Source organism: Phyllobates terribilis, unplaced genomic scaffold, assembly GCF_046119375.1.
Source record: "Phyllobates terribilis strain yellow unplaced genomic scaffold, ASM4611937v1 Scaffold_7__3_contigs__length_470593459, whole genome shotgun sequence".
Taxonomy (NCBI): Eukaryota; Metazoa; Chordata; class Amphibia; order Anura; family Dendrobatidae; genus Phyllobates; species Phyllobates terribilis.
The window spans coordinates 132,153,715-132,283,319 of NW_027362767.1; the positions used below are offsets into that span (position 1 = coordinate 132,153,715).

General features: G+C 45.4%; 2 protein-coding genes across 2 annotated transcripts; both read left to right on the forward strand.

The window, feature by feature from the left end:
* The first annotated feature begins 17,777 nt into the window (after positions 1-17,777).
* CCDC9B (coiled-coil domain containing 9B) lies at positions 17,778-82,925 on the forward strand. Its single transcript, XM_073637592.1, has 13 exons — positions 17,778-17,845; positions 23,262-23,304; positions 38,074-38,184; positions 41,153-41,257; positions 44,805-44,918; positions 46,107-46,250; positions 64,432-64,506; positions 65,624-65,781; positions 67,537-67,595; positions 69,901-69,951; positions 70,593-70,710; positions 79,570-79,627; positions 82,325-82,925. Exons 2-13 carry the CDS (start codon positions 23,284-23,286, stop codon positions 82,619-82,621), a joined length of 1,311 nt encoding a protein of 436 aa, XP_073493693.1. The 5' UTR covers positions 17,778-17,845; positions 23,262-23,283; the 3' UTR covers positions 82,622-82,925.
* Positions 82,926-88,611: 5,686 nt separating this feature from the next.
* Positions 88,612-90,899, forward strand: INAFM2 (InaF motif containing 2). The gene has a single exon (XM_073637593.1). It carries the CDS (start codon positions 88,986-88,988, stop codon positions 89,793-89,795), a length of 810 nt encoding a protein of 269 aa, XP_073493694.1. The 5' UTR covers positions 88,612-88,985; the 3' UTR covers positions 89,796-90,899.
* Positions 90,900-129,605: the final 38,706 nt, after the last annotated feature.

The window sequence follows — 129,605 nt, forward strand, 5'->3', positions numbered from 1 at the left end:
CGCTACAGGGGTATTGCACCTTAACCAGAGGTGTGATATCCCACTCCCGGGTAAGGATAGAGTGTGGACCAGGGCTCGTTTAGCTGCATGCATCACACACACCCCATTTCCGAGGGACAGCTCAACTGTGCTCCCATTAGACAGTAATGCAGGCACGACATAATCTGTCCCTGGCTGGAGTGGGGAGGGGGGAGGAAAACCCAGTGATGTAGGAGCAGGAGGGGACGGTCTCTGGGCATAGGTAGGAGCCCATTGGTTGCAAGTCACCTGGGCTCATACACAGAGAGGGAGGTATATAAGGTGGGCACCATCTTAGAACAGTGTTCAGTCTGAGAGAGGAAGTGACAGAGCAGGGCCTCTGTGGAGCTCTGCTCCGGAGGCGGGCCTAGCCTGTGAGGCCCAGCCAGCACTGAAAGAGAAGAAGTCAGTGCAGAGAGTTGGAGAAGAGAAGGAGTTCAGCCAGAGAGGGCTGACAGGGAGCTGTGGCTCAGTCTGGGCCCAGCTCCACGAGGCAGGCCTGGAGTGGAGGCCAGAGCCAGAGGAGAGGAATGGAAACAGAAAGGAACAGAAAGGAAAGTAAGAAGGAACAGAACACCAAGAGAGGCCCAGAGACACGAAGGCAGAAGGAACCCTAAGGACCCAGGAGATTGCGGGTGACGGGTTGGCAGAACAGGGTACCGGATCCCAAGTTGGTGGAGGCGACTAATCCTCAGCCAAGGACCGGCGGTCGTGACCATTTACTGGTGCGACCCCTCACTACACCTACTAGAAAGGCACACCACATAGGGTCAGGGAAGTGGACACCCAGCCTCCCAAGAGAAGACCCGAGGCAGCTGGACAGAGGTAGTGTCACTGGTGGGGCACGGCTGACGAAAGGATAGAAGGGAGTCCTGTGCCACACTCCGGAATTGCCTGGGGGTTGATCGAGCAGCACATACATATACACATACATACATACACACATACATACACACATACATACATACACACATACATACATACACACATACATACACACATACATACACACATACATACATACATACACACATACATATGTGGCACCCCAGGGGTCTGGTTTCCACAGTAATAGCAATATTACGTCTGAGAGCAGGTGGGAGGTCTCCTGGTCAGGAATCCTATGCATGCCACACCTCCTGCCCAGTCCTGGGAGGGGAAGAACTTCCCCTATATAAAACTAGGGCTGAGGCAGGGTTAGGAGAGAAGAAGAGGAGTCCCAGATGTAGACATAGTCTAGTCTGGAGAGGAGCGGCTATAGGAAAGAAAGATCAGGAGCTCAGTGGGAGCAGTGCTAAAAGGAATCAGGGGCTGGAAGCTGTAGAGCTCGCCCTGATTGAAGAGTTCTCACCGGACCCGGAGTCCGAGGCTGTGGGGACTAATTCTTACCCAGCAGCAGAAACCGACCGGCAGGGGATTTCAGGTCCTCTGGCCCAGAAACCCGAAGGCACGGTCACACGCAAGGGACCAGCACCGCCGTCGTGGAGCGGAAGGTACCAGAAGGCCCCGAGTCACCGGCCATACGGGTGAGCACCACACGGTACACTCAGGGACGTGGGCTACTTTTATCAGCCTCTAGCAAGGTAGCCAGAAGAGTACGATTAGTTGGGGAGGCCTACAACTCCACCTGGCCAGGGGAGATTCCATCTGCTCACGGACTGACCAGGCCCCGATCGCTAGCCAGTACTCCGGGAGGGTCTACCTTTGCCACCAGTAAAGACCCTGAACTACACCGCACCGTCTCTGAGTGTTTCATCATCCACGTCCGCTGCCCTGAGGCCATACCCCTCCCGTTGGGGGTTATACCATCCCCGCTGCACAACCGTATCACCGGCCTCAGCGGTCTGCCCTGCAGCGGCGGTCTCATGACCGCATTCAACGGGTGGCGTAGTCGAACATTCTAACATCTACTGCTAAATACTGCCGCTCAGTTTGACTCCCTGGGCACGGACCGGGTCACCGCCACGAAACTACTACCCCTCTCAGATCCGGCTCCGGGTAGGCCCCCGCGTGCGCAACGCTACTCAGCACAGGCCCAGGGGCGCGTCACATACATACATACATACATACATACACACATACATACACACATACATACATACATGCACACATACATACATACACACATACATACATACACACATACATACACACATACATACATACACACATACATACACACATACAAACATGCATACACACACACACATTCAGCTTTATATATTAATGTACAGTGGGGAAAATAAGTATTTGATTAATTAACTGGCGTGCCGTTCTTGATGAATTGGGCACATTCTACTCCTGCAGGACTGGTGTTTTGCGATCGTGAGCTTTGCCAATCTTGATGAATTGGCCCCAGTAGATATTAGATATTAACCCATTCCTATCTTATCTTATCTTAGACTATCATGGATAATAGTTATTACTATTAACCACTTTATCAACATCAACCCCCATGATTATGGTAGAAAGTAGGGGAATCTAATCATATTTATCACAGGCAACAATGCACTTGAAAACTGCTCTGCTTTAAAAAGGACCTATCATCAGCTTAAAATTGGCCGTATTTTGTCTTTATTTTATTCCCGCTGCTCCTCTTAGAATTCAGTTTTTCTTAAATTAAATCAGAGACATGAGTCTTTTTATTTAGTGCTAATTTTTATGGTCTTTATTAAGGAGGACTCCTCGGGGGCATGTATTTAGGACAATCTGCATTATTATACTGTAAGCCACGGCCCTTTTGTAAACCCATAAAAATTAGCATTAAATAAAAAGACCCTTATCTCAACAGCTGTATGACGGATTTAAAGCCAACAGAAAACAGAACACTTAGGGGAGCAGCGGGAATAAAGGAAGAGCTAAAGCTGGCCACTTTTTTCTCTTGACAGGCTCTCTTTAAAAATCCAGTATTTGTCCTTGGATAACTAGATGCCTCGTTTGGGTCTAACAATAAAAATAGAATATATAAATTTATACAATGTAGCATTTATACAGTAAGGACTTTCTATACATTTTAACTCTAATTCCCTATAAATAAAGTAAATGGCTGATCTTTTATCCCATAAGCAGCAGCATGTATAGCAGCTATAAAAAAAAAAACTAAAAAGTGACTGGCTTGGTGGGATGAGGTGTCCACGGTCAGCATATTAGGCTGCCTGTGCAATTGGCCGACAGCCCAGAAAAAGCCTTTGTAATCAAAACATGATCTCGTATGCTATGCAACCAGTGCAGAGCTGCGTCTGATGCCTCCACCGCCTCAGCTCTGCTTGGAATATACCCAGCTTCACCGCTGATGTCCAAAATGCACTAAAGTGTGAGTGTTGCCTTTGTGGGGTCTTTACATTAGGATAGCGGCTATTTGTCATGTATTACTGCCCCCTATATGAGCTTTGGATGTCACACATTGTAGGGTATAGTAGTTTTCCGTGCATCTTCATTACAGTTCTTGCTTTTCTTTTATCCTATTAGTCTGCTGTGCTTCTAGTATAGGTTTTTTTTCCCCATAGGCTTTAATCTCTTGAGTTGCCCTTTAAATCTAAGTCCTGAAATGCTAAGTATGAAGTTATGCTCCGCAGCACCGCATATGGCGTTACTATTCCTGAAGAGAGCGTTACAGCAGAGAGGACGCTCATCCCATGTAACCAGAGATGCTGACAGTGCCTGACATCACATCATGTCTTTTCTCATCATTTTATGGCACAATCATAGATTAATAATCGTTTCATCTGACGTTGAATGGTTTCATGAAATATAATGAGGACAGACGTATTGATAGATTATTTGTCAGTAAACTTTCTGCAACTTCTTTACCACTTTAAGGAGTCGTCACGTGAAAAATAAAAGTTATCACCTATCCATATAGTTGATAACTTTTCATTTGTTGGGGGTCCAATTGCTGGGACATAATGGGGCACTTTTATACGCGATAGTATTAATATAGTATAGTATATAGAGTATAGTATAGTATAGTATAGAGCAGCAGTGCGCCATTGATTCAATATGGGGCTGCCGAATGCTGTGCCATAGAGAATGAATGGAGCAGCAGTTGGGCATCTGACCTGCCGTGCCATTTTGGAACCGGGATAAAAGTTCTTAGTTGGGGATAAAAATTCCTAGATCACCTATCCTATGTAGGATATTGTGCAGGAAGGGGGAAGAGGTGAGCTGTGACACTACCTACTGTGAATGGTGGATTCTATTATCTCACATTGTAATCCTGCTTGTTATGATAATGAGGTGACTGCTGAAAAGGGATCTCTTCTGGACCTGTCAGTCTATTAGAAAAGCAGTATCTGTTTATCTATTATTTTATTATATAAGGGGTGACTTATAAACTTTAAAGCAAAATTACTCCAAAACTTTATGATTTAAAAGGATTAGCCATTTTCTGGTTATTGTTGACCAATGTGTTTGAGATGATGATATGGCACTTACTAATGTGGACTTTATTGAATATCAGCACTAAATAAGAAAAATGGGAAATAGAAATATAGGCTATGCTGAATTTCTGCACTAATTGCCTTTTAATTATCGTACAAACACATTGGTTAAAAAGAACCAGGGAGTGGTCAATGCCCTTAATATAAAACCTTCGTAACACATTCCCACTAAACATTTCACTAACTAAATCTATTTTTCATAAGAGTCATTTAGTTAAATCCTTTGGTCAATTATGTAAAGTGCAAAATTATAGTATCAGTAACAAATCAAAGAAACTAAACGAAGACAATGCGTATAACCAACTAATACAATGAAAATAAGGTCATTTGTGAGGTCAGAAACACATAATATAAAAACAATGAACAGTATTGCACACAATCTAAAGAACTGAACCATAATAATAAAGACGTATTTCCATAAATCTAAGAACAAAAAAAATAGTGCGCGCTGTCCTGAGAACTGAGTCCTAATATTAAAGGGGTATTCCCATCTGGGGTACTGATAGTACATCGCTGAGTCAGTCTGGTGCAGGTTCCACATCTGAAACATTACATGTGTGGCATGAGGTTACTGTCCAGGCTGCAAACCATGAGACAATTAGCTGCTGCGAGCACAACTTCAGTGACGGGCGGTGATCTCATAGAGGTTACCGCCGGTAATCTCATTGAGTTCAGCGTATTTTCTCACGATGCTCGCCGTGATCTCATTGAGTTCAGCGCATTTTCTCACGGTGCTCGCAGTGATCTCATTGAGTTCAGCGCATTTTCTCACAGTGCTCGCGGTGATCTCATTGAGTTCAGCGCATTTTCTCACGGTGCTCGCAGTGATCTCATTGAGTTCAGCGCATTTTCTCACGGTGCTCGCAGTGATCTCATTGAGTTCAGCGCATTTTCTCACAGTGCTCGCGGTGATCTCATTGAGTTCAGCGCATTTTCTCACGATGCTCGCGGTGATCTCAATGAGTTCAGCATATTTTCTCACGGTGCTTGCGGTGATCTTATTGAGTTCAGCGCATTTTCTCACGATGCTCGCGGTGATCTCATTGAGTTCAGCGCATTTTCTTGCAGTGCTCGCGGTGATCTCATGGAGTTCAGTGTATTTTTTCACGGTGCTTGCAGTGATCTTATTGAGTTCAGCGCATTTTCTCACGGTGCTCGCGGTGATCTCATTGAGTTCAGCGCATTTTCTTGCAGTGCTCGCGGTGATCTCATGGAGTTCAGTGTATGTTTTCACGGTGCTCGCAGTGATCTCATTGAGTTCAGCTCATTTTCTCACGGTGCTCCGGTGATCTCATTGAGTTCAACGTATTTTCTCACGGTGCTCACAATGATCTCATGGAGTTCAGCGCATTTTCTCACAGTGCTCACAGTGATCTCATTGAGTTCAGCGCATTTTCTCATGGTGAACTGCCCGTGGGAACATAGTTTCAGTGACCGGCGGTACCCTCTATGACGTCACCGCTAGTGATGAGAGAGTATGTTCTGTTAACCCTTTCGGTGAGCATGTTCTGGTGCTCGCCAAGTATCTTCAGCGTGCTCGGTGTTATGTTTTCGTCACTCCGTGCTCATGATTTGCGACTGTTTGACAGCTTTAATACATATGAGGAGTGCCTAAGAAACAGGCATTCCTCACATGTATTAAAGCTGTCAAACAGTCGCAAATCATGAGCACGGAGTGACGAAAACATAACACCCAAGCATGCTGAAGATACTAGGAAAACACCAGAGCATGCTTGTAAATCTCGAGTACCGAGCATGCTCGCTCATCACTAGTCACCGCCTGTCACTGAAGCTGTGCTTGCAGTAGCTCATTGTGTCATGGTTTGCAGCCTGGGCGGTAGCATCATACCACTGTTCAGGTTGTAAACCAAATATCACAGAGATGGATTACAGCGTGGGACAGTATGTCAGACAGGTGAGTATTATGGTTGTTTTTTATTTTAGTTTTTTTTACAGTGGACAAGGGCTTCAATGAATTAGGTGTAAGGTGAGTATAAGTGTTTTTTTATTTTATTCTTAATTTTACACTTGATGTAGACAGCGGGTGCTGAATACAACTCTCAACATCTCAGTGCGAGCAGGGGAAAATGATGCGGGCTACCTCCAACAGAGCGAACAGTACTAATAATTCTCAGGCGCCGGTATGCGTCAAGCTGATGACACACACAGGTCATTCATGTTTCATCAGTGTGCACGTGTGCAGTACCCATTTTGCGCGTGCTGCAGGTTTTTAACATGTGCGCACACCCATTGAATACAATGGGTGAGCAAATGCCCGTATTTGCGGTCCTTTAAAAACAGACTGTACAGGCCTATACAGCTACAGTGGCATGTAAAAGTTTGGGCACCCCTGGTCAATATTACTGTTATTGAGAACAGTTAAGCAAGTTGAAGATGAAATTATCTCTAAAAGGCCTAAAGTTAAAGAAGACACATTTCCTTTGTATTTTAGGCAAAAAAAAATAAATTCATCTTTTCATTTTAAAAATTAAAAAAAAGGAAAATGGGCCGATGCAAAAGTTTGGGCACCCTGCATGGTTAGCACCTAGTAGCGCCCCTTTTTGACTTTTGAAAGTATCACAGCTTGTAAACGCTTTTTGTAGCCAGACATGGGTCTTTCAGTTCTTGTTTGAGGGATTTTCATCCATTCTTCCTTGGAAAATTCTTCCAGTTCTGTGAGATTCTTGGGTTGTCTTGCATGTGCTGCTATTTTGAGGTCTAGCCATAGATATTCAGTGATGTTCAGATCAGGGGACTGTGAGGGCCATTGTAAAACCTTCAGCTTGCGCCTTTTGAGGTAGTCAGTAGATGACAGTGAACAAGCCATAACCCTAATAGGCTAATTAAGGTCTGAAACCTTGGTCAAAGTTATCTGAGCACACAAATCTCCAAGGGTGCCCAAACTTTTGCTTCGGCCCATTTTCCTTTTTGTAATTTTTAAAATGTAAAAAATGGCAAAATATATATTTTTTTCCTATAATACAAAGGAAAGGTGTCATCTTTAACATGTGGCCATTTAGAGATCATTCCATCTTCAACTTGCTTAACTGTTCACAATAACAGTAATTTTGACCAGGGGTGCCTAAACTTTTACATGGCGCTGTACACTGTGTGCAGAATTATTAGGCAAGTTGTATTTTAGAGGATTATTTTTATTATTGATCAACAACTATGTTCTCAATCAACCCAAAAGACTCAAATAGCCAACCTTAATATTTTTGGAAGTTGGAGTGGTTTTTTTTTTTAGATTTGGCTATCTTAGGAGGATATCTGTTTGTGCAGGTAACTATTACTGTGCAGAATTATTAGGCAACTTAATAAAAACCAAATATAATCCCATCTCACTTGTTTATTTTCAGCAGGTAAACCAATATCAGTGAACAATATTTAGAAATATACATTTGTGACATGCAAAACCAAAAACCCCCAAAAATAGTGATCAATATAGCCACCTTTCTTTATGATGACACTCAGCAGCCTTCCATCCATAGATTCTGTCAGTTGCTTGATCTGTTTTCGATCAACATTGCGTGCAGCAGCCACCACAGCCTCCCAGACACTGTTCCCAGAGGTGTACTGTTTTCCCTCCCTGTAGATCTCACATTTTATGATGGACCACAGGTTCTCTATGGGGTTCAGATCAGGTGAACAAGGCAGCCATGTCATTATTTTTTCTTCTTTTAGACCTTTACTGGCCAGCCACGCTGTGGAGTAGTTGGATGCATGTGATGGAGCATTGTCCTGCATGAAAATCATGTTTTTCTTGAACTATACTGACTTCTTCCTGTACCACTGCTTGAAGAAGTTGTCTTCCAGAAACTGGCAGTAGGTCTGGGAGTTGAGCTTCACTCCATCCTCAACCTGAAAAGCTGCCACAAGTTCATCTTTGATGATACCAGCCCATACCAGTACCCCACCTCCACCTTGCTGGCGTCTGAGTCGGAGTGGAGCTCTCTGCCCTTTACTGATCCAGCCTCTGGCCCGTCCATCTGGCCCATCAAGAGTCACTCTCATTTCATCAGTCCATAAAACCTTTGAAAAATCAGTCTTAAGATATTTCTTGGCCCATTCTTGACGTTTTATCTTATGTTTCTTGTTCAAAGGTGGTCGTTTTTCAGCCTTCCTTACCTTGGCCATGTCCCTGAGTATCGCACACCTTGTGCTTTTTGATACTCCAGTAACGTTGCAGCTGTGAAATATGGCAAAACTGGTGGCGAATGGCATCTTGGCAGCTTCACGCTTGATTTTCCTCAATTCATGGGCAGTTATTTTGCGCCTTTTTTGGCCAACACGCTTCTTGCGACCCTGTTGGCTATTTGCCATGAAACGCTTGATTGTTTGGTGATCACGCTTCAAAAGTTTGGAAATTTCAAGACTGCTGCCTCCCTCTGCAAGACATCTCACAATTTTGGACTTTTCAGAGCCCGTCAAATCTCTCTTCTGACCCATTTTGCCAAAGGAAAGGAAGTTGCCTAATAATTAAGCACACCTTATATAGGGTGTTGATGTCATTAGTCAACACCCCTCCTCATTACAGAGATGCACATCACCACATTTACTTAATTGGTAGTTGGCTCTCAAGCCTATGCAACTTGGAGTAGGACAACATGTAGAAAAAGTATCAAAGTGATCAAAATACTCATTTGCCTAATAATTCTGCACACAGTGTATATTAATGGCTTATTTTTACAAGGTAAATTAATTAATTAATTGATTAATTAATTAATCGATTTTCTCATAAATCTAACAATAAAAGGAAAATCACAATCAATGATAACTGTCATGGGATACCGTGGCAGAGAAGGGCCAGAAGATCGCGGCATCTGGTTACACAAACTCCTGCACTTATTAGAACTACTTCACCATCCTATTAAACAGTGCATGTTTCCTTACTTTGTCATGGCAAGGGTTATTCAATTCAGTTGAATTCCTTGAGTTCTTCATCCTGAATTGCCTTAGCTGTTCTAAGTTGGCCACCCCCCTCTGGTACATATCCCCCCCCCCTGGCACGTGGGAGTTGCCAGTGATAGTTCTTACTTCCTGATTTGGTGGTGAAAGAGAAGTTCAGTGTTTGGAGATGGCGGTTGGATAGTTTTTCTGGAGATTGCTGCGTGGAGTTGGTTTGCATGTTTTTCCTTATCCATTTGGTTTGTGCCTCCTATTCCTCCACTGTTTACCACTCTGTTGTTTTGTGAGTGTATTTGTATGATTGTAGTTTTCTTTTCACTGTCTGTCTGGTTAGTGTTTTCCAATACACTTTGGCCTCACACCTCCCTGGGTGGGGGAGGGAACAGATAAAGGTAAGATAGGAGCATTGCAAGGTATGAGACCTCGGCGTCTCCACCATCCAGGGTAATCCAGGGATAGACTAGGGTGCCCCTAGGTTGAAGGATCGTGTAGGTGCCCAATGTCCCTTGTCACTACATGACAATAACATTGTATAACAAGTTTTTAACTATTCCTACTTCATGGCTCACTGACCCAAATGGAGCTTCCACTGTTAGGACTGCAGTGGGTTAGTCTTTATTATCACCATAGATATAAACCATGTGGAGTGCATGATACGATATAGAGGCCAATGGGGAGTGCATTATACTATATAAGGCCTATGAGGAGTGAATTATACTATATCGACGCCAATGGGGAGTTCATTATACTGTGTGGAGGCCTATGGGGAGTGAATTTTACTACATAGAGGCCTATGGGGAGTGCATTATACTATATAGAGGCCTATGGGGAGTGCATTATACTACACGGAGGCCTATGGCAAGTCCATTATACTGTATAGAGGCCTATGGGGAGTGCATTATACTTTCTGGAGGCCTATGGGGAGTGCATTATACTATATAGAGGCCTATGAGGAGTGCATGACACTATATAGAGGCCTATGGGGAGTTCATTATACTGTATGGAGGCTTATGAGGAGTGCATTATACTACATAGAGGCCTATGGGGAGTGCATGATACTATATAGAGGCCAATGGGGAATGCATTATACTGTATAGAGGCCTATGTGGAGTGCATTATACTTTCTGGAGACTTATGGGGAGTGCATTATACTATATAGATGCCTATAGGGAGTGCATTATACTATATGAAGGACTATGGGGAGTGCGTTATACTATATGGAGGCCTATGTGGAGTGCATTATACTATGTGAAGGATTATGGGGAGTGCATTATACTATATAGAGGCCTATAAGGAGTGCATTATACTATGTGAAGGATTATGGGGAGTGTATTATTCTATATAGAGGCCTATAGGGAGTGCATTATACTATATAGAGGCATATAGGGAGTGCATTATACTATATGGAGGCCTATGGGGAGTGCATTATACTATATGGAGGCCTATGGGGAGTGCATTATATTATATGGAAGTCTATGGGGAGTGCATTATACTATATGAAGGACTATGGGGAGTGCATTATACTGTATGGGGACCTATGTGGAGTGTATTATACTGTATGGAGGCCTATGGGAAGTGCATTCTACTGTATGGAGGCCTTTGGAGAGTGCATTATACTATATAGAGGCCTATGGGGAGTGCATTTTACTACATAGAGGCCTATGGGGAGTGCATGATACTATATAGAGTCCTATGTGGAGTGCATTATACTATATAGAGGCCTATGGGGAGTGCATTATACTATATAGAGGCCTATGGAAGTGCAGTGTGCTATATAGAGACCTATGGTTAGTGCATTATACTATATAGAGGCTTATGGGGAGTGCATTATACTATACAGAGGCCTATAGGGAGTGCATTATACTGTATGGAGGCGTATGGGGAGTGCATTATACTGTATAGAAGCCTATTGGGAGGGCATTATACTGTATGGAGGCCTATGGGGATTGCATTATACTGTATGGAGGCCTATGGGGAGTGCATTATACTATATAGAGGCCTATGGGGAGTGCATTATACTGTATGGAGGCCTATAGGGAATGCATTATGCTATATAGAGGCCTATGGAAAGTGAATTGTACTATATAGAGGCCTATGGAGAGTGCATTGTGCTACACAGAGGCCTATGGGGTGTACATTATACTATATGGCGGTCTATGGAGAGCGCATGATACTATATAGAGGCCTATGAAGAGTGCAGTATATTATATGGAGGACTATGGGTTACATTATATTATATGGAGGCTATTTAGGGGGCCATCATACAGTGTGGAGATTACAGTGAGGGGGCCATCATACAGTGTGGGAGCCATTATATAGTGTTGGGGCCATCAAACAGTTTGGGGGCTACTAAGGGGTCAGTAATCTCATATGTGTTCTGCAGTACTGGTATCTACCACTATGGTCAGTATATGGCGGTAATATCAGTGTTGGCCCTTGTATAGAGATTTTTATTAGTAACAGTGCTGTCATCTGCTGAGGTTCTCCCACATACACTATTAGGGTGCGCCACCATATTTGTAATCAGGATTACCTGGTTAGGGGCCCACTCAGAAGTTTGGCCCCCCTGAACCAAAACACTAGCTACGCCTCTGAAACAACCTTCATTCGGTGGATCTGGAGTCTGTCAGAGTGCAGAAGACTAGCGTGTACCAAGATCACGAGATGCCAAAGTCCCGCAACACCATTACAGAATGTCCTTCAGCTTTGACTGGACATAGTGTCAACACAGACTGTATATGAAGGCTTAGAAGGCTAAGTAAATAAAGGCCTATGTCTTCTTAGGTCTTATTCCATAGATTTTCCTAGCACATGGCAGTTAGCAGCTACCTTACTCACTCCTTGGCATCCCCAACACATTATTTGTCCCCGAGCTTTAGGCAAAGTGTCCTTCTTTGGACTTGATGGCTTTTCATATCTGCCATCTGAGTATGTCCAACCCTCTTCTTTAGAACATGTTCTAGCGCCTTTATAAAAAGAAACAGTCTTACCCAAGGCTGGTCTTCTTTGGTCCCTAGAGGCCATCTATGTTGACAGCAAGTACTGGAGATATTCTTCAATAGTTGTATAATCGCTCCACAACAGACACAATCTCATCCACACTTTTTGAGTCTGAATAAACAATGCAATGCTGTATTCTCACAGGCATGGCATGGATAAAACTGTCTCAAAAAACTTGCTCCAAAATTTTGGCTGACATAAGTTCCCTGAGCTGCAACCATTTATTGGTGAGGTGAAATAGATCATACATTTGTGATATAGCTGACTTTTCAGGATCATAATCCCAGGTGCACGATCTATACTCGGAGACCAGTGTACTGCCCAGTCTGGCTAGGATTTCACCTTTGAGCTTGGCATACACCTTTGTATCCTGCATCCTAAGGTTATATTAGACCTTTGTGATTCTGACGCGCCCCGTGGGCCTCTGTGTAATGCTGGGGGTTGTAGCTCAGGGTGGTCAAACCAGTGGCAGTCTATTTATGTGGCTTTTATGATTAAATGTCCGACTACGCCACCCATGGATTGCGGTCACTGAGAACCGCCGCTGCGGGGCAGACCGCTGAGGCTGATGTTGTGTGCGCAGCAGAGGGTAGTATAACTCCCCACGGGAGGAGTATAGCCTCAGGGCAGCGTGTGTAGATGGTGGGGGTGATGGTGCGTGGGAGCAACAGCAATGACTCAAAGTCCAGTGATGCAGTCCAGGGTCTTTACTCACAGTTTTACACTCCAAGCCACTTCTGCAGGTAATGGCTGCCCACGTCGTGCTGTGCTCACCAGGTGAGGGGCTCGGCCAACTCCCAGGCACCTTTGGAATGCTTTTCAGGACCCCCTTCGTGTGTCCTTTCTCTGGCCTGTCGTACCCCACAATTGACCACGTTTCTGTCCTGCTGCCTCGGGCCTTGGCGGGCAAACGTATGTTCAGTTTCCCTGGGTCCTATATGGTGCCTTCCTAACGGGTGTAGTGAGGGGCCGTGCACGTGCAATGCCACGGCCTCCGGTTACTAGCTGAGGGTAGTTTCTCTCCTCCACTAGATGAGGGATCCGGTTCCCTTTTCTTGGCCTGACCCCCCTACTCTGGTAGCGGCGGGCGTGTGGTGGCGGCTGGCCGGTCCGCACCCCTGGGGTCCCTTCACTCCACTCCTGGAGCCTTTCCTGCTCCCCTTCCTTCCTTCTCTTCCAGGCCCAGGCCTTCAGATTTGGCTCCCTGCGGAGCAGAGCCCATGCAGAGCCTCTTCTCCCTCTGCTTCTTCACACTGACTGAACTCTACTTCTTCTTCCCTGACTCTAAGATGGTGCCCACCTTATATACTCCTGCTTCAGTGCACCCGGGATCTACTCTTCCCACCCACACACTACCGGGTCCCCCCTTTCTAGGTGTTCCCTCCCCCCCATTCCAGCCAGGAACAGGGACCGTTGTGCTCACGCCCGGGAGCATTGTCGCCCTGTCCCCCGGAAATGTGGTGTAGTGCATGTGGGTGTTAGGGTCCTGAGCCATACTCCATCCTTACCTGGGAGTGAGATATCACACCTCTGGGTGAGATGCAATACCTCTGTAGTGACCGAACCCTCGGGGCGCTACAATTCCCCAGTTAGAAATGAGTCCAGCACCACAGCCCACTGGTCCTTTGGAAGCTTTTCTCTAAAGGCAATCCTTTCAAAAGTACCCAGAAAAACTTCAATGTCATCTTCCTGTACCATTGTTGTAAAACCGTCCTGCACCAATTGCCAGGGTGCAAAATGTCGACCTTGCAATGTTTCATGTTTCTTTGACAAAGCTTGTATCTGCTGCTTGCAGGGACTCCATTCTATGCTGCCATTTTTTTGCAGACACTTGGTGAGTTTTAATCAATAAGTGATTATTCTCACTCTGGCCTTTCAAGGCTTTCTCCTGCTCTTTATGCTGGAGTACATTGGCTTGTTGAAGATTAACATTAGCCTGGACCAGCTGCTTTAGAAGTACCTCCATGTCTGCCATTTAAGTGCAATGTTTCTTTAAAAATACTGTCTCTAACCATCTTTATGCCCGCATGCCACCATATGTGGGGGTTTAGCTCCCTGGTTAGAATGATAGAGGTATTGTCAGGATTCAAATGTCCAAACCTCTGGTCCTTTCTGGCATTTATTAATAAGTTATATTAAGTACAGGCAATAAACATACAGATTGTACTAACCAAAAGAAAAGTTTAACAAAATCCTGGTCATCTGAGCACTTACTAAACAATATGACTTTCCTGTCTGTCTACACACAAAACAGTAGCAACCAGTACCTATAATTTGTATGCAGCTTGAGAGCAAACAACCTGCTCTGTCCAGACTCTGTGTCTCGCTAGCGATCTCCCTAGGTCTCAGTCTAGATGTTTTTAATAATGAGACCTTAGCAAAAGCAGTGGACTAGAAATGGAGGCTTTCTTCACCCCGTAGGCTACAAATCCTCCAGGTTCAGTCCATAGTGAGAAACCAACTTGGAGCCTTTCACCATGTAAAGCTAAAAAACCGTTGTGGCAAGACGACTCGCTCGGCTCTCCCGGAGGCAGACTCAGGACACACGTTCTCAGGTTACCTTTCTGCTGGTTTATTATCTGGCATAAACTCATGCAGGGTTCCGCAGGAAAAAATAAACAAGACCCCCCTGGGTTAAACGGTTAAACAAAACAAAGTATAGCTCAGTCCATAGGTGAGAAGCTTCCGCCCGCTCTCGGTAGCATAAACTGCACAGGTAAAGTCCAGGTAACAAGCTCTGCAGCTTCCACAACACTGTCTGGAGACTTCCCTCTCCAGACCAGACTCCACAGGAAAAAAAAAAAGGACTGAGCTTTTACACATTGCTCAGCCACACCCTGAGGGGAGGTAGGGGGAAGGCGTCCCGCCCTCTTTGCCATTCCCATAAAACCGCAAACCCTTTAACAGAGTAAACCTACCAGCATATAACACGCTGGCAGAAAAATAAAGTAGGCCTTAGTTCACACAGGAGAGCAACCTGAGTGACACATATAGTGGTGGCCAAAAGTATTGGCACCCCTGCAATTCTGTCAGATAATACTCAGTTTCTTCCTGAAAATGATTGCAATCACAAATTCTTTGGTATTATTCTCTTCACTTAATTTGTCTTCAATGAAAAAAACACAAAAAGAATTGTCCTAAAGCCAAATTGGATATAATTCCACACCAAACCTAAAAAAGGGGGTGGACAAAAGTATTGGCACACTTTGAAAAATCATGTGATGCTTCTCTAATTCGTGTAATTAACAGCACCTGTAACTTACCTGTGGCACCTAACAGGTGTTGGCAATAACTAAATCACACTTGCAGCCAGTTAACATGGACTAAAGTTGACTCAACCTCTGTCCTGTGTCCTTGTGTGTACCACATTGAGCATGGAGAAAAGAAAGAAGACCAAAGAACTGTCTGAGGACTTGAGAAACCAAATTGTGAGGAAGCATGAGCAATCTCAAGGCTACAAGTCCATCTCCAAAGATCTGAATGTTCCTGTGTCTTCTGTGCGCAGTGTCATCAAGAAGTTTAAAGCCCATGGCACTGTGGCTAACCTCCCTAGATGTGGACGGAAAAGAAAAATTGACGAGAGATTTCAACGCAAGATTGTGCGGATGGTGGATAAAGAACCTTGACTAACATCCAAACAAGTTCAAGCTGCCCTGCAGTCCGAGGGTACAACAGTGTCAACCCGTACTATCCGTCGGCGTCTGAATGAAAAGGGACTGTATGGTAGGACACCCAGGAAGACCCCACTTCTTACCCCAAGACATAAAAAAGCCAGGCTGGAGTTTGCCAAAACTTACCTGAGAAAGCCTAAAACGTTTTGGAAGAATGTTCTCTGGTCAGATGAGACAAAAGTAGAGCTTTTTGGGAAAAAGCATCAACATAGAGTGTACAGGAAAAAAAAAGAGGCATTCAAAGAAAAGAACACGGTCCCTACAGTCAAACATGGCGGAGGTTCCCTGATGTTTTGGGGTTGCTTTGCTGCCTCTGGCACTGGACTGCTTGACCGTGTGCATGGCATTATGAAGTCTGAAGACTACCAACAAATTTTGCAGCATAATGTAGGGCCCAGTGTGAGAAAGCTGGGTCTCCCTCAGAGGTCATGGGTCTTCCAGCAGGACAATGACCCAAAACACACTTCCAAAAGCACTATAAAATGGTTTGCGAGAAAGCACTGGAGACTTCTAAGGTGGCCAGCAATGAGTCCAGACCTGAATCCCATAGAACACCAGTGGAGAGATCTCAAAATGGCAGTTTGGAGAAGGCACCCTTCAAATATCAGGGACCTGGAGCAGTTTGCGAAAGAAGAATGGTCTACAATTCCAGCAGAGCATTGTAAGAAACTCATTGATGGTTACCGGAAGTGGTTGTTCGCAGTTATTTTGGCTAAAGGTTGCGCAACCAAGTATTAGGCTGAGGGTGCCAATACTTTTGTCTGGCCCATTTTTGGAGTTTTGTGTGAAATGATCAATGATTTGATTTTTGCTTCATTCTCTTTTGTGTTTTTTCCTTGCAAGCAAATTAAATGAAGATAATAATACCAAAGAATTCATGATTGCAATCATTTTCAGGAAGAAACTGAGTATTATCTGACAGAATTGCAGGGGTTCCAATACTTTTGGCCAGCACTGTACCTCCCCTGACATATAAAACCAGTGACACTGTCACACCGTGGAGGAACATATACGCCGTCTATGCTTTTTCAAGTCACTGCCTTACACTACATAGTGATAAGTGGCGTATACACAGGGGCGTAATGACTGCAGTTCAGTTGCCATCGCGACCGGGCCCGGCAGGTCAAGGGTATGCCGACACAAGCAGAAACTTCAACTGAAAATGCGTCTGAGGACACACATCCGTTAGAACCCTCCTGTTTGTTTTTCCGTCTTGTGTTTTGCGGTCACGTGACCATCTGCCTTTATATTCCAGCCCCGCCCTTGTGGCTGTGCTGGACTTCAGTGTTTGACTGTTTCTCTAACCTGGTGCTTCGGTGCCTTTCTCTGTCAAGTTCGCTTGGTCCTCTGGGACCTCTAGTACATTTTTGTCAGTTTGTCTTTTTGTGTTCTGCAACAACTTCTCTGTTTAGGAGGTGTCCAATTGTTGTCCCAGTCCTTAGTTCTTTTAGGGACCCCTCCCTTAATTCTATAGGTCTTCGTTCAGACTAGCCGAGGACTAAGGCGGGTCTGTTCACTAGGAACAGGCAGCTCGCTACATCGTAGGGATTCAGCTTAGTCTTACTGTAGGGACAGCTTTCTCCTATATTTCCTTAGTACATGTTGCAGATCATCCAGTTGAAGTGTATTGCAGCGCACATAAACTTCGAGTCCGTGAGCCACAATACATACTGCAGGCCAATAAAAAGGCCAGCAGCTGACCTCGGCTTGCATGTGACAGGGCACATGGCAGTGACGCCATGTGCTCCAGTCGCACTTCAAAGTTAGCTGCCAGCTTCACAAGAGAACGCACGCGGCGGGGGAGCGATGGTAAGCTAAGTATTTATTCTTTTTTAATTCAGTGGCAATACTACTACATGGATAACTATGGGGGTACATTATACTTTATGGGTGACTATGGGGTCCATTATACTTTATGGATGACTGTGAGGATGCATTACATTTTATGGAAAATTATGTGAGGTACATTATACTTTATGGATGACTATGGGGTACATTATAATTTATGGATAACTATGGAGTGCAGTATACGTTATAGATGACTATGGGGGTACACTATACTTTATGGATGACTATGGGGGTGCATTATACTTTATGGATGGCTGTGGGGTGCATCATACTTTATGGATGACTATGGGAGTATAGTATACCATGGGGATGCATTATACTTTATGGATGACTATTGGGGTGCATTATACTTTATGCATGACTATGGGGTACATTATACTTCATGGTTGACTATGGGACGGCAGTGTACTATGGGGGTGCATTATACTTTATGGATGACTGTGAGGGTGCATTATATTTTATGGATTACTATGGGGGTGCATTATACTTTATGGATGATTATGGGGTGCATTATACTTTATGGATGACTATGTGGTACATTATACTTTATGGGTGACTATGGGGTGCATTATATTTTATGGATTACTATGGGGGTGCATTATACTTTATGGATGATTATGGGGTGCATTTTACTCTATGGATAACTATGGGGTGCATTATACTTTATGGATTAATATGGGGGTGTATTGTACTTTATGGATGACTATGGGGTTTGTTATATTTTATGGATCACTATGGGGGTGCATTATACTTTATGGATGACTATGGGGTGCATTATACTTTATGGAGGGCTATGGGAGTGCATTATAGTTTATGGATGACTATGGGGTGCATTATATTTTCTGGGTTACTATGGGGGTGCATTATACTTTATTGATGACTATGGGGGTGCATTGTATTATATGAAGCATATGGGCTGTGTATTATACTATATGGAATACTGAGGGGAATGCATTATACTACATGGATGACTATGAGTTGTGCAGTATATTATTTAGAGGATTTAGAGGACTATGGGATGAATTATGCTTCTGCTATGGGGCCCCATGACTTCTATGTACGCCACTGGTAAGTATATTGGTTTATTTTCTTCTATACATTAAAGAAGAGCGGCACAACGGGGGACATATACCAGGATGAGGGACACATATATCATGGTGGAGGGTGCATATATATATATACAGTAAAGACCAAAAGTTTGGACACACCTTCTCATTTAAAGATTTCTCTGTATTTTCATGACTATGAAAATTGTAAATTCACACTGAAGGCATCAAAACTATGAATTAACACATGTGGAATTATATACTTAACAAAAAAGTGTGAAACAGCTGAAAATATGTCTTATATTCTAGGTTCTTCAAAGTAGCCACCTTTTGCTTTGATGACTGCTTTGCACACTCTTGGCATTCTCTTGATGAGCTTCAAGAGGTAGTCACCGGAAATGGTCTTCCAACAATCTTGAAGGAGTTCCCAGAGATGCTTAGCACTTGTTGGCCCTTTGCCTTCACTCTGCGGTCCAGCTCACCCCAAACCATCTCGATTGGGTTCAGGTCTGGTGACTGTGGAGGCCAGGTCATCTGGCGTAGCACCCCATCACTCTCCTCCTTGGTGAAATAGCCCTTACACAGCCTGGAGGTGTGTTTGGGGTCACTGTCCTGTTGAAAAATAAATGATGGTCCAACTAAATGCAAACCGGATGGAATAGCATGCCGCTGCAAGATGCTGTGGTAGCCATGCTGGTTCAGAATGCCTTCAGTTTTGAATAAATCCCCAACAGTGTCACCAGCAAAGCACCCCCACACCATCACACCTCCTCCTCCATGCTTCACGGTGGGAACCAGGCATGTAGAGTCCATCCGTTCACCTTTTCTGCGTCGCACAAAGACACGGTGGTTGGAACCAAAGATCTCAAATTTGGACTCATCAGACCAAAGCACAGATTTCCACTGGTCTAATGTCCATTCCTTGTGTTCTTTAGCCCAAACAAGTCTCTTTTGCTTGTTGCCTGTCCTTAGCAGTGGTTTCCTAGCATCTATTTTACAATGAAGGCCTGCTGCACAAAGTCTCCTCTTAACAGTTGTTGTAGAGATGTGTCTGCTGCTAGAACTCTGTGTGGCATTGACCTGGTCTCTAATCTGAGCTGCTGTTAACCTGCAATTTCTGAGGCTAGTGACTCGGATAAACTTATCCTCAGAAGCAGATGTGACTCTTGGTCTTCCTTTTCTGGGGTGGTCCTCATGTGAGCCAGTTTCTTTGTAGCGCTTGAAGATTTTTGCAACTGCACTTGGGGACACTTTGAAAGTTTTCCCAATTTTTTGGCCCGACTGACCTTCATTTCTTAAAGTAATGATGGCCACTCGTTTTTCTTTACTTAGCTGTTTTTTTCTTGCCATAATACAAATTCTAACAGTCTATTCAGTAGGACTATCAGCTGTGTATCCACCAGACTTCTGCACAACACAACTGATGGTCCCAACCCCATTTATAAGGCAAGAAATCCCACTTATTAAACCTGACAGGGCACACCTGTGAAGTGAAAACCATTTCCGGTGACTACCTCTTGAAGCTCATCAAGAGAATGCCAAGATTGTGCAAAGCAGTTATCAAAGCAAAAGGTGGCTACGTTGAAGAACCTAGAATAGAAGACATATTTTCAGTTGTTTCACACTTTTTTGTTAAGTATATAATTCCACATGTGTTAATTCATAGTTTTGATGGCTTCAGTGTGAATGTACAATTTTCATAGTCATGAAAATACAGAAAAATCTTTAAATGAGAAGGTGTGTCCAAACTTTTGGTCTGTACTGTACATGGTCCAAATATTGCACCAGGGCCCATTAGACTCTAGTTACGCCACTGCTTATATCCATAACATAATTCGCTTGTGCATGAAGTGATTGATGCAGGTGTTTACAACATACTGACAAAACTATGTGTGTAGGACTTGATAATGTTATACATATATATATATATATATATATATGACGCGCCCCCTGGGCCGTGTGTGTGGGGGAATACCCGGAGCCGGGTCTCTGTGTAATGCTGGGGGTTGTAGTCTCCGTGGCGGTGACCCGGTCCCGTGGCTCAGGGTGGTCAAACCAGTGGCGGAACTATTTATGTGGTTTTTATGATTAAATGTCCGACTATGCCACCCATGGATTGCGGTCAGAGTGAACCGCCGCTGCGGGGCAGACCGCTGAGGCTGATGTGTGCGCAGCAGAGGGTAGTATACTCCTCCCCACGGGAGGAGTATAGCCTCAGGGCAGCATCTATAGATGGTGAGGGTTGTGGTGCGTGGGTGCAGCAGAAATGACTCAGAGTCCGTGCAGTACAGTTCAGGGTCTTTACTGTTGGTAATGAAGAAGGCCCTGCCTGGAGTACTGGCTAACATTAGAGGCCTGGTCAGTCTGTGAGAAAACAAGAGTTCCCCTGGCCAGGTGGAGATATAGGCCTTCCTGTCTGACTGCACTCTTCCTGGCTACCCTGCTGTAGTCGTGTAGTAGCCCACGTCCCTGAGTGTACCGTGTGGTGCTCACCCGTATGGCTGGTGACTTGGGGCCTTTGGTTCCTCCCGCTCCTCGATGGCGGTGCTGGTCCCTTGCGTGTGACTGAGCCTCCGGGCTTTCTATGGCCAGAGGACCTGAAATCCCCTGCCAGGTGGTTTCTGCTGCTGGGCTTAAAGGGTCCCACAGCCTCGGACTCCAGTGTCCGGTTCTCTGCGTCTTTCTGCCAGGACGAGCTCTGCTCCAGTCCCTGGTCTTCAGCTCCTGGCTCCTACAGAGCTCCTAGCTGCTGCTCTGTCCCTTTCTCTGGAACTCTCTGACTAACCCCGCCCCAGATCCAGTTTATAAAGGGCAGGTTCCTCCCCTCCCTGGACTGGGGCAGGAGGTGTGGCATGCAATATTGCTCCTGACCAGGAAAACCCATGCTCCCTCTCAGACATGGTTTTTGTACCACTGTGGCAACCAGACCCCTGGGGTGCCACATATATAGTACAGACCAAAAGTTTGGACACACCTTCTCATTTAAAGATTTTTCTGTATTTTCATGACTATGAAAATGGTACATTCACACTGAAGGCATCAAAACTATGAATTAACACATGTGGAATTATATATTTGACAAAAAAGTGTGAAACAACTGAAAATATGTCTTATATTCTAGGTTCTTCAAAGTAGCCACCTTATGCTTTGATGACTGCTTTGCATACTCTTGGAATTCTCTTGATGAGCTTCAAGAGGTAGTCACCGGAAATGGTTTTCACTTCACAGGTATGCCCTGTCAGGTTTAATAAGTGGGATTTCTTGCCTTATAAATGGGGTTGGGACCATCAGTTGTGTTGTGCAGAAGTCTGGTGGATACACAGCTGATAGTCCTACTGAATAGACTGTTAGAATTTGTATTATGGCAAGAAAAAAGCAGCTAAGTAAAGAAAAATGAGTGGCCATCATTACTTTAAGAAATGAAGGTCAGTCAGTCTGAAAAATTGGGAAAACTTTAAAAGTGTCCCCAAGTGCAGTTGCAAAAACCATCAAGTGCTACAAAGAAACTACAAAGACATATTTTAAGTTGTTTCACACTTTTTTGTTAAGTATATAATTCCACATGTGTTAATTCATAGTTTTGATGCCTTCAGTGTGAATGTACAATTTTCATAGTCATGAAAATACAGAAAAATCTTTAATTGAGAAGGTGTGCCCAAACTTTTGGTCTGTACTATATATATATATATATATATATATACCATCATAAATAGTTTAAGAATTTACTTTCAATTATAATGATTATATACTTAGGAGTAAAAGAATAATGAATAGAAACAACGCTGTTGTTATTAATGCACAATGTACATTTTTATATTATGAATTGTGTACTTTTAACATAAAAGCTCTTTAAATACATTTTGTGGTTTTGGAAAACCCCTATCCCCTCGCTACATGTTTTTTTTTTTAACTGTGCTTTACTGACCTCCCCGGGTCCAGCGCTGAGTTTCCTCCATTGCTTTAGTGTCTCCATCTCTGATGCCACATCGAAGGTGCTGCAGCCAATCAGAGAGCTCAGCATGTGAGCAGCTTGTGCTGTCAACTCGTGCTGAGCCACTGATTGGCTGCAGCGCCGTTAAAGTGACATTAACGTTACAGACAAGAAGAGACTCCAGGAGCAGCGGCGGGGACTCAGTGCTGGACCCGGGGAGGATGAGTAAAACACAGTTTGTTATTTGAAAACAAAATGCAGCCAGGTGACAGAGGTTTTCAGAAACCAGAAAACCCCTTTAAAGGGATTGTCCAGGCATATGATATTGATGACTTATGTCCGCAGTCCATCTGCTATTAATCCACCTAAATAATACTTTCCTATGTTAATATTTTTATAGTCTGAAATCAGAACATCTTTCAATGGAGGATGGACAGGAAAAGGTAAGTGACACATTGAAAAAACATTTCATAACGTCCTTTTTGTTTTAAAGTATCGCTCCACCTTAGAACTGCATAACTTTAAGATATTCTCCAAGCCAGGAGCTGCAGGGATGAAGAATCTCCATGACTGTAATTACTGTAACCAGAGCATAAACATGATAGAAGGTAAAATGTGAACAATGTAGAATTAAGAAAAAAAGATAAAAGATTAATATATGGAAATGTGAGTAATTATATAGGATCAATAATCACCATTATATCTAGGAGGAAACCCTCGGTCTGTACTAAAACAATGGGTCAAGCTCTTCTAGCTTAAAGGTATGTCCAACTGACACCACAAGTACCCCCTTATCACCTCCTCCCTTCTTCGACTTTACACTCATCACTTAGGTCTGGACAAATGTGTCTCACCTGTGCTAGAATCCATCCCCTTTAAAGGATTATTCCCATCGTCTTCATAGATGAATGTTGTTGGATAGAGCCTGTAACTACAAGCACTTTTGCAATTAACTGCTTTTTAAAATTTCCAACTGTTCTTGAGATATTAACACTTTTCTTCTAGTTACAGCTCGTTGCCTTGGAGACCGACCACTGCTGCTGTCTAGTTTGTAATCACTGCGATGAAGCTGGGAATAGGAGGTAATAGTGTGCTCCTGGTCAGCTTCAAAACAGCTTACAAGCTCAATAGAAAAAAGAGCTTGTAAACACTATTCATCTTCTGATGTCTAGCAGAAGTGGTCGGTTTCCATGGCAACAAGCCATAAACAAAGAAAAGTGTTAATATCTGGAGAACGGCTGAGAATTTTAATGATCAGTAAATTTCAAAATTGCTTGGGTTTACCAGCTCTATCTGACAATAACAATTTATGAAGAATGGAAATAATTACCCTTTAAAGAGGTACAAAAAATTATCACTTGCCTGTGGTACCATCAACGATCAAAACATGTTTTCCAACTCTGTGGATAGGTGATAATTTTTGTACACCAGAAAGTGAAAGCCAACCTTTGAATAAAGTGTAATTTTTACATCCAACATTTTGAGCTGAATAATATCTTTATAGCAGTCAGAGCTTTATTCTTCAGTTATACTGCTTCAAACTTGAGGTTTAAGGGGTTGTCCAGAATTTGAAAAACATCAAAAGCAGCGCCACACCTCTCCACTGTATGTGGTATTGCAGCTCAGACCCGTTCACTTTAAGAAAGCTAAACTGCAATACCAGATACAACCTATAGACACATGGGGTACAATTTTTGGAAGAAAGTATCCTTTTTCTTTTTAATTCTAGACATCCCCTTTAAGTGATAAAATTCTAGATGCCCGAAGTCACAACTAGCAGAAGCATACTGCATACTGCGTTATAATTGAATTTAATGTATGAGCAATCTGCAGGAAGTTACTAAGTTATCACACCCCTGACCCCACATTCATGTAGCTATTCGGAGCCCCTATTAAGGCATTAATAAGTAAAGACCAAAGACTGGACCCCTAACGTATCAGATCCCTCAATAGACCTCTAAATTAATCCACCTTAGAAGCACCCCTAAACAATTCAAACCCAGATACCTAAATTAACAGATCCCAGACTCCAGACCTGACCCCTAAATTATCAGAGGCCAGACCCTTAAACCTTATATAAATGAATTCCACTATTGCTACACATGTAGAAATATGATTTTGTGCACATTTGATCAAAACTATGTGAGCCCATCTGCCAACGATCAGGCAACCTCTTTCAGATGGGACCCTACACTAAAGTCCTCTCTTTGTGACTACTCCTCACATGAACTAGAGAACATCAGGATCTGGATGTATTTTCCAGCCTTGGAAATATAGGAGATAAGGAAGATCTTGGAGGTCGCCACTTCCCCTAATGCAAAATAGGATAATTCCATCACTATCTATAGCATTAATTTAATAAGCGGTTGCACGTACACAGTGACTGCCATGTATCATACACAAACACTATGCAGTGCTCTGCAAACATTATATACAGTACAGACCAAAAGTTTGGACACACCTTCTCATTTAAAGCTTTTTCTGTATTTTCATGACTTTGAAAATTGTACATTCACACTGAAGGCATCAAAACTATGAATTAACACATGTGGAATTATATACTTAACAAAAAAGTGTGAAACAACTGAAAATATGTCTTATATTCTAGGTTCTTCAAAGTAGCCACCTTTTGCTTTGATGACTGCTTTGCTCACTCTTGGCATTCTCTTGATGAGCTTCAAGAGGTAGTCACCGGAAATGGTCTTCCAACAGTCTTGAAGGAGTTCCCAGAGATTCTTAGCACTTGTTGGCCCTTTTGCCTTCACTCTGTGGTCCAGCTCACCCCAAACCATCTCGATTGGATTCAGGTCTGGTGACTGAGGAGGCCAGGTCATCTGGCGTAGCACCCCATCACTCTCCTTCTTGGTCAAATAGCCCTTACACAGCCTGGAGGTGTGTTTGGGGTCATTGTCCTGTTGAAAAATAAATGATGGTCCAGCTAAACGCAAACCTGATGCAATAGCATGCCGCTGCAAGATGCTGTGGTAGCCATGCTGGTTCAGTATGCCTTCAATTTTGAATAAATCCCCAACAGTGTCACCAGCAAAGCACCCCCACACCATCACACCTCCTCCTCCATGCTTCACGGTGGGAACCAGGCATGTAGAGTCCATCCGTTCACCTTTTCTGCGTCGCACAAAGACACGGTGGTTGGAACCAAACATCTCAAATTTGGACTCATCAGACCAAAGCACAGATTTCCATTGGTCTAATGTCCATTCCTTGTGTTCTTTAGCCCAAGCAAGTCTCTTCTGTTTGTTGCTTATCTTTAGCAGTGGTTTCCTAGCAGCTATTTTACCATGAAGGCCTGCTGCACAAAGTCTCCTCTTAACAGATGTTGTAGAGATGTCTGCTGCTAGAACTCTGTGTGGCATTGACCTGGTCTCTAATCTGAGCTGCTGTTAACCTGCGATTTCTGAGGCTGGTGACTCGGATAAACTTATCCTCAGAAGCAGAGGTGACTCTTGGTCTTCCTTTCCTGGGGCGGTCCTCATGTGAGCCAGTTTCTTTGTAGCACTTGATGGTTTTTGCAACTGCACTTGGAGACACTTTAAAAGTTTTCCCAATTTTTCGGACTGACTGACCTTCATTTCTTAAAGTAATGATGGCCACTCATTTTTCTTTACTTAGCTGCTTTTTTCTTGCCATAATACAAATTCTAACAGTCTATTCAGTAGGACTATCAGCTGTGTATCCATCTGACTCCTGCACAACACAACTGATGGTCCCAACCCCATTTATAAGGCAAGAAATCCCACTTCTTAAATCTGACAGGGCACACCTGTGAAGTGAAAACCATTTCAGGTGACTACCTCTTGAAGCTCATCAAGAGAATGCCAAGAGTGTGCAAAGCAGTCATCAAAGCAAAAGGTGGCTACTTTGAAGAACCTAGAATATAAGACATATTTTCAGTTGTTTCACACTTTTTTGTTAAGTATATAATTCCACATGTGTTAATTCATAGTTTTGATGCCTTCAGTGTGAATGTACAATTTTCAAAGTCATGAAAATACAGAAAAATCTTTAAATGAGAAGGTGTGTCCAAACTTTTGGTCTGTACTGTAAATTAATTACATTACTGCTACATGTGCAAAAACATGAGGTTCTTTGCACATATTTGATCAAAGTGTGTGAGCCCAGCAGCCAGCAACTTCTTATTGATGAGACATAGAGAAGTGCTTCTTAATATAGAGTACCAACTAAAGGCAAGGTCCATGCACCCTATCCACCCATCTTTCCAAAATTGTTATGAATTAGCACAAAGTATAGCTGGATCCTATTCTACCCCTTGGTCTAGACACAGAATGGTGAAAGAAGATAAACTCTGCTACAAACACAAAAAATGGCAATATGTCGCCTTTCTGCTCAGTAACCAATTAAACAGAGTGCAAAGTCAGCGGTGGAGAGGAATCTACTCGCTATTGTTAGGCTCCCCTGGTGAGGTGGATCCACTAAGCCTCAGGCTCAGGTGCGCACGCAGACCCCGGCATTGGTTTAGCAGGCAGGAAGGCACATGTGGAGCGAGGACTTGGAATACTGGAGACCACAGGAGAATAAGTGCGGAGTGGATGCAGGAAAGTCAGAAGCAACGAAGCGGCAGATATGCAGGGTCACAATGCAGATGCAGACCAGGAGCTGATAGAGGAGCACAGTGAACAAACAGAACCCAGGACTAGGAGTCTCAATCCCAAGACACAGGTCTATGTTTTAAAGGGCCTTAAATAGGTCTGGGGAAATGATGTCATAGATCCACACCGGGCAACTTGTGGAGCACAACAGAGGGCAGTGGACCCACAGGAAGGAAGCGGAACCCGGGATATCCGAGACAGGTGTCTAATAGTGATGAGCGAGCACTAAAATGCTCGGGTACTCGTTGCTCGGGTCGAGCTAATTGGAATACTTGGGTGCTCGACCCGAGGAACGAGCCCAATGTAAGTCTATGGGAAACTTAAGCATTTTTCTGGTGGCTCCCCCCGGCGGTCTGCACAGGGCCTAAAAATTGCCCAAATCGATGGGAACAGTGCTCAAATGACATGGGAACAGCATGGGGAAGACCCCTGGAAGCATCTCTGACTCCCAGATCACTGCTGTCAACAACGTTGTCAGAGGTATTACGCCACTTTTACGGACTCACAATAAAACATACAAAAACTAAACTAAAATGGATTTTCCTGGGAAATATGTTAGGGAACATCCTTTCCAGGGTAATGACTTGTATATAAGGCAAAATAAATAAAAAAAACAAAAATACTCCTCCACACCTTGGGCTATGTTCTGTTCACACATTGCGTTTTTGATGCATTTTTGCACTTTTGCATTGCTTTCAACTGTGACAAATGCATTCACCAGGAAATGTCATTTTAACATTTTACAACCTTATCTGGCCATGTGGTGTGTGACACAACATCAGACACATGCATACAGTGCTTAAAAGACATGGGAACAACATGGGGAAGACCTCTGGAAGCATCTCTGTCTCCCAGGTCACTGCCTAAATGTGTGCCCATCATAAGTGATCCTTGGCGCATGCGAAGATGCCTCCCGCCATGCACCTGTCGTTGCAGACTTGCAACAATCACCGTCCACGTCCTTGTCCCACTGCAGCGTTCAGTTGTCCCTACCCCATTCCTTGGAATGCAAGCGCAAGTATGCAGGCAGCCAGCCACCCATCCACAGGCTGCAATACTATACTGCCAAATTTTTGACAGCTGCTTGCACTTGAAATGTGGCCTTTTAGGCTCTTGGAGGCGGAAGCTTTTCACAACCTCATGCCGGCGGCGGCGGGGTGTCCATACTCGGTCCCCAGCCGCCACTATATTTCCCGGTATCGTCTCCACCTTCCACAAGCACGGATCCCACAACATTACCCGTGCCCTCCCCAGTGCACTTACTGGGAAGCACCGCCTAACCACAAACACGTGGACAGGTGAATGTGGCCAGGGATGGTATGGAGCAAGTCAGCCAGTCCACAGCTTTTTTTGCTGAGAACTGTATTTAGCTCGGTGAAAGGAGTGGCATAGAGGGAAACCCTATCTAGCCTGCATGTCATTTCTCACAGGAAGTCCTGTAATTGAGCTTGTTGCAGAAGCAATGGCAGCCAACATCAACTTGCACTTGTCGGTGGTGCTTTGACACACACACATCTTTCTTTGCGCATTTAATTTCTTGAATGCAGAGTTGGACAATGGCCTGATCTGTAATGCGTTTTGAGAAATAACATGCATAAGCATGGCCGATCCACATTAAAAAAGCAGCCATAGAGTGTCCGGGAACCTTCCCCCACACTTTTCTTAGCCAGGGCTGCTTTTCGGCAGGGTTGGACGGGCCCACCAGAGAACCGGAGACTCCTCCGACGGGCCCTGGCTTCTCCTTCAGGAGAGTACATAGTGCCGAGGTGAGGCCATGATGATGATAGAGGCCACCATCTGCTTAGTTTTCTGTTACTTGGAATGCAAGTGCAAGTGACGCGCCCCCTGGGACATATTCCTTTTTGAGGGGAATACCCGGCACCGGATCAGATGGGGGGTTGTAGTCTCCGAGCGGCTGTGACCCGGCCCGTGCCCAGGGCGTCAAGCTCAGTGTTATGTGGCAGTCCTACAGATGTTATTAAGAGTTCTTTTGTGTCGACTACGCCACCCGTTGTGATGCGGTCACTGTGGCCGCCGCTGCAGCAGGGTCCGCTGAGGCTGATGGTGGGTGCGCAGCTTGGTGGGATAACCCCCAACGGGAGGGGTATAGCCTCAGAGGGGACAGGCGCAGAGGATGGGGGTTGTGGTGGTGTAGTGCAGACGGCAGTGAAGACAGAGTCGGGTTGTGCAGTTAAGGGTGTTTACTTACTGCAGATGTTGTACTGGTCACTCCAGCTGCTAGTGACCACCCGAGCCGTGCTGCGTCCACCAGGTCCTGGATCCAGCCAACCCCCAAACAAGTCCGGAGCGTGGCCCTGAGCTCTCTTTCTGTCCCGTTCTCTGGCCGTCCCCACCAGTAATCCACCTAGGTCCAGCTCCCTTGGGCCTTCTGTTGGGACACCCTTGGCCCTGGGTTCCCTGACCCTTCATGTGGTGTGCCTTCGGGGTGGATGTGATGGGTGACCGTGGCAGACTCTGCCCACGGTCTCCGGTCTCTGGCTGGGGAATGTTTTTACCCCCACCAGCTTGGGTTCCGGTACCCTGATGCCGACTCTTCACCCGGTGCTTTTAGTTGGGATCTCAGAGTCCTTCTCTTCTGTGCTCTGGGTCTCTCTCTTTTCTCCTCTCTCACTCTGGGTCTTGGTCTTTCTTCTCTCCTCTGCTCCTGACTTGTTCTCTGCAGCTGACTCTCTGCATCTGATCCTCTGCATCTGACCCTGTTCTTTGTTGGTGCCCACCTTATATATCCCTCTATGTGTGAGCTCAGGTGACCAGCACCCAATGAGCTCCTATCTTTACCCAGGCTGCTCCCCCTATCTGCCCCTACACTACTTGGGATGTACCACCCCCCTCCCACTCCAGCCAGGAACAGACTCGGTCGTACCTGCACATTTCTAAGTGGGAGTACCGTTGGTCTGTTCCCCGGAAATGGGATGTGTGTAGTGCATGCAGCCTACCGAGCTCAGTTCCACTCTCCTTCCTTACCCGGGAGTGGAATATCACACCTCTGGGTTGAGGTGCAATACCCCTGTAGCAGCCGAATCCTCAGGGTGCTACACAAGTATGCAGCCAGCCAGCCACCCACCCACCCACAGGCCGCAACACTAAACTGTATCTACCCTGCGTGTCATTTCTCTCAGGAAGTCCTCTAAAGCTGCTTGCACTTGAAATGTGGCCTGAACATTACTGCTGGTACTTTTCTGTGGGAATTTGCTTGCCTCCTACCAGCCTGGAATATTTCCAGTAAACTATGGTACAACGCCATGGTATTAGCACTGACCCCAGTACCAGTAGCGAAGCCATCCCCAATTTCCTTCTCAGGAATTTTATTTGGTAGACTGAGTGGCTGCCCAAATACATTTTCTCACAAAGGAGCTGAAGATAGAGTGGCAGTAGGTGCAAGTTTCTCCAGCCTGTTAGATATTAGAGGGTGAACGGCAGCACATTGGATCAGTGGTTAGCACTGAAGCCTTGCAGCACTGGGATCCTGGGTTCAAATGCCAGCAAGGACAACATCTGCAAGGACTTTGTATGTTCTCCCCGTGTTTGCGTGTGTTTCCTCCTCAGTAAAAAAGCAGCCATAGAGTGTCCGGGAACCTTCCCACACACTTTTCTTAGCCAGGACTGCTTCTCAGCAGGGTTGGACGGTCCCACCAGAAAATCCTCTGGTGTGCTTTGGCTTCTACCTCAAGAGAGTTCATGATAGCGCTAACTTTGCAGCTGCTATGGGGCTCTTGAGTGGGTGAGAAAGGTTAGCCCTCAGAATCAAATCCTCTGGTGGGCTCAATGTTTTTCAATCTGAAACAGCTTCTCAGTGGGAGTTGTATTTCACCACAGCCATATTCTTTAGCTCGGTGAAAGGACTGGCATAGAGGGAAACCGTATCTACCCCGGCTGTCATTTCTCCATCACCGGGTTCTGCCCATTGTCACACACGACCAAGCCTGGCTGTATGTTCAGCGGTGAGAGCCACAGATCAGGCTGCTGTGTTACAGCTTTCAACAACTCTGCAGCGCTGGGCGGTTTGTCAATTAAGCATTAAGCATGTTATCTTCAGCACAGCCTGTTGCCGCTTTGCCAAGGCAGTGCTGCAGTGCTGTCAGCTTATGACTGATGTGGTCATTTTGGAGATGGAGGAAGAGGGGCATGAGCTGAACAATGTGATTACATTGAGGTTAAATTGGTGACGCTGTTTTTTATACTAAAGAAAGATCCTATTGTTTTGTTTTTTTTACGTTATTTTTTAAGACAAATGCATTCACCGGGAAATGTCATTTTAACATTTTACAACCTTATCTGGCAATGTGGTGTGTGACACATCATCAGGCACATCCTGTTTTATTTATGATGGAGGGACTCTGAAAGTCATAAAGCCTATTTTTATAGGGACATCAGATGGTCCTTACTATTCTTAAAAGGCCAGCAGTCGGCCCTAGCTATTGTTAGAGAGCCATCAGCCGGCTATGCTTTGTTGTTCCCATTATTAACAAGTGGGTCTCCTATACTGTTATTGCGTATCCAGTGACTGCAAGGGCTGCCAAAAATTTGGACGCAACCCAATACCCCTTTGAAGAGACATAGAGGACGGTCTGCTATACAGTTACAGGGTATGCAGTGAGTCCAACGGCTGACCAATTTTAGGAAAAACCCCACTAAGAATTTAAAGACACACGGAGCAGGGCTACAGTAACAAGTACGACATGTTCCCATTAGAAAGGAGAGAGTCTGCTATACAGTTATAGGGTATGCAGTGAGTCCAACAGCTGACCAATTTTAGGAAAAACCCCACTAAGAATTTAAAGACACACAGAGCAGGGCCACAGTAACAAGTACGACATGTTCCCATTAGAAAGGAGAGAGTCTGCTATACAGTTATAGGGTATGCAGTGAGTCCAACGGCTGACCAATTTTAGGAAAAACCCCACTAAGAATTTAAACACACATAGAGCAGGGCCACAGTAATGACAAATTCCCATTAGAAAGGAGAGTGTCTCCCACAGTGTTGGCCTATGCAGTGAATGCAAGGGCTGCCAAAAATTTGGAGGCACTTCAATGACCCTTGGAAGAGACGTGGAGGAGGGCCTCATAAAAAAATGTTCCCATTAGAAAGGAGCGGGCTTCCTATACTTATAATGCCCATGCACTAAGTGTAAGGCCTGACAAACATTTACCCCTGGGGGGTATACATGAACATACTGTCTAAAAAAATTTTGTTACGGGCATCATAAACACCCTTTAAAAAAATTATGTGGGTGTTGCATCATGGACCACGGTCTCCCTGGTGAAATGGTGGTGGAGGATGAGGAGAAGGAGGAGGACAAGAGCAAATAGCCAAAATCAGGAAGCGTATACCCATGTGTGGGTGTGAAAAGGTGCATGGGAATACACCTCCCAAGAAAAGACACTGGATTTGAGTTTATGTTACGCTGCTATCATTCGGTGGTGTTGAAAAGTCTGGCCCAATCCAGCCCTTGTTCATTTTTATAAGAGTCAGCTGTCAGCTCAGTTAACAGGCGGATGCGCTTATCAGTTATAATTCCACCAGCGGCACTAAAAACCCGCTCTGATATAACGCTGGAGGCAGGGCAAGCCAGGACCTCCAAGGCATAGAGAGCCAGTTCATTCCACGTATGCAGCTTGGATACCCAATAATTATAAGCCACAACGGAATCACGGAGGAAGTTGGTACGGTTGGCAAGGTATTCCCTCAGCATCTTCCCAAACTTTGCACTCCTTGTGAGAGTACGCCACGCCTCAGGGCCTGTGCAATGGGAGGGTCTGAGAAAACTCTCCCAGAACTTTGACCGTGTTCCCCTGCCTCTGCTGGATTGAAGTTGTGTCTCTCTCGCCTGTACTCCTTGGTTGTCCAACGAAGTGTACCCTCTGCCGCCAGTGTTTTCAGATGGTAATTTTTTTAATAGTTCCGCAACAAGGGCCTTCTGGTACAGCCCCACCTCAGGAATAAAATATAGAAAGTTCTCCTTGTAGCGTGGGTCTAGAAGTGTCACCAACCAGTAATGACTGTCACCCAAAATTTTGAGAACTCGAGGGTCATGGGAAAGGCAGCGTAACATAAACTCAGCCATGCGTGCCAGACTGCTAACAGGCAAGACTTCCGTGTCCTCACCAAGAGGATGACTGACCATGCTCTCCTCCTCCTCTCTGTCCTCTGGCCATCCATGCTGAACAGACGGTATGACAGCTGTGCAGGTAGTACCGTCAAACTAACTCCTGTCCTTCCTAATCCTCCTCCTCTTCCTCATTGTCACCCGATCCACGTTGGGATGAGATGAGGCTTGGCTGTGTGTAATCACCCTGTATGGTTCCTTGCTCCATCTCATCGTGCTCCACCTGCAATGCATCCTCTTTGATTGTGAGCAGAGAGCATTTCAGAAGACAGAGAAGCGGGATGGTGACGCTAATTATGGAGTCATCGCCGCTCACCATCTTGGTGGAGTCCTCAAAGTTTTGAAGGATGGTACATATGTCTGACATCCATGTCCACTCCTGAGGTCTTATGTGTGGAGTCCGAACTGAATACCGACAGCCTTGTTGATGCTGGTACTCAACAACTGCCCTCTTCTGCTCACAAATCCTTCCCAACATCTGCAGTGTAGAGATCCAACGCGTGGGGACATCACACACCAGTCTGTGAGCCGGAAGCTGCAAACGCTGCTGAAGCATGGCAAGGGAGGCGGAAGCTGTAGCTGACTTTCTAAAATGGGCACACAGGCGGCGTACTTTAACAAGCAGATCTGGCAGCTCCGGGTGGGATTTGAGAAACCACTGAACCACGAGGTTAAGCACATGGTCCAGGCATGGTACGTGTGTGAGCTCGCCTCGCCTCAGAGCCACCACCAGGTTCCGGCCATTGTCACACACGACCATGCCTGGCTGTAGGTTCAGCGGTGTGAGCCACAGATCTGCCTGCTTTTTCAGAGCTGTCCACAACTCTTCAGCATTGTGCGTTTTTTCAGCTAAGCATATTAGCTTCAGCACAGCCTGTTGCCGCTTGGCCGAGGCAGTGCTGCAGTGCTTCCAGCTTTTGACTGATGTGGTCATTTCGGAGATGGAGGCTGAAGAGGAGGAGGAGGCTGAGGATGAGGTGCAGGAGCTGTAGACCGTGGGGACAACCCTGATTGACCTAGGGCCCGCAATCCTTGGCGTCGGGAGGACGTGTTCCGTCCCAAGGTCCGACTGGGTCCCTGCTTCCACTATGTTAACCCAGTGTGCCGTCAGCGAGATGTACCGTTCCTGCCCACAAGCACTTGTCCAGATGTCCGTGGTTAGGTGGACTTTACCGGTAACTGCTAATCTTTAGGGTCACGTGCTTGTGTAATGCGGGGACGGCACACCGGGAGAAATAGTGGCGGCTGGGGACCGAGTACCGAGGGATGGCCGCCGCCATCAGGTTGCGGAATGTTTCCTTCTCCACGAGCCTAAAAGGCAACATTTCGAGTTGTGAAATGTGAGAATTTAGTAGCGTGGCCTGTGGGGCGTTGGCTGCATATTTGCGCTTGCGTTCCAAGGACTGGGGTATGGACAACTGAACGCTGCGCTGGGATAAGGACATGGACGTGCTTCCTGATGCTGCTACTTGAGAGTGTGCAACGACAGGTGCAGGGCAGGAGGCGTCTTCGCAAGCACCATGGACAGGGGATTGGCTTTCATGCACAACAGTGGAAGAAGCAATGGTGCCACCCACAGACACTGTTCCTGGACCCTGGGGTTCGGCTCACAAAGTTGGGAGCCTTGCTGCCATGTGCCTGATCATGCTGGTGGTTGTCGGGCTGGTCGTTTTGCCACCCCTGCTGATGCTGGCCTGGCAGGTGGTGCAAATGGCCTTTCTGGGGTTATCGGCAGAGTCTTTAAAAAACAGCCAGACTCGGGAAGACCTAACAGTTGTACTGGCAACTTCCTTCATGTTGGTGTTAGGGGGAATGGTTGCCTGCCTTCTGTCTGCAGCCACCACACTGCTTCTTCCTGCCTGTTGGGGTGCTCTGCCTCCCTCCCCCTGTGTGCTGCTGTCCTCGCTCTGCATGTCCTCCTGCAAGGTTGGGTCAGTTACTATATCATCCACCACCTCGTCTTCCACTTCCGCACCCTGGTCCTCCTCCTGACTTTCTGGCAATTGTGTCTCATCATCGTCCGCCTCTTGTGACACTTTCCCACCGTCGCCTTTGTGTGACCGTGGCTGCTCAAATTTTTGGGCATCGCTACATGCGATCTCCTCTTGCCCCGCTTCAAGTGGACCGGGCGAGAGGCCGAATCTATAAATGGAAAAGTGAACAGCTCTTCAGAGTGTCCAAGTGTGGGATCAGTTGTCTCTGGGTACTCGGCATGGTGGGGGGAAGGAGGATCAGGGTGAGGAATATGCGGTCCAGACTCACGGCTACTGAGACTTGACCGTGTGGAAGACAGGGTGGTGGTGGTGGCTAAGTGACTGGAAACATTATCCGTTATCCAACCAACAACCTTTTGACACTGCTCTGGGCTCAATAGTGGTGTGCTGCGGTCCCCTAGAAATTGGGACAGGAAGGTCAGGCGAGAAGATGTGGGTGTTTGTTGTGGCACAATTTCGGCTTGCTCACGGCCTTGTCCTCGTCCTCTGCATGCACCATTACCATCACGTCCAGTTCTCCGTCCCTTGCCACGTGCCTTGCCCATTTTAAATGGAGGACAGTATCTTCCACGCTCACTACAAATGACTGAGTTTGGAGCAAACTTATATGTGATCCGTGTGATGGAGAAAACAGAGTTTTAAATAGCTGGATTTCTAGCACTGTAATATGGAAAGGACCTTGCTGTATTCTGCAGTGCCAACAAGCAAATGGCGCAGAAAAACGGTGTTCTCTGGATTGCTTTTTAAGCAAATAATGAGGATTAAGTTCCAAAGAAAAGTATTCCTGGCCCCTGAGACCTGGGCCTTTGTATAGAAATATCTAACAGCAGAAGGCAGAATTGTAATGGAGCCTCTTGTGCTATATGCACTGCAGTCTGCTATATACCCTGCCTGCCTATACACCCTGCCTGCCTGATATCTCTGCAGATGGATTAGTCCTCAGAAGGACTGTTTGTTAAGATTGATATGTGTAATGTACGGTTTTTCTCCCTACACTACCTAATACAAAAGCAAATCTCTCCCTGACGCAGCAGCATCTCTCCCTACACTGTCTGATTCCGGAGTGACTGTGACAAGCATGGCGGCGCCAGGTCTGATATAGACCCGATGACGCTGTGCGGCCAGCCAATCACTGTAATGCCCACAACCAACACTGCTACGGCATTACAGTGAGTGGCAGGCAATCCCTGCATGTTCATTGACTCTCTAAAGAGCGCCAAACATGCAGGGAGGGGACCCGAGTTCCCGCCGAGCAACCCCAGAAATACTCGGCGAGCGCAGAACATCTCGAGCAGTGACATGCTCGCTCATCACTAGTGTGTAACAGCTATTAATCAATAAGTAAAAGTGTCGACGGCATTCCAGAGTAGGTACAAAATACTAGATATTTTGCAAGGAGACCTATGAAAAAATCTATATTATGGGTCGCAACATTGCTAATTTGTATTGATGGAAGAAGAAAAAAGAATATGTTTTGAAAGTTATCTGGAAAGCTGTCACTTCTTACAAAGACAGGTGAGTCTTTAGTATGGGGCCCCTACATTTTAGAACCCAGACCCCTGATAATTTACTGGTTTGGGGTGTGGTTATTTAGAATTCTGAGCTAAGATAATTTAGGGGGTCTGTTTGGGAGCCTGATAAATTTTCACACCCCAGACCACAAAATTATCCCCGTGAGTGCTATGGTGATAATTATGCCCTCCTCCTAGCACCTTTGTGGACTTGGTATATGCGAGGAATTGGGAGGCCTGTATCAGAAATTTACAGATTTGACCTAAGATATTATAATACATTAATTCACTCACAATTCCCATAAATTGACGCCATAAAGTGGTTCCTGGGGTTATCTAGCAGTATAGGATATAATGGTGCGTCCTGTTCTCCTCTCTCTATAGAGTGCCACTGGAGCGTTATGAGATTGCCTCTTCAAAGGGGAAGAGGACTCTACTGCCACCTATTGAAAGTAGCACTTTTTGGATTGCTACTTTCAATAGGTTGCACTAGAGTTCAAGTCCTTTTCCTCTCTGAAGAGGCAATTTGCATATTTAATTTCCCAGAGGAGCACTACATGGCCTATAAGTCTCCTTACTCTGGCATCTCAGGCATGTCACAAGGAGAGACGTTACCCCTTAGACCACAATCTGGAGTGTTGTGACATGCGTATAATGCCGTATTCATTTGAATAGGACTGATCTACAATACTCAAGAATGACCACTGCACAGTTTATGGAGCTGTCCTGTTCTGCCCTGTACACTGATTACTACCACAGCCGGTCATTGCTGATCCTGCTGGTGCCAGGATTTTAGACCCCTCCCTTATCTGATACTGACAGCCTATCCTAAGGATAAGAAATCAATATCACAGTATTGAACAATCCCTTTAATTCTATATGTATGATACAATTGTGCAGTGCATTATTTTTTTTTCCTTAATGTACATCTATATTATATCTTTTAAACAGGTTTTACCATGTGAAGGAGAAGTCAGGGAAAAGGAGCACAAAGATGCTGAGCTGGACAAAAAGATCAAAGCCTTAAAGAAAAAGAATGAAGCCCTTGTGCAAAGACATCGGGTAAGCAAAACACTGCTAAATAAACTCTATAAACTCATAGGGGGTTCATTAACAACTCTTGCAAAGTTGCCGGATGTTATACACAGGGCTGCCACCAGGAATTTCAGGGTCCCATACTGGCAAAATTTTCAGGCCCCCTTGAGACTCCGCCCAGGCTCCACCCCAGCTCCGCCTCCACCCCTCAAATCTTCCACAGTCCCACCGCCCACTCTTGGAAAAACTCCACTTATGCACCACGTCCTCACCAATGACACATTAACAGTTCCCATCTAACACTATATCACACACATAGCCATCAACTTTTGTTTTGGCCAAAATATTTTTTTAAGCCGCAACCACGACAAAGAGACTCTTCTAGCAGAGCCCTACTCTGCTCTAACCTATTAAACATTTCTTATAATATCCAATACTCTTTTTAGGTATATTTTTATTTAAGGGAATGTGTCACATACATTTTTTAAAATGACCAATAATGCCACATACAAGGGTCAAATACCATCACACCATGACCAAACCACACATTACCACCACACAGTGACCGAATAATACCACATACAACGGACAAATACCACCACACCATGACCAGAACACATATTACCACCACATTGTGACCGAATAATACCACATACAAGGGAGAAATACCTCCACACTATGACCAGATCACATATTACCACCACATAGTGACCGAATAATACCACATACAAGGAACAAGTACTGTCACACCATGACCAGATCACATATTACCACCACATATTGACCGAATACTACAATAAAGAACATTAATAAGAAAACAGAATACTAATAATACCATAAGTGACATTATACACATAAGCCCTGTGTATAGTATGTAGTGTATAGTGTCAGTGTACAGGTAATATACTGACTCACCGCTGATGTCTCTAGTTGAAGTCCTCTATCTTCGCTTTTCTTCTTCATCCAGCGTAGACCGTCATCACTTCTTCCAGCCAGGACTCGTTTCTGCATAAAATAACACACAGTTATCTAGAGCAGCTTACAGAGCACATTCCCCAATTTTCCCAACTTCACTACACTACACCAGATGAAGAACAAAAAGTGACATAGCACCGCCCTGCACAGTAACAGGTCCCCCGCTCACTGAAAACAGTATCCTCAAAAATAACATACATCGCTGCAGTAATAATATCCATAATTAGCCCCTACAGTAATAATGTCCCACATCCTGCCCCAAATGTCTCCATTCTCCCCCCTATGTCTCCATTTGTCTCTCCATTCTGCCCCCCATTGTTTCCATCCTGCCCCCATTGTCTCCATTTGTCTCCATTCTGACCCCCATATCTCTCCCTATTCAGCCCTCCATGTCTCTCCATTCTGCTGCTTCCCCCCATGTCTCTCCATTCTGCTGCCCCCCCATGTCTCTCCATTCTGCTGCCCCCATGTCTTTCCATTCTTCTGCCCCATGTCTCTCCATTCTGCTGCTTCCCCCCATGTCTCTCCATTCTGCTGCCCCCATGTCTCTGCATTCTGCTGCCCTCATGTCTCTCCATTCTGCTGCCCCCATGTCTCTCCAATCTGCTGCCCCCCATGTCTCTCCATTCTGCTGTCCCCCATGTCTCTCCATTCTGCTGCCCCCCATGTCTCTCCATTCTGCTGCCCCCAATGTCTCTCCATTCTGCTGCCCTCCATGTCTCTCCATTCTGCTGCCCCCCCATGTCACTCCATTCTGCTGCCCCCCCATGTCACTCCATTCTGCTGCCCCCATGTCTCTCCAATCTGCTGCCCCCCATGTCTCTCCATTCTGCTGTCCCCCATGTCTCTCCATTCTGCTGCCCCCCATGTCTCTCCATTCTGCTGCCCCCCATGTCTCTCCAATCTGCTGCCCCCCATGTCTCTCCATTCTGCTGCCCCCCATGTCTCTCCATTCTGCTGTCCCCCATGTCTCTCCATTCTGCTGCCCCCCATGTCTCTCCATTCTGCTGCCCCCCATGTCTCTCCATTCTGCTGCCCCCCATGTCTCTCCATTCTGCTGCCCCCAATGTCTCTCCATTCTGCTGCCCCCATGTCTCTCTATTCAGCTGCCCCCCCATGTCTCTCCATTCAGCTGCCCCCCCATGTCTCTCCATTCAGCTGCCCCCCATGTCACTCCATTCTGCTGCCCCCATGTCTCTCCATTCTGCTGCCCCCATGTCTCTCTATTCAGCTGCCCCCCCATGTCTCTCCATTCAGCTGCCCCCCATGTCTCTCCATTCTGCTGCCCCCCATGTCTCTCCATTCTGCTGCCCCCCATATCTCTCTATTCTGCTGCCTCCATGTCTCTCCATTCTGCTCCCCCCCATGTCTCTCAATTCTACTGCCCCATGTGTCTCCATTCTGCTGCCCCCTCCATGTGCCCCATCTTGCCCCCAAAGTGCAGCTTTAAAAGAAAAAAAAAGTTTTAAAAAAAGTTTCTTCTTATCTTCCGGTGCTCCAGCGCCGGGCTCTCTCTCATCACCAGAAGCACGATCACTGGCGCATGTAGTGACGTCAGACGCCAGCGACGTGCGTGCTGACTTCAGCCAACGGCCAATTGCCGGCAGCTGTTAACTATTGCTGTGCGGGAAGCTTCCCACAAGGCAATAAATTTAAAGTGAACCTGCGTCCGAGGATGCAGGTTCACAGTAACTGAACCGGCAGGGGGCCGCTGAGGGCCCGGTGAGCAGAAAAACAGGGCCCGATCAGGGCCCCCTCTGCCCACCGGGCCCCATACGCCAGTAAGGGAAGTAATACCCTGATGGCGGCCCTGGTTATACACCGGGAGCCAGCTGATATACACTGGGGGCAAGAAGCCGGATGTTATATACAGGGGACTTCTTTACTGTATAAAGGTCTTTATTTCTGTAGGTCGTGGCCAGTCTAGTTGTGTTATATTTGGAGCATTATATGGGAGCGGTAAATGAATATTTGCCAAGAATTTATTTAACTGAAAAAGAAAAATATTTACTTGCCGCAGGAAATAGAGGAGGATCGGATCCGTGCGGAGAAAGACGGCATGGCAGTCACTTCTCGCAAACCTAAGCAAGACAGCCTCACCATTACGATCACCAAGACCCCCAACGTAAGGCGCATGCTTCTTTATGTATGAATATAGCACATCTATCATTTTATTGGCGTGGCGGCAGACTTACCATGTGTTACACACTGCGACTTTCAGACAAGACAGATTGTCGAGCTGCTAGGAAGAAAGAAAAGCAACCCATTCCATTGTCATTGGCTACAGCACATGGTAAAGGGGGCATCGCATCACATTCTCTGCTCAGTACCCCACCACAAGAGCCAGGGCAGAGATAGGCTCTGTGAGGTAGATGTCTGTGACGCGCTCCCTAGGGCCGCGGGGTACTCGGTAGCCGGGCCGGTCCTGTATTTGGGGTAGTCACGGTGGCAGTGACCCAGTCCGTGACCCAGGGCGGTCAAATAAATTAAATAAAAGTGGAATAAAGTTTTTAAGATTTTATTCGTGATGCCACCTGTGGTATGCAGCTATATGGAGCTGCCGCTGCGGTGCAGATCCACTGGAGCTGATGGTGACGCAGCAGAGTTGGTTCAGCTCTCCACGGGAAGAGCTTAGCTCCAGGGCAGTAAATGATGAATTGTGGAGGTAGATGTTGTTGGTGCAGGGCAGGTGACGCAGTAATGAGACAAGGACACAGTGGGGTGCAGTCTTCAGGTTTTACTCACAGTTCTACGCAGTTTCAGGTTACCGCTGCAGCCGGTTATAACCGCCCACGTCGTTCTGTGTCCTCCTGGGTAGTGATCCATCAAACTCTCAGGTATCTCAGGAGCACTTGGACGGGACCCCATTCTGTGTACCTCTCCAGGTCGTCCCCCTGCACTGGCTCTCGGTCTCCTGCCCTGTGCCTCACACCCAGTGTCCCAAGCCAGCAGCCGCAGGCCTTGTGGGGCAACGTCCTATTTGTCCCCTTGGTCCTCTATGGCCACCTTTTCGGCAATTAAGTGTGGAGTGTGGCTTCTGCACCTGAAATGCTGCAACCTCCGGTTTGCTAGCTGAGACCTAAAGTACTCCACTAGGCTGGGGCCGGTCCCCTACTGCGGCCTGATCCCTCCACGTCAGCATGAATTCGGGCGCACGGGTGGCCTCTGCACTCGCCATGCCCCTGGGATCCCTTCTGTCTCTCTGGAGCCCTCCTCACTGCTCCTGTCTTCTTTCCTCACTTTCCTCCTCCTGGGCCTCTCTGACTGAGCCCGACTCCTCTCTCAGTCCTCTCCTCTAAACTCCTTCCTTGCTCTCCTGAGCAGGACTGGGCTGGACCCTTCTAGAACTTTCTACCTTCCTTTTATACTCCTACCCTCTCTGTGCTCCCCTGAACTTCTTCCTTCACTCACCTCCTCTACCTAGTTCCACCCTCCAGCTAGGGACCAGGGACTGTGCTCTCCCTTAGGAGCAATCTCGCCCTTCCCTACTGAAGTGGAGTGTATTGGATGTGGGTGTGTGGGTCCCGGGTAGTGCTCCCTCCTTACCTGAGAGTGGGGAGTTGACGCGCCCCCTGGGCCGTGTTGTACTCGGTAGCTGGGCCGGTCGATGCTGGGGGATGTCACGGTGGCAGTGACCCGGTCTGTGACCCAGGGCGGTCAATAAAAGGGGAAAAGTAAAAGGGAATGAAGTTTTTATACAAATAATGTTTGTGACGCCACCTGTGGTATGCGGCTACATGGGGCCACCGCTGAGGTGCAGATCCACTGGAGCTGATGGTGACGCAGCAGAGTTGGTTCAGCTCTCCACAGGCAGAGCTAAGCTCCAGGGCAGGATGTAGGGGTTTTATGCGGTAGATGTTGCTGGTGCTGTGTAGTGCAGGGCTGGTGATGGCGCAGCAATAATTCCAGGACACAGTGGGGTGCCGTCTTCAAGGTTTACTCACAGTTATTCAAAACTCCAGGTTACCAGGGCCAGTGTGTAACCTCCCACGTTGTCCTGTGTTCACCAGGGAAGGGGTTCAGCAACTCTCAAGTCTCTCAGGAGTACTTAAACGGGACCCCGTTCTGTGTTCCTTTCTCGGTAGTCTTCACTGCGCTGGCTCTCGCCCTCCTGCCCTGCGCCTCACAATCAGTGTCCCAAGCCGGTAGCCTCAGGTCTTGTCGGGCGACGTGCAGTCCCCTGGACCCTACGCGGCCACCTTTTTGGCGATGTAATTGTGGTGGTTGGCCGCTGCACCTTGCAAGTACAGTAGCCTCCAGTTGTTATCTAGCTGAGCCTGGTTGTTCTCCACTAGTTTAGGGGCCGGTCCCCTCTGCGGCCTGAGCCCTCCACGTCCATGTAGATTCGGGCGCATGGGTGGCTTCCCACTCCCCTGGGATCCCCTTTGTCTCTGGAGCCTTTCCTCTGCTCCCGTCCTCTCTCACTCTCTCTCCTGGGCCTCTCAGACTAGGCCCGCTCTCCTCTCTCCTGAACGTATCTCCTTCTGAGCTCCCACTCCCCGCTGTTTCTCCTCTGTACTGACACTGCACTCCTGCTCCCAGCACTGGAGCAGGAGACTGGCTTGTTCTAGAACCTTCTACCTTCTTTTTATACTCCTTCTGACGGTGCTCCCCTGTACTACTTCCTCCACCCACACCCACTACATGGTTCCCGCTCTCTTGGTTCCCCCCCTTCCAACCAGGGACAGGGCTCAGCATTGTACACGTGCATCCTGCCCCTCCTGCTGGTCTGGAATGGTGTAGTGTTGGATGCAGTTCAAAGGATAACGTTTCTCCTAGCGGAGAGTAACATGTTAAGTATGCCAAGGTGAGGAGACTTTTAAGCCGCAATGCTTCTCTTGGAAACCGGTCAGACGCCTCTCACTCAGCCAAACCATATCTCACATTTTGCACTGACGAAGGGCAGTACCCCGAAACACAGTGTCTGCAAATTGAGATTCTGGTTCTAGCTTTTATCCTAAGTCATGTGACAAGGCTCGTTAAAGGGTCGATATTGACTTTTAGGATTACTACTTCCTATAGGTGGCACTAGAGTTCTAGTTCTCTTCCTCTCTGAAGAGACAATTTGAAAAAAAAAATAGAAATCTTGCAATTTTCCTACTGGCCACTGGGGCTTTTTTAGTTTAGCTTTAGTTTAGGCTTTTTTTGCTGTTGTTTCAGGAAACAACACATGTACATAGCCACAATGAACAGACCCCGACCCTATATTTTGTATTAAAGCATCTAATGAGTGAGTGCAAAGATCATTGTGAAGGGAGGGGGAGCTGTGACATCACCTACTGTGACTGGTGGATCCTGTGTTATTAGCTGTGTCCTGCCTCTGATGATAACGAGACTGCTGAAAACGCTTCCTAAAAGAAAAAATAGCCTCAGTGGCCAATGTAAAAATTAAAAGATTTCTAATTTTTCCTTTTAATACAGCTATAAAAGAATCCAAAAACATTGCCACTATTTAAGAAATAAAATACATTTAACACAAAAACATGATATAAACAGACCATTTTCTCATGCCACATTCCTGTTATGGAAAGAAATAACACAATTAACTGGTAACTTGAATGCCCACATGGTTTGTCCATTTCTGCTAATGTGTTTCTGTGATAGTATGTTGAAAAAAATACAAAATGAAAAAATTGGGCTAAATCTGCATTTATGGCATATTTGTGTAATAGGAGAAAAGAATTGTTAGAAAAGGCCGGAGGAGCTCAGACAGCGCTGAACAGAAATTCACTTTACTCATGGGGAATGAGATGAAGCTGTGTGTCTCTATGGACAGTAACGTACAGGTCAGTGGTAATGACGGACGAGGATGGAGCCGGTATAGCGCTAGTATTACATTACTTTCTCCTTTTCGCTGTCTGTAAAGTACATTATGGACATTATTGTGGTGGTCCTACAAGACCTAGGCTGCCCTTACCCCATTCTGATGTGACAGGTTCCCCTTCTTATCATCTGGTATAATCTACCTTCATCAATTAAATTTCCTATGCGTGTGATTGCACTGCAGTCCCAAATCTAGACAATTGACATGAGTGCGCTATTTCTAGAGAAAGCGCCCTTTTTTTTTTTGCAGCGGCAAAGACTCAGTTATGGACCTGGAGAGGGTGAGTAAGGATTTTTTTTTTTTATAAACTACAGGCGGCGAGACAAGGGTATTATGAAAACTGGAAAAACCAATATCTAACATGATCAAAAATCTCAACCCAATAAAAATTATCCTTTATTAACCCCTTCACCCCCCAGGAGTTTTTCCATTTTTGCGTTTTTGTTTTTTTAATCCCCTTCTTCCCAGAGCCATAAAGGCTTGTTATTTGCGGAACGAGCTGTACTTTTGGATGACACTATTGATTTTACCATATAGTGTACTGGAAAACAGGAAAAAAATTCCTAGTGCGGTGAAATTGCAAAAAAATGTGCAATTCCACAATTTTTTTTTTTTTTTTTGTCCGCCGCGGACATGTTAAATGCCATTGTCAGAGATTGACAGTGGCATTTAACATGTTAACAGTCACGGGTGGATTGCGATTCCACCCACGGCTGTTAGGGACACATGACAGCTGATCAGATCAGCTGTCATGTGCCTGAAGAGGTGCAGGCTCAGCACCAGAGCCCGCACCAAAAAGGGGGAGGCGAACTATGACATACCTATATGTCGTAGGTCGTAAAAGGGTTGCCTCCTACACTCCTGTTTTTTGTATGGCATAGCAGTAGATATCCAAACTACTTAGGCCACTATATATATTTATGTATTGCTATCTCTTTTGGGAATTGCTTACGAAGCTTACTTTTAATTGTTATTAATAAAGGTCCATTTTTATTGGATGGGGATATTTCAGCATGTTAGATATTTGCTATATCCCTCACATTGTTGGTTGTTTTCTTAGTCTGAAATCCAGAGAACCCCCTTTAATCTCAAGCTAAATTACTATAATTTGATGCTATATCCATATTAACATACCCCATGCTGTCTACAGGACATGAGGACCATTAGTAAGAAGATCGACCAAGATGTTTTATTTCTAACAAGAAAAACGTCTAAACTCTCCGTCGGGGCGGCTGACGACGTCTTTACCTTTGGCCGAGGTCCCCACATGCAGATTGCAATTTCCAGACAAAAGGTGAGTGCGAGCTGCTGTACCCCTCACTGCATTGATAATAAACAAATCAATAATGTTGAAAACTGACTGTTGTCACTGACTTTCTTAGGGCTCGCACTCATCAGTGTAAATAAAATTGCTCCGATCCTGAAAAGTAGGGCAAGTGTCGTGCGAGTACAATGCAATTTTTATCAAGTAGCATCCATATGACATCCGTATGAAATGCGTATGCAATCCGAATGCAATGAGGCTTTAACATGAGCTTTTATATACTGTCATTCTCTATGTCATTTAAAACTAGTTTTCTAAGGAACAAACCAATCTTATATACAGATATAGATAGGATAGATAGATATAATAAATAGGATACATGTCCTATAGATATTTAATGTCACAAGCCTCCTACATGCTATAGACTTGCACCCTTTATTGCCTTTCATGTGGCACTAAAGGGTGTTTAGCCTTTTTAAACCTTTTAAATAAATAATTTATTTTCAAAAATTGGCATGGGATCCTCCTTATTTTTACTAACCAGCTGAGGGAAAGCCGACAGCTGGGGGCTGATGTTATTGTTCTGGGAAGGGGCCACTATCAATGTCTGCATAGCCTTTACTGGTTATTAAAAAGAGGGGACCCCAAAAAAAAAATGACGTGGGGTCCTCCCTATTTTTAATAACCTGCAAAGGCTAAACAGACAGCTGCGGGCTGATATTAATAGGGAGGGAAGGGGCCATGGATATTGGACCCCTCCCAGACTATTAACACCAGCCCTCAGCCGCCCTAGAAATGTCACATCCATTAGATGCGCCAATTCTGGCACTTAGCCTGGATTCTTCCCACTTGCCCTGTAATGGAGAGGTGTCTATCAGACACTCCCATTACTAACTCCATTATCAAAAGTAAAATAAAGACACACTGAGAAAAGTCTTATAATTGAAAACCAACACTCCCCAACCCTCTTTTAGACATTTATTCCCATATAAAACAAAGCTATACTCACCTGTCCGCCGTAAATCCATAATAAGGAAGTCCCAAGACGATCCCCAAGTCTGATACATCCGGATGGTGTGCTGAGCAGAGCCATGAGGAATGTGACCATTCAGTACGTCAGCCAGAAAATAGAGTACTATGAGAAATTTCTGGCTGAAGTGACGAGCGGTGACCTAATTAAGGTTATTGCTGGTCACAGTCAACGGATCTCACAGTATCCTCTGTGTGAGCCAGCCTGTGAACTTTCTTACTGATGTCACCGCTAACAGTGAGATAGTGGCTCCTTCCCAGAGTAATAACACCAGCCCCCAGCTGTCAGCTTTCTCTCAGCTGGTTAGTAAAAATAAGGTGGCCCCCATGTCATTTTTTCACAAGTAAATTAAAAAATGTGGCAGAATGTAAAACAATGTCAAAACGTTGACTAGACTACACATGAAAAGACGATAAAAGGTCCCAAGTTCCTAGGCCAAAGTCCCCCTTTCTCAAAATCTTTCAACAACTTAAATTTCAACAAGATTATTGTGAAATTCAGATATGCTTAAACATTAAATTCAATTTCCTTTTTGTATAAGGTGGCAAGTAAAACAAGAGTCAGATTGAACAAAGCACACTTTTAATTTAGTAAGATAAAAAAAATACATAAAAAAGGCATATTTCTGTCATACCCCAAAATATGAACAAAATTAAAACAAACATTAATTCAAGAAAAAAAAAGGGAGAATAAATGAAAAATAAATTACAAATTATTATAAGAAGGTGCAGAACTGTAATCAGGACAGGGCTAGGTGTTGAAAAAGGTGGTGGAGCTGCAACAGGATGTGTAGACCAAGGGGGTAGGTGAGGGAAATGGACTAAAGGGTAGAAATACACCATGGTCTGGAGGGCTGGGTATGGATGGCTAGTTCGGCCCAAAGATAACACCCTCCTGTTTTAGCTCACTTAGATTAAGTGGCTGTGGTGGCATCTCAGCGCACAAATCATGAGTCCCAGATCTTCATCTGACCTCGTCTTCTGTCTGTTGGCCATCATGCCAAGTAGAAAAAGGTGATTGGGGCAGGAGACATGATGGTGAGGGGGTTGTTGGCTGTCGTGATGCTAGCACTGGAGGTGGCTGCCAAGATGGTATCACTGGAGTTGGTGGTGGATGCCATGATACTGGAACTGAATGTGGCTGCTGTGATGCTGGCACTGGAGGTGGCTGCCATGATGCTGGCACTGGAGGCGGCTGTCATGATGCTGGCACTGGAGGTGGCTGTCATGATGCTGGCACTGGAGGTGGCTGTCATGATGCTGGCACTGGAGGTGGCTGTCGTGATGCTGGCACTGGAGGTGGCTGCCAAGATGGTGTCACTGGAGGTGGTGTGGTGGATGCTGTGATACTGGCACTGAAGGTGGCTGCTCTGATACTGGCACTGGAGGTGGCTGTCATAATGCTGGCACTGGGGGGTGGCTGTCATAATGCTGGTACTGGAGGTGGCTGCCATGATGCTGGCACTGGAGGTGGCTGTCATGATGTTGGCACTGGAGGTGGCTGTCATGATGCTGGTACTGGAGGTGGCTGCCATGATGCTGGCACAGGAGGTGGCTGTCATGATGCTGGCACTGGAGGTGGCTGTCGTGATGCTGGCACTGTAGGTGGCTGCCAAGATGGTGTCACTGGAGGTGGTGGTGGATGCTGTGATACTGGCACTGAAGGTGGCTGCTGTGATGCTAGCACTGGAGGTGGCTGTCATGATGCTGGCACTGGGGGGTGTCTGTCATGATGCTGGCACTGGAGGTGGCTGTCGTGATGCTGGCACTGGAGGTGGCTGCCAAGATGGTGTCACTGGAGGTGGTGGTGTATGCTGTGATACTGGCACTGAAGGTGGCTGCTGTGATACTGGCACTGGAGGTGGCTGTCATGATGCTGGCACTGGGGGTGGTTGTCATGATGCTGGCACTGGAGGTGGCTGTCATGATTGTGGCACTGGAGGTAGCTGTCATGATGCTGGCACTGGAGGTGGCTGCTGTGATGCTGGCACTGGAGGTGGCTGCTGTGATGCTGGCACTGGGGGTGGTTGTCATGATGCTGGCACTGGAGGTGGCTGCTGTGATGCTGGCACTGGAGGTGGCTGTCATGATGCTGGCACAGGAGGTGGCTGCTGTGATTCTGGCACTGGAGGTGGCTGTCATGATGCTGGCACTGGGGGTGGCTGTCATGATGCTGGCACTGGAGGTGGCTGCTGTGATGCTGGAACTGGAGGTGGCTGTCATGATGCTGGCACTGGGGGTGGCTGTCATGATGCTGGCCCTGGAGGTGATGCTGTGATTCTGGTACTGGAGGTGGTGGTGGCTGGGGCAATGGTGGGGCTGCTGAGTGCCCTTCTTTGGACTCCAAGGGCCGTTTATTGTTGGCTTCTGAAGGCTGCCACCTTTCAAGGAATTCAGAAATGGTCATTGGGCAATTTGGTGACAATTCGGCAGCCAAAACAATTTGGAGGGTGACCCTTGACGCGCCCCCTGGGCCGTGGGGTACCCGGAGCCGGGCCGGTAGACGCTGGGGGTTGTAGTCACTGTGGCGGTGACCCGGTCCGTGACCCAGGACGGTCAATCCAAGGCGTATTTATATGTATGGGTGTAAATGTCCGACTACGCCACCTGTGGAGTGCGGCTAGTGAGGCTGCCGCTGCGGAGCAGTCCTCTGAATCTGATGGTTTGGCAGCAAGGGTGATATAACTCCCCACAGGAAGAGTGTAGCTTCAGGGCAGTGTGTGTGGATGATGGTGGTTGTGCAGGGCGTTCCAGTGCAATGAGTGCTGGCGCAGCAAGGAACACAGAGACAAGATAGTGCAGTCCCAGGGTCTTTACTCAAAGTTGTTGCAGTCCAGATTACAGGTACCAGAGCAATCTCCCCCGTCGTGCTGTGCGTATGCAGTGAGGGGCTCAGTCCACCCCCAGATAGCTCCGGAGTACTTAGCAGGACCCCCTTCTGTGTGTCCTTTCTCTGGCCTTCTCCCTGCACCTCACACCTAGCGACACTTCTATCCGGTACCATTGGGCCTCGGCGGGCGACGTGTGTTCCGTCCCCTGAGTCCTATGTGGCTACCTTCTTAGTGAAGCTGGAGTGGACTTCTGCCTTACAGTACATAAAGTGCTGCAGCCTCCGGTTTCTAGTTGAGCCTTCGTAGTTTTCTCCACTAGTTGAGGGACCGGTTCCCCTTAACTGGCCTGATCCCTCTACCTCCTGGTAGCAGCGGGCGTACGGGTGGCTTGCTGCAAGGCCCGTACCCCTAGGGTCCCTTCACTCCTCATTCCTGGAGCCGTCCTGCTCCCTCTCCTCTCAGACTTGGGCCTCAGTGCTAGGCCCGCCTCCGGAGCAGAGCTCATGCAGAGCCTCTGCTCCTGTCACTTTCACCCTCTGAACCAACTGACTGACTCTGATCTAAGATGGTTCCCTGTTTTTATACCTCCTTCCAAAAGAGCTCCCAGGATCTATGTCCTCCACCCCATCCACTACATTGTTCCCCCCTCTCTAGGTGGTTCCCCCCACTCCAGCCAGGGATCAGGGACTGTGCTCTCCCGTAGGAGCAATCTCGCCTTGTCCCCCGGAAATGTGGTGTAGTGAATGCAGGTGTTAGGGTCCTGAGCTGTACTCCCTCCTTACCTGAGGGTGAGATACCACACCTCTGGGTGAGATGCAGTACCTCTGTGGCGACTGAACCCGCAGGGGCGCCACACCCTGGCCTGCAGCCGCGAAGAAAAAGGAACATGCCTGAAATAACGAGCTAGGTTCAGACAAAAATCCTCCTTCCCATCATCACTCACAGGTATTCTAATGTCGCGTACACCAGTGATGGTGGGGGACCCTTCTTCAGGGGCAGTGTTGCTGGCTTATTGGTGCATAGGGGGAGGTGTCGAGAGGCTGTGGTGTGCTGGTGCTCTCCACAAGCTCCTCTTCTTCCTGGCCCCTAGCTCCAGCCTCCACTTCTGATTCCTCTTCGGCCTCCAGCACCTCCAAGCTGGAGGTATTTCCTTTTTAGTCCACTCAGATCTGTAAGGTCAAGGATGACAGATCAAAAAGCATTTTTAGTATGCCAAATCATAATCAAAACATTATCACAGACAAACTGACAAAGGTAGCCACTTACTGGCGAAGATCTAGAACTGAGGCCAAAAACTGGAGCCTGTCATAATATAGATATGGCCTTTTTTTAAGAGCCACACCACCACTCTTGCTACGCTGTTGGAGCGTGTGGCATGGTGTGAACCATGTTGTTGGTTTCCGTGAAGGCGTGTTTTTTTTCCCCCCTTTATAACATCACTTGTCCCAAGCGAGCTTCCTGGGCTGGACAAATGAAATTTCCTGTTTTTTTTTACATAGCTGCGTATTATATGGACGCTATACGGATGGCATAACCAGATTAACAGAACCTAGACATCCCCGTTTACACACCCAGCATTTTCGGTAACAGAGACATAATGCTCCCATTTACAGAGGTAAAGATTGAGTTTTTGCTGCTACATCTGAGAGCAGCATGATGTAGAGACAGAGAGCCTGATTCCAACAATCTATGAGTTACTGGGCTGCTTGTTCCCGTTTTGATAAAATCACAGTTTTTTTCTAACACAGATCTAGCATTTCTCTGAGTGCTGAGCTTTGTATAACCCGCTCACACCACTGATTGGGAGATTTCTGTGTACACTGTGCATAGGCAGAAAGCTGCCAAACAGTGGTGGGGGCAGAATTGGACTACATGGCAGCAGATTTCCTAGTCCTATAGCGATAATCTTCTGCTAATAAAACTGTGATTTTATCAAAACTACAGCAATCAGCCCAGTAAGTGACACCGCTGGAATCAGGGTCTCTGCCCCTACATTAAGCTGCTGTTCTTACTATAAGGGTATCCCCAAAACCAGTGCCATTGAGTGCCCTAATGAATGGTGCTCATCAGAGAGCGTCCATAAATAGTCCCAACCAATATGTTCTTGATATACAGGTATGTAATAATAAAAAAAAAAACACTTGCCTCTTCTTCCCTCCTCTACTGGAATTGATATGTGAGAAAAGGAGTATTTTCTCCGTGCTAAAACTGTAGAGAATGCTCATATTTTTTTAAAGAAATATTTTTTTCTCTATGTTCTTATCTGACTGAGCGGCTTTCTTTGTGAAAAGATCAATGATAAATGCAGAATTTCTTGAGAGCATTTAATAAGTGCACTTCCATGTGAGCCCTGAAGATGGTAATCTAGATAAAGACATTCCTAGGAGATGCTTTTAGTGCAGACGTGCAGAGCGCAACGCAGAGAAGAATCTGATTAGGATTTATGGCATTTATTCACCGGTTCACACGGAGAGGTTCTGCAGCAGCAAAAGTGTGTATAAAGAAGAATAATGTCCTCTCCCCCCAATAGTAAATGAGTAAAGAGAAGATGTGAGCAACATTTTCTCTATGCAGCCGGAGGTAATGCAGGATGGGGCACTGCCTAACAATAGCAACAATACCTATATCTATCCCATCCATTCATCTTTTTATCCATGCAAGTGCATGGAGGGTGTATTGGGGCACTTCTCCCAGCCTGCTCTACCCTTGTCTGCATGATTGACAGCGGAGACAGTCTCTGCTGCGTGACGACACTTCTGCTCCAGGCTGTAATCTTGCTGCGTATTGCACATACACCTGTGCAATGAATTAATAGGAATGGATATGCACAGGGTTGGACCGGCCCAGCAGAGAACCGGAGAATCCTCCGGTGGGCCCTGGCTTCTCCTTCAGGAAAGTTCAGAGTGCAAACCTTGCAGCTGCTATGGGGCACTTGAGTGGGGGAGAAAGTTGGTCCCTCAGAATCAAATCCTCTGGTGGACCCAATGTTCTTCAGTCTGACACTGGATACGCAGCACCACACTTCAGATACTGTACCGTTGTAGGAGCTGTGCTGTGCAGCTCCGCAGCTGATAACATCCTAAGGATATAAAAGTAGTGGACAACCTACATTATGTTTTGCCCAGAAAGTATCCTTTAGAATAGAGGTTGCATTATAGCTTGGCGGTTGTCCTGAATGCCTAAGATGTTCCTCGCCAAATTAATAGAATTATTCCCCATAAATAAGAGTAGCCAAAACATAGTATAAAAACCAATAACATATTTTTATTCTAAATGCAATTAGCATACTGACAAAAGAGTCTAGGCTAGTCAGCACATCAAGATAATCCAATTTTGGAAAGCTAATCAATACGCTTAGCGTCCTGCCAGACTCACAGTTTCGCCTTTTCGGCTTCTTCTAGGGGCATGTGAGCGTAACACAACTTCTTCTATTTAAATGCACCTACACTAGCCCACACTCCTAACTAAACTAAAAAAAAAAAGATTAATAACATGATAAAAATATTATCTACTAAAATCAAGCAAAAAAAATACACACGGAGGTCTCTTACTTTCACATTCTCAATAAATTATTCTCGAAACAGGAAAGAAACATAATTTTCTCAAAAATCTGACCCGATTTCCACATGAAAATTGCCTCTTCAGAGAGAAAGCGGACTTGATCACTAGCGCCACCTATTGGATGTAGCAATCCTAAAAGTCAAGATTGACCCTTTAAGGAGCCTTGCCACATGAGTTAGGATAAGACGCTAAACCAAAGACTCCATTTGCAGATACATGTGACTCGCCCCCTGGGCTGTGGGGTACCCGGAACCGGGCCTTCTTGTGTACGGACCTGATGGGGGTAGTAGTGGAAACCCGATCCCGTGGCTCAGGGTGGTCAGACCAAATGGCGGCAGTCTATTTATAGGGTTTTGAATGTCCGACTACGCCACCCGTGGATTGCGGTCAGGGATGACCGCCGCTGCAAGGCAGACCGCTGAGGCTGGTGTTAGTGTGCAGCACAGGGGTAGGATAACTCCTCATGGGAAGAGTGTAGCCTCAGGGCAGTGTAATAGGATGCTGGGGGTGATGGTGCAGGCGCAGCATAAATAACACAGAGTCCAATGGTGCAGTCCTGGGTTTTTACTCACAGTTATTATCCATGTCACTTCTGTCAGCAATGACTGCCCAAGTCGTGCTGCGTCCACCAGGTGAGGGGCTCGGTCAACCCCCAGGCAATTCAGGAGTATGGCACAGGATCCCCTTCTGTCCTTTCTCTGGCCTCTCGTGCCCCACCAGTGTCCTGACTTCTGTCCAGCTGCCGCGGATCTTTGCGGGCAAACGTTGGCCCCCGTTTCCCGCTATCCTATATGGTGCCTTCCTAGCAGGTTTGGCGGGGGGTCACACCAATAGATGATCACGACCTCTGGTTCTTGGCTGAGGGATAATTTACCTCCACCAACTTGGGAATCCGGTACCCTTCCACAGCCTGACCCTTCACCCGATATAACGTGGTGCTGTCCGTTCTGCTCTCTCTTAGGGTCCCTTCTGCCTCCTTGTTTCTGGAGCCTTTCTACTCCTCTGTCTCTCCTCTTTCTTTCCTTCTCCTCTTCTCCTCTCTGGCCCCGGCCTCCTCTCCAGGCCTGCCTCGTGGAGCTGAGCTCAGGCCGAGCCACAGCTCCCTGTCAGCCCTCTCTGGCTGAACTACTCCTCTGAACTGAACTTCTTCTCCCTGAATTAAGATGGCTCCCACCTTTTATCTGCCTCTGTGTCTGAGCTCAGGTGACCTGCACCCAATGAGCTCCTTCCTATGCTCCAGAAACCGTCCCCTTTTGCTCCTACATCACTGGGTTCTCTCCCCCATCCCCACTACAGCCAGGGACATGGTCAGTTGTGCCTGCAATAAATGGGAGCACCATCGAGCTGTCCCCCGGAAATGGGGTGAGTGTGTGTATATGCAGCTAACTGAGCCCTGGTCCATACTCCATCCTTACCTTGGAGTGGAATATCACACCTTTGGTTGAGGTGCAATACCCCTGTAGCAACCGAACCCTCGGGGCGCTACACATGTTTCGGGGTCTTTGCCCCTTCTCGGTGCAAAGCAGAAGATCTCATTTGGTTTGGTGAGAGGCCTCTGACTTGGGATCTAAGGGGGAACGTTTCACCATGTAAAGAGTGCCAAGCCAGCATAAGGAACCTTTTGGGCCAAACAATTGTCCTCTGGGAATTTAAATAGGCAAATAGCCTCTTCAGAGAGCAAGAGGACTTAAACTTTAGCACCACCTATTGGGTGAAGCAATCCTAAAAGCCAATATCGACCCTTTAGCGAGCCTTGTCAAATGAGTTAGGATAAGAAGCCAAACCAGAAACTCCATTTGCAGACACATGTTTCAGGGTGTTTGCCCCTCCACAGCACAAAGCAGGAAATCTGATTTGGTTAGGTGAGAGGCCTCTGACTGGGAGTCTAAGCAAGAATGTTTAACCTTCTGGAGAGTACCAAGCTGGCAATGCTCCTCTAGGAATTTAAATATGCAAATAGCATTTTCAGAGAGCATCTTAGTCAGGTGGAATGTCTAATTGACCTAATTCCAACAGTCCTGTGGTATAGGTCTTTATAACTGTCTGCTTACTGTAATGCATCGGCTTGCTGCATTTGCCAAAATGTCTGAGGGGGTGTGTCCTGGCTGACCACGTACCTCCCTTTCAGGTGACTGATCACATGACTGTGACATCATCACAGGTCCTGTGCACACAGAGGGATATATATCCGGGCGGTTTTGAAACACAGGAAGGCAAGAGACCTGATCCCTGTGTCTGGGACACCATTAGCCCTGGAAGGCACGAGGCCTGGAGGCCATACCTGGTGAGCCTTAAACCACAGCTTTGGCAGAACAGAGCTGATGGTAACAGCTAGACCCGGCAAAGGTGAAAACGGTGCTTGATATGGGCATTGATGTTGTTACCTTGCTGAATGAAGACTGTATCTGAAGCCAAGCGGGCATAGCTGCCACTGAAAAGGCTCTAGGATATTACATGTGTAACATTCCTGCGAGCCACTGAGATGGACGATGTTATAAGCAGTTTATGATGTGTAATAAACTGCTGGACTTTAGATTACCGGAAAACGTTGCATGTGTGCTTTAATTGACCCGGTGAAGTGAGTGCCCCCCAACATGATCAATAGCGCTACATCGCATTACACATTGCAGACTCTGCCCCACAAAATTCCATGGTTGAAAAAACAGCATCCATTGAGAGCGGAATAGAAGGAAACTTAATTTACACCTAACAACGTAGATATACTCATACTTAATATTAATCACATATTACCGCTAGTTAAAAAAACTAAACAATAAAAAATGGGTCAGAGATTATTTATAGCTCACACAACTCAGGCATGCAGCTACACATTTTCTGTACAATACTGATCTTGTGTGAACAGGGCTCAAGCAACATCATGGAGAGCAGGTTCCACTACTTCTGCTTGCCTAGTAAAAATGTTGCTGACGGGTTCCCTTTAAAATTACTAGAGGACAAAGAAAATGATAGTGAATTGGATAAAATTTGGGTCAAGTGAAGGAAGCCTATAAGGTATGGGGAGAGGGGAAAATCTTACCGTGGTGGGGTTGAGAGCTCAGATGGACAAAAGAGGGGATGGAATGAAACCCGACGCACGTTTCACATTTCTCAAGTTCCTTCACTTGACCACTGGTTTTCCAGGCATTTTGCAATATACTTACTATGGTTGTTTGTAGGGGGGCTGCCTCCCATATTAGCATGTGCTAGATATATTGTATTTCACATATGTGGTGTTGAATGCTTATTGTAGACTATTGTCTTTTTGTCCTACTATTCTTGTTATCAGGGCTGAGGAGTCGGTAAGCCAAACCTCCGACTCTGACTCCTCAATTTACATGACACCGACTCCCTCATACATGGCTCATGTTTAAGTGATGAATTTACTGTAGTACAGATTTATCTCAGCTAAACATCTAAACCCTTAGATCAGGAATAGGACAGATCTTTATAGGACATTTCATAACTTTCCCAAATTCTTATGAAAAAAATATTTCCACAAACTGCATTGTCCTACTGTACCCAATTTATTATATATTTTAGGAGTTGGAGTCGGTCCATTTTATACCGACTCCGATTCTGACTCCACCAAAATGGGCTCCGACTCCGACTCCACGGGGTTATACATTTCTATATATTTTTTAAGATACTCAATAAACATTATCATCTTTTAAACCATTTTGAACTCCGTTTCCTCCTATTTATCATGCCATGGAGTTGGTCTTTTCTGGTGATCCACGGTACTTGATTAGTGTTGTGGTTCACTTATTTATTCAGACATGCAACAGGCCGCCTTATTATTTAGCGACCACAGTTTATAGACATGGATGATGGACCAGGTCCTGCAAATAAATTTGCGCCAACTCTATTGGTGACATGCCATCTAATATTCTTATAACTGTGCATATTAGTGTAAATCTAGGATGTGGCTTTATTTGCTTTATAGAGGAGCTGATCTATAGAGCAGGACTTGCTCATATTACATTTATTTGCTTGATTTATTTCCTCGGAATGAATGTTGTATTACAGTGGTAAAGTCGGAGCTGAACTGTTTCCTTTTATGGTGTGGAGCGTTGGACAAAAAGAATGCAATGTCAGTTGGCAGGAGCTTTCTACAATAACATGGAACAAGAAGCTTTACAGGATTAGCAGCACACCGAATTGCAAGCCTGGCATAAATATTCCAAATACAATGAAAACCGTGAATGCTGGAAGTTGCACTCTTCTGAAAGAAATGCAGCAGACACAATGCTGGAAGATACTCACTTGAACATTTAATCAGATTGTTATTGTATCACTAAGGTTTGATCCACATTTGCTAGTTTTAGAATACGTTTTAGGCTGCGTCCACAACACATCTGTGGTTTTAGGCTGTGTTCATACCATAATGGTTTTAGGCTGTGTTCACATCACATCTGTGGTTTTAGGCTGTGCTCATGTAGAGTGGTGCGGGGCTGTAGTCATGGGTGAGGGACTGACTCATGAAGCCTCGGCACGCTGCATGAAAGACGCCATCCTGGTTGAGTGTGTGGACATTGGTAGTGTGGGCTGTGTGTTTGTGCAGGCCATATGCTGCCGCTGTTCTCAGCTGACCAGGACCATAAGACAACTCCAGAGATGAACAGGTTGTCTTAAACATTAATTCTTAACTTAACGGTTCCAACAGTTCCTCAGTTACACAAGAGATAGTGAGCATATAACTTCCAATGCGTTTCAGTTGAAGACACATCATCAGACACAGTTTCAGTTCCCGCTAGGTTGTTCCCAATGCTACTGGTCCTATGAGCTCCAGCACAAGCACAACCCAGCCCAACACAACAGTACAGTTTTTGATGATCACCCTCCCTTCCAGCAGTTCCACGTCTAGTCTCCTTAACGATCTTATCATGGTCAGAGTAAAGTCTTGTGCTCCCAGATGCTTGGGGACAACCCGCTCGGGAAGTTGACTACGCTCACCCGCTAGTGAAGATAACCCATTACCTTGACGGTTAAGGGGCCTAGCCATTAGTCTGTACTCTATCTCCTTTAGTCTAGAGCCGCTCGTTTGAGGGTTGGTTCTCGTCAGATACTTAAACCCCAGCTCGAGGATCATTCTATCTCCAGTCTGATCTCCTTTTTCTCCTGCCACAAGTCACCCAATGCATACGGCCTCGTCAGACTAGGTGTCTGTCCTTATCACAAGCAAGGTGTACTACAACTCCAACTGCATCTACACTGAGGAACAGTCTCTATCCTTATATATACTAACCCCTCCCATTGTGGGTTAGTCCAAACAGTTAACTACTTCTGACCCTGCTGTCTGTTGCCGGGCAGAACTTCCTTACACTATGCATTACATTACTTATCTTACATTACTACACACTATACAGGAACACATTACATATGCTTATCACTATACATTTCAATTCACATTACACAATATTTCCATATGACGCAAGACATTATTCACATTACAATACATTGACGTGATTGGTGTCTTCAGGGGCAGAAACGCAACAGTTATTGTCCACCACACTTACATTCACACAAGAAATGTGGTTTTAGCCTGCTGTATTCACATTACATATGTGGTTTTAGGCTGTGTACACAGAATATCTCTGGTTTTAGGCTGTGTTTACTCAATATTTATGATTTTAGGTTGTGTTCACACCACATCTGAGGGTTTTAGGTTATGTTTACACCACATCTATGGTTTAAGGCTGTGCTCACACAGCATCTGTGGTTTTAGGCTGTGTTTACATCCCATCCGTGGTTATAGGCTGTTCTCGCCATATCTGTGGTTTTAGGTTATGTTCATGCCACATATCTGGTTGTAGGTTGTGTTAACCCAACTTATGTGGTTGTAAGCTGTATTCACCCCACATCTGTGGTTGTAGTCTGTTTTTAACCAACGTCAATGGTTATAGGCTGTGGTCACATAAAATTTTTGGTTTTAGGCAGTGTTCATACCACCTCTGTAGTTTTAGGCTGTGTTCTAAATGCATCTGTAGTTTCAGGCTCTGTTCATACCACTTCTGTAATTTTAGGCTGTGTCGACGCTACATAAAATCATCCTTTTAGAATCCACTCATGGTTGAGGATCGTAATCTCTGTTTGGTTCAGTAAAACCACAAGGATTTTGGGTGCACAACCACACTTGAATGGATGTACCTGATACTCCTGTGAAGAGGCTGTGGCGCTCCAGCGAGCGATGCTGCCCCTTTGTTTTGCTGACTCCCTACAGTGATGACCTATCCTGAGGGTAAGCCAACATATCCTGTTTCACAACTTGGGGACAAATTTGCTCATGGGATTGGCTTGTGGTTTGTATAGGAAGTACTTTCACTCCAAATACTTTCAATCCAACATGGTCTCCTGATGGATGCAGCCAATCATGGGTGCAATAGTCCTATGGCTGGTTGAACAGTGACATCTTCACTCTCTGTGCTGACACAGTCCACAGAACGTCCCATGCTGGATCCAGGTGGGTGCCAGTAGGTGAATATAATTGATTTTCCATTTGAAGCCCATCTAATAATATTACTTTTTGTCCAGACAACCCCTTTAATTTTCTTCATACAGAAGACAAAACAAGTTGTAACACAAAAGAAATACCTTGGCCGGCTGCTGATTAACCCCTTTTTTTTCTATATTATGTACATACAGTGGTGTGAAAAAGTGTTTGCCCCATTTCCTGATTTCTTGTTTTTTTGCGTGTTTGTGACACTTAAATGTTTCAGATCACAAAATAAATTGAAATATTAGACAAAGATAACACAAGTAAACACAAAATGCCGTTTATAAATGAAGGTCTTTATTATTAAGGGAAAAAGAAATCCAAACCTACAGGGCCCTGTGTGAAAAAGTGACCCCCCCTCCCTAAAACATACATTAACTGTGGTTTATCACATTTTTGGGAAGCTGAGTCCAATTTCCCTAGTTACACACAGGCCTCATTACTGCCATACCTGTTCCCAATCAAGAAATCACTTACCCCCTTTGTGACCAATAGACGTCTTTTTTCTGACCTGCGATATAGAAGACTAGCGTTCCCCGACAGGTGACAATCCTGTAAATGTCACCTGTACACAATAGCTGACAACTTGCTGCATCAGCCATGATCAGTGTTGGCACCGACCATGGACGTTTAACCCCTTAGATTCTGCTGTCAATAGTGACTACAGAATCTAAATAGTTAACAGAGTCTGGGGGCTCCTTCTTTAACCTCATTGGCACCCTGAGATCTTGATTTGTGGTCCTGATGTTTGCCATGGCAAGTAACGGCCATAGAGTCTTCCGGCTATAGCAGCCTCTTCAGAAGTTATCAAAATTTAGGTGGTAAAATAAACTTTTTCATTCTTGTCATGCCACCTTCCATTACTTCCTGAAAAGAACCAGAAGGGTTAATAAACTACCTGAAAGCAGTTTTTAATACGTTGAGGGGTGCAGTTTTTAAAATGGTATCACTTTTGCGTGGTTTCCAACATATGGGACCCCCAAAGTCGCTTCAAAACCGAACAGGTCCCTATAAAAATAAGTTTTGTAAATTTCCTTGAAAAAATGAAAAATTATTGCTACATTTTTAAACCTTCTAAAATGCTAATAAATTAAAAACACTTTACAAATGGTGCTGATGTAAAGCAGACATGAGGGAAATGTTATTTATTAATGTTTTTGTGTGGCATCACTATTGGGATTAAAGGGATAGTCATTCAAAGTTTGAAAATTGCACTTTTTAAAATATTTTTGTAAAATTTCTGATATTTTTATAAGTAAACACAAAACATATAAACCTAAATTTACCATTATTATAAAGTATCATGTGTAACAAAAAACAATCTCAAAATCAATGGGATATGTTGAAGCATTCTATAGTTATTACCACATAAAATGACACGGGTCGGATTTCAAAAAATTGGTCCTATAGCTGAGGGGTTAAATAGGACCTGCCTGACAAAGTGAAGTTGACCAAAAGATCCTCAAAAGCTAAACATCATGCTGCGATCCAAAGAAATTCAGGAACAAATGAGAAAGAAAGTAATTGAGTCTGGAAAAGGTTCAGTCTGGAAAAGGTTATAAAGCCATTTATAAAGCTTTGGGGCGCCATCAAACCACAGTGACAGCCATTATCCACAAATGGCGGAAACATGGAACAGTGGTGAACCTTCCCGGGAGTGGCCGACCAACCAAAATTACCCCAACAGCACAGCGACGACTCTTCCAAGAGGTCACAAAAGACTCCACAACAACATCCAAACAACTACAGGCCTCACTTGCCTCAGTTAAGGTCAGTGTTCATGACGCTACCATAAGAAAGAGACTGGGGAAAAATGTCATGCATGGCAGAGTTCCAAGACAAAAACCACTGCTGAGCAAAAAGAACATAAAGGCTCGTCTCAGTTTTGCCAGAAAACACCTTGATGATCGCCAAAACATTTGAGAGAATACTCTGTGCACTGATAAGACAAAAGTTGAACTTTTTGGAAGGTGTCCCATTACATCTGGCTTAGAAGTAACACAGCATTTTAGAAAAGAAACATCATACTAACAGTAAAATATGGTGGTGGTAGTGTGTTGGTCTGGGGCTGTTCTGCTGCTTCATGACATGGAAGACTTGCCATGGTAAATAGATCCATGAATTCTGTTTTCTAACAAAAAATCCTGAAGGAGAATGTCCGGCCATCTGTTCGTAACCTCAAGCTGAAGAGCACTTGGCTTATAAGAGCACTTGGCTTATGCAGCAGGACATTGATCCAAAACACACCAGCTAGTCCACCTCTGAATGGCTTAAGAACAACAAAATTAAGACTTTGGAGTGGCCTAGTCAAAGTCCTGACCTTAATCCGATTGAGATGCTGTGGCATGACCTTAGAAAGGCTTTTCATGCTCCGAAACTCTCCAATGTGGCTGAATTACAACAATTGTGCAAAGATGAGTGGCCAAAATTCCTCCAGAGCGTTGTAAAAGACTCATTGCCAGTTATCGCAAACGCTTGATTGCAGTTGTTGCTGCTAAGGGCGGCCCTTCCAGTTATTAGGTTTAGGGGCAATCACTTTTTCACACAGGGCCCTGTAGGTTTGGATTTCTTTTTCCCTTAATAATAAAGACCTTAATTTAAAAACTGCATTTTGTGTTTACTTGTGTTATCTTTGTCTAATATTTAAATTTGTTTTGTGATCTGAAACATTTAAGTGTGACAAACATGCAAAATAATAAGAAATCAGAAAGGGGCCACCACTTTTTCACACCACTGTATATTTGATTGTGAGGGTGATTGTGTGTGGAGAGGGTTCAAGAACTGCACTCTCTCCACACCCGGCAGATACCGGCTCTATTAATTAGTTGACATGTTACTCTGATAGCTTCAACTGGAGTTGAGTTATTAACTATTAAACAATGTGACCACAGGATGGAGGGGTTACTATGACAGTCAGGAACCTGCTGAATGCCCTTATTGCTGCCATCTTAGTCTTGCTTCTGAAGCTCAGCTATACACTGAGCTTCAACTGAGACCGCAATGTTCACTATATATTGGAATGCTATACTATAGCTACATATAGGATAAACAATTGGACAATCGCAGGTTTAAGTCCCCCATGGGGACTAATAAGTAAAGTAAGAAATAAAAAATATACTGTATGTTTTTAAAAAAATCTAAAAGTTTGAATCACCCCCTTTTCCCTTATTAAAATGAAAGAAATTAAAATATATGGTATCGCTGTGTTCATAAAAGACCGATCTATCAAAATATAAAATTAATTAAAAGTCATAACAAGAAAAAGAGATCAAAATGCCAGAATTGTGATTTGCTTTGGCCACCAATTCTCCCTAAAAAAAATGCAATAAAAACAAATCAATTATCGTACCCCAAATTGGTATCAATAAAACCATCAGCTCGTCATGCAAAAAAAACAAGCCCTCACTCAGCGAAAAAATAAAAATGTCATGGATCTCAGAAAATTGAAACACAAACCCCCCAATTGTTTTTTTAATGACTTTGCAGAACTTTCACATGAGCTCAACAAACAAATCCAAGACCTACAGATAGGGAGTGTTACCCACTAGCACCTAAATGGCACACAATAAAACTCCAAAAATTACACTTTTTCAAAAAATTCAGAAGACAGGGTATGCTAACACACCTACCACCCCGGCATCCCTGGATACCTTTATCAAATCCCGCTTTCTAGATTGAGTACTTGTCCTGCTCCAGGTTCTGGATAACCTTTTTAACAAAAATCTAGTTTAAAAATTGAGGGGGAGAACATTGCTTTGTATAATCGAACGACTGCTACATAACGTTCATTTCTATCTGAGACCTGCTGCTACTTTAACAGGACCCATCACTTACTCAAAAAGTTGGGTCAGATACATTGTAAAAATCCCTAAAATCCCCTGATGCCGCTGCTCTTTTCCATTTTGCGCTGTGTTGCTCCATTTCAGAGATATTCACATTTGTTGCTTTTGGAGTGCAGTATGTGAAATCTCTGCTTATAGTGCAACTGTGTGATTCTTCAGAGTCTTCTCTGGGGCTAAAGTGCTAGATGAGCTGCCAAGCTGTGATTGACTGTGTTTGGGGAGGGAGGGGTGAAAGTTCACACCCCCAGAGGAGAATGAAGACACGACAAGTTGCACAACATGAGGAGATTTCACATGCTGTTCTCCAAAAGCAGAAAATGTGAATATCTCTGCAATGGAGTGACGCAGCATAAAATAAATGGCAGAATCAGGGGAGTTCAGGGAGTTTTACAAGGCATTAAACTCAATTTTTTGAGCAAGTGAGAGGTCCTCTTTAAAATCCATTCTTCTTCTAGGAGTCTGCTATGCCAAAAGTAGAAAGGAAGAAAGAGAAATCGAGGAAAAAATGCAAAATGGAACAAGACAAAGAGGTAGGTAATACAAACAAAGCTATCTCCTGTACCCTCAACAAACTTGTCACCATGAGGTCTGAACAGGGCGAAGTGCAGCATAATTTAGTACACCCAGCTCGTCAATTCATAGCATATTTAGGACATATAATAAGTAAATATCCCCATTGACAGTTATTGACAATAAATCCCTAATGACCTGACATTGGTTGTCCCGATATAGGACAACCTTCCCCATTGCCAATACATTGATGCTCTTAAAGGACTATTCCCATCTTCATAGATGGATATTGTCAGATAGTGCTTGCAATAAAACAAGCACTTTTGCAATGTACTGTGTTTTAAAATTTGTAGCCGTTCTTGAGATATTAACAGTTTTCTTTGGTTTATAGCTTGTTGCCTAGGAAAAAGACCACCACTGGTGTCTAGAAGTGGTGGCCAATTATTTATTTGGCTTGTAAGTGCTGCTCTAAAGCTGTCCAGGATCACTGGAACGCAGTGTTATCTCTTAATCCCAACCAGCTTCAGCGCAGTGCTTACAAGCTAGACAGCAGTGGTGGTCGGTCTCCTAGGCAATGAGCTGTAAAGTGTTCATTTCTCAAGAAGGGTTTCAAATTTTAATACTCTGGAAAAGTGCTTGATTTTACAAGCTCTATCTAAAAATATGTCGATGGGAAAACCTCTTTAACTTGATGCTGGAGACGGAGAGAATGAGGTTGGGCAGTAGTGAGTTATTAAAGAACAAAACAAAAAGAAACACTATACTACCTACTTCCTTCCCATCTTGGGGTGTGTTCACCATAATCCGACATGATGGGGTCATTAATAGATTGAGGACAAATTTTGAGGGTAAGGTGATTCTACGTCAACCTCCATTGCGTATGCTCATTTTCCTGTTACAAATTAGTCACTTCTGGTATATGGCTGCTCTCTTCGGCAGTCCTATAGACAAAGAATGGAGCGATGGAGTGGATGGTTGACCACCGCTACGTTCAGAGTCCTGTTCTCGGATTGGTGACGATCCCAGTGGCCATATACTACATTGGCTAAGCAGTACTGCTCCTACGCACACATTTCTTCAGTTGAAGCTTTCAACATTGTTAAAGTTTTGCAATTTTAATGTTTTGCTTTTTGCAAGTTGGGTGAAAAATGTGAGACAATGTCAGCGGTGGAGCACAGCGAGTACTTACAATGGAAGAAGGAGCGCCAGGAAGTCGACACTGAACGGTTAGCCCGACAAAAGAATTCCAAAGGAGAGTGGAGGCGCACCTGGGATAAAGGGAAAACTGACGAAATGTGAGTTAGTACTGTCATAGAAAAATGCTAAACGATGGGTGAAGGAAGCCTGAAAAAGATGGAGCTGGTCCAAAAAAATCTATCTATCTATCTATTTATCTATCTATTATCTATCTATATATCTATCTATCTATCTATCTATCTATCTATCTATCTATCATCTATCCATATATCTATTATCTATCTATCCATCTATCTATCTATTATCTATCTATCTGTCTATTATCTATCCATCTATCTATTATCTATCTATCTGTCTATTATCTATGTATCTATCTATCTATCTATCTATCTATCTCAGAATAAATAAAGTGTGAACAGGTGCAAGCTGCCATAACTGAAAAATATACAAAGAAGAGAATACAGCAGCCTCTGTAAGTGCAAATTAATGAGAGCCCACAAGCCAAGACAAGGTGTACCTTTTTTGATGGGACTCTAATATAGATCAAACATGACTTTCCCAGGCTAAAACTAACTAGTGCTGGATCCTACCTTCCCTTTATATTTGTAGATTTTAGCCTGGGAGAGGCATGTTTGCTAAATATTAGGTACTAGATGGTGGCCCGATTCTAACGCATCGGGTATTCTAGAATAGGTATGCGGCCGGCCGGGCGCAATCAGCAGAGCGATATTTAAATTTGGCGCCAAAATCGCTGATTGGTCAAGGCCGGCAACCGCGACCAATTAGCAAAGCTGTGTTAAAATTTGGCGCCTATATCGCAGATTGGTCACGGCCGGCGGTCGCGACTAATCAGCAGAGCGGGGTTTAAATTTGGCGCCAATAATGCTGATTGGTTGCGGCCAGCGAATGCGACCAATCAGCAGAGTGGCGTTTAAATTTGCCGCCCATCTCGCTGATTGGTCGCGGCCGGCCACCGCGACCAATCAGCGTCGTATTAGTGTGGGCCCGGGAGCTTGTGCGGCTCCGTATTAGCGAGGACCGGTCCTCCGTTCACACTTGCTGTCGGGAGATCAGCGGGCCAAGCCGCTGATCTTCCGACGTCAGCCGCATGGAGGTCAGCGGCGCCGGTCGGGGTAGTTGTGCTGCTAGCGCCGCTCATCTCCCCGCTGCATTGCCGCTGACCTCCGTCCGGCAGATGAGCCGCTAACGGCCGCCATCTTTTTTCAGAAATCCTGCGGCGCTGATTGGCCGCTGCCGGACCAATGAGCGACGCGGGATTTCCTGGACAGACAGACAGACAGAAAGACAGACAGACAGATAGACAGACAGACAGATGGGATAAGACAATTATATATATAGATAGGGTCCCATCAAAGAAAGGTTGCCTTGTCTTGACTGGTGGGCTTTCATTTTTAGTAAACATATTCTATAAAGTAGTAATTCAGCTCAGATTTCATATATTCAGTGTTTGCCTATATCTTAGCTGTTACATAGGCTGGTGTATTCTCTTGTTTGTGTCCATCTACCCCTATCTGCATGTACTAGAGTAAACTTTGTTGCACTGTACTGTATATGTAATTAAAATGATCCTTTAGGAGCCCTTTAGCCGACTTCCAATAATGTGTTCAATCATGTCTTTATTTTACCTAATGTTAGTGCAGTGTGTGTAAAAGCAATGATTAATGACAGTGATTGTTTACCTGGACTAGTCCAGGAGCGCGGTCACTCATCACTGCATATTGCTTATGTAATGGCACACTAGAGTAGTTGACAAACCAGCCTGTACAGGGAGGAAGATAAGAGGGACGTGCCTGGCGGTTCTGTACATTACCTTGTTTCCATTCATTTCTTAGGTTTTCCGTTGATACGAGCTGTGCCAACACAGTTCCAAGCTCGCTATGTGGCAAGAAAGGTGAGCATCGTAACAGATAAAGTATTTATCTGATAGCTAAATCAGCATGTGTCAGCTGTCTTTTTAGTCAACACGTTCATATCATGAAGTTGTTATGATAAGGCTCCATTACTTCTTGTGTTTGGGTATGCCCTAAACATGTCCATAGAGCCCCATGCACACAGCGTATGCCAAACAGGTGTCCTTTGGTATACAAAAACATATACTACGTGATATACCGTACAGACCAAAAGTTTGGACACACCTTCTCATTTAAAGATTTTTCTGTATTTTCATGACTATGAAAATTGTACATTCACACTGAAGGCATCAAAACTATGAATTAACACATGTGGAATTATATACTTAACAAAAAAGTGTGAAACAACTGAAAATATGTCTTATATTCTAGATTCTTCAAAGTAGCCACCTTCTGTTTGATGACTGCTTTGCACACTCTTGGCATTCTCTTGATGAGCTTCAAGAGGTAGTCACCGGAAATGGTTTTCACTTCACAGGTGTACTCTGTCAGGTTTAATAAGTGGGTTTTTTTGCCTTATAAATGGGGTTGGGACCATCAGTTGTGTTGGGCAGAAGTCTGGTGGATACACGGCTGATAGTCCTACTGAATAGACTGTTAGAATTTGTATTATCGCAAGAAAAAAAGCAGCTAAGTAAAGAAAAGCGAGTGGCCATCATTACTTTAAGAAATGAAGGTCAGTCAGTCCAAAAAATTGGGAAAACTTTGAAAGTGTCCCCAAGTGCAGTTGCAAAAACCATCAAGCGCTACAAAGAAACTGGCTCACATGAGGACCACTCCAGGAAAGGAAGACCAAGAGTCACCTCAGCTTCTGAGGATAAGTTTATCCAAGTCACCAGCCTCAGAAATCGCAGGTTAACAGCAGCTCAGATTAGAGACCAGGTCAATGCCACACAGAGTTCTAGCAGCAGACACATCTCTAAAACAACTGTTAAGAGGAGACTTTGTGCAGCAGGCCTTCATGGTAAAATAGCTGCTAGGAAACCACTGCTAAGGACAGGCAACAAGCAGAAGAGACTTGTTTGGGCTAAAGAACACAAGGAATGGACATTAGACCAGTGGAAATCTATTCTTTGGTCTGATGAGTCCAAATTTGAGATCTTTGGTTCCAACCACCGTGTCTTTGTGCGACGCAGAAAAGGTGAACGGGTGAACTCTACATGCCTGGTTCACACCGTGAAGCATGGAGGAGGAGGTGTGATGGTGTGGGGGTGCTTTGCTGGTGACACTGTTGGGGATTTATTCAAAATTGAAGGCATACTGAACCAGCATGGCTACCACAGCATCTTGCAGCGGCATGCTATTCCATCCGGTTTGCGTTTAGTTGGACCATCATTTATTTTTCAACAGGACAATAACCCCAAACACACCTCCAGGCTGTGTAAGGGCTATTTGACCAAGAAGGAGAGTGATGGGGTACTATGCCAGATGACCTGGCCTCCACAGACACCAGACCTGAACCTAATCGAGATGGTTTGGGGTGAGCTGGACCGCAGAGTGAAGGCAAAAGGGCCAACAAGTGCTAAGCATCTCTGGGAACTACTTCAAGATTGTTGGAAGACCATTTCTGGTGACTACCTCTAGAAGCTCATCAAGAGAATGCCAAGAGTGTGCAAAGCAGTCATCAAAGCAAAAGGTGGCTACTTTGAAGAACATGTGGAACTTTTGTTGGAAAATTTTGGTAAAATTTGTAAGTCATGTTGTTTTTTCAAGCTTTGGTGGTGTTTGTGCCAAACCTTGTGGCTGGCTTGCTTTATAAAGATCAATATGTGAGGGCTCACAATACGTTTTGTAAAATTAGACACAAATTTGTGTCTCATTTTTGGAGCAAAATGTCCAGAAAGGTCAACTGCGTTTATTGAGATGGTATATTTCAAACAGTAAAGGCAGTCCTAAGATGTCCAGATGTGTTAGGTGCATTGTGGTCATCAAAGGGAAGACTGAATATAACTTATAAAGAGATCAATCCATCTGCAATCAAAGAGGATTCGACAGGGAGTGAGATTGGATAAGCACCCTACTCTGTGCATGACTTGAGGGTGTCAAATTCTAGAAAACCTTACAGGTCTCTTAATCCAAGGGGAGTAGAGCAAGTCAACATGGGTAAAGGTCTTATACTAAATGACATTATAGACCTAGTACGAAATAAAATATGTGAGCCAAGGAGCTGCTGGTTTGGTAGGTTTTCTCTCCCTATAAACTAGTCTGAGGAAGTAAGAATTCGAGATAACCTCAACAAAACAGAAAACAAAATATTTATACATTTTTTGCATTTTTGCCTTTTAGGAGACTGGGGAAGAAAGACGCAAAATAGAGAAAATGTGATTGAAAATAAAGGTGATCCTCTTGACTGATAGCTGTGATATCCTTGGATATAGAATTGTCTAAAAACCCCAATTTTCTATTTCCAAACTGTATTGAAGGTGCTGTACAAAAATATAAATATGTGAATATCCCCCTATATACATTTCACAAAATAATTGTCATTCAGATGAATGGTCATTTGTTGGCACTAAAAACAAATATCAAACTGTATTGGGAGTGATGGCTTTTCGGCCGATGATACATCCAGGACTTTCTGTATATCCGATTGGTCGGACATTGGTCAAAACAAACAATTGTTGGTTTTGCGGAGGAAGCCTGCGATCGTTCATTATGGTTGAAAATGTCTGGTGCGGCTGAATTTTAAATCATGTGAATGTGGAGCCTTAAACCGTGGTAGCACATGTAGCACATCCTTCAGTGATCATTTTTTGTCTTTCCTTCTCTCCCGTCAGAAGGGAACATGTTCACACTACTCTACTGCTTCAACCCTTACTGTTCGCATGCAACCTCTCCCGTAGATTATTATTTTATGAGAACTGATGAGTATCCTATTTTGTGACAATTCCACTAAATTATATACTTGAAGATCAAACAATGGTTAGATGATTATCATATACATTTTATATCAACGGCTTAATCTGTATTTTTCTAAGTTGTATCAATTCTCCCAGGTGATGAAAAAGAGATCTGTAATGAAAAGACCCCCACAATGATGAATACCATGAGCAGCAGAGCTAAGGGAAAAGACCGTCTTACCGGGAGAGCCCAAAGGTAGGCTCAACTCATACATACAAAATATAGTGATGGTCACATCACTGATTAGAAATGACAGCACATTTGAAGCAGAGCTTGCCTGTTCATCACCCAGTTTTAAGCCTCCTTCACAGCTGTTTCTGTTTCAGTTAAATGGAACTTGATACATTCTGCCCAAACTGTGGAGAGCATGTAGTAAGCTCCTGGCTGTGCGATCACAGTCATGTATGTTTTCCTCTGAAACATACTTTTAATTAACACCGGAGACTGCGCCGCACGGGTGACTAGTTGTACAGGTGGGTCCCCAGCAGCTTCTCCCACCCGCTGATAGTAACTGACAAACCTTTGCCTATGTGACGTGTGTTTATAGGCCGAGTCTTGTCAGCCAGGGACGTACTTGTACGACTAGTCACCTGTGCGGCTCGGTCCCTGGCGGTGATAAAAAGTATGTTTTTCTCTGAAACGCCGCAGCACTTCAAAGTGAAACATGAATGGCTGTGATCGCACAGCCTGGAGCTGATACATGCTGTGCACGGTTTCAGTAGCATGTATCATCTGACAGGTTCCCTTCAATGACTGTATTTTAACCTATATCAGGGGTGGGCAATTAATTTTCCTGAGGGGGTCACATGAGAAACCGTAACTGTTGTGGAGGCCGAACCAATAGGCTGAAATTAATTCTGCTCAATATTAATATTTACATATTAATTACAATGAATGTTAATATAAAATAATTACACTGCTCAAAAAAATAAAGGGAACACTTAAACAACAGAATATAACTCCAAGTAGATCAAACTTCTGTGAAATCAAACTGTCCACTTAGGAAGCAACACTGATTGGCAATCAATTTCACATGCTGTTGTGCAAATGGAATAGACAATAGTTGGAAATTATTGGCAATTATCAAGACACCCCCAATAAAGGAGTGGTTCTGCAGGTGGGGACCACAGACCACATCTCAGTACCAACGCTTTCTGGCTGATGTTTTGGTCACTTTTGAATGTTGGTTGTGCTTTCACACTCGTGGTAGCATGAGACGGACTCTACAACCCACAGAAGTTGCTCAGGTAGTGCAGCTCATCCAGGATGGCACATCAATGCGAGCTGTGGCAAGAAGGTTTGCTGTGTCTGTCAGCGTAGTGTCCAGAGGCTGGAGGCGCTACCAGGAGACAGGCCAGCACACCAAGAGATGTGGAGGGAGCCATAGGAGGGCAACAACCCAGCAGCAGGACCGCTACCTCTGCCTTTGTGCAAGGAGGAACAGGAGGAACACTTCCAGAGCCCTGCAAAATTACCTCCAGCAGGCCACAAATGTGCATGTGTCTGCACAAACGGTTAGAAACCGACTCCATGAGGGTGGTATGAGGGCCCGACGTCCACAGATGGGGGTAGTGCTCACAGCCCAACACCGTGCAGGACGCTTGGCATTTGCCACAGAACACCAGGATTGGCAAAGTCGCCACTGGTGCCCTGTGCTCTTCACAGATGAAAGCAGGTTCACACTGAGCACATGTGACAGACGTGACAGAGTCTGGAGACACCGTGGAGAGCGATCTGCTGCCTGCAACATCCTTCAGCATGACCGGTTTGGCAGTGGGTCAGTAATGGTGTGGGGTGGCATTTCTTTGGAGGGCCGCACAGCCCTCCATGTGCTCGCCAGAGGTAGCCTGACTGCCATTAGGTACGGAGATGAGATCCTCAGACCCCTTGTGAGACCATATGCTGGTGCGGTTGGCCCTGGGTTCCTCCTAATGCAGGACAATGCCAGACCTCATGTGGCTGGAGTGTGTCAGCAGTTCCTGCAAGATGGAGGCATTGAAGCTATGGACTGGCCCGCCCGTTCCCCAGACCTGAATCCGATTGAGCACATCTGGGACATCATGTCTCGCTCCATCCACCAACGTGACGTTGCACCACAGACTGTCCAGGAGTTGGCGGATGCTTTAGTCCAGGTCTGGGAGGAGATCCCACAGGAGACCATCCGCAACCTCATCAGGAGCAGGTCCAGGCGTTGTAAGGAGGTCATACAGGCACGTGGAGGCCACACACAATACTCAGCCTCATCAGGAGCATGCCCAGGCGTTGTAGGGAGGTCATACAGGCACGTGGAGGCCACACACAATACTGAGCCTCATCAGGAGCATGCCCAGGCGTTGTAGGGAGGTCATACAGGCACGTGGAGGCCACACACAATACTCAACCTCATCAGGAGCATGCCCAGGCGTTGTAGGGAGGTCATACAGGCACGTGGAAGCCACACACAATACTGAGCCTCATCAGGAGCATGCCCAGGCGTTGTAGGGAGGTCATACAGGCACGTGGAGGCCACACACAATACTCAACCTCATCAGGAGCATGCCCAGGCATTGTAGGGAGGTCATACAGGCACGTGGAGACCACACATAATACTCAGCCTCATCAGGAGCATGCCCAGGCATTGTAGGGAGGTCATACAGGCACGTGGAGGCCACACACAATACTCAGCCTCATCAGGAGCATGCCCAGGCGTTGTAGGGAGGTCATACAGGCACGTGGAGGCCACACACAATACTCAGCCTCATCAGGAGCATGCCCAGGCGTTGTAGGGAGGTCATACAGGCACGTGGAGGCCACACACAATACTCAGCCTCATTTTGACTTGTTTTAAGGACATTACATCAAAGTTGGATCAGCCTGTAGTGTGTTTTTCCACTTTAATTTTGGGGGTGACTCCAAATCCAGGCCTCCATTGGTTAATAAATGTGATTTCCATTGATGATTTTTGTGTGATTTTGTTGTCAGCACATTCAACTTTGTACAGAACAAAGTATTCAATGAGAATATTTCATTCATTCAGATCTAGGATGTGTTATTTGAGTGTTCCCTTTATTTTTTTGAGCAGTGTATATCACTTAATATTAAACAGAATTAAGTAAGCTGACATCCCCCTATATACAGCATGAGTCCACACACAGCCCCCTACATACTGTATGAGACCCCACATAGCCCCTCTATATACAATATGAGTCCCCACATAACCTCCTATATAGACTATGAGCCCTCACATAGACCCCTATATACAGTTTGAGCTCACATATAGCCTCTATACAATATGAGCCCTCACATAGCTCCCTGTATTCAGTATGAGCCCCACATGGCCCCCTATATACATTATGAGCCCCCACATGACCTCTCTATATAAAGTATGAGCACCCATATAGCCTCCTATACACAGTATGAGGCTTCACATAGCCCACTATATACTATATGAGCCCCACATAGCCTCCTATATACAGTTTATGCCCCACATAGCCGCTTTATATACAAAATGAACCCTTATATAGCCTCCATATATACAATATGAGCCCCCACAAAGCCCCCTATATACAGTATGAGACCCTACATAGCCTCTCTATATACTGTGTCAGCCCCACATAGCCCCTCTATATACAGGTGCTTCTCACAAAATTAGAATATCATCAAAAAGTTAACTTATTTCAGTTCTTGAATACAAAAAGTGAAACTCCTATATTATATAGAGTCATTACAAACAGAGTGATCTATTTCACGTGTTTATTTCTGTTAATGTTGATGATTATGACTTACAGCCAATGAAAACACATAAGTCATTATCTCAATAAATTAAAATAATTAACAAAAAACACCTGCAAAGACTTCCTAAGTATTTAAAAAGGTCCCCTAGTCTTTTTCAGTAGGCTCCACAATCATGGGAAGACTGCTGACTTGACAGATGTCCAGAAGGCAGTCATTGACACTAAGTAAATGAAGTGTAAATTTTTCATTTCATTGGAAATCAAGGTCCCAGGGTCTAGAGGAAGAGTGGAGAGGCCACAATCCAAGCTGCTGGAGGTCTAGTGTGAAGTTTCCACAATCAGTGATGGTTTGGGGAGCCATGTCATCTGCTGGTGGAGGTCCACTGTGTTTTATCAAGACCAAAGTCAGCGCAGCCGTCTACCAGGAGATTTTACAGCACTTCATGCTTCCCTCTGCCGACAAGCTTTATGGAGATGGAAATGTCATTCTCCAGCAGGACTTGGCCCCTGTCCACACTGCCAAAAGTACCAATACCTGGTTTACAAACAACAGTATCACTGTGCTTGATTGGCAGCAAACTCGCCTGACCTTAACCCCGTAGAGAATCTATTATAGAGAATCTATGGGGTATTGTCAAGAGGAAGATGAGAGACACCAGACCCAACAATGCAGACGAGCTGAAGGCTGCCATCAAAGCAACCTGGGCTTCCATAACCCCTCAGCAGGGCCACAGGCTGATCGCCTCCATGCCACATTGCCGCATTGATGCAGTAATTGATGAGAAAGGAGCCCGACCAAGTATTGAGGGCATTTACTGAACATACATTTCAGCAGGACTACATTTCGGATTTTAAAAACATTTTTCAAGCTGTTGTTATAAAGTATTCTAATTTACTGAGATAATGACTTTTATGTTTTCATTGGCTGTAAGCCATAATCATCAACATTAACAGAAATAAACACTTGAAATAGATCACTCTGTGTGTAATGACTCTATATAATACAGGAGTTTCACTTTTTGTATTGAAGAACTGAAATAAATTAACTTTTTGATAATATTCTAATTTAGTGAGATGCACCTGTATAATATGAGCCCCACAAACCCCCTATATACAGTATGAGCCTCTACATAGCCTCTCTATATTCTGTGTCAGCCACACATAGCCCCTCTATATATGAGCCCTCACATAGCCCCTTGTATACAGTATGAGCCCCTACATAACCTCCTATATGCAGAATGAGACCTCACATAGCCTCCTAAGAAAAGTAGGAGCCCCATATAGCCTCCTATATACAGTATGAGCCACCACAGCCTTCTATATACAGTATGAGCCCCCACATAGCCTCTCTATATGCAGTAGGAGCCCCCACATAATCTCCTATATACAGTGTGAGTCCCCACATTGCCTCTTATATAGGTATGAGCCCCCACAGCCTCCTATATACAGTATAAGCCCCACATAGCCTCTTTAAATACAGTGTGAGCCCCCACATAGCTTCTCTATATATAGTATAAGCCCCCACATAGCCTCCTATATACAGTATGAGCCCCCACATAGCCTCCTTATATACAGTACATGCAAACATCCCATATACATATGAAGAAAAAAAACACATACTCACTTTGCTCCTGTTCCCCTGGTGCTCTGCTTCGGTCTCCGGGGTACTGACTCTTCGCACAGCAGACGCGATGAAATGACATCATCATGTTTGCTGGCTCAGTTGCACGCGATGATTGGTGGAAGAAGGAGCTGGCCCCTCCGTCCTCCACCAATGTATTCACCACTGTCTACATCCCGAGGATGACAGCAGGCGGCGGCGGATGGACAGCAGGCGAGGGCATGGTGCGGCCCATGGGCCACTGTTTCAGTTCTTCAGCTCTTTCAGTCTGCAGGCCGGACTGAAACAGCGAGAGGGCAGGATGTGGCCCACGGGCCACAGGTTGCCCGGCTCTGACCTATATTATGTATGTGTACTGTTTGTAAATATAATTATCCAGCTTTGCACGGGCATGTTTTGTTTAACTGTTTGTGTGGTTAAAAAGTTTGTTTGCTACTGATATAAAGCCAACTTCTGAGTTGGAATGTGCAAAAATGTTATGGCTCTCCAGTGGTGTCCCTAAGAGATTTAAATTAATATTTTTTTTAGATAATTTTATATTCATGTTTTTTTGCGATTATGTGGAGAATGGTAGGTCCTAATAAGCCAAACCCGAATGCTTTTGTATGCCATCCGCCTCCCTTGATGCGCACCCTGACATCAGCTTCCAGCGCCCTGATTGGCCGGCGGAGTGTATTGCAGTGCAGGGAGCCAGCGGGTCTCTGCACCGCAACACACTTGAGCTGATGTGCGTTCTTGGACCCACATCCAGCTGAAATAGGCTCTGTCGTCAGCAGTCCCCCCTCCAGCACAGGCCCTAATTGTTGTCACGCCCCTATGAGGAGGTGCAATTAACTGCTTGGCCACACCAAGGGTGCACTGAGCAACTGTGCTTGGTGTGAACAGTCATTTGTACTAACAGATTCCCTTGAATGCCATTTGGTGACAGCTACACAGAATCATGTAATTCAGTCCAATTTTTGAAAAAATAGTCATCAGTAATTTTTTTTCCCCCGTGTGAAAACATTAAGATTTTTGCAAGAAGACTATAGGTTGCCAAGTAGCTGTAAGAAAGCAACATGTTACTGTTAAAACTGACACATTTATTCCAGTCTAGAATTGTACAATTCAATTACATTTAGAATAAAGTACAGTTCTGCGCTCTCTCTTGCCAGATAATTAGCAATATGTTTTGTGCTGCTCACAGCCTGGTGGAGCTAACAATAGAAGTCTTTGGGTCTCAGTGGGACATTTGTGCATTCCTCAGGGTGTAAGTGCGAGGAACATAACAAACAAGTGGCGTTCAGCTCTCTTTTATTGAATGAGCAATTTTCTAAACTTGGCGCTTATCAGCACTTTAAATCTTTCTTTTCTTGAGCTCAGTGAATGCTGAAAAATGTTGTGTTCTACTGAAATAAAGGTGATAGTTGGCTAAAAATAAAACCTATACTTTTTTTTTAGCCTGACATGCTGCAACTTGTGGAATAATTATTCTAAAAATCTCTGAAAACACACGTTTTGTAAAGCCAGTTTGCAAAAATAAGATTTTTGCATGGACCACAGCCTCTCTAATTCTGGTTAAATACATATACAGTTGTGCTCAAAAGTTTACATACCTCGACAGAATTTTTCCTTTCTTGGCCTTGTTTCAGAGAATATGAATGATAAGAAAAAAACTTTTTCTCCACTCATGGTTATTGGTTGGGTGAAGCCATTTATTGTCAAACTACTGTGTTTTCTCTTTTTAAATCTTAATGACAACCAAAAACATCCAAATGACCCTGATCAAAAGTTCACATACCCCAGTTCTTAATACCGTGTATTGCCCCCTCTAACATCAATGACAGCTTGAAGTCTTTTGTGGTAGTTGTGGACGAGGTTCTTTATTTTCTCAGATGGTAAAGCCGCCCATTCTTCTTGGCAAAAAGTTTCCAGTTCCTGTAAATTCCTGGGCTGTCTAGCATGAACTGCGCGTTTGAGATATCCCCAGAGAGGCTCACTGATATTAAGGTCAGGAGACTGAGATGGCCACTCCAGAACCATCACTTTGTTCTGCTGTAGCCAATGACAGGTCGACTTGGCCTTGTATTTTAGATCATTGTCATGTTGGAACGTCCAAGTACGTCCCATGCGCTGCTTCCAGGCTGAGGAGTGCAAATTTGCCTCCAGTATTTGCTGATAACGTGCTGCATTCATCTTTCATTCAACTTTTACCAAGCTTCCTGTGGCTTTGTAGCTCACACATCCCCAAAACACCAGCGATCCACCTCCGTGCTTTACTGTAGGAATGGTGTTCCTTTCATCATAGGCCTTGTTGAACTCTCTCCAAATGTAACATTTATGGTTCTGGCCAAAATGTTCAATTTTGGTCTCATTACTGCAAATTACCTTGCTCCAGAAGTTTTGAGGCTTGTCTCTGTGCTGTTTGGCATATTGTAGGCGAGATATTTTGTGGCATTTGAGCAGTAATGGCCCCTGATTTTCCATTTGTTAATCACAGTTTGAATGCTGCTGACTGGCATTATCAATTCCTTGGATATCTTTTTGTATCCCTTTCCTGTATTATACAGTTCAACTACCTTTTCCCATAGAGCCTTTGACAATTCTTTTGCTTTCTTCATGACTCACAATCCAGAAATGTCATTGGCTGGATGAAAGATGCAAGAGTCTGTCTGGATCCCATAAACTCACTCAGCTTTTATACACACACACTGATTACAAGCAAACAGGTCACAGGTGAGGATTTTACTTTTAGTAGTCATTCAAAGCCATTTGTGTCAAATTCTGTGCATGTTATCAGGCCAAAATCACCAGGATATGTGAACTTTTGATCAAGGTCATTTGGATGTTTTTTGTTGTCATTAAGATTTAAAAAGAGAAAACACAGTAGTTTGACAATAAATGGCTTCACCCAACCAATAACCATGAGTGGAGAAATTTTTTTTTGTTATCATTCATATTCTCTTAAACAAGGCCAAGAAAGGAAAAATTCTGCCGGGGTATGTAAACTTTTGAGCACAACTGTAGCTTAAGACACAAGTGCAAATCCATGACCATTGTATTAAAGGAGGCAGTTGTGTTACATAGGGAAGACAAGTCACCAAATTCTGTGGGGGCCATAAAATCTTGCCCCCTCCCCGCCACTACTGCTTCATTTTTTAGTGGTGCAGGGTGCAGTAAGTGCCCACTCAGGTGCTGGTGAACTACATAATTAAAGCAGCCAAGGACTGCTTTGACATCCATGGTAGAGTCATATATTTCTATGCAGAGCGCAGCAGTTGAGATGAGTTTTTCACCTGCTGCTGTGTTCTGCATAGGAGATAGCAAAGTTTTCGATATTATGAAGTGAGCTCTGTCATCTTGGTCGCTGCCTATGCACAGCTCAATAGCTGATGACAAAGTCATCTTGACTGCTGTGCTCTGCATAGGCAGATCAGAATTCAGTAGAACTTTTCAAACTATAACCATAAGGGAAGAGGCGCCAGATTTAGGAGATTTAGGATGACTGGAGGTTGCAGAGGGGGAGGTAGGGTCCAGGTTCTGGCCAGAGACAACATCACCTATGAAATTCAAGAGAAAACAATTCCATCTGAAGCAGATTGTGGAATCAATTGCTTACTGATCCTTAGGTCCAACGTTGTTTTTCTCTCTTGGCTAAACATTTGGATGATCTATAGATTGACCTATACATTGGAAAAGTTCAAGAATAACACGACTAATGTTCAAATTATTTCCTTGTAGATGGTATAGCATAGAACATGAAGACATTTCCTATTTACCAAAAGACGTTCCTTTACAGGTAAGTCACTTTTGCAATTAGAATGTGATTGGATTCTCTAGATCTGTAATGATTTTAGAGAATGAAGGTAAATGTAAAAAATTCACTGATTATTGTTCGACAAGAGGTCGAAACAGTGTTCCCAAAACCAGCGACTCTCTGGCCTCCCTAGTGTTTCGCAATAGCAAATACTACTAAAATTTGGCACCAAGTCCTATCCATTCTCAGTCAGAACTGTGAAGATTTCGTAATTGTGTCACTGTAGTCATGTGTAAAAATCAGAGGTTACCGCCAAAATGACCGAAGACGTTACAAAGCTGCTGGCCAAACGAGCTGGCCGCTATCTCTGCTGTCTCCATTGTACACGAGAGCTTGATTCGTCTGCAGAGTAAGCGGATGTGGGACATCTTCTTATTTCCAGGGCGAAGAAAAGAATGATTTCAAACTGACCAATAGTAATTCCCCTTTCCCATGACATCCCTTGATGTACCCAGTTCAGACCTATTTTGCAGATAGACTTCACTTTTGTGTCTGGCATCCTTGGCCCGGTATCTCCTAGGTGCTTCTGTTGCTTCCTGAATCACCGAAGTTCATGATGTTGCGTGAGGCTGTAAGGGGGAAGACCGGGGTGTAAGTACTTTCAGAACAAGGGATCCGGAACTGCCGGGGCTGTGCCTCTGGTTGCAGGGGGAAGACAGACTGTGAGCACAGGAGTCAGGTGACCAGGAAGCTGGGGGCGTGCCCAGAGCCAGAGCTCAGGGGTCAGATGACTGGGGAGCTGGAAGCGTTTCTAGGAAGAGGGAGAAAAAGGAGTTTTGCACGGTAAAGCAGGCAGTTGACAGTGGGAGTCAAGCCTGACTAGAGGGAGAAGAGACGCAGGGTCCGTGGAGCCGAGCAAGTGAGGTGCAGTGTTATGGACTACGGGCTCAGCGGGTCAAACCGGAGACCGCCCGCTGCAGCCAGAAGACGTGGAGCCGAGCAAGTGAGGTGCAGTGTTATGGACTAGGGGCTCAGCGGGTCAAACCGGAGACCGCCCGCTGCTGCCAGAAGACGTGGAACCGAGCAAGTGAGGTGCAGTGTTATGGACTAGGGGCTCAGCGAGTCAAACCGGAGACCGCCCGCTGCCACCAGAAGACGGAGCATTGTTTAGGCGGGGAAGCCAGAAGAAAACAACACCGTCATCAGCCGGCATCTGCCTTGTTGGGAACAAGAGTCAGCTAAGTGTAAAACTGCCGATTACAACCGTGTCGACTCTGCTACATCTAGCCAAACTGTGAATTGTCGTTTATAGTTTGTTACCTGCTACTCCCCTTGTTGTCCCCATATTTCCCCATATTTCCCCTGTTACCCCCTGCGTGAAGATTGACCCTGTTACAGTAAATCCCCCTTGTTTATTAACCCTGTACTGGCTGCTCTGTGTTTCTGTGTCACTGCATCTAAAGTACCTGTGTTACAAGGACTCGAAAGAGACACAGTTGCCCAGAAGAGCTCTTTGCTCATCTCTACCTTATATTAATTGGAATTTGGCAAAAAATATTTTTATTTGTTGATGGCATGCAGGATATGGAAGAGAAAACCTCTGTATTTAAGACGTATAGAAGTTTATCAATGCAAGATTATGGAACCATAGTGTGGCCATGTGCATGAGGCCTTATGGTAAAATCTGTTCTTTCTTGAAGGCTCCACCTTCCACATCTCCAATGGCATTATTAAAGAGGGTCTCCAGTTTTGGAAAACCCTGTAGTTTGTTTAAAACAATAAACAAATCATGCATTACTCACCCTTTCCTGGGTGCAGTGCATAGTCTCCGCCACCGATCCTGTTGTGTATTATTGTCTGATGCAGCCAATCAGTGAGCTCAGCTGCTGAGCCCAAATAGTTGGCATGAGTGTCACGGGTGTGTCAGGTTTGACAGAAACCATTTTCATGATCCTCCTCTCTTTAGGACTCAGCTCTGATCCTCACCTTGCTTGGGGATTCCACCTTCAGGACCCAGCGGTGATCCTCACTTTCTGCTGCTAATTAGCACGCCCTTGCTGTATCCTTAAATACACTCAGTTTCTCCAGAGAGTTGCTGGTGATACTGATTCTTATCTATTCAGGCCTGGAATTCTAGTAGTTGGCTAGAATTTTCTTGGAGTTCCTTGTGGATTGTTGCAATGTGTGCTCTCAAGTGTCATCTTGAAGCTAAATGCATTCCCTTGTTCATTTCCCTTGTGTGTACTTTAGTTTGCAGTGGGGCTGACTAGTGCTCACTCCTGCCACTGCCTACCTAGGGCCTAGCTTTAGGGTTAGCTAGGGCCAGGTTTCCTGCTCGGCGATAGGTGCAGAACCTATATAGGGTCCATAGGGGAGACAGGGTTTGTCGTTTGAGCTGTTTAGGGGTCTCCATTTCCCCTTTCCCTACTTGTAGGGCACCTTTCCCTTTTCCTGCCATTATATGCTGGGTTCTCCCCAAACACAGCGTGACTCTGAGCTCACTGATTGGCTGCAGCGGTTTTTGATGTGACGTCAGCACTGTAGGCAATAACAGCTACAGGGAGCAGCGTCAAAGACTTAGTGTTGGACCTGCTAATGGTGAGTCAAGCGTAATTTAAAAAAAACTGCGCCTGGGGACAGGGGTTTTTGAAAACCTTTCAACCGAGCTAAAGTGTAGCACAAATTTACATTTTCCTTTAAATTCCTTTTATCTTTTTATTTTCTCTCCGTATTCCGCAGAAAAGTCTCGACGATGAAGTTATCATTAAACATTCAGAAAGGAATTTCAAAGAAGATGGATTTTTGAACACAACAAAAATAAAAGTTCCCGTCCAAAATCCTTTATTGGGAAACGAAGAAAAAATAGTTTTTGCAAATGAGAAATTACTGCTGGAAAGTAAACAGGATGTTCCATTTCATGGGAAGAAAATGGAAGTAACCAGCAATGATCTAATCTCCGAGGGTCGAGAGATGATAGAATATCTGTCTGTGCTGGGCAGCGACAGCGATCCTGGTGAGAAGTCTGCGAGAACATGAAGAAAGAAGCTCGTCTCAGTGATTAAAAATGCAGAGTGATCTTTTCGAGAGGTTGTCAGCTTAGAAAAATAATAATGTTTATATAGAAGAAAAGTCCGATAAACTCATCATGCAAAAGTCAGACTACTGTTCATCAACATCCACTGAAGGGTAAAGATCTGGCCGCAGATGATTACCAACTTGTCACAGAAAGAATGAAGAAATGGCTGCTCTTGGTATCTCAGTATTACAATAGGAGCTTTCCATTTTTAGTGCAAACAAAGATGATCCAAATTTGATCCAAAAAATAAAAGTTTATATCCTTGTACTGTTTATTCTTTGTTTACATTTTAGAGTTTGGATGTTCCTTGGACGGGCACATAATACGGCTTTGCACCCATACATTGTCCTGCTGTGTTTTCAAAAATACTTTTTTATTGTACAGTCCAGATTTTATTTTAAAGGAAGTTATACTGATATCCGTGTCATATCTAAAAAAAAATGACTTTGACGCACAAATGACCAATAGGCCGTCAGTTTGTAGACCAAGCTGCTTATTATGTATTCTAAAGAGGTAGAACTTCTACTGAATATTCGGCTCATCTGACTCCGCCTAAGACCAAGTTCACACCTTCAGTATTTGATCAGTATTTTAGATCAGTATTTGTAAGCCAAAACCAGGAGTGGGCGAAAAATTCAGAAGCAGTGACGTGTTTCTATTATACTTTTCCTCTGATTGCTCCACTCCTGATTTTGGCTTACAAATAATGCTGCACCTTACTAAATGGTGCAGGAACCGCAGATATACAGTACTGATAAGGAAGGATTCAGTTAAGAAAATAAACTGTGCTTTATTGGACTACATGGTGGAACATACAGTATATACATCTGGTAGCAGGAATGTAACGTGGTGCGGGGTGGAACGGTGTGGACTTCGTTTATGGGGAGCTACACCCTAGCAGGCCGCATGTTACCGATGACTTTGGTTGGCCAGGACCAGATGTTGAGCAATTCGATGAGGGAGAGCACCAGTCAAAAATAAACTTTTTACTGAATGATAACTTGGTGGGGATTATCTACAACAGATAGCGGGTACACAACTTGATGAACGTTTCCTTTACAATACGAAGCATTTTCCCACACAGTCTCAGTTACGTTCTCTTCACTCACTTGGTCTCTGTCTCCACTGTTTCACTCTCCTTCACCACAGTCCAGCTCAGTGTTACACGCACGCCGCTAGGTTCAGATAGGGGCGAGACAGGTTACATGAATTCTTTGGAATCCTGGGGGAACCGTTACTCAGGGCGACCATAAACCATGTGCTGCAGCTTCTCTCAGGCACACAGAGGTATTGACCCTCAGGCACAGACACGTAGGTTGTTTCACTTGCTGACCAGACACACTTGACAAGAGTCCTCATAAACGGTAGAACAGTAGCATTTAATAAGAAGCCGCACAGCCAGTGCAAGTTAAGTCTTATGAGCAGCAGGCTCCACTGACAAACAGTACAGTTTCCTTAGCAGCACAGCAGTTCACAGTCTTCCCAGTAGTACAGGACAGCACAGTTCTAATGCAAAGGCACATTAATGAACACAGCATTCTTTACAGCACAGTGAGATGGAGGAGGGGGGGAGGGTTTGCTGAGAGAGATGATCCCTGTGACACCACTTCTTACAGTCCTTATCTTTCTGCTTGACGATATCAGTACTAGAGTCCAGTTAGAGAGAGCCCTATTCTCAACCCAAAGTTGCAAGTCTTCTTTCCCCTCAAGGGAACTAATTGTCAATATGGCCGATACTTAGCTTTTCTGCTACTGACACCTTAGAACTCCCGCCCGGGGCACTCTCTTCTTCTCACATTCTCTGTCCTATCCTGGCCCATTACCTCTCTGAGTTATAAACTCGGGGCCATACTGCCAAGCGTCCTCTCACACGACTCGTCTCTGGTTGACCACTCTGTCAGTTTCTCTTCCTCTTTACACCGGATCACGCTATACACTGCCTCAGTCTCCTCTTGCTTTGGGACAACCACGTTATGCGGCACTGCTTACTGTCCAAACCTTAGGTCTTCATCTGATGCACACTGGGCCCTATCTTTCGTCCTGACAGGAAACAGTCTCTGTCTCTTCACCTTATCCCCGCCCACTCTGGGCTAGTCCCAAACATTAACTCTAACTCTTCCTACTGTTGGGCAGAAGACAACACTATTACCAATAACACCCTTCACAATACACATTACACATTGAAACACTGCGACAATACACACGTCTTTAAGGGGTAACGTGGACAGTATGTCAATCTTCTTACAGGTACATAATGCTTTACTCACTTTTTCTGCATTTAACAGAGGTATAAGCTTAGCACATACAAGTGGTGGCAGATAGTTTGCAAGGCACATTTAAAAACATATGGCATAGGTGACTTTACTTCCCCATCACTTCCTATCTTCTCACTGTCCATAGCCCATCTGTCAGCAATACCCATTCCCTTACTTGGCAAGTCAAATATTTCTTTACTCACTGTCCATAGCCCATCTGTCAGTAACACCCATACCCTGACCTGGCAAGTCAAATCTCTCTTTACTCACTGTCCATAGCCCATCTGTCAGTAACACCCATACCCTGACCTGGCAAGTCAAATCTTTCTTTACCAACACTTAAAGGATTGACTTACACATTGCCCCAACCCCATGTGACCTTAACTGTCTCAGGGTCCCTCCAAACCCTTAGCTATACCTTCCTGGGTTCCTGCCTCTGTCACCACAAAAGCTGAGCTCTCTTTACTCTCTATTCCACTTCCCAGGGCAGCAAAGATATTCCTGCATTGTTTAGCATCTAAACTGTCACTTCTTTATCCAGTTGCAAACTTGCTACTTCAGCTTCCTTCCTCCTACACACACCCAGAATGCGGCTTGCTTCTAGAGTCTCACTGTAACACCAGCCACTAGCTGAGAACTAGAAACTTCACCTTTTGATTCCTAAAACTCCTCCAGCTTTAGGGTCTGGCCAACTGTTAGCCCTCTCTTCTTCAGTTGGTGTAGATTAGCTTAATGCTAATAGTAGCAAGTGATCAAAAATGAGAGCTGAAATGAAGGCAGACTACAGACATGGAGATAGTAAATAACAAGTGGTGGATTTTGTATCAGAAAAAACTAAAATAGCATACAGTCCTGTGTACAGCGGTTTGATTTTCCACTACCCTGGAAGAAAATTAAAATCCAGAATAATTATCTAATTCTACTTAAGACTTCTCTACTTTCAAATAAAGAGGAAAAGTGTTTGCTGCCTCTAATACACCTAGAAGTGACCACATTAATTACCGCTTCTCAACTGTAGCCCATAGTTATGTGTCTGCAGCTTTATCTGCTGGATGAGGTAGCAGTTCCCCAGCCGTGCTTATGCAATCCTTGGAAAAAATACATATGTGGCCTGTGCACTTAGGAACTGGCAGGGCCACAATTCCCATAACAGATTAGGGCGGTCTACAGAGGACTCTGACTCATCTCAGATGTGGCCGGAAGTGTTGTGCCATTGTTTCTAGCAACAGTATTCCTACGGAGGGTTATTCATGTGCGCAAATCTGTCTTTATTATGAGGCTTTTCGAAACCTACGTACTTCTTCGCGAATGTTGGGTAGACCACTGTGATATTTTATAAACCAGGTTAGGCTCCTAGGCTAAATAACTAGTTAGGAAGCGTACTCTGTTCACAGCAGAAAGGAACAAGTCTGCCAATTATATGTGTAGGAGGGTAGAGTTGTTCTAAGCGACACGCGGATCATTTAACCTTTTCAGGTGTTAACAGAAGTCGGAAAGACTTGTGCTGCTTGATAGGAAAGTATCCAACGCAGAAACACGGAAGGCACTTCACATGCCAATCACTCCGCAAATGCTGAAAAATCTCCATACTGTAAATCTTATGTGGTAAGAGCCACTCGGTTTATTTTACACAAATATCAACCACTTTAGGGGGTCCTGGTCCAAGAGCCAGACCACACTGCCACCTGGTCCTCATGACCAAAGCCAGTTCCTTGGCTTGAACCTCATCTGAAACCAGTTTCAAAGCTTGATGTGGTGCAAACCACAACACCTTTCCAAAACTAGGTTTCGAGGTACCACATGGAGCCTCCCATCAATGTCCCCCCTATAGACAGCATGGGGCATGCAGATACCCCCTGATAAGACCATGGATTAAATCTCTACAATTCTACCTTGCATAGGAAATTGGAACCTAAATCCAATAATTGTAATTCCTAAAGGTGCATTTTAGGCTAGCTGGCCCGCTGCATGTAAAGGGAATCTGTCACCAGGTTTAATATAAGAGCAGCATAATGTAGAGGCAGAGACCCTGATTCCAGCAATGTATCACTTACTGGGCTGTTTATTGTAGTTTCATAAAAGCAGTGTTTATCAGCAATAGATTATCACTAGAGGATACTTGGCTGCGTTGAGATAATCCAACCCGCCCCTGAAACTAATTGGCAGATTACTCTCTATGCACAGTATACACAAAAAGCTGCCAATCATTGGTGTGGGCTGGGTGATACAGAGCTCAGCATTCAGAGAACTGCTAGATCTGCAGCAAATAAAACAGATTGTAATCAGAACTGCAGCCCTAATAAAGGAAGTGATACAATGCTGGAATCAGGGTCTCTGCCCCTACATCACGCTGCTCTCATATGCAGTAGCAAAAAGCTTGTGACAGATTCCCTTTAACTGCTCGTAAGCTGAGGATGCATTTTCCATGCGCACACAACGATTGGTAATAAGATCGTTCTGTGAGCTTAGACTGTCAGCACTTGTCCTGTTACATAGGATGATGTGCTACCGAGAAAGATAATTTTTAAGCAAGCTAAAAAATAATCTCACTCGAAGTATGAGCATTTTACTCATCCGTCAGCTCATAGGCACTGGTTTACATTGGTAGATATTTCGGAAATGAACGTATCTGGGTTCCCAATAATCGGCTAGTGTAAACGTACTCTTAGTCATCACCTACCTTGATAACTCCACTGGATTCTCTCCACATAGATTACCTGTTGTCCCTAATATTCCCCCCAACTAGACACAATTACTCTATCCAACCTGCTCTCACCTGAATGTCCAAAATGTTCATCTACAGCCTCTAAACCCCTGAAGCCATTTAAGGGTTGGTGAAACTCCCTTTATAACTTGCTGTCTTGAATTCTCAGTACTCTTGTCTTAACACGAGTAACAGGTATTCCCATGATACTGAGGCCATTAGAGAATCCATAAAGGCCGTCTCGCAGCTTCCCGCAGCCACGAACAGACAAAAATCTGCTCTTTTTCTCCTATTATGTTGCTTATTCAAGAGAAAACGCTGGCCTTTTCTGTAGTTCTACCACGAATGAAACAGGAGGACCAGGATCTTCTATGCTACACACATAGGAAAGTGTTTAAGAACAATTATCACAGACTTGTACAGTCTATAGTCTGTAGTACACTGTCATCCAGGCTTGGACTGGCCGACGGGAGAACAGGTAAATTCCCCGGTAGGCCCTTGTGAAAGAAATTTACCTCCGACATGAGCAGTAGTTGGCCCAATACATTTGATTCATCATATACAGAGAAAAGCTGCAACATTTATTCAACAAACTACCTACAGGAGCACAGGTAAATGTGTGAATGGGGGCGATGTAATGTTTGGCTGTAGCTGAACAGTGCGGCCCCAGAATCAATGTCACTGGTGGAGACTCAGCTCAGGACCAGGGGAGGTTGAGTATAGCCCATTTTTTATTTCTTTTTCAAACCCATTTAATGAAGCATTTATTTATGAATAGCTCTTTACCATTACCGTCTATTGAAGAGGTTTTATTGCTTTTCCCGGAGACGTAATTAATCATGAAGACTGATATAAATTATTGAAATAAAGGGTCGAAAATGGAATATTTTACGGTGCCGTTCTGACTTCATGGTTCGGCATGGGGTCGTTGCTATAGCTTCCCTTTGCTACCTCATCCCAACATCAATTGATTGCCCTTTTAAGAAGTGCAGGTCCTCCCCTCCCCGTCTTCTCCTTTCTTGTGTGTTGCTGAAGTAAGCAGCATCATTCGCTTCAGGAGTGGAGGGAACCTGCACGGAGAGAGCGGTGATGGATTATATCATCCTCATGGAAGCGCACAATAATCCATGTGTTATGGCGCCAGGCTCAGGTTGCACCATTTGACATGCTTGAAGGAACATTCTGCCATACGTTGGAGCCTGGTTTCGCTATGATGAAATGCCGAGACACCACAGCACATGGAGGCCATGTCCTGGAACAAAGGTACGAGGAATAATTAATATCCGTCCTTGAGATTTTGGGCATTGTGCAGACCTTCTTGTAAAAGGTGGCACGGTGGAGCACAGAGCAAAAAATCGGGCAGCCATGAAGGACAAAGACTTCATTGCCAATGTGGAGAGAGGGAAGCCTGCTACGTACACCGGAGACAAGAAGGCAAAAATGGCTGCCAAAACTAATAAAAAATGGGTGAGACTGGCAACAGTTTTTGCCTATGTGTTATCCGTCTCCCTGGCCGCTATCATCCTCGCTGTCTACTACAGTTTGATATGGAAGCCGGTAAGAACAAGCGCTGACGTTCAAAACCCTGAAGAACCCAACACTTCTGGTTCCAGCAACGCGACCGGTGGCCCCAATGTCAACAGCAGTGACGACGATGGTCTACAGGCCAAGCTGGACCCGGCAAAACGTTTTGCATTTTTGGAAGAAGAAAACCAACGAGAGATGGAAAAAGAAAACAACGTTGATGATGGTATCTCAACACCTTCGACCCATGATTTTACAGGTAAGGGAACCGAAACGCAGGCAACTGGAGAACCCATGCACAGAAACGAAGAGTCAGAGACTTTATCAACAAGCACAAATGCAGGCACAATGGCCTTAAAACAAAGCATGGAAGATGTGATACCAGGGGAGATGACTTCTGAGGGTACCACAAGCCAAGCCCCTCTAGTGACACAATCTATAGGCAAGTCATATACTCAGATGACCAAAGACATTACAGGAATTTCCCAGGAGATCGCAGCAGCACAGCACAGCTCAGATACCGTGGACCACGAAGAAGTGAGTGGCAGCGCGGCATTCTTAAGGCATGAAACCACCGAAGCTGAAAAAAGCCATGGGCCCGCAGGCTACACAGATAGTACTCAACATACATCCGTGCCGGGAAACCTATAGAAGTCAGGGATAAGAACTCCTCAGGGAGCAGGAAAAGCCTTTCTTATGTAACAGAAGATGACCCGTACATCTCATCGCCTGACTCAATGACTAGTGTTCCTCTGTTACAGCCAAATATTCTGTGATAAGAAGTCGTTTCATAGACTGTCATTTGTTCTTCTTTTTTTTAGTTGTTTTTAACTGACTCTGGGATTGATGAGTAGCATTTCGAGAGTTGTGAACTTTCTATAGACTTAATGAAGAAGTAATGCAGATTTATTTTTTGATGACATAAAGCAGGGGAGGGAGCTTGTTCTGTAGATAACTATGTATGTAATGATACAACTCAGAAGAGTGGAGCTCAGGAATGTTCATACAGCGCCCGGAATCACACCTGTACATACACCTGTCCTGTAATAAGCAAGCTACGGTGCACACCTCAAGGGAGGCCATCATCACACAATGACCTGCTGTCTAGATCAGATTTTTGTGTTACATATGTCTTTTCAAATGTTGGCAATGAGAATATGTGTGTATATATTACACACAAACACACACATATATATAAAAAATATATGCATTACCCATAAGTGCACAAATATATACACACACATATGTATATGTGTAATATATATATATATGTGTGTGTGGGTATATATATATATATATATATATATATATATATATATATATATGTATATAGTGTGTATATATATAAAACAATCTATATTAAAAATAAAAAATAGAATTCTGGCAATTTTCATCAGTCATTGGGGCCTTTTTAGACACCTACTTCCTATTGTGTCAGGAAACAACACATGTACACAGCCACAGTAGTGAGATTCCTATCAACCCTAACTTTTGTATTGAAGTGCAAAGGTCATTATGAAGGGAGGGTTAGCTGTGACATCAACTATTGTGATGGGTGGATCCTGTGTTATCATGTCAGTGTAATCCTGCCTCTGATGATAAAGAGCCTACTGAAAACAGTCTCTGAAATAGCCCCAGTGGCCATTGTAAAAACTGCAAGATCATCTATCCATCTATCTATCTCTCTATCTATCCATCTATCTATTTATCTATCTATCTATTATCTATCCATATATATATTATCTATCTCTCTATCTATCTATTATCTATCTCTCTATCTATCATCTATCTATCTATTTATATCTATCTATATCTATTATCTATCTCTATATCTATGTATCTTTATCAATCTATCTATCTATCTCTCTATCTATCTATCTATCTATCTATATCTATCTATATCTATCTATCCATATATCTATCTATCTATCTATCTATCCATATATCTATCTATCTATTATCTATCTATCTATCTATCTATCTATCTATCTATCTATCTATCTATCTAGCTATTATCTATCTATCATCTATCTATTATCTATCTATCTATCTATATATCTATCTATTATCTATCTATCTATCTATCATCTATCTATTATCTATCTATCTATTATCTATCTATCTATCTATCATCTATCTATTATCTATCTATCTATTATCTATCTATCTATCTATCATCTATCTATTATCTATCCATCTATCTATCTATATATCTATCTATTATCTATCTATCTATCTATCATCTATCTATTATCTATCTATTATCTATCTATCTATCTATTATCTGTCTATCTATTATCTATCTATCTATCTATTATCTATCTATTATCTATTATTTATCTATCTATTATCTATCTATCTATTATCTATCTATTATCTATCCATCTATCACCTATCTATCTATTATCTATCTATCTATCTATCTATCTATCTATCTATCTTTCCATCTATCTATTATCTATCTATCTATATATATATCTATTATCTATCTATCTATTATCTATCTATCTATCATCTATCTATCTATTATCTATCTATTATCTATCTATCTATCTATCCATCTATCACCTATCTATCTATTATCTATCTATTATCTATCTATCTATATATATATATATCTATTATCTATCTATCTATCTATATCTATCTATCCATATATCTATCTATCTATCTCTCTATCTATTTATCTATATCTATCTATATCTATCTATCCATATATCTATCTATCCATCTATCTATCTATCTATCTATCTATTATCTATCTATCTATCTAACTAGCTATTATCTATCTATCATCTATCTATTATCTATCTATCTATATATCTATCTATTATCTATCTCTCTATCATCTATCTATCTATCTATTATCTATCTATTATCTATCTATCTATATATATATATCTATTATCTATCTATCTATTATCTATCTATCTATCTATTATCTATCTATCTATCTATTATCTATCTATCTATTATCTATCTATTATCTATCTATCTATCTATCTATCTATTATCTATCTATTATCTATCTATCTATCTATCTATATATCTATTATCTATCTATCTATTATCTATCTATCTATCTATCATCTATCTATCTATTATCTATCTATTATCTATCTATCTATATATATATCTATTATATATTATCTATCTATCTATTATCTATCTATCTATCTATCTATTATCTATCTATCTATTATCTATCTCTCTATCATCTATCTATCTATCTATTATCTATATATTATCTATCTATCTATCTATCTATTATCTATCTATCTATTATCTATCTCTCTATCATCTATCTATCTATCTATTATCTATCTATTATCTATCTATCTATATATATCTATTATCTATTATCTATCTATCTATCCTATCTATCTATCTATCTATCTATCATCTATCTATCTATCTATCTATCTATCTATCTATCTATCTATTATCTATCTATTATCTATCTATCTATCTATCTATATATATATCTATTATCTATCTATCTATTATCTATCTATCTATCTATCTATCTATCTATTATCTATATATCCACCTATCCATATATATACAGTATATATATATGTATATATATATCTTCATATGAATGCATGTAAAGCAAAATCCTTATTGACACAATAGGTCATTTTTTGATGATAGCTTTCCTGTAAAGAGATCCTATTAATTAAGGGCTATTGCTATCTATGGCACATTCACGATATGGCTGGCAATTAAATATTGTTGATTATTTGCTTTTCTGACTTTTTTTATCACACCGCCTTTTTTTCTGAGCCAAACATAATTTTGAAGAACTTGAAAGGCCATATGCATCAAGTACGTTTGTCAGTCACTGTGTATTTGTGCGCTGGTTGATCGGGGTCCCCCTTCTTATTTGCCTTATTAGTTATTAGAGAGAGGTCCCCTCTGTAATAATTATTGCGTCAGTCTTTGTACCTTAGATGACAGCCAGCGTCCATTAAATTGTAATGTCTCCCCCAATATAAGCCGGCTTACATATTGGTAATCCGCGTTCTTCAATCTGAATAGGATAGAAGAAGTGAGGAGTTCCCTGCTTAGTAGACACCTGCATGTATTAGTGCATGCATCAATGCTGATAATGGTAATTATACCTACATATTGATTACGGGGTTAAATACTATTAAAGGGGTTTTACGGGTTCAGAAACCTCCTGTCCCCAGGTACAGATTCTTAAAAAAAAACAAAAAAAAAACGGTTCACTCACCCTTCCCAGGTCCACTTCTAAGTCTTTGCCACTGGCTCCGGTGTCTGTTAATATCTGAAGCATTGATGTGATATTGACAGCACTGCAGCCAATCAGTTGGCTCAGCAGTTTAACAGATAACAGGAGCAGCAGCAGAAACTCAGTGCTGGACCAGGGGAGGGTGAATAAGGATTTTTTTTTTGTTCCAGCAAACTGCACTAGGGGAGCAGAAATAATATCATTGGAGATCTGAAATGTGGACAGATGATGCCGGGGAAGAACAGGATCAGTCAGTCTGAAATCCCTGGACCCTTTCTCTGTCCCAGAAGACAAGCCTCTGACAGCGGTGTCTGGTAGTAGACACATCCATTTCGCCATTGAAAACACCTGCTGGTTTGGCCAAATTGAGTGTTATGCGTACAGGGGAGTCAGGAGGTCAAGCTGTACGCCAAAGAAGTGTCTATGGGTCCCTTTTGGGGTCATTTTTTTTTTAACTTAAATGCATGTATTTGGGGCTCAAAATCATTTTTGCTGTTGCGTTATATTACAAATATTGTCCTCTCCAGCCTCTGTGTTGTGCCGTCTTTTGCTCGCTCCAGAATGAGTAAACTGAAAATCAGTCAGCGAGCTCTTTTTACTGACGGGGCATTTGTAATTCTTTTATCTCTCTTTTCTAAGCTCCTCAGACCACATCAAAGAGCCTGTAAAAGCCAAATGGTGCAATATTTTTAATGAAACCCAACTGCGAAAATAATTGTTGCCCCAAAGACCTACGTTGAAGTAAAAAAAAAAAAAGTCTGCAAAACAGATTTGCTGAGTGTTTATGCGTCTTCATGTACAGTATTGACGTGTTTTCAATGTCATATTTAAGTGACATCAGAAAGTTTTAGAAATGGACAATCCCTTTAAGAAAGTGGAAATTGGACTCAATTACAGGTCTATCACTTTCTAGTAACTCAGTGATGCCTGACACCATTGATATGTCGGCGTAGAATGAGAAGTGGCAAACATGAGAGCTAAAAAAAAGGATAAAAATGATATTGCTGCGCTGGTATAGTAGATACGTGCCACAGTAATGGCGGGGAAGCGCTCAGCGGCTAATATAGATCTTACAATAATTCAATTAGTTCTCTCCTATTACTTCTCTCTACTTTCCACTGACAAGGGCCGCAGGGACTTAATGTCTCTCCCATTATGGCACAAAAGCCTGAGATACTGCTGTAAAGCCTGAAATACTGCTGTAAAGCGTGAGATAGTGCTGAAAAACGTGATATACTGCTGTAAAGCGTGAGATAGTGCTGTAAAGCATGAGATAGTGCTGTAAAGCAAGACCTTTCTGTTCTGAAGAGCGGCCCAATATATACCCCCGCCTCTTGGCATATAACTACATGTACATGTACTACTGTATATTTTAAACTCAATCTTATAGATTTAATGAAACACAATTGAAGTGATTGCGTCATCTTCATTTTTACCACTGAGTCAGGTGGAACAGTGAGGTCTCCGGGGTCACATATATGTTCTGGGCACATATATAACTACATGTACATGTATTACTGTATATTTTAATCTCAATCTTATAGATTTAATAAAACACAATTGAAGTAATTGCGTCATCTTCATTTTTACCACTGAGTCAGGTGGAACAGTGAGGTCTCCTGGGTCAGATATATGTTCTGGGCACATACATAACTACATGTACATGTATTACTGTATATTTTAAACTCAATCTTATAGATTTAATAAAACACAATTGAAGTGATTGCGTCATCTTCATTTTTACCACTGAGTCAGGTGGAACAGTGAGGTCTCCGGGGTCACATATATGCTCTGGGCACATACATAACTACATGTACATGTATACTGTATATTTTAAACTCAATCTTATAGATTTAATAAAACACAATTGAAGTGATTGCATCATCTTCATTTTTACCACTGAGTCAGGTGGAGCAGTGAGGTCTCCTGTGTCACATATATGCTCTGGGCACATACATAACTACATGTACATGTACTACTGTATATTTTAAACTCAATCTTATAGATTTAATAAAACACTATTTAAGTTATTGCGTTATCTTCATTTTTACCGCTGAGTCAGGTGGAGCAGTGAGATCTCTTGGGTCACATATATGCTCTGGGCACATACATAACTACATGTACATGTACTACTGTATATTTTAAACTCAATCTTATAGATTTAATAAAACATAATTGAAGTTATTGCATCATCTTCATTTTTATCACTGAGTCAGGTGAATCAGTGAGGTCTCCTGGGTCACATATATGCTCTGGGCACATACATAACTACATGTACTACTGTATATTTGAAACTCAATCTTGTAGATTTAATAAAACATAATTGAAGTTATTGCATCATCTCCATTTTTACCACTGAGTCAGGTGGAGCAGTGAGGTCTCCTGGGTAACATATATGCTCTGTGCACATACATAACTACATGTACATGTACTACTGTATATTTTAAACTCAATCTTGTAGATTTAATAAAACATAATTGAAGTTATTGCATCATTTTCATTTTTACCACTGAGTCAGGTGGAGCAGTGAGGTCTCCTGGGTCACATATATGCTCTGGGCACATACATAACTACATGTACATGTACTACTGTATATTTTAAATTCAATCTTATAGATTTAATAAAACACAATTGAAGTGATTGCATCATCTTCATTTTGACCACAGAGTCAGGTGGAGCAGTGAGATCTCTTGGGTCACATATATGCTGTTTCTCACTGTATTGTCATTATTGGTTTGGCCCATGTAAGTTAATATAATATCCAAGCTACAAATAGCTCTAATATTTGGTTGCAGGACCCAGGTTGGTAATCTCTGGCTACTGGACGGGAAACCTGAGAGCCGCCTTCTACCACCTGGAATCCGCGGCTCTTCTAGTGATTAGCCAACTGGGCATTATGTCACATGTTCATCTCGCCAGACCAGCGAATCAAAATAGTAGGGAGGAGGAGGATCTCAGGGCTTCTTGCAGAAGAACTGAATGTCACCAGCTTGCTTCCAAACCTCTTTAAACATGTTTGCCGGGATTTTAAAGGCTATGGACACCTTTGAAGTGAATAAAAAAAAAGATTTTAACGATTACTTTTAGATACTAACATTGCCATGAATTTCAGTCTGCAATCTTCACTACTTCATTCATTTTCAAACCCCTAATATTCAGTTTGCAGTCTGAGCATAGTTTCAGATTTGTCTCCTGTATGAGTGTCTCTCTCTGTAATAAAGGCTGGATGTGAAGTCTATACTGCTCAAATATCAGCACAGCTTCTATCCTGCACTCATTTTCTCTACACGTGCTTTCTCATTTTTCTATAACCTGTTTTCTCTGCTCTCCCTGAGATACTTTCTCCCCTTTCCATGCTGAGAAAATCCATGTAAAACACTCTCCTCCTCCCTGCTGCAATCTTTAACATCAGCAGAAGTGAAATGGGGAGCAGCGAGGACTCGGAGCAGGAGCTCTGAAGGATATGCATCAGTTTTACCAGATTTTATCAGAGAGATCCGCTTCTTTCTCCTTCAGGACTGAAAATTCTCAATTCCCGGGTAAAATCCGTCTCCAGTCAGTACAGACACTTCCCTACTGAGATAGGAGATGACAGTTGGTGCTCATAAAGTTCTATGGAGAACTGTAACTGTTGTTTCAGGAGAACTTGCAGCAGAATGTGTCTCCCTTTAACTCCTCCCCTCGCCATAGAATTTTAAAAGCACCAACTGTCATCTCCTATTTCAGCAATGGTAAAATCTGTTTTCAATCCAGGAGGAGAAAAGACTTGTCTCTAATAACATACATTACAAAGTTACATATTTTGATTTACGAAATAAAAATGACAACAACAGTTACACTGTCCATGTAATAAGGGCCAAAAATAATTTTTTGCAGTTGGATTTCATTCAAATTTTTACACTTTTTGCCTTTTGGTGGTCACTATGTTGCACTGTCTATTGCTGGTCACGAAATGAGTTAACGGAGAATTTGTCAGTGAGCTCATTCTGATGGTCTAACAGGAGAGTTCATACAGTTTTATCTGTCTTTTTCTCAACTCCTCTCAGCTGATTTATGACCACTGGCCACATCAGATGAAGAGCCTGTAAATGCCAAAAAGTGCAACATTTTTAATGAAACCCAATTGCACAAAATGATTTTTTTCAGCCCCTTTAAGGAACATGGTGCTTAAAATTTTAGCTATGGCCTTCTCATCGTGCTGATGGGTGGGGACGATAAATCTAATACCTTTCCATACCTGCTGGAATAATAAAGATTCTTCCAGAGAAAAGGTCATTAATAATAGGAGAGGATGTTGGCTAATTGTAGGCGATGATCCAATTCTGTATTATTTAAAACCCTCAGTAATGTACTTTAGGGAACGCATAAAACTTCATCTGCTCAGATAACAGTAGATTAGTCCCAGATGCCAACATTTCATTTTGCCCGTGAATGTTAATTAAGCCGAAAGAAAAAAAGTAGAACACATGATATCTCCGAATTACATAGAGTACAATGTGACCGAGTAGATAATGAACAACAGGGTAGCTCCACCGAGTAATAAAGTCCACTCCTCCAGGGATGACTAATTAAAAATATCTCCGCCTGTTCCCTGCAGTCGGAGGCTTTAAATTAAATCTTAGCACAAAATTAATAAATGTGGAAAAAAAATTGTTTCTGCAAGTTGTCATCCATCAAGTATTTTCTGATCTCAAAAGCGTGTCTCCAAATGATATAAAAAGTGCAAAAAAAAAAAAATCCCACAAGTGATGATTCTCCCCAAATAAAATCTTCAAAAATGATGATTATTGTGAATTTTTTCGTTTCTTATTTTATGACCTTCTTTTCTACCAAAGCAGAAATACATTGTCCGCAATTCTCTCTAGGCTTCTTCCCTCCAGTTCTCCCATTGAGCTATTTTGCTTCTTGACAATACAAAAGGTATAGATTTTATAAAATTTAAGTAAGGGGCCCATTATCACCCCCCCCCCAAAAAGAAACACTGATGTGTCTTCTAACAACTCCTATATCTGGAGACTGTGCTTGTATGACATTGAACCTTTCTTCACCTCCAAATCCCTGGATACCCAGGTGTTAAAAAAAATAATCGTATAAAAAGCATTAAATATAGACAGAAATAGAATACATTTTAATTTTTATTTCATTTTTTAAATTACAGAGGACCTCTCACCGGGTCAGATATTTTACTTCCACTGTTCCCTTGAGTGTTCTGTTGTTTTTTTTTAAATCTACCGCGAGGTTCCAGAGATATAGGCTTTTTTATGATATATCGTAGGCTCCTAGGATCCTCGGGGGCGTGTCTTTAGAATGCTCTGCATTATTACACTCAGAGCCACGCCCACTTAGTAAAGACCAGAAACATTTTCACTAAATAAAAAGGTTGATATCTCTGGAACCATATGGTGGATTAAAAAAAAAAAAAAAAAGCATACGCAGATGAAAAGCGGGGTGGACCCTTGGGCAGTGAGCACCTAACTTTCCTCGTGTCCTACTCTTTCCACAACACAACTCCTTGGATTCATGATTTGGACCTCCTTACTGCAGGGTAGTCTAAATCATTGTTTTTGAACTTGGTTTTACTAGGAGAGGTAGACCTCCACATCACACGAAATGAACAAACCTGAGCTTAACCCCCACATAGGCCAATCACAAGTCTTAGAGGTAACTCAGTCAGACTATCCTCCGCCTACTTGGTGCCAACCACTCCCTTTTATCAGGTTTCCTATGTCCTTCCTATCAGTGCTTTGGTGCGGCATGCTAGTATTAAAACACATATTCCCACGTCAGTGGTGGACTTTTGTGAGGGATACCAAAACGCTCCACCTACAGCCAATAAACAGGTCATTACTGTGTACCGAGGACCACCATACCATGGTGCTGCTGTGTACCGAGGACCACCATACCATGAAAACAGGGATCACTTCAAGCTATAATTTAGTATATAGGTAACACTGGAAAAATACATGCGATCCTACTCCGTCTACCCCTTGTTTCACCCCAGCCTATTGCACATTGAAATCCAATGCAATGGGGAGAATCATACGTTCTCCAACCACATTAGATTTGTCTGCAGATAGAATCAAAATAATTGTTTTATTCATTTTTTTTATTTGTATGGTCATCTTACAGCAGCTAACAAATCAAACAATTACACCTAATATGACAATCTTCAATTTGCTAGACATATTGGCATGGGGAACTGTGTGTGGTAGCCTGGCCATTTTTAATAGGGTTTTCAGAGAAAGGCTTAGCAGCAGCACCTCCATCTACAAATGAACGTTAACCCCCTGTACAGAGATTTAGACTTACACAGGAGCCCCTGAGTTGGGTCCACAGTGTAGTTGCTGGCCGGTAAAAACAGCTGGCAGAGGAATGACCGTCAAGTTAAGTCATATCCAGAAGGTCAAAGTTAAAGAAAAAATCAAGAAAAAGTTGGGTCGTTAAATACAAGCTCAAGATAAGGGAGAGAAATCAGACTTAAGTATAAACTAGGATTACACTGGCAGTGAATAGGAAACCCCCTGTACAGGAATTTAGACTTACACAGGAGCCCCTGGGTTGGGTCCACAGTGTATCTGCTGGCTGGTAAAGACAGCCGGCAAGGGAAGGACCATCAAGCCAAGTCATATCCAGAAGGTCAAAGTCAAAGAAAAAAATCAAGAACATTTTGGGTCGTCAAACACAAGCCCAAGGAAAAGGAGAGAAACCAGACTTAAGTATAAACTGGGAGTGCACTGGCAGTGAATAGGGATGAACATACCCGTGGAAATTCAGGTTCTGGTACCCTGCCGGAACTTTATTCCATAGTTTGGTTCTGGTACTTTACCCGAACTTCAACGAGAACACAAACCTCATTGAAAACAATGAGGACCCGAACTTTTGAGCTGGAAATTTTTCTCGCTCTCTTTCCTCAACCGACTCTCCCCGGAACTCCAAACATTGCAATGGACTTCCTGGAGATATCTCTTCTGTGATCTGCTGCATCCCGGACAATCAGATTGTGGATTACCATTAGATGAGCTCGTATATATAAAATTGTTATTTCCATTTGTGGAGCTCTTGGTTAATCTGAAACTCTTGTGCAAAAAAAAAAATAGATTGTGTAACCTTCCGTGAAAAATATAATTACATCTACAAGGACAGCTGTGCATAGTGAGAACCAAGATTCACCAAATCCCAGGAGAAGGCGAGCTAATTGTATTAGATATTTCCTGCTTGTGACTACATTTTAGATTAATATTTACGAATGTTCCTATTGCCAGGCTGCCATCGATTGGTCTACGTGGTCCATGTAGTATGCAGTATATTGCCCTCCCCTAGTGTACAATAATATTTCCCATCATAATTTACAAAGCTTTTATCTAAATTCTGTAATAGGTTGTATCTGGTCGCTTTCCTGTTTACAGTCCATTCTTATCTGGCTTGTCATCATGAACTCCTTCAGGCAACAAGGATGGTTAATTATCACCAGCCATCTGCAATACAAGAACATTAAACCTCGAACTGACCCCATATAAGCCTATTATTTCTGACAGTGGTACTATGTATGTATCGGTACAGTCATGCCTATTACATAATCCACTGCACAAAGGAAGGTACTGCTGATTTGCTGTCAGCGTAGAAGTGAAGCAGTTAACGGTATTGGAAGAGAAAGAGTAGTCATCTGATATAATATAATTTACAGAGTGGGCCCTGGGGAGGAAGACAGTTTTCGAGTCACTGCGTCCAATCCCTTAATTATGGGAAGAGCAGAGGCAGTAGATTTGTTTGTGCAGAGTCGGAGTGACACAGTAAAGCAGCTGCTTGCAATGATCGGTCCTGTTGTGTCGCTACCAATAGAAACGCATTTGCCTTTTTTTCCCTGTTGTCTGTATGGGGAAAAATTTCCTGTTCTCGTAGAATAAATATATATTTATTATAATAGCAGGAGGGCTATTTTTATGGAATATTTTATAACATTTTTGGAGGTAAGCCGCAGTGACATCTGGAGGTTTCTTTTAAGTTTAGGGGACGGCAATGGGTTACAGATTTGTGCACGAGCTGTCAATGCAGTAGTAATTCAGAGAGCGGTTTCTGCTAGAATCGGTGGCCCCATAACAGAGTTTTTTTTATATGTCGCCCACAGTGCCCCAATAAAAATGTTTGTAGCAGCGGCATAATGATAATTTTAAGAGATGCTCCATAACGGCATCAGCAACAGTGCCAGGGGGACATACGCCAATGGGTTAGGGCCAACTGTCCACTTAAAGGCAATTTCCTACAAACTGTTAGATTGCACATAAGAGTATGAGCTAGTAAACTTCATAGCTCACAACAATTATTGCTGGATTTCTAAGAGAAAAAAAATTAGGTGGTTTATGATGAGTTATGAGATAATAACAAAAGGCCCATATACTATTTTTGCACAAGGGCCCTATACTGACAGTGTCCAGCCATACATTGCCACTATACTAGACCACCTTCACCCAGTGTCACCTACAGAGGACACAAAAAGGGCAACCACAAAAGTCCACGTGGTGCCAGACACTCATGAATCAATCAAATGTATAGTTGTAAAAAATAAATAAAATAGATATATAAATAGAGCTTTACCCCAGTGTCATGGTTCTGGGTTCAAACCCTTGAGCCTGTTGTTTGTGGTCGGTTTCTCTGTCCTCCTAGCCACAGCAGTTACACCTTTTCTCCCAGTGTTTAGTTTCTGTTATCCTTACTTCAGTCTTTGTAGAGTAACAGGTGTTTTCATTTACTCAATTATCTGCCCTATCACCTTTCGGGTGCAGCTTTACATACTTTTCCCCTACTGGTATTTCCTGCTGGTGATAGCCTCATTTGGATGTCCAGCCATATTGCTGTAGTTTAAAACAGTCAGAGAAAGACCTCGCTTCATACAAGTGTATGGGAGAAAGGCCACTCCCACTGCTCCGGAGTATGTATAACTCATACATACCCTTCAGTCCCAACTCAGAAACCGGTGAATCCAGTGCGTGCATTGGGGGGATTCATAAGTCTGCAATCACACGGAGTGACTGCAGACTTATTGATTTGGATCTGACAACCCCTTTAATATCTGCTGATGATGACTTCCAGGAGCAGAACTAGAAATCAAGGGGCATCACGGCAATGTCAGGGATGAGCCCCCACTATTTGGCCGATGGCAAACTGAACTGAAGATGATACTATGGCCCGTGACAATTAGGCCGATGTTAGATAGTGACCTGTCATGTGACCAAAATTCGCTTGGTGTCACTGCTACATAGCAGCACAATATGAGTGAATCAGTTGACCCCAAAGGTGACTGCAAAAAACAAGTCGTGAAAAGTCCAACCACTTCAGATTTTTTGCTACTTGTATTCCTCGGGGATGTAGCATCAAAACCTAGCAAACTTTGCCGTGTAGCCTCAGCCTAAATCTGATTTTATGGGATGTCGAGTGGACCCATTTGGTGACATAACGTGATGGCACTATTACGTGGGATGAAGGTCCATTAATTTTAGCCAATTATTTATTATTCTTTGCTCTATTCAATTTCTATGGGGCTGACGGAAAGAGTCAAGAAGAATGATTGGAACGGCGGTCAAGTATGCGAACAGGGAATACAAAGAGGGAATAAAGTGCCCCCGCTCTGCCGATCTATGTGGGTCCCAGCGGTTGGACACCCATCAATCAGTAAGGGCATATAGTCAACCACCACTTCTTTCACTCAGCTTTTTCCGGCAGCGCCATAGAGATTGAATGGAGTGGAGGTCGGGCACCCAATCTGCTACTCCATTTTGAAGTGAGGATAAAAGTTCCCTGTTCTTCCGATTAGTGCGGGTCCCAGCAGTTGGACACCCATCATTCAGTAAGCTATCGCCTATCCTGTGGATAGTTGATAACTTGTTTTCACCAGCGAACTCCTTTAAGGCAACCAAATAGTATCCAAATAGTATCCAGAAATATGAGGGGCTCAACATGGCAATAACAGAGGGAGAAGACGCAGAAAAAGTTGAATGTGGTGATCTCTGGTGCCAAAAGACCCAAAATACCATGTAAACAACCCGGGACAAGTGAAATACCCCATGTGCCAGTTGCTAGTAATACTATTAAAAGTGCTATATGACTGTCATATTGGAGTTTAAGTGCTCCTGATTTTATCACCCAACTAGGCATAGAGGTTGGTGTTGCTTTCAGCTATCATCAGTCTTGTCCAGCGCTGCACCCCTAAAATAATATTTAGAACATCAAAGCTTTAGAAATTTGTCAGGACAAAATAATAATGCATAATCTAATAAGCCCTAAATGGGAAAATGTTCCCTCTAGAATCAAGGTGTTGATTTAGTTCTAGCAACCACAAATGACCCAGTTATCCGCTCGAAGCTGAACTGGTGCCGTGTCCATAGTCGGGGGAAAATCAGCAGGCAGCAGTCAGGCATGCCGGTCCCCACTTCAGCTTCAAGTCTGACATCCTGCTGTAAATGTTTTAAGGCAAGAATCAAATGTGCAATTAAAAATGAAAAGTACAAGACGCTTTGTTATGAAAGAAGATATAATTTTCCAATGTTGGAAAAAGATATTTAAAAATGTACAGGTTTTTGACAGAGGGTAGAGAGATAGAGAAGAACCATAATAGTCCAAAATATTACATCTGTGCAGAAATAATAGCAATCGACTTATGACATTATAAGACACAGATAGGCTCCAGATTACGCAATATTACATGTGTCACACAATATCATCTACAGCAAGGTCATTTATCATCAGAATGCATCGATCTCAAAAGCAAACAACAGATAGATCTGTATTTATTACATTCAGCTCAAGGCATGGTGAGTATGAACACACCGATGCAAAGCTATAGAAACATGCACATCTATAGGTCTACAGAGGTCAATCAGGAATCCTAAAAGGGGTTGTCCACAACATTTTATTTATGTAAAAACAGCTCATGGTGATCATAACTTATAAGTAAAAACATAGTAACCTACTGCTCCTAAAATGTATTGCGGAGCAGGGCACCCGCCGGCTCCCTGCACTGCAATACATGCCGCTGACCAATCAGAGGTGTGCTCGCAACAGGAGGCGCATGGCAGTGACGTCATACGCCATGGCCGGGACATCGAAATCAGTTGCTGGCTCCCACCCCGACTGTAGAAGAGGACACCGTACAGTGTGAGCCTGCAGGAAAGTGAGTAGTATAGTTTGTTTTTAATGTATTACAAAACAGAGCACATTATACCAGGATGGGGGACATTCAGTGCATTGTGAAAGTATTTGGCCCCCTTGAACTTTTCTACATTTTGCCACATTTCTGGCTTCAAACATAAAGATATAAAATTCTAATTTTTTTGGGAAGAATCTGTGTCACCCAGGGGGATATAGGGGACTCGGTACCCGGGCCTTTTACCTTGCTTAGGATGTCACGGCAGTCGGCTCCCCGGCCCGTACTCTGAGGTCTCTCTTGAAAAAGGGATTTTTAGTGTTTGGTTTGTTTCGTGACACCACCTGTGGTTCCCGGTAACGGTCACCGGCGCTGCTGCAGACCCCAGGGGGGTGATGGGATAGCAGTTGGGATGTTTCTGCTCACCACAGGTGGAGCAGACCCCCCGGGGCAGAGTTGATGGAAGGGATGCAGGTGAGAGATGGACAGGTCAAGGGGAATGACGGACACATATGTGGCACCCCAGGGGTCTGGTTTCCACAGTAACAGCTATGTTATGTCTGAGAGCAGGTGGGAGGTCTCTTGGTCAGGGATCCTATGCATGCCACACCTCCTGCCCAGTCCTGGGAGGGGAAGGACTTCCCCTATATAAACCTAGGGCTGAGGCAGGGTTAGTGAGTAGAGAAGAAGTAGAGACAGAGAAGAGAAGCAGATATAGGAAAAGAACATCAGGAGCTCTGTGGGAGCAGTGCTATAAGGAGTCAGGGGCTGGCAGCTGCAGAGCTCGCCCTGACTGGGAAGCTATCACCGGACCCGGAGTCCGAGGCTGTGGGGACTAATCTTTACCCAGCAGCAGAAACCGCCCGGCAGGGGATTTCAGGTCCTCTGGCCAAGAAACCCGAAGGCACGGTCACACGCGTGGGACCAGCACCGCCGTCGTGGAGCGGACGCCACTAGAAGGCCCCGAGTCACCGGCCATACGGGTGAGCACCACACGGTACACTCAGGGACGTGGGCTACTTATACCTGCCTCTAGCAAGGTAGCCAGAAGAGTACAGTCAGTTTGGGAGGCCTACAACTCCGCCTGGCCAGGGGAGATCCCATCTGCTCAAGGACTGACCAGGCCCCGATCGCTAGCCAGTACTCCGGGAGGGTCTATCTTTATCACCAGTAAAGACCCTGAACTACACCGCATCGTCTCTGAGTGATTCCTGCTACCCCCATCATCCACGTCGGCTGCCCTGAGGCCATACCCCTCCCGTTGGGGGTGATACTACCACGCTGCACAATCCTACCAACGGCCTCAGCGGTCTGCCCTGCAGCGGCAGCTCCTTCGCTGCATTCAACGGGTGGCGTAGTCGTCCAACATCTACCGCTAATACAACGCCACTTAGTCTGACTCCCTGGGCACGGACCGGGTCACCGCCACGAGACTACAACCCTCAACAGATCCGGCTCCGGGTAAGCTCCTGCATGCGCAACGCTGTGCGACACAGGCCCAGGGGTGCGTCAACTTTGGCGTAGTCGGCAGGATTTCGTGCCCGCAACCACCGGGTACTGCGTGCCTGAAAAAGACTGTTCAAACTTACCAGTGGTGAAGATTCCCGCCATCCGTGGTGGTTTCCCGCCATCCGGCGCCATCTTCTACCTTCTTCCCGCCATCCGCGAAGTTTTCCCGCCATCCGGCGCCATCTTCTGCCTTCTTCCCGCCATCCGTGGAGTTTTCCCGCCGTTGGACGCCATCTTGAAGACGCCGCGCGGGAAGAAGAGGGGCGTGGACTCCGAAAGCGCGCGAGAACTGAAGCCCCGCCTCACGTCCGGACGTTGCGTAAGGTCCTGGAAGGAGCCCAGCAGACGCCGACGTCACAGGAGCGCGACGGAAGGTCCTCAACCCTGACGATCCACTGCGGAGCCGCGGCCTATGGAAGAGGATCATCGCAAGGTAGGCCACGGTCCACTAGGGGGGAGGAAGATGTCGGATACGGAGGAGAGCTTCACTGCCTCAACCCCCGCCAGCGCCACCGCTGCTGCAGTCATGCCTTTCACCATGCCCTATATCCCGGGAGCGGCCTGGCTACCCCAGTACTCAGGGGAGTCACATACCCTGCATGACTTTAGAGAAAAGCTGGATAGCCTCTTCCAGGTGTACCCCCTCACAGAAGAGCAAAAAGTGAGCATCCTGGTGGCCCAATTAACCGGGGCAGCCCAAAGGGAGGTAAAGTCCTGGCCACCTGGGAGGAGGACTGTCGCAGGGATACTAACCCGGCTGAGGGACACCTTTGATACCCGCACCTCAGCCGAGATTAAGCTTAGATTCTATGGGTGCAAGCAGCGAGCACATGAGAGTATAAGGGACTATGCACTAAACCTACAAGAGGCCCTGAGAGCCATTAAGCAGACCGACCCTGACAGCGTGGGAAACGAGGACAGGCTGTTGACCGAGCAATTTATAGAGGGACTATATTGCAATGTCCACCAAACCCAGTTGCGGGCCATAGCCTTACAGGATCCTCAGCTGGACTTTGCACAGTTCAAGGACAGAGCCATCCGGGTGCTCCGAGAACCGGCACCGGGTGGCGTTGTGACCCACAGGCGCCCAGCTATCACTTACCACCAGGAGGCGGCGCCCTTGTCGGCAGGGCCTGTGGGGGCTGATGCGCAGGCTTTGAACAATGACCCGGCTCCGGACCTGCACCATCAGGTCCAAGAGCTAGCTAAAAGCGTTGCTGCGCTAACCCGAACTGTGCAGTCTTTACAGGTTTCCACTCCAGGGAAGATCCAGCTGGCATCCGGACCGGAGGACATCCCGTGGCGTCGACCAAGGAGGACCCCACCGGCCAGAGGAAGACCCAGCGACCGGTACAACGAGGACGGACAACCTATCTGCCGCCGCTGCAATCAACCCGGACATATGGCAAGGTACTGTCCTTTAAACTGGCACAACCTGGGGTAGAGGGCCAACCCCCAGGAAAAAGATCACCAGGCCCATCGAACTGGCGCGACAAATATGTGGGAGGACGTCCAGTCTTGCCTGTGGTACTGGATGGCATCCCTATGAGTGCCCTACTGGACACCGGGTCACAGGTCACCACCATCCCGTACGTGCTCTTCAAGCAGTACTGGAATGACTCGGATATAACCCGCTATCCAGATGACGACTTGAGTATCATCGCCAGTAATGGTCAGCCCGTGCCACAGATCGGATTTAAAGAAATGACCATTAAAATCGGTAGAGTCGAACTGGCAGCACAGGGACTGATCATTGTAGACATTGACAAGCGCGAGAGTCACCCAAAGATAACTCTAGGAACTAATGTGATTGAAAATTGTCTTGCAGAGGTGATTTTCATTTTACAGCAGGTTGCCAAGAACGCCAGCTCTGGCGAGCAGCGAGTGCTCCAGAAAGAGATCCGGGCACTGATGCGACGGCAACAGGTGGAACTCTCCGGTGGTGAGATTGGTAGCGTAAGAATGTGTGACCCTTTCCCTATTGCCATGCCCCCGAAAAGTGAAATGATGATTTGGTGCCGGGCAGCTATTGGTCTGAGAGGTAGAGATTACCAGGCCATGGTAGAACCAGTCTACTCAGACAGTAGGCCCACCATTTTGACAGCACGGGGGGTAGTTGATGTACGCCATGGGAGGGTGCCCGTTCGTATAATAAATATCGGGAAAAGGGAAGTATACCTGCCCCGGTATGCTACGCTAGCCAAATTATATACTATCAACCAAAATTCTATACAGTCTGTGGAACCCTTGCCTCCATCTCACCCGGAGGAAGGTAACGGCTCTACGAAAATAATGGAGGATTGGTGTCAGCAACTACATTTGAGTACTGACTCCACTCCCTCCCACCAGAAACAGGGAGTCTACCGGGTGGTTCGAGAGTACGAGAGAGTGTTTAGTAAACACCCGTTAGACTTCGGGCGAGTCAAGGGGGTAGAACACCACATCCCCACGGGAGACCATCCTCCCATAAAAGAGAGGTATCGACCCGTACCCCCTGCACACTACCAACACGCCAAGGGGATGCTTAGAGACATGAAGGAGGCTGGGGTAATCAGGGATAGCTGTAGCCCCTGGGCAGCTCCACTAGTCTTGGTCAAAAAGAAAGACAACACCATGAGAATGAGTGTAGATTACCGGAAAATTAACCGTATCACACACAAAGATGCGTACCCCTTACCAAGAATAGAGGAGTCTTTGGCTGCTTTAAAATCTGCTAACTTCTTCTCCACCTTGGATCTCACTAGCGGGTACTGGCAGGTTCCTGTAGCAGAGGCGGACCGGGAGAAGACCGCATTCACCACCCTGATGGGACTTAGCGAGTTTACCTGCATGCCGTTCGGACTCTGCAACGCACCAGGAACCTTCCAGCGATTGATGGAATGCTGTCTGGGACACCGAAACTTTGAGACGGTCCTGTTATACCTGGACGATGTCATCGTCTATTCCAAGACCTACGAGGACCACCTGAAACACCTGGCGGAAGTGTTCGAAGCTCTGGCAAGTTACGGCCTAAAGGTGAAACCCTCCAAGTGTCACCTCCTGAAGCCAAAGGTGCAGTACCTGGGACACGTGGTGAGTGCTGACGGAGTGGCTCCCGACCCTGATAAGATCACCGCAATTAAGGAATGGCCAAGCCCCTCCAGCGTAAAGGAAGTCAGGCAGTTCCTCGGGTTGGTAGGCTACTACCGAAGGTTCATTCCCGGTTTCACCAAAAAGGCAGCTCCTATGCAGGACCTCCTGATAGGCCAGTCCAGGAAGGCCAAGAACCAGAAGCCTCCCTTCAGATGGGAGAAGCTGGAAGAAGAGTCCTTCCGCCAGCTGAAGATGGCCCTCACGGGGGATGAAATCCTGGCGTACCCTGATTATAGCCAGCCCTTTATCCTCTACACCGACGCCAGTAACATCGGGCTAGGAGCCGTACTGTCCCAGATCCAGCAGGGGAAGGAACGGGTAATTGCTTACGCCAGCCGGAAACTGCGACCCACCGAAAGAAACCCTGAGAATTACAGCTCATTTAAGCTAGAGATCCTGGCAGTGGTGTGGGCAGTCACCGAACGCTTTAAGCACTACCTCGCTGCTTCCCGGTTCACCGTGTACACGGATAACAACCCGTTGACACACCTGGACACTGCAAGACTCGGTGCCCTAGAGCAGAGATGGATGGCCCGCTTGTCCAACTATGAGTTTACAATCAAATACCGGGCAGGACGCTGCAATACCAACGCGGACGCCCTGTCCAGGATGCCGAACCTACCGGACGTAGGGGAAGATTCAGAGGAACTGGAAGAAGTTGAACTCCCCGCGTTCCACCGTCATGGGACTATCCAGTATTCCCACCGTGTAAGGAGTAAGCAATCCGCTACGTTCAACCCATTACCTCATTACAACTGGGCGGAGACGCAAGACAGTGACCCTGCCGTCCGACTGGTAAAGGAGATGCTGACTCGGCCAGATGCACGCCTTGACCCAGACGCTCCGGAGGAAGCCAAGCAACTGTGGGCTGAGAAGAGTCGACTGTTCCTTTACAAGGGGAAGTTGTGCCGCAGAATGGTTAACTCCCGGACGCATGAACTAATCTGGCAAGTAGTGGTGCCAAGAAGAGACGCAGCTATGGTGATGGAGGCATACCACGACGGAGCTGGGCACTTCGGATGGAAGAAGCTGGAGTTCCTGCTGCGCGGGCGGTTCCATTGGGTAGGCATGAGAGGAACCATTGAGAGGTGGTGCAGAGACTGTGGCCCGTGCAACCTAAGAAGGAAGGACCGTGCCAGCCAGAAGACTCCCCTGCAGTCCATCGTCACCAGACAGCCGTTGGAACTGGTAGCCTTGGATCATGTAAAACTGACCCCAAGCAGAAGTGGCTACGTCTACGCATTAACCATCGTGGATCACTACTCCCGGTTCTTGGTTGTCGTCCCCGTCAAGGACTTAACGGCTCAAACAGCAGCTAGAGCCTTCCAGCAGCACTTCTGCCGTCCGCACGGATACCCGGAGCAGGTGCTGACGGACCAGGGGCCTGCCTTTGAAGCGGAAGTCTTCCAGGAGTTCTGCACCCTGTATGGCTGCCGGAAGATTAGAACAACACCCTATCACCCGCAAACTAATGGACTTTGTGAGAAAATGAACCAGGTGGTGATAGATCTTCTGAAAACATTGCCCCTGGAAGAACGTAGTCTGTGGCCTGAAAAGCTGCCCGACCTGGTGGACCTATACAACCACATCCCTGTAGGTTCCACCAACTGTACCCCGGCTTACCTAATGAGGGCAAGACCTGGTAAGCTTCCTGTTGATCTGGAGATGGGAGTCCTGACACCCGAGGACACTTCACCGGAAGCAGACTGGGACACAGAGAGGCAGCAGCAGTACCGGAAAGTACAGGAGAGCGTGGAGCGAAGTCTCTGTCTCGCTAGGGAAAGACAAGAGAAAACTTACAACCAGTATGCTCCCGCTGTTCCCCTGGTACCCGGAGAGCAGGTCTTGAAGAGGAAGAGACGACTCCACAAGTTGGACGACCAGTGGGAGAAGGACCCATACACCGTACTGCCCTCAAGCCACGACAACCCGAAGGTTTGTACCATCAGTAAAGACGGAGGGGAAACCACAGCCATAGTATCCCGGGATCACCTGAAGAAGTGTCCCGAACAGCTACGGAACCCAGAAGGAGAGCAAGAAGACCCTCGACCCGTAGAGGAAAGGGAAGATATGGTTAGTACTGTGCTCGGAGACTTCCCTCGGTCCTGGACTCAAGTCAATGGTGCAGTTGTGGTACCCGTCCTCACGTTCCTCCAACCAGCATCCCAAGTGCCTACGGAGCAACAGGTAGAGCTGGAAGAGCAGCCGGTCCAGGAGGCAGAAGACCCCACACAAGCAGAACAGGAGGATCAACCCTCTGCTCATAGTGAGCCTGCCGTACCCCTAGTGAGCCAAAGAGCCCGTAAACAGCTGCCCAGTTTACCCTCGACAGCTCCTACACCCTGTAGTTCAGGGCCAGACAGTCAGCTCCGTAGGTCCACTAGGGCCACTAGAGGCCAGTTACCCGCACGTTGGAGGATTTGAAGTGTTTAAATTGTTTTATTTGTGGTCACCTGTCTGTTACTTGTAAATAATTATGTGTTTCTAGTTATTTTTAGGAGTCCTTGGTGGGTTTACCGGGAATCCTTGTACAATTGGTTGGAGCGTAACCTAGGAATGGACTAAAGACTGTTAAGGACTCGGGGCAGGACAGACCCCTACCTGGTTACGTCTCCCTGTTTTGGTGAAATGGACACCTTGCTTTTCTTCAAAACTGCACCCGGTTGCGGACACGCCGTAACCATCTTTATGTGTTTTTCTTATTGTATTATTATTGTTTATACCTTGTTATGTTTTTCTAAAAATATGTTTAGTCCCGGAGTACTAAATTTCACTAGGGGGGAATGTGGCACCCCAGGGGTCTGGTTTCCACAGTAACAGCTATGTTATGTCTGAGAGCAGGTGGGAGGTCTCTTGGTCAGGGATCCTATGCATGCCACACCTCCTGCCCAGTCCTGGGAGGGGAAGGACTTCCCCTATATAAACCTAGGGCTGAGGCAGGGTTAGTGAGTAGAGAAGAAGTAGAGACAGAGAAGAGAAGCAGATATAGGAAAAGAACATCAGGAGCTCTGTGGGAGCAGTGCTATAAGGAGTCAGGGGCTGGCAGCTGCAGAGCTCGCCCTGACTGGGAAGCTATCACCGGACCCGGAGTCCGAGGCTGTGGGGACTAATCTTTACCCAGCAGCAGAAACCGCCCGGCAGGGGATTTCAGGTCCTCTGGCCAAGAAACCCGAAGGCACGGTCACACGCGTGGGACCAGCACCGCCGTCGTGGAGCGGACGCCACTAGAAGGCCCCGAGTCACCGGCCATACGGGTGAGCACCACACGGTACACTCAGGGACGTGGGCTACTTATACCCGCCTCTAGCAAGGTAGCCAGAAGAGTACAGTCAGTTTGGGAGGCCTACAACTCCGCCTGGCCAGGGGAGATCCCATCTGCTCAAGGACTGACCAGGCCCCGATCGCTAGCCAGTACTCCGGGAGGGTCTATCTTTATCACCAGTAAAGACCCTGAACTACACCGCATCGTCTCTGAGTGATTCCTGCTACCCCCATCATCCACGTCGGCTGCCCTGAGGCCATACCCCTCCCGTTGGGGGTGATACTACCACGCTGCACAATCCTACCAACGGCCTCAGCGGTCTGCCCTGCAGCGGCAGCTCCTTCGCTGCATTCAACGGGTGGCGTAGTCGTCCAACATCTACCGCTAATACAACGCCACTTAGTCTGACTCCCTGGGCACGGACCGGGTCACCGCCACGAGACTACAACCCTCAACAGATCCGGCTCCGGGTAAGCTCCTGCATGCGCAACGCTGTGCGACACAGGCCCAGGGGTGCGTCACGTACACAGGGGTTCGCTTCTGTACCTTTACTGGTGTAACTGCAGGTATGGTGCAGGGTACTTGCTAGGAAGGGTGCACTTCAGGACTTCTCCCCAGGGAGCGGGTATAAGGCCTCCTGATCCGTGTTTCCCTCTCTCTAAGCTTCTAGCCAGCCTGGAACTTGGCCTAGCTTCTGTGTCGTGTTGCTCTCTCACCTGACCGCTTGGTAGCAGGACCTTTCTTTGGCAACCACTATCCCTGGATGCTGGGGCCTTCGTGGTTCCTAGTCCTGTTATTGCTGGTAGGTTCAGGATGACCAGGGGTCTGGAAGCCTCCTGGTATGCCGGTTGTCCCTACTGGGTATAGAGGACCCTGTAGGCGCGGACCCGGTGTCCGGTTTGTACTCTGGGGTGAGCCTGTGATGCTCCTCTGCCCCCTTAACTCCTTTCTCCTCTTCTCTTTGCCTCCGGCCACACTCGGGGCCCTCAGAACACAGCAGCAGACGTGCTGCTCCTTCACTGGTCTCAGCGCCAGCACGCTCTCAGACTTCCTCTCAGTCTGAACTGAACTCTCTAACTAACTCCACCCTCCATATATATATCCCTAACAGGGCTCCCTCTGGTGGTCTGAGGTGGAAGGGTGGAGGTGTCTGCATGTAATGAGGGCCTCTTGTGGAGAAGTCCGTTCATGCACCCTTTTGGGTCCTGTGGTACCTGAGGTAGCAGGGTGCCACAAATCAGCAACAAGTGGGACACAATCGTGAAGTGGAACGAAATTTATTGGATATTTTAAACTTTTTTAACAAATTAAAAACTGAAAAGTGGGGCGTGCAATATTATTCGACCCCTTTACTTTCAGTGCAGCAAACTCCCTCCAGAAGTTCAGTGAGGATCTCTGAATGATCCAATGTTGTCCTAAATGACTGGTAATGATAAATAGAATCCACCTGTGTGTAATCAAGTCTCCGTATAAATGCACCTGCTCTGTGATAGTCTCAGGGTTCTGTTTCAAGTGCAGAGAGCATCATGAAGACCAAGGAACACACCAGGCAGGTCCGAGATACTGTTGTGGCGAAGTTTAAAGCAGGATTTGGATAAAAAAAAGATTTCCCAAGTTTTAAACATCTCAAGGAGCACTGTGAAAGCGATCATACTGAAATGGAAGGAGTATCAGACCACTGCAAATCTACCAAGACCCGGCCGTCCCTCTAAACTTTCATCTCGAACAAGGAGAAGACTGATCAGAGATGCAGCCAAAAGGCCCATGATCACCCTGGATGAACTGCAGAGATCTACAGCTGAGGTGGGAGAGTCTGTCCATAGGACAACAGTCAGTCGTACACTGCACAAATCTGGCCTTTATGGAAGAGTGGCAAGAAGAAAGCCATATCTCAAAGATATCCATAAAAAGTCTCTTTTGAAGTTTGCCACAAGCCACCTGGGAGACACACCAAACATGTGGAATAAGGTGCTCTGGTCAGATGAAACCAAAATCTAACTTTTTGGCCACAATGCAAAACGATATGTTTGGTGTAAAAGCAACACAGCTCATCACCCTCAAAACACCATCCCCACTGTCAAACATGGTGGTGGCAGCATCATGGTTTGGGCCTTCTTTTCTTCAGCAGGGACAGGGAAGATGGTTTAAAATTGATGGGAAGATGGACGGAGCCAAATACAGGACCATTCTGGAAGAAAACCTGTTGGAGTCTGCAAAAGACCTGAGACTGGGACTGAGATTTATCTTCCAACGAGACAATGATCCCAAACATAAAGCAAAATCTACAATGAAATGGTTCAAAAATAAACTTATCCAGGTGTTAGAATGGCCAAGTCAAAGTCCAGACCTGAATCCAATCGAGAATCTGTGGAAAGAGCTGAAAACTGCTGTTCACAAACGCCCTCCATCCAACCTCAATGAGCTCGAGCTGTTTTGAAAGGAAGAATGGGCAAGAATTTCAGCCTCTCGATGTGCAAAACTGATAGAGACATACCCCAAGCAACTTGCAGCTGTAATCGCAGCAAACAGGTGGAGCTACAAAGTATTAACTCAAGGGGGCCGAATAATATTGCATGCCCCACTGTTCAGTTTTTAATTTGTTAAAAAAGTTTAAAATATCCAATAAATTTCGTTCCACTTCACAATTGTGTCCCACTTGTTGTTGACTCTTCCCAAAAAAATTACAATTTTATATCTTTATGTTTGAAGCCAGAGGCAAGAGGTAGAAAAGTTCAAGGGGCCAAATACTTTCACAATGCACTGTATATACCTGGATGGGGCACATATATACAGTACCTAGATGGGCCTCTGATACCAGGATGGGGCACATTATACCAGGATGAGGGACATGTATACCTGGATGGGGCACACATATACAGTACCTAGAGGGGCCCATGATACCAGGATGGGGTACATTATAGCAGGATGGAGGACATATATGAGGAAGAGGCACATTATACCAGAATGGGGGACATAAATACGAGGATGGGGCACATATATACAGTACCTACATGGGGTCCATGATACCAGGATGGGGGACATGTATACCTAGATGGGGCCCATGATATCAGGATGGGGCACATTATACCAGGATGGGGCACATATACACGAGAATGAGGCACATATATACAGTATCTATATGGAGCTCATGATACCAGGATGGGGGACATGTATATGGGGCTCATGATAACAGGATGGGGACATGTATATGGGGCTCATGATAACAGGATGGGGACATGTATACCACGATGGGGCAAATTATTCTATGATGGGGCCCATTATACCAGGATATGGTATGTATATACGAGGATGGGGCACAATATACCAGGATGGCACATATTATACCAAGAAGGGGACAAGGATGGGGGACATTACGCCAGGAAGTGACCAGGATGGAGGACATTATACTAAGAAGGAGGCCAGGTTGGGAGACATGATTCCAGGAAGGGGCCCAGTATGGGGGACATTATTACTGGAAAGGGCCTCCCTTATTATGTACCATTCTCTCTAGTTATGCATGGGGCGGTCCATTATTAAGTAGCGTCCTTTGTTGTTATGTAGAGTACTATCCAATTATTACATAGTATAATTTCTTGTTATATATAGTACCGTTCCTTACATAGAGTATTCTTGTTATTTTTGTCAGTCACAGCGCAATCTTTTATTACATAGTCATCTCTTGTTAAATATAAAATGACAGCTGATGGAGCAGCCGGTGACGAGAAGACCTGTCCATCAGCTCCTCCATTAGAAAAGAAGCTTTCCCATGCTCCATCAGCCATCATTGCATTATATATCTAACAAGAGAGGATGCTATGTAATAAAGAACAGGGCGCTATATTATCCGATATGTAAGGGACGGTGCTGTACATAACAAGAGAGGGCACTGTGTAATAAGGGACAGCAATATACATAATAAAGGAGGCTATGTAATATAATAGATATATACATATATACTTTATATATACAGTCATGTCTAAAAGTGTTGGCACCCTTGAAATTGTTCCAGAAAATGAAGTATTTCTCACAGAAAATTATTGCAATGACACATGTTTTGTTATACACATATTTATTTCCTTTGTGTGTATTGGAACAACACAAAAAAAACAAAGGAAAAAAAGTCAAATTGGACATAATTTTACAAAAAAAACAAAATAGGCCGGATGAAATTGTTGTCACCCTCAACTTTATATTTGGTTGTCACGCGCCCCCTGGGCCGTGGGGTACTTGGTGCCAGGCCGGTCGTTGCTAGGGGAGATGTCACAGTGGTGGTGAACTGGTCCGTGACCCAGGGCGGTCAATAAAAGGGCATTTATAGTTTTTATGTTTAATGTTCGTGACGCCACCTGTGGTATGCGGCTAAAGGGAGCCGCCGCTGCGGAGCAGGCCCTCTGGAGCTGTTGGTAATGCAGCAGAGTTGGTTCAGCTCTCCACAGGTAGAGCTAAGCTCCAGGGCGGTGCTGTGATGGTAAATGATGAGGTAGCTGTTTGTGCTGTGTAGTGCAGGTCGAGTGATGGCGCAGCAATTATTCACAGACACAGTGGGGTGCAGTCTTCAAGGTTTACTCACAGTTGTTGAACTCCAGCTTACCAGTACTAGAGTAACCTCCCATGTCACCCTGCGTTCACCAAGGAAGGGGTTCAGCAATCTCTCAAGTAATTCAGAAGTACTTAAACGGGACCCCGTTCTATGTGCCTTCCTCGGTCGTCTTCCTGCGCTGGCTCTCACCCTCCTGCCCTGCGCCTCACAATCAGTGTCCCAAGCCGGTGGCCTCGGATCTTGTCGGGCGACCTGCAGTCCCCTGGACCCTCTGTGGCCACCTTTTCAGCGATGTAATTGTGGTGGTTGGCAGCTGTACCCTAAAAGTACAGCTGAATATTGCAATTCCCACTAGTTAGGGGCCGGTCCCCTTTGCGGCCTGATCCTTCCACACCTGGTAGATTCGGGCATACGGGTGGCCTCCAGCACTTCCCATACCCCTAGGATCCCCTCTTTCCTTCTGGAGCCTTCCTCTCTGCTCCTCTCTTCAGTCTCACCTCCTGGGCCTCTCTCACTCAGGCCCGCTCCTCCTGAGCAGAGCTCCTGCTCCACACACTCTCTCCTCACTGTTCTGACCACTCCCAAGATGGCTCCCCTTTTTATACTACTGCTGAAGTGCTCCCCTAAACTCCTTCCTCCACCCACACCCACTACATGGTTCCACCCTCCAGCTAGGGACCAGGGACTGTGCTCTCCCTTAGGAGCAATCTTGCCCTTCCCTCTGAAGTGGAGTGTAACGGATGCAAGTGTGTGGGTCCCGGGCAGTACTCCATCCTTACCTGAGAGTGGGATACCACACCTCTGGGTGAGATGCAGTACCTCTGTGGCGACTGAACCCGCAGGGGCGCCACAGTTGCACACTCTTTGGAATAAATAACTGCAATCAATCGCTTCCTATAAACATCAACAAGCTTCTTACACCTCTCAGCTGGAATTTTGGACCACTCTTCTTTTGCAAACTGCTCCAGGTCTCTCATATGTGAAGGCTCCTTCTCCCAACAGCAATTTTAAGATCCCTCCACAGGTGATCAATGGGTTTTAGATACGGACTCATTGCTGCCACTTCAGAACTCTCCAGCGCTTTGTTTCCATCCATTTCTGGGGGCTTCTTGAAGTATGTTTGGGGTCATTGTCCTGCTGGAAGACCCATGACCTAGGACACAAACCCAGCTTTCTGACACTGGGCACTACATTGCGATCCAAGATCCTTTGGTAATCTTCACATTTCAAGATGCCTTGGACACAGTCAAGGCGCCCAGTGCCAGAGTCGGAAAAATGGAATGATGTGCTTAACCAAAAAGCTCTATCTTGGTCTCATCTGTCCACAAGACGCTTTCCCAGAAGGATTTTGGCTTACTCACGTACATTTTAGCAAACTGCAGTCTAGCTTTTTCATGTCTCTGTGTCAGCATTGGGGTCCTCCTGAGTCTCCTGCCATAGCGTTTCATTTCAATCAAATGTCGACGGATAGTTCGCACTGACACTGATGCACCCTGAGCCTGCAGGACAGCTTAAATTTCTTTGGAACTTAATTGGGGCTGCTTATCCATCATCTGCACTATCCTGTGTTGCAACCTTTCATCAAATTTTCTCTGCCGTCCACGTCCAGGGAGATTAGCTACAGTGCCATGGGTTGTAAACTTCTAGATTATGTTGCGCACCGTGGACAAAGGAACATCAAGATCTCTGGAGATGGACTTGTAACCTTGAGATTGTTGATATTTTTCAGCAATTTTGATTCTCAAGTCCTCAGACAGTTCTCTTCTCCTTTTTCTGTTCTCCATGCTTAGTGTGACACACACAGGCACACAATAATTACTTACATACATAGTTACAAAGGTTAAAAAAAGACTCAGGCCCATCAAGTTCAACCTTTTTCCACCAATTGTACATTTTATCACTAAATTAACTATAAGCAACAATGTTATGTGTAGTGAGGAAATCATCCAGCCCTTGTATAAAAGCTATTATAGTGTCGGCCATTAATACCTCTTGTGGTCGGCATTCCATGGTCTGACTGCTCTGACTGTAAAGAAACCTTTCCTGTTTAGGTGCCGCAATTGCCTTTCTTCTACCCGTAATGAGAGCCCCCTGGTCCTTAGTATGGACTTTGAAGGAATAAGTCATGTGCCAGTAATTTATACTGACCACACATATATTTATAGATGTAAATGAGATCCCCTCTGAGGCGACGTTTTTCTAAGCGAAACAAGCTCAACTTTTCCAACCTCTCATCATATGAGTGGCCTCTATCCCTTGTAATAATCTAGTTGCCGCCTTTGAACTGACTCTAACTTCTGAATATCCTTTTTAAAACGTGGAGCCCAAACTGTATCCCATATTCTAGATGTGGCCTCACCAGTGATTTATAAAGGGGTAACAGTACATTGGGATCGCAGGATTTTACCTCTCTTTTTATACACCCTAAAATCTTGTTTGCTTTTGCGGCTGCTGCCTGACATTGAGTCCTGCTGCTCAGCTTACTTGTAACCAGAATACCTAAGTCCGTCTCCTGCTCTGTAGTCCTGAGTATACCCCCTGCGGCCCCCACTGCTCCCAGTACAGATCCCTGCGGCCCGCACTGCTCCCAGTACAGATCCCTGCGGTCCTCACTGCTCCCAGTACAGATCTCTGCGGTCCCCACTTCTCCCAGTACAGATCCTTGCGGCCCCCACTGCTCCCAGTACAGATCCCTGCAGCCCCCACTGCTCCCAGTACAGATCCCTGCAGCCCCCACTGCTCCCAGTACAGATCCCTGCGGTCCTCACTGCTCCCAGTACAGATCCCTGCGGTCCTCACTGCTCCCAGTACAGATCTCTGAGGTCCCCACTTCTCCCAGTACAGATTGCTGCGGCCCCCACTGTTCCCAGTACAGATCCCTGCAGTCCCGACTACTCCCAATACAGATCCCTGCAGTCCCCACTGCTCCCAGTACAGATCCCTGCAGTCCCCACTGCTCCCAATACAGATCCCTGCGGTCCCCACTGCTCCCAGTACAGATCCCTGCGGTCCCCACTGCTCCCAGTACAGATCCCTGCGGCCCCCACTGCTCCCAGTACAGATCCCTGCGGCCCCCACAGCTCCCAGTACAGATCCCTGCAGTCCCCACTGCTCCCAGTACAGATCCCTGCGGTCCCCACTGCTCCCAGTACAGATCCCTGCGGCCCCCACTGCTCCCAGTACAGATCCCTGCGGCCCCCACAGCTCCCAGTACAGATCCCTGCAGTCCCCACTGCTCCCAGTACAGATCCCTGCGGTCCCCACTGCTCCCAGTACAGATCCCTGCGGTCCCCACTGCTCCCAGTACAGATCCCTGCGGCCCCCACTGCTCCCAGTACAGATCCCTGCGGCCCCCACTGCTCCCAGTACAGATTCCTGCGGTCCCCACTGCTCCCAGTACAGATCCCAGCGGTCCCCACTGCTCCCAGTACAGATCCCTGCGGTCCTCACTGCTCCCAGTACAGATCTCTGTGGTCCCCACTGCTCCCAGTACAGATCCCTGCAGCCCCCACTGCTCCCAGTACAGATCCCTGCGGTCCTCACTGCTCCCAGTACAGATCTCTGCGGTCCCCACTTCTCCCAGTACAGATCCCTGCGGCCCCCACTGTTCCCAGTACAGATCCCTGCAGTCCCGACTACTCCCAATACAGATCCCTGCAGTCCCCACTGCTCCCAGTACAGATCCCTGCAGTCCCCACTGCTCCCAATACAGATCCCTGCGGTCCCCACTGCTCCCAGTACAGATCCCTGCGGTCCCCACTGCTCCCAGTACAGATCCCTGCGGCCCCCACTGCTCCCAGTACAGATCCCTGCGGCCCCCACAGCTCCCAGTACAGATCCCTGCAGTCCCCACTGCTCCCAGTACAGATCCCTGCGGTCCCCACTGCTCCCAGTACAGATCCCTGCGGCCCCCACTGCTCCCAGTACAGATCCCTGCGGCCCCCACAGCTCCCAGTACAGATCCCTGCAGTCCCCACTGCTCCCAGTACAGATCCCTGCAGTCCCCACTGCTCCCAGTACAGATCCCTGCGGTCCCCACTGCTCCCAGTACAGATCCCTACGGCCCCCACTGCTCCCAGTACAGATCCCTGCGGCCCCCACTGCTCCCAGTACAGATTCCTGCGGTCCCCACTGCTCCCAGTACAGATCCCTGCGGTCCCCACTGCTCCCAGTACAGATCCCTGCGGTCCCCACTGCTCCCAGTACAGATCCCTGCGGTCCCCACTGCTCCCAGTACAGATCCCTGCGGCCCCCAGTGCTCCCAGTACAGATCCCTGCGGTCCCCACAGCCCCCAGTACAGATCCCTGCGGTCCCCACTGCTCCCAGTACAGATCCCTGCAGTACCCCCTGCTCCCAGTACAGATCCCTGCAGTCCCCACTGCTCCCAGTACAGATCCCTGCGTTCCCCACTGCTCCCAGTACAGATCCCTGCGGCCCCCACAGCTCCCAGTACAGATCCCTGCGGCCCCCACTGCTCCCAGTACAGATCCCTGCAGTCCCCACTGCTCCCAGTACAGATCCCTGCAGTCCCCACTGCTCCCAGTACAGATCCCTGCTGTCCCCACTGCTCCCAGTACAGATCCCTGCGGCCCCCACTGCTCCCAGTACAGATCCCTGCGGTCCCCACTGCTCCCAGTACAGATCCCTGCAGTGCCCCCTGCTCCCAGTACAGATCCCTGCAGTCCCCACTGCTCCCAGTACAGATCCCTGCGTTCCCCACTGCTCCCAGTACAGATCCCTGCGGCCCCCACAGCTCCCAGTACAGATCCCTGCGGCCCCCACTGCTCCCAGTACAGATCCCTGCAGTCCCCACTGCTCCCAGTACAGATCCCTGCAGTCCCCACTGCTCCCAGTACAGATCCCTGCGGTCCCCACTGCTCCCAGTACAGATCCCTGCGGCCCCCACTGCTCCCAGTACAGATCCCTGCGGCCCCCACTGCTCCCAGTACAGATTCCCGCGGTCCCCACTGCTCCCAGTACAGATCCCTGCGGCCCCCACTGTTCCCAGTACAGATCCCTGCAGTCCCCACTGCTCCCAATACAGATCCCTGCAGTCCCCACTGCTCCCAGTACAGATCCATGCGGTCCCCACTGCTCCCAGTACAGATCCCTGCGGCCCCCACTGCTCCCAGTACAGATCCCTGCGGTCCTCACTGCTCCCAGTACAGATCTCTGCGGTCCCCACTTCTCCCAGTACAGATCCCTGCGGCCCCCACTGTTCCCAGTACAGATCCCTGCAGTCCCCACTGCTCCCAATACAGATCCCTGCGGTCCCCACTGCTCCCAGTACAGATCCCTGCGGTCCCCACTGCTCCCAGTACAGATCCCTGCGGCCCCCACTGCTCCCAGTACAGATCCCTGCGGCCCCCACAGCTCCCAGTACAGATCCCTGCAGTCCCCACTGCTCCAAGTACAGATCCCTGCAGTCCCAACTGCTCCCAGTACAGATCCCTGCGGCCCCCACTGCTCCCAGTACAGATCCCTGCGGCCCCCACTGCTCCCAGTACAGATCCCTGCGGCCCCCACTGCTCCCAGTACAGATCCCTGCGGCCCCCACAGCTCCCAGTACAGATCCCTGCAGTCCCCACTGCTTCTAGTACAGATCCCTGCGGCCCCCCTGCTCCCAGTACAAATCCCTGCAGTCCCCCCTGCTCCCAGTACAAATCCCTGCAGTCCCCACTGCTCCCAGTACAGATCCCTGCGGTCCCCACTGCTCCCAGTACAGATCCCTGCGGCCCCCACAGCTCCCAGTACAGATCCCTGCAGTCCCCACTGCTCCCAGTACAGATCCCTGCGGTCCCCACTGCTCCCAGTACAGATCCCTGCGGCCCCCACTGCTCCCAGTACAGATCCCTGCAGCCCCCACTGCTCCCAGTACAGATCCTTGCAGTCCCCACTGCTCCCAGTACAGATCCCTGCAGTCCCCACTGCTCCCAGTACAGATCCCTGCGGTCCCCACTGCTCCCAGTACAGATCCCTGCGGCCCCCACTGCTCCCAGTACAGATCCCTACGGCCCCCACTGCTCCCAGTACAGATCCCTGCGGTCCCCACTGCTCCCAGTAGAGATCCCTGCTGTCCCCACTGCTCCCAGTACAGATCCCTGCGGCCCCCACTGCTCCCAGTACAGATACCTGCGGTCCCCACTGCTCCCAGTACAAATCCCTGTGGTCCCCACTGCTCCCGGTACAGATCCCTGCTGTCCCCACTGCTCCCAGTACAAATCCCTGTGGCCCCCACTGCTCCCAGTACAGATCCCTGCGGCCCCCACTGCTCCCAGTACAGATCCCTGCGGCCCCCACTGCTCCCAGTACAGATCCCTGCGGCCCCCACTGCTCCCAGTACAGATCCCTGCGGTCCCCACTGCTCCCAGTACAGATCCCTGCTGTCCCCACTGCTCCCAGTACAGATCCCTTTGGCCCCCACTGCTCCCAGTACAGATCCCTGCGGTCCCCACTGCTCCCAGTACAGATCCCTGCTGTCCCCACTGCTCCCAGTACAGATCCCTGCGGCCCCCACTGCTCCCAGTACAGATCCCTGCGGTCCCCACTGCTCCCAGTACAGATCCCTGCTGTCCCCACTGCTCCCAGTACAGATCCCTGCGGCCCCCACTGCTCCCAGTACAGATCCCTGCGGCCCCCACTGCTCCCAGTACAGATCCCTGCGGTCCCCACTGCTCCCAGTACAGATCCTTGCGGTCCCCACTGCTCCCAGTACAGATCACTGCGGTCCCCACTGCTCCCAGTACAGATCCCTGCGGTCCCCACTGCTCCCAGTACAGATCCCTGCAGCCCCCACTGCTCCCAGTACAGATCCTTGCGGCCCCCACTGCTCCCAGTACTGATCCCTGCAGTCCCCACTGCTCCCAGTACAGATCCCTGCGGTCCCCACTGCTCCTAGTACAGATCCCTGCGGCCCCCACTGCTCCCAGTACAGATCCCTGTGGCCCCCACAGCTCCCAGTACAGATCCCTGCAGTCCCCACTGCTCCCAGTACAGATCCCTGCAGTCCCCACTGCTCCCAGTACAGATCCCTGCGGTCCCCACTGCTCCCAGTACAGATCCCTGCGGTACCCATTGCTGACTGTATCCCGTTTAGAGAATGAACCATTTATGACGACCCTTTGTTTCCTATCATTTAGCCAGTTCCTTACCCATCTGTATATAGTTCCCCCCAGTCTCGGCTTCTGAAGCTTCAGTATAAGGCTGTTATATGGTACAGGATCAAATGCCTTTGCAAAGTCCAGATAAATTGTACAACGAGCAAGAAAGCTTGTAAAAGAACTTCAACATGACGTTTCAAGGATGGAGCGAGACTGCCATCTACTGGCCAGAGACAGTCAAGCGGAACCAAAATATACAAGGGAAGTTGCAGGGAGGGCAGATTCAGACGCTGGACCCGATCAGGTGACTTCCAGGAAGGAGTTCAGAGAGATAAGAGGCCAGCGCGCCAAACCTGAGGGGTCTTTGGCGCCAAGCAGCAGAGAGGAGCAGACGTGCTCCCTGCGTCCTGAGAAACCCCGTGTGACAGGCCAAATCCAGAGGCCTGAGAGGTGCTCCAGCCGGGCACCGGTAAAAGAGCTCCGGATCCCTCACAGTTGTGACCCGAGTGCTGTGCCTGCTGAGGATACTAGGAACCTGATCGCGGTGCTGAGTGAGTTCACGGAACCCGACGTCGGCCGCTGACAGACGAGGCCTGGACCCCCCTATCCAAGGCTCGAGAGACTGCCCCCAACAGCCAAGCAGAGAGGAGCAGCATACGTGAGCAGGGCCGTCACTTCCACTGCTCACCCACGGTACTGGGGACAATTGGGTTTAAGTACTCAGGTTGGGAGGGGAACGGTTGGGGCTAAAGTAGCACAACGTGATTTAACTGAATTCATCCGGAAAGAGACTCACGGCCTAGCGGGAATAACCGGTGACCCCCGCTAGGGCCAAATTCACGGGTAAAGAACTTGTGTGGTGTCTCTCATGCTTGAGGGCATCACCTTACTTTTAGAGACTGCGCCTTATTTTAAGAGACTGCGCCTTATTTTAAGAGACTGCGCCTTACTTTGAGAAATTTCGTATTTTTCTGATATTTCAAACCACTGTTCATTACCCTTGTTGCTAATCGCTTGTTTCTGAATACCTGTTGTATAAAACTGTTTACAATCATCTCTGACTGTTCTCGCCTTGTGTCTCTGTGCGTTGCATTCCGGCACCTGCATTACAAAATCACATCAGCCGCATTACCAACATCCAGATTTGGACTTACCTCCTCATAGAACCCAACATGTTGGTTAGACACGACCTATTCTTCATGAATCCATGCTTTTTATCATTTATTATATTATCCTCTGCGATATAACTCTGCAGCTCATCTCTTATGATGCCCTCAAAAACTTTGCACACTACTGATGTCAGACTTACCGGACGGTAGATACCAGGATCCACCTTCTTACCTTTCTTAAATATCAGTACCACATCAGCCTCCTCCAATCCTGTGGCACTTCCTCTGTTATAATAGAGTTTAAGAATACAAGATATAGCGGTCTGTCAATTACTGAGCTCAGTTCCCTCAGTATCCGTGGATGAATGCCATCAGGGCCAGGGGATTTGTCAATGTTTAATATGCTCAGACGCAGGCGTACTTTTTTTTGTGTTAAACTATATCAGGTGGTGAACTTTGATTTTTGCCCTGTTGAAAGATCCCTGAAACAGATGGTTTGTTGGTGAACATGGATGAAAAAAGCCTGTTTAATATCTCAGGCTTTTGTTTGTCCTCTATAATTATGTTATTATCATCTTTTAAGGGGCCGATAACATATGTCTTTTTCTTTTTGGCATTGATGTATTTATAAAAAATTTGGGGATTTATTTTAATGTCACTGGTGAATTGTTTCTCTGTAGATAGGTTTGCTAGCTTCATTTCTTTTTTACATTTCCTATTGAGATCTTTATACTCAGTATTGCTATTTCTGTATTTTCGGCCTTCAAGACAAGGAAGCAACGCGTTTCGACTATGCAGTCTTACTCATGGTCTGACCATGAGTAAGACTGCATAGTTGAAATGCATTGGTTTCTTGTCTCTGGGGTCTTTACTTTTGGTATGCCTAGCATGTCATTTTAATGGATACACAATAAATGTGAAGTTTTATCTTTTCTATCAACGCTGGAGAACCTTTCTTATACCTATTACTTGTCACAGGTGAGTTTGAACGAGCATCACATGCTTGAAACAAGGTTGTTTACCCTCAATTTTGGAAAGGTGCCAACAATTTGGTCCAGCCTTTTTTGGGGTTTTATGTGAAATTATGTCCAATTTGCCCTTTTTTCCATTTTTTTGTGTTATTACAATACACACAAAGGAAATAAACATGTGTATAACAAAACATGTGTAATTGCAATAATTGTCTGGGAGAAATACTTCATTTTCTGGAACAATTTCAAGGGTGCCAACACTTTCGGTCATGGCTATATATATCTTGGTTACCAGAAAAGGAGGGAGGCCCAAACACATTTCTTGCACAGGGGCCCCAATCTGTCAGTGTCCGCCCCTATGTGCAGTCATTTAGTGGCTACTGATTGGCTGCAGTGTTCATGTTCCACCAGAGCTAGAAGGCAGTTTCTTCTGTGCTCTGATGGAATGTGATCGCTGCAGCCAATCAGTGGCTGCTGACATCCCCCGCTGGAAAAGGAAGGCAGGACAGTGGTGGGAAATTCCAGCAGCGGTACAGAGGAGCAGTGAGCATGCAGGGTTTTTTATGTCAGCACCACAAGGCAATTTTTATATAATAAAATTAAGTGGACGACCCATTTGAGGCCCCTTTGCACGGGCCATTAATTGCCTGAACAAGTCTTAATGAGAATTCCCGATTATTGACCATGTTTATGGCAGCGATCGGCAAACAAAGAAGCAAAACAATTGATTGGATTGAAAATCATGATTGTCAGCAGCATGGGATCTACTGCCGACAATATGTAAACTCTATTTGGGTTGAATGATTGTATTAAAAAAAACAGATTTCACATTACAAACTGTATACATCATTAAATAGATCTTAGCCCTGATGTGGCTGGTGATCTTACCTTGAAAATCCATGTAAGTCTGATTATATAATATTTTTTTCAAAGTTCACCTGCCTAATATTAAAACGAGCATTGTATGTATCCAGCCAGACTCGTAAAATTCTCATTTTCATTTGACTATTATACAGCAATTTGAATATGTTTTTTTTTTTTAAAGTAAGAACATCAGCCTCATCAAGTTTAAGAGGTTTTTGTAGTAATGAATGCAGGATAAATTATAAAATCTGGTGACAGGTCTTCTTTTAAGGGAGTCAGTCAACAAATTTCTACCTACTAAACCAACTACAGTGCTGGGTAGTACACGTAAAGGGTTCTTCACGTCCTCATAGATGGATAGAGCTTGTAAAAGCATGCACTTTTGAAATGCACTCTTTTTGTAAATGAGTCTTCTTCTCTTGAGATATTAACACTTTTCTTTTGTTTATAGCTCGTTGCCTAGGAGACCGACCACCGCTGCTGTCTCGCTTATAAGCACGGCCCTGAGGTTGGCCGAGATTAGGAGGTAACAGTAAGCTCCAGAGATACAGACTAGCTTGAAAACCATGCTTATAAGCTCAATAGAAAATAGTATGTACAATGGAATGTAAAAGTTTGGGCACCCCTGGTCATAATTGTTATTGTGAACAGTTAAGCAAGTTGAAGATGAAATTATCTCTAAAGGTCTAAAGTTAAAGATGACACATTTCCTTTGTATTTTAGCCAAAAAAATATATATTGTAATTTTTTACATTTTAAAAATTACAAAAAGGAAAATGGTCTGATGCAAAAGTTTGGGCACCCTTGGAGATTTGTGTGCTCAGATAACTTTGACCAAGTTTTCAGACCTTAATTAGTAAGTTAGGGTTATGGCTTGTTCACTATCATCGTTAGGAAAGGTCAGATGATGCAAAATTCCCAGCTTTATAAAAACCTCCTCTAACCTTGTACCAAAAAACAGCAGCCATGGGCTCTTCTAAGCAGCTGCCTAGCACTCTGAAAATGAAAATGGTGAAGGGCCACAAAGCCGGAGAAGGCAATAAGAAGATAGCAAAGCATTTTCAAGTTGCCATTTCCTCAGTTAGAAATGTAATTAAGAAATGGCAGTTAACAGAAACAGTGGAGGCCAAGATAAGGTCTGGAAGACAAAGCAAAATTTCAGTGAGCTGCTCGTAGGATTGCTAGAGAGACACAAATCAGAACCTCCGCTTGACTGCAAAAGACCTTCAGAAAGATTTAGCAGACTCTGGAGTTGTGGTACATTGTTCTACTGTTCAGAGACACCTGCACAAATATGGCCTTCATGGAAGAGTCATCAGAAGAAAACCTCTCCTGCATCCTCACCATAAAATTCAGCGTCAGAAGTGCAAAAGAACATCGAAAACAAGTCCTGTGGACTGATGAGGTTAAAATAGAACTCTTTGGCCACAATGATCAAAGATATGTGTGGAGAAAAAAGGGCACAGAATTTTAGGAAATGAACATCTCACCAACCATTAAAGGAGTTGTCTACTACTAGGGCAACCCCCTCTTGATCAAAATGTTTGGTCCTGATAAAATAAAAAAGCCTATACTCCAGCACCGTTCCAGCCGTGTCGGTGCTCGCGATCCCGGGGCTCCCGTGCGGTTGTTGTGACATTTGAGCAGGGGCCCAATCAGTGCTGGCGTCAAGGTCCCCGCCTTCTGTCAAAATGAACATGAAGTGGAAGTCTGGGCTGTAGCTGATCTGACTTCATTTTCATGTTTAATTTGTATGAAGGTGGAGACAGTATCGCCAGTCCTGGAACCACAAGTGCCAACAATGCTGAAGCGGCAGCAGCATGGGAAGTGAGTATAAGCTTTTTCATTTTATCGGGGCCAAGCATGGGGTAAGACAAGGAGTTGTCCAACTAGTGGACAACTTCTTTAAGCATAAAGGTGGATCAATCATGCTTTGGGGTTGTGTTGCAGCCAATGGCACAGGGAACATTTCACGAGTGGAGGGAAGAATGAATTCAATGAAATTTCAACAAATTCTTGATGCAAACATACCACCATCTGTAAAAAAAGCGGTATTTGAAAAGAGGGTGGCTTCTACAAATGGATAATGATCCTAAACACACGTCAAAATTCACAATAGACAACTTCAAAGGGGAGCAAGCTGAAGGTTTTACAATGGCCCTTACAGTCCCCTGATCTGAACATCATTGAAAATCTGTGGTTTGACCTCAAAATAGCAGAGCATGCAAGACGACCCAGGAATCTTACAGAACTGGAAGAATTCTACAAGGAAGAATGGATGAGAATCCCTCACACAAGAACTGAAAGACTCTTGTCTGGCTACAAAAAGCGTTTACAAGCTGTGATACTTGCAAAAGGAGGCGCTACTAGGTACTAACCATGCGGGGCGCCCAAACTTTTGCATCGTTTTTTGTAATTTTTAAAATGTAAAAGATGGAAATATATATTTTTTGACTAAAATACAAAGGAAATGTGTCATCTTTAACTTCAGGCCTTTTAGAGATCATTTCATCTTCTCCTCACTTAACTGTTCACAGCAACAGTAATTTTGACCAGGGGTGCCCAAACTTTTGCATACCAC

Bases quoted from the DNA above. Each gene is read 5' to 3' on its own strand.
- INAFM2 (XM_073637593.1), top strand. From the start codon at position 88,986: ATGAAGGACAAAGACTTCATTGCCAATGTGGAGAGAGGGAAGCCTGCT.
- CCDC9B (XM_073637592.1), top strand. From the start codon at position 23,284: ATGGAGGATGGACAGGAAAAG. The intron at 46,251-64,431 runs GTGAGTGCGAGC...TTCTTCTTCTAG, and splicing joins TTGCAATTTCCAGACAAAAG to GAGTCTGCTATGCCAAAAGT. The intron at 70,711-79,569 runs GTAGGCTCAACT...ATTTCCTTGTAG, and splicing joins CTTACCGGGAGAGCCCAAAG to ATGGTATAGCATAGAACATG.